We start from the raw sequence: 143870 nt of genomic DNA, 5'->3' as shown, positions 1-143870 counted from the left end.
AGAACCGCTCATCATTCCTCATTATTCATCACGTTAAATCGGCATTTCTATATATGCATATTGCTTTTATAAATGTGCTTTCCGTTTAACAACCACTTGATACCCGATAGAAAATAGCATTAGGCCTCACGGCAAGTGCATCCGCACCCTAACCTACGCAAGAAAATACACAGTGATATTGCTGAAATAAGCAACGCTCTGACGACAAAATTATTTTTATTACCTGTGGCGCATTTCACATATATTTGTAATTTTACATATGATGTGTGTGCTTGTGGATGTAGGCTATGTGTATTACTGGAAGAGAACATTTTATGGATAATGAATTCAATAAAAAAATGTTTTTTGAAAAGAATAATTAGGTAAAGTGTATTACTGTTTCATATTAAATATGGAACAGCACTCAAACAATTTGAGTATTGTTATTTGTCGTGAGTGACCTCATGTTTTTGTTATAAACTGAAGGCCAGTTCAATCCAGTAGGCCAATGTCCATCCTCAACCAGGCATGCATTAGTTATAGCCTACCTGTCTTTCGTGAATAGTTTAATTTATTTTTATTTAACCTTTATCTACCCAGGGTAGGTTCGCTGAGCATGGATGCTCTTTTGCAGAAACGCCCTGCTTCACACTCATACACATTCACACCTGGGAGCTGCCCAGTACAACCACAATCCTCTATTGTTGGCCACTGAGCAGCTCCACTAGAGGCAGATAACATTTTTTTAGCCAATTAAATCAGGGGATAATTGGGTGGCAAGTTTTTTTTTTTTGCGAGAGCCAGATCTGGGATTTCAGCCAGGACACCGGGGAACCCCCTACTCTTTGCGAATAGTGTCATGGGATCTTTAATGACCACAGTGAGTCAGGACATCGGTTTAACGTCTCATCCGAAAAATGGCATCTCCTACAGCACAGTGTCCCCATCACTGCACTGGGGCATTGGGGTTTATTTGACCAGAGGGAAGATTGCCCCCTGCTGGCCCACCAACACCACTTCCAGCAGCAACTCAGTATTCCCTGGTGGTCTCCCATCCAAGTACTAACCAAGTCCACACTTGCTTAGCTTCAGCCAGTTGGCAGGAGCAGAGTGCGTGGTGGTATGGCTGCTGGCCTTTAATTCTGATTGAACTCAACTGAACTACTGTCACAAAACACGTAGCTAATATGTTTACATTTATTTTAGTCCTAGTTTAAATTCACATCCTTGTCTTTACTCCTGTAAATTTATATAGTACAGTGTGTTACATTTCTGTACAACAGCCTCTTTTTCATAAGCATCAGTGTATGTTTAGTTATTTATAGGGGAGAGAGATGATGGATTTCTAATTTTGAATTTGAAAATGAAAGTTTCTGGGCATTTTAGATTCAATGTCATATTATGTCACATAACTTTTCGTACTGTCTGTTTAAAAGTCTGACTTTGAGCATGCTTACCTAAGTTCCAGTTGCTAATAATCAAAACTGCAAAACAGCTGTTATTAAAATTATAGATTATTTTTAAACTTTGTATTCCATTTTTTACAGGGGTGGAACTGTCATTTTTAGCTTCTTATTTTTCACTCTACAGTCCAGTGGGAATGTCATGCACACACAAAAGGAGTAAAATAGCGCCATCAGGTGTTTACTTCTGTACAATCAAGGTATCAGAGAGGGGTCAAGGACAGGAGGTGGGATGAGCAATTTCATTCCTGGAGAGCCAGTATATATACAGAGTTTTGTTTTCTCCAATTACTCTATCCCAATTAGCTAATTAGCTGTATACACCAACAGTGGCTAATGCACCAATTAGACCACAGTAGCCTAAAAGTTTCATACAGAGACAGAAGAACTGTCTTTAGTTATTCTTCATGTTGTTATCAGGAAATTTGGATGAGATTTGGAATTTGGACTTTGGGTGAGATCTGCGGCATCCCAATCCAGGAGCATGCGCTTCTGCCCTACCATGCCCATTGCTGTTGATGTCATTCCCACAGAGTTCCTTGGTGGCATCACCCTAGACACGGTTGCTCGTGGTAAAATCAGCAAGTTGAGATTCCTTGGTCACTGATGCTCCTGCCAAAGGCATCCGATGTGTCACTGAGGCCTCCTCTTTCAGCAAAGCTGTCCACCATGACTGACACTAAGGCCTGTGCAGCATTTTTACACATGACCATGTGCATGATGGGATGCTTGTTTATTAAACTGAAGCTTTGCCTGTTGTCTCTAATTAAGCAAAAGAAAAAGTAATATAGTAGATAATTTTATTACTGTATTTTAATAATTGCATGTTGCATATTCCTCATGGGTCTGGGCATGTTGTTAGTTGCTACCCAGGTCTGGTACTACAACTCAGGTTGAAGTCACTTTGGATAAGAGTGTCTGCCAATTGTAATGTAATGCAATGTAATAATTGCATCTCTCCTTTTGTTTGGAAAGAAAGAGAAATTATAAGCACTTTTTCATCTCCTGTCATATTGATTCACCTGAACAATATGGATCTTTCCATTCTAATCATACATTTGTGATCTTACACCGTAAAGGGTTAATGGATTATTTTACCATAACCATAATAACAAGCCTATCGGCAATGGCTGTGCTTCACACCTGCCTGTATTAATTTAGCAGATGCTCTAATCCACAGAAACATACACATGAATGCACATTATAATACTTGGTTAATCCATGCAGAAAACATTCATGCTCATGTTTTTGCCAATTGTAATAAGCTTAGTTTTCCATTCAAGCAAAGGCTTTAAAGCTGTCTAATATACACGTATTACAACCATATGTATCAATATGAACATTGTGGTAATCATGCATGCAGCAACATGTATATTTATTTTGGAATTATTATAGTTATCCTTGTTCTGTGCTCATTTTACATGTTGTCAACTGCTGTGTTTCTCATTTATTTTGTTTCATTTATTTTTCAAAACCGAGAGTACAAGCTAGAAGAATTCCAACTAAAAGAATGCAAAGACAGAAGCATCCATTTCAGTGTTTCAGTGATAAATGTCCATCATAGCATTTAGTCTTTTTTATCTAAAATAATATTTCCACAACATCATTTTGGGTCTCATTACAATATAATACACAGACAGACTAATACTGTAGGTTTGTGTATATTTTATAAATCTATTTCTGTTCTTTGTCCAACCCAGCATGAGAAGATATAACGTTCTCCGACTTATATATTTATTTCAAAGCCGCATTATTGATTATTTCACACAGAAAATGACAAATGGCACCTCTGAACGACACGGTCAGCAAGTTCTATTAAAGAAATGATAGTATTGCTCATGGTTTGTTAAAAGGTTCAGTTTAGATACTTTATAGGTTTACATCCATCACAGGCTAATGACCGGCGTGATGAGAAACTGGACCTAGCCGACAGCTCCACGGGTTTTACCTCAGTTTGTAATTTCTGCAGACTTTTTGTTTTGATATCTGGTATGAATTTCTCTCTGTGGTTAGAATTGTGATAAAAGGCATAGACATATTAATGGACACAACAGAGAGAAGAACAGTGAGCACGGCCTTGGAAAACAAGAGCAAATAAAGATGATGGTTCTGTGCAAAAAAACAAAAAACTAAACAGAACTAACACACGTACTGCTCCGAAGGTAGTAAGTGTGTAACGCTGGTCTCTCCAGATATAGCCTCAGTAGCTACTGACCAGTAACTGGGATTTTTAAAAATTGATCTTTATCTTGTTAAATATGATGATGATGATGACAATAATTGTTGTGGGAGACCTTCAGCATAACTATTACAGATGTCACAATCACAATGCAGGTAATGGTTGATCCAGGTTCCCAAACTGAATGCTGGTGCATGTTCCTTGGAGGCACCAGACTGTCCCACAGTAAGTTTTTATGGAGGACAACATGGCCTCCTCTTCCCCTCTGTTTTCCCCTCTGAAATAAAACACATATTTGTATATTGACCCCTCTTTTAAAACGTATTGCCATTGTTATAATAGCCTGCTGCAATAAAGAGAACCATTTAATTTTTCGGGGGGGGGGGGGGGGGGGGGGGGGGGTTAGTGGCAGTGAAGCCATCTCTTTACATTCACAAGATTGCATTTAACTAGTGAAGGATGGAATTTGGGTGGCCTCTCACTGACCCAAAGTGTCCTAATTGTGACTGTCTGGGTAATTGCCTTTCAGGGGGGCTATAGCCTGAATAGAGTGGAGCAGCATGCATCCAGCATCACGCTGAGCAGGAGCGCTGGTCCCCCTGGCCCCGTTGGGACATTGCCCACCAGCATTTTTAGGAAATGAACGGGGTTACCACCCAACCAACCATGCAGGTTATGATTCATGCCACTGTTACCCGGCTTTGCATCTGGGGACCACAAGCTATTTCCAATCAGTGTTACCTGAGGTGAGGACTTGCATCACAAGTATTTAGCAGAGGCTCTTATTCAGTTAGGTTTACAACACTGAGAGAACTCACGTGTGTGCAAACGATACCAACAGCATCCCAACACCAGCGCAATGTCACTAAAGTCAACTATGCTATGAATACGTGCAGATTACATTCATAAAAAAACATCAAATCATAAAAATATAATAACCAGAATGCAAACGATAGGAGTACTACAGTACGAGGGGAGCCCAGATGCAGCCTTAGAAGGTGGGTAGAAACCGGATGGTCATTCGGTTCAATCTCACAAAGCTACTCCATGTTTTTAAAAACCTGACAAAGAATAAACATATTCACCAGGGAAATTGTGAATGATCCAAATACAGAGCCGACCCGTCCATTAGGCTGGGTAAGCGCCTTCCTAGAGCCCAGGCCCGGGTAAGGGGCCCCCGTGTGGTCTTTTTTTATTTATCATTTATTATTTATTATTTTGGGGCCCATTTTCGAGATCTCGCCTAGGGCCACACAGGACTCTCTGTCCAAGTACATGCACGTTTCCTGCACAGGTCTCCTTCAAACCAGAACACATAGGACAGAGGAAGTTTGTGGCTAACATATCGAATTCTGTAGTTAAATTCAGCACACATGCGACTTCCTCATATGAGATTTTCAGATATTTACAGGATGTACAGTGTATTTTACAATGTATCTACATACCGTCGCAAAACTCTTATGCGAGGTGACGATACAAATTCAGACGTAAAATATATCTATCTATCTATCTATCTATCTATCTATCTATATACTGTATATATGTATATATATATATATATATATATATATATATATATATATATATATATATATATACACATATACACACAAGTGCATAGAAACATACATATGCGCACGCATGCACACACACACACACACACAATATAAAGGTGGCAATCAAATATATTTGTAAAAAAATTGGTGATCTTCGTTAAAAAAAATAATAATAAAAACATAAACTCTCAGCGCTGAGTTCGAATAGCCAAAGCACTGCAATATTACAAATGAACATTTTCTCCAATGCCTGGGATTCCGGACTGGAGCAGATTTGTAACTGTAATGTATTATCCAGCAGTAAACGTGACTGAGTAAGATTAATGCTCATGATTCTGCTCTGGCCGCAGACTGAAGGCAACCAAACAAATAGCTCTACCTGTAGTCATTTGGACGCCGGCTCTCGTCGGTGAGCAAAGAAGTATTCGTTCCGGGGGAAAAAAGCGTACTTTACCGTGCGCCCCCGCCACCCGAAACAGGGGGCCCGTGCGCTCCCAGTAAACACACAGCGAGGGTGCAGCGGCCTTAATTCACATACTAATCAGGCAGGGCAGCGTGTCGGCGTGCGAGCTCTCTCTCCCAGCCGGCGGCCCGTATTGATACCAAGCGCAGATTCGTATGAATCCTACCTGCCTCGGCGTGTCATTACAAAGTGTAATCTGGTCCGGGGGACAGAAGGGTTCTTATCAGTGTCAGGCTGAGATATAGATATGGGCCGGGTTACAAATGACCGAATGAGCAGAGAGAAGAGCAGGCCATCAATAAAGCAATTTCTAGTGTCATAACACCGGCGCTTTCTGTAAAGCCACCTTTCAAAAACTTTTCCCTCTGCAAATCGCTGCAGCCTGACCATTAGAGTCTGCCTTGTGAATTTAATGGATTCCGTACAAATAATATTCCACCATAATGGAAAAGGTTGAAGTCACTGAAGACAGATGAAGTCATAAACACGTATAATTGAGAATCAAAGACCGATAAATTTTAAACTGCTATCCATTTTCTCTTTTTAGATGATGATCTATGTCGCCCAGGCAGGCTGGAAAATGGAAGAGATTACAGGAGAAAATTATAACGATAAATTTTCTAAACATACACCTTGATTATGCTTCGATTTTTTGGGAAGGCCGGGGATCGCTGAAAGCTTGCAGGCTAAATGGCACCATAAAATAGGTTCCCTGCTCTTTGCCTCTGGAGCTCGGGATGCCTGGGGGTGTGATTTTCTCTCTCTAAATGGAGGAAATGAATTGTGTAATTTATTGCAAACTCGAGCACAGTGAGATTAGATCAGCATATCCTATCAAAGGAACAACAATCAATCAGCTTCTAGTTAACAGCTTGAAACGCATAAACCAGGCCGTCTAATGGCTTTCCAATTTAACAGATTGATAGACTTATCTGCTCCTAGGGGATGAATTAAGAAAATCGCCTACTTTCACACATGCACTGCCACTTTTGACAGGGATTTTTCTCCCCCCCTTCTCCTTTTTAATACAGAGATCCGGGGAAAGTTCTGACGATCCCTTCAAGGCCCTGAGCTCAGATTTGTTATTCAGATGAGCGAGGGAGTGTGTCAGACGAGGGGAATGGCTTCATTTAAATGACCTGATTATTGAGGGTCATTTAGAAGCATGAAATCGGCTCTATTCCATGCCACTTAAGAGACTACAAATGTGCCCAGATGGCCCCCTCAATAGACTGCAGGAAAAGTATGCTGTTCAACCATTCGCAAAAAAAGTTAAAAAGTTAATTTAAAGATTTTTCAATCTCACAAGTACATAAACTGCCAAAATCTTGACCCTTTAAAGTATAACATCACAAACATTCGTAATTGAACATTCTAATGCTGATGTAACAATCACTACCGGTAACTGAAAGCAATGGAGTTCATCAACACTGACCATTTGAATGGCTGTGTCTGCTGTGTTCTCAGTACTGGCCTAGATTATGTGGGACTGCCCAAACCTGCTTTGTGAAACTGAACCAGGCTAGATCCCTCCCCAATCCAATTCATGCATAATTAAGTAGGCTGAGTGCCTGACTGCCTGAGAAAGTGTTATTTTAGACCGGCCAATCAGCTGTGAAATAAGGCAGAGGGTGGCCATGAAAACGGGTGTACCACTGTCCCCACAGGAGGGAGAGGACCAGGTGACCTCAATAAAGGTGTTCAAGCTTGTTTAGCCCACTAGAGCATAACACACCTCTCTCACTGGTGTGAAACAGACTGTTTATCCAGTCCCCGCGCCGGTACCTCTACGCTGTAAAAACAAAAAATCCGCTTTGCAGAGTGCGTCACTCAACAGGGAGGCGAGTTCTCACAGGACAGGACCGCGAGGCTTCTCTGCAGCAAATGAGGAGGAGGCGCGCTTGTGTCTGAGCAACTCTCGCGATGAGCGGGCCTACGCGGTCACCACGGTCACCACGGCACAGCCGCATGGCGTTCCCGCTGACTCCCTAATTAGTCCACGGGTAATGGGGAGGAGAAGAGGCTTCTCGAGTGCAGCTACTCGAGCACTGATCTCGCCGTTTGTTTACTCCGCCTCTGGTCCTCCTTGCCCACGTTGTTGCTGTTACTGGCCCCTTTGGTTAGCGCGTACAACGCCGCCGTCGCTAACTAGAGAAAACTGAGCAGAGGCACTAAAGACCACACACTGCTTGATACCCACGCCGGGGCTAACTCCCTGAAACCTCTTATCCCACGACCAATGCAATACTATGTGCTCCTACTTACCATCAAACCACCAAACAATCGCGGCCTAAGGTGAGAATTAAACACATTTCTTTTTATTTAAAGACCAGCGAACATTGGGGGGGAAGGGGGGGGGGGGTGTCTAAGCATATGGGTCATTTATATTCTTTAAACCCTGTTTTAAATTTATTCATCATCCACCCACAACAGGACAGCTCCATTCAGCTCCACATCTGATTTGAAAAGGAAGTCCTAAGGGCAGCGAGCAAATGAACCATCAGCCATTTTATGGTCATAAATTACAGCTTCGCCTGGGAGCCCCACAAATCAAACTGGGTAGAAATGCAGGGCCTGCACCCTGGATCGCCAGTGGAGGGCACAATTAAAAATATCATGGAACGGATGACAAGTCATACATGCTTTTCACTCAAACATGTCGGAGGAACATGGTACCAAAGGACCCGTAAATACAAACGGCTCCTATTGAAATGATATCTTCAGATGCACAGCTAGCCACATTATTAAACACGCATTCCATTCCAGGGATATGATATGACTGCATTAGTAGCGTAGCTGCTTGACTGTCATCAACATATAAATAAGGACACTGGTATAATTTGAAAATAAGGAAATACAACATTTGTGGACATTATTCTTAATCACAGAGTGAGACACAAACTTAAAATATTAATGTGGAAAAACGCACATGCTTGCTCGCGCAGGGAAATATCCAACATGCTATATCCTTCAACAGCTGTCACTGGGTTGCCTGTAACTGCCCTTTCTCTGAGTAGGCGTAATTCAATCTGTCCTATTAAGCGTTCAAAATGAAGCATTGATTATTTGTAAAAACATAAGCGTAAAGCAAAAACAACGCTGCGGAAGAATAGATGTCTGGCGCTAACGTACACGCACGTGAAAATGCAGACGATTATTAACCCATTGATTTTGCAGGGGCACTCTTTCTCTGGAAAAGACCTTAAATGCACTGCCAGCTCCCGAACGGCACCCTCAATCTCATACCGCCGAAGAAGAAATTTATCCTCCACCCTGGAATGAAACTTTTCCTTCAGCCTGTTATATATTTTGCTTTCTATTTCACTTTAATAGCAAAAAAATTGGTTACATATATTTTTTACAGCCCCAGATCCCATTATTGCACTGTTGTCATTTGATTATTTATGGAAAACTATTTCATGCTTACTTACTTTCCTCACTTATTTCCCCCTTGTGACCTACAGCAGATTCAGTCTATTTCAAAAGCCTTAAAGCCAATTCTTTATAAGTCTGCAGGTCGCCCCTTGCAATTGAGCTGAGATTGAAAGTGAGGCCTGGGATGCAATGGGGAGAAAGAGAGGGATGAAGGAGAGGAGTGCAAAGAGGGGAAAGGGGGGGAGAGAAGGGTGCCTGGAGAGGCAAAATGAGAGGAGGGGGCGAATGGTGTATTGGGAGAGACGGAAGGCGAGAGACAGACAAAAGGGTGTGGTGGGAGCAGGAGAGAGAGACATAGTGAGTGTGTGTGAGAGAGATATGGAGAGAGGGGGGTATAGTGAGAGAGTGAAAGTAATGCAGTGAAAGGGATAGATACAGTGGCAGTCTTTAAGTATTTGGACAGTGACACAATCTTTGTTATTTTGGCTCAGTACTCCAGCACACTGGATTTGAAACAAAACAATGAATATGAGGTTAAAGTACAGACTGTCAGCTTTCATTTTAGGGTATGTACAGCCATATCGAGTGATCCCTGTAGGAATTACAGCACTTTTTTAATATATAGTCCCCCAGTCTAGGGGAGCAAAATAATTGGAGCAAAGCAGTGGCCTGCTTCACTGGCATTGACACTTGTTTGGTCCTCATGCTGAGAGACAACAGCATCCAAATGCAAATTCCACACCCGGAATCAAATATACCTTTTGTTAGCTTCCTTTTGCATGAAGGATGTAAAGACACAAACTGGCCAAGAAACAGCTAAGGAGCCAAGTGTCCAAATACTATGTACAAAAATTTCAGTAATTCCTAGAAGGATCATACAATATGGATGTAATTATTCTCAAATTAGAGCAGGAAGTCTGCCCTTTAACCTAATATTCATTGTCATTTCAAATTTAACATGCTGGAGTACAGATCCAAAAATAATAATAATAATAATTACAGTGAGCTCCATAATGTTTGGCACATATTTTTCCTTGATTTGGCTTTGTACTACTTTGTGATCTAAAATTGGATCTTGGATCTTTGGATCTTGGGCAGTTCTTTTGGCCTCCACGCTGTGCTCTTGCCATCACTCTGATACAAGTGGATCTTAGTCTCATCTGTCCACAAGACCTTTATCCAGAAGTCTGTAGGCTCTTTAAGGTACTTCTTAGCAAACTGTACCATCCTGTTTTTGCAGCTAACGAGTGGTTTATATCTTGCAGTGTGTTGCTCTGTAGTTCTGTTTATTAAGTCTGCTGCAGACAGTAGTCACTAATATATCCACTCCTGCCTCCTGAACAGTGTTTCTGATCTGCCAGACAGGTGTTTGAGGTTTTTTCTTCATTATGGTGAGAATTCCTGTCATCATCTGTAGAGGTCTTCTTGGCCTACCAGGCCCTTTGAGATTACTGAGCTCATCAGTGCTGTCTTCTCAATGATGTTCCAAGCTGCTGATTTTGCTAAGCCTGATGTTTGGCCTATGTCTCTGACAGTTTTTTTCAGCCTCATAATGGCTTCCTTGACTTTTATTGGCATAACTCTGGTCCTCGTGTTGACAAACACCAATAACAGTCTCCAAAGGCAACCAAAAGCCTGGATTTAAGACTAGATTCTGAAAGCTCTCTTGTGGTTCTAAGGAAGCGATTGGACAAACTTGACAAATCAGAAGCATGTGCACCTCAAACCATTTGTCCCATATATTATGATGCCCTGAAAAGGGGGACTGTGTATTAAAAATGCTGTAATTTCTACACAATGAAACCAAATTTTATTAAGAAATACCCTGTAATAAAAGCTGAGAATCTGCACTTTAACCGCATGTGAATAGTTTGATTACAAATCTAAAATTGTGGAGTAGAGTTAACTCTCAGAGTTAATATACAGATGTGTTTCACGTCAGTATAACTTAAATACAAATAATGTATAATAATCAAATAAATATTGAAATGATAAAATTCCAGTTTTACTTCTTTTTAAAATAAGTGTTCCACATTTTGTGAGGAATAGGAAACAAAGATTATGATAGTAGTAGAGAACATTACGATAGTAGCAGTAGTAGTAGTAGCAATAATAATAATAATAATAATAATAATAATAATCATCATCATCACCATCAATTCTTCATCATCATCATCATCATCATCATAACTATACTGATATATAAGTAATCTAATCAGGACCAAGACTTTGAAGGTCTACAGCTAAATACACATACTCTCTCTCATTCCTGTGTGACAGACAGCCTCGCAGCACACGCAGGCTCAAGGCGTATGTTTTTGGCCAAATCTGTCTACGTTTCATAAAGTGACCCTAATATACTGCGGTGCGGCTTGGTGTGTTTGTCACTGTCACAGGTTAAAACATAATGAATGAGGCCTGGAGCCGGACAGCCGAGCGCATTCGCCTTTAAATACTTCCCCAGCTGACTGGGTTTGCGGGAGCGCAGCTGGGCAGGGCCGGGGATCGATAAGGTCACAGTTCAGTCATCCTTCCCATTATCAACCGGCCTGTTACCATCATCTCCCGACTAACGACTCGCTCGCTCGCGCGTGGCTGCACGGGCCTCACCCGGCGAGCGGCCGCCCCTTATCCCCCGCCCGGCTACATCAGCCCCTCTTCACGCAGAGCACACCCCACATTTACACACGACTTCCACACACCAGCTACTGCACTTACTATGATAAAAACTCACTTATTTCCAGTTCTAGAAACAGAATTTACTTTTGTGGTAATACTTTATAGAAATGGTCCTGCATAAGAACTGTATAACTCCTTCTTAAGCACTACATACAATAATACTTTCGTAGCTACCATTCATTAATGTTTATATCTATAACACTCAGCACGTGTCACGCAGTATGTCATGGTAGCATCACTTGCTGCACCGGTGGTGACATAACACACCATATGTGTAATAACATACTTATTTGCTGTTGTTGAAATATGCTTTTATGAATGGTTATGTAGTGCTTATAAAGGAGTTAGGTAGTGTTTGTGAAGGAGTTGCGTAGCTATTGTTAAGCACCCTTCATAGACAGTGTTATCATGTTTCTTATTTTAGTATATTGTTAATAAATTAGTACGAAGATCCACATATTTTCAAAGTTCATTATACGTAGTAGATTATTTCAACATAGGGCATCGAAAGCAACGGGGCAGCCAGCTGTTCTCAGTATGGACAAATCGTATGGACAAATGACCCAACACAATCAAACAAGAGATAAGACAGACAAACAAACAAAACCCATCCACCAGAGACACGATGCTTCTGCATTGCCAGTCGGGATAACCAATCTCCAGCCTGACGAACAGAGAAAAGGCGACATGAAACGCGACAGTACACAGTAGACTGCTGCAGTAGGGATGGGTGTCCTGTGCACCGAGTGAAATTTCCAGGCAGCAGGGACCAGCAGGGTAGGCATGTTTAAGAATGTGGCAAGGCGAGCACTAAATTACCCCCTTACGGACAGGCCGACCCATTAAACCTCTCTGCACTAAGACTGAAATGCTCGCAATAGGGCAACTGTGCATTCAAAGATATCATTCAAGAGAATGAACTATTGCCGTCCGGTGACAAGCTGGAAAAATGCCCCCACTTTTCAAACTGTACAAATGACGTTTGGCCGCCATAACTCACAGCTGGACACCTCATTTCAAGTTGAGTGCGACTGGTCCAGTCAAAAGGTATTACCCCATCCTCCTTATTTGTGGCCTGTGGTTTTGGTATTCAGAACCTCAAATAAATTTTGGTAAAATGCCACCTCAATCAAGAATATTGCCCAATCCTTCTCCTGTTTGACTGAGTCCGGATGGTAGCCTGTTTCGCATGACATAAACCTTTTAAAAGTCACACAACCAGGCTACGGAGCATTACTTACTCCGTCCATAGCGGATCCATTGCGACAGACAAGGAGAGAAGTGACCGGTGTTTCTGCACTGATGTCCACTAATTAATGATTACAATGTAAGCATTTGGTAGCCACTTTTAGCTTAAGTGATTTATAAAAGGTGCAATTAATATAATAAGTAAACACCACTTGGGTAAGAGATAGGCACATTTAGAATGAAATCAGTGCCACCATCCAGGTACATGCCACAAAAAGAAGCCTAGGGCTTTGTAGCCCAATCCCCCAACACACTGCGAGTTTCTATGAACATAAATGCTTAACCAAATAATCACTTACTAAATATTACGTGGCCTTAAACATTGGTCAATCCTGCCGTTTAATGCACCTCATACTGATATAATTATATGCATGATGTGGTGTACACGATTTTAAATGCTATAATGAATTCAACAGAACAAAAGTGCCCCATCAAGGCGACGTTAGGATTCAAACTCCACAGCTGACAGCAGCTTTATTGTCCGTTACCTCGTAAAGTCATAGCGGCATCTCAGGATTCATTCACCAATTTTATTTAACACCAGTTCAATTCGCGGAGGGGAAAGGGTCGCTCATGAATAGCAAAAACTGTCCGTTTGGAGACAATTGTGCCGTAGAATGTGAAGCAATAAAAGGAACACGATTAGAGGGAGTTTTCAGTCTTCAACAAAAAGTATGACATTTTTAGTTTTTTTTTCCTTCCCTCAAAGACGTTTTCCAGAACTTCTATTACTGGTTTGTCAATAAATGTCTGGCAGTCTACTGAGTTTGGGCATCTGTCAAAAGATGAAAGTTTGTCTTTTAAAGCGAGATAGATGGAGTTTTTTTTTTTTTTTTAAATCGCTCTGGCACACGCAGGAAATTAATCAAGGAAATGGGTTTTGTGCAGTGTATGGCTAATCTAATCTGTCCTTTGTGCTAATGTAGCTTGCTCCAGTTCTTAGCAATTGAGGATAACACGCTCCATTGTGAAAAGCCACTTGTTCCTTGCATAATTAGAGATCTCATAGCCGCGTTAAAAGGGGGAGGATGGAGAAAGGGAGGGCGGGCTTGTTTGTCCATTTAAAGTGTGATCCAGATAATAGCATTTTCATCAAAGGCAGCAATTACATTCATTAGACAGGGTCCGGCGTGGTAGCGAGGAAATTAAGTGGCACGGGAGAATGAAAAGCTCAATATGTACATTCTTTATTCCAGTCCCCTGCCTTTTTCTCTTTTTCAAACACCCCATGTTGAGCTGGGGGATCTCGAGGAATAAATAGCCTCGCAACAAGAATAAAAGCCGCACCAAAATCCCCCTTCACCTTTCTGCTGTAATGATCTGGCGGCGGTGGCTCCTGCTAGCTTTCCTACATCTGCGCTCCTTCGGAGTTAAAAGCCTTTCTTCCGCGGCTAATATGCAGCGTTGCTTTTAAATGAGCACCACGTATGACTGCTGCTCTGAAAAAAAGCTCCAGGGCTTCTTAGAATTAATTCCAAATTCCTTTCAGAGCGAAATTAATTGTTTCGTGTTCTATAAAACCGCAAACAGCATAAATCAACCGGTTTAGGGGCGACAGAGGCCTTTTCATTTCGGCCCTTTAAATGTGAATTAGGGTAAGTGGATAACTCTATGACTTTATCCAAAGCAGTTGTAATGTGGGGGCTGCTTGTACAAGGATCGACAAGGCAGATCGACAAATATGGAACTAAGTTATTATAGTCCATAGGTTAAACGGGATATGAAAACGTGTAGGCCTACTGTAAAATTATTAGCGAAACATTAAGTAAACATGTTTAGGGAACAATACAACATGAACATTAATTACGGCTTTTTAATTAAGAATACGAAAAAGAGTCACAATGATAAAACAATAAATAAACAAATCAATTTCACTTAAGAAAAAATGGTAATTTGAGAATGACACCTATCCATAAAACTGCTATGTAAAATGAAAAGAAAAAAAAAAAAACCCAATGAAACGCCACAATGGTCCAAGTAAGAAATCATTAAATTATCACTAAAAAGCGTGACCAGAAGGCTCAGATTATTATGATAATTCATCACATCCACCCTCAGCATTATGTTGCAATGTGCCAGGCTCCAAAGCAAGTCCATTACAAAACAATATTTAAAATCTGACCACATAAAGTCATTACCTTTTAATTTTCTGATCTTTCCAAGTGCTGGGACTCATCTATTAATGGCTGTTAATGTCAAACCAGGCTCCACGTGGCCTGCTTCACTGCCCATTAATATATGTTGCCCTTTAATGCCAGTATATCATGAAGGTACCTGTCATTAATTAGGTTAACGTATGAGATTTTGGTTAATTACACTGCATGGGAGTCATCTGAGTATATTAAACAGGTCAAAAGGCAAAAATCCCTGTGCATTCTTTGCAGGGAGGATCAGTGGTGTCAATCATCACCATTTCACCTCAATAAAATACATTTTCTAAAATAGTTGTTTTCATCTTTTTAAGGTGCGTCACTGTGTCGTAATATCCAGGTAACCCAGTGAAACTCTATCTGAACCAGAACAATACTATTCTACCAACAGACAAGGCAAGGAGCTCTAATTTATCTTTTCCAACTGACAAATTATTGTCACCGTGGATAAATTATTTAGAGTGAAGTCCCTCCTTTTGAAACCTGAGCATAATTAAATTGCAATAAAATAACATTAGCGGCGACAGGTCATTAGAAGGTGCTGTAATTGACTGCTCTCCTGGTCATAGCTCAACTCTGTGTAGGTTGGGTGTTACACCAACCCCAGGCCCTCATTAAAGAACACAGGGAAGGCCATTGTGGACTTGCATATGCTCAATTAATTAAGTCAGATAAGCTTTTGGGTGATATTAAGCTACTGCTTCTCTCACCACTATCAATTAACATTTTAAAAGATTTAAAAAAAGAAAATTCTTTTCAAAATCACATTAAAAAAAAAAAGTTTTTACTTCGGAGAGATGTGTAAGCATATAGGCTAGGACACCTCAGAAATAAAATACATTTTAAAATATGCTATTCCTGTTACTGGTTTATAATGTAATAAGAACCAAATAAATCCCCCTTTGTCACATTAAAAATCTCAACGACAAAACTGTGCAACTAGCCACTGCTCAGTATCTGCTGTAGAGCACTGTATGAGAGTTTTGGCTATAGTTTGGTGTAACATGCCACCTAGTGTCTGGAGAACAAACTGCAACTAGGTAGGGAAATAAGTTACTGAGCATCTGTGTCGCATTAAAAAAAGTGACACAGATTCGTGATAAATATATAGAATGATTTCTAAAATAATATTTAAAATAACATAAATCTTCAAACAAATTACCCTACGGGGTTCAATAAAAATATATCTTATAAATAAACAGTCCATATTTTAAATAAAAACATTCAGGTGTAGCAATATAGTAAATGGAAAGACAAGAGCTGATACTGTAAGATTGAAGGTCATCCAATTAGCTTCAGAGCAATGTTGGAAGACCTGTGTTCAGTGATACCAGCTGACTACAGCCTCCATATACCAGTGCCTCAAAATGTTTTAGTCACAAGCCCAAGAGACACTTCAGGAAGGCTGAACGTGGGGAAGGTGAAAAGGGGTTTTACTCAGTTATTTAATCATGTAACGGAATTAGCCTTGTGCTGACATTGCTAACAGAATAAATTGCACGTTGTTAAAATGGATGGAAAAAGTTACACAGCCATATATGCTGACTGCTATCGTAACTGAGGCAGGGCAGCTGACCTTTAGTAATTTCAAAACGTTTGGCAATTTTCAAGAATGCCGTGCAATTAATGAAATGCAATGCACTAACATACCCGGGAGCCGCTTGAAGGGGGTATCTATGTTCAATCCGTAGCTACAAATAGGCTACAAGTTAATAGTAGCCTACGGGGTTTGACAAGGCCTAATTTCGCTACAAGAGGACGCTGTTTACCTAATCTCACACAAACACGAAACACTTTGTTGATGTAAACACAAAACCTGGGTGAAAATCAGCTCCTTTTAAAAAAAAAAATCGTTGTTGTTGTTTTTTTGGTGTAAAACCAGAAAACTTACTAACAATGCACTAAGAGCAATCTTTGCCCATACATCTCAAACCTTATTTCACCCTTACCTTTCAGTGAACATGCTCACACTCCAAGAATAGAATCACAGTGGTATGTATCTGTAGTGCCTTTATCATCATAGCCTGAAAGTGAACATATGAGCATAAATGAATACATTTGTGGCTGAAACATTAAAAGAATTCAGTACTGTCTTCAGAAGGAAAATGGCATCACAGTGAAAGCAGGCATGTCTCTTTCTCCATATACTTGGTTGTGGGAAACAAGAGGTTTAAATTATATAGGCATTATGTGTAATGTCCGGTAGCCTACATACAGCACCAAGGAAGGAAAAGTGAAATCTCCCGCCCATGGATGTTTACGCAAAAGTCAAACATCCACTTAACAAACTGAACATTCTGCCTACATTTATAGTCCCAGACTCCACAATATACATTAACGGCTAAGGCTAACTTGTTGACAGATTCCAGGCGGAGGAAAGGTTGTTTCATGTAAGGTGAGGATTAATAAAAAGACTGAGGTGACTGGTCAAAGTGTGGGGGATGTAACCTTCGTAACAATCATGAAGTGCACACAATGTAGTTACACGTCTTAACCCATCATTACAATTGTACTGCTGGAAATTTTGGCTCTTTCAGTTCTTCCATGAACTCGTTCCATATATTATTTCCATTAAATTCAATTTATGACATGCATGCCATATCATTTTCCCACTGGATGTAAGTTTTATACTTTATTGTGCAATGGTTAATATTTTTTAATGTACCTGTCATCATGGCTGTCTATGTTTGTAAACTATGGACAGAAATGTGGCAGGGCTGTACTCGAGTCCGTCTGCTAAATGTAAAAATGTAAATTATCAGGCAAACGAATAAAAAAAACTCCATATAAAGCGAAACCCAAGGCTCTTATTCCCCTTCCAGAGGTGGCACTGTTGGCATGGTTACCTCAGCACGTATGAAGTCCATCGTGATGAAGTCACTCACAAGCCTGCTGTGTTCCCTTTCCTACCATTATGTGTGAAATCCCTCCTAAAAATAAATGAGACCCCGTAAGAAAAAGCCCGTGGTTCAAGTTGTATCTCGACTTAGTAAGAGTGAAACAAAATTAAAATCGTGGCAAAAGCTCCTTCTTGGTGGGTATCATCGCTGCCAAGAGAGGCAGTCAGGTCAATATCCTAGGAACGTTTATTACCGTTCTCATCTTTCCTAAAGCGGGACTCTTTTTCTCGTTGCACTGAACTTTTACGGTATTCTGATAGCATGGGCACAGTAGATGTTTTGGATAACAAAACATAATTTTAACGCCTGATATCTTGGACATTCTGCAGTACTACACATTAGGACGCTTACTAGTGAAAGTACTTGGCATTATACAGGAAGCTAAACTCGCGGACTGGTTGCTTAAGTTAGCTGCCTCGCACAAAGTGCTAACGTTAGCTTGCTTGCTATTTGTTTTGTCATGGAACGAGCTAACGTTAGCTAGCTAACTTGTTTGGTCAGACTGTTGTGTTGCTAGCTATTTCCATTTAGTGTCCCTTTAATATCGCTAGATAGCTAGCTAGCAGTAGAGTTCTCTGGGTTAGCTATAAATAGCTAACGGCTACCTAGCGGTGATCTCACCTATCTAGGTATGATAACATTAGCCAGCTGACTACATTCGGGTATTTCTTCTCAAATCTGTGCAGTTTTGCCTATATATATATTCTGCGTATTAAGGAGCAAGACATTGCCAGTGTGCACTACGTTTGCAGGATGGGCGAGAAGAAGCCGGAGACGCTGGACTTTGTGAAGGATTTTCAAGAGTACCTCACGCAGCAAACCCAACATGTAAATATGATCTCTGGTTCCGTCGGCGTCGATAAGGAAGCGGAGGTGCTCCAGGGGGGTACGGATCTCTCGCAGCTTGCTAACATTTATTGTTCTTTTCAGTCATTTTAACGATTTGTTATATTTATCTGTTGGTATCGTATGTGCTGTATTTCGTACAGCTTCGTGTTGATAGCTTTAGGTAACGTTACCAAATCATTTGATCCAATATTACGAGTTGGCTTGTTTCGACTAACTGAGTTTAGACAATCCGTCTATTTATTTATGTGTGATGCTAAATTATCTCGTTTCGTGACACTAGCAACGGATCCAATTTCCAAACCTGAGGGACAGCAATCCGAGGACTGGTCCTCTCAGCGTTGTCTTTCAACCTTTCACACTACAATCCTGCTACCTTGTAACTTTTTTCATTTATGTCACTGACATTGAAATTTAGCATAGTAATCATTCTGTAAAAATGTGTTTTTTGTGGGAAGCAATGTTGGTTACCGAAAGGTGGAGTCGGTGTGTTTCTATTGGCAGCGCGTTACACGTCAAACAATGAAGGCCACGCCCACGACGGGGGAAAACAGTCTGTTGCGCTGCATAGAGTTATTGATGTTAACAGTGGATTCACATACAAGATTGTGGAAAGTTGCTGTGTGGTAGGCTGTACAAATAACAAGGGCAAAACTTAAAATCGGGGCTGTTGGTTTTGTTATTTGTACAGCCCACAAGACAACAACTTTTCAGCATATTAATAATCCTGGCAACCCACTGACTGCTTATGCTAACTTTATGGAGCACAACAGATTGTTCTACCACACCGTGAGGGTGTGGCCTATTTGCACAACGTATATCTAGATACATATCAACACAGTACACGAAAAGTAGGGCTACTGTATATTTTAATCTGGTGATATTTTGCATGGGTCATGTAGAAGCAAAATGGCTAAGTTTCAACATTCTCGCATGGCAGTAGCACCTTCTCTGCTAGTCATATTTGTTTTGTATTGGCATTGAAACTGCAAAAATTCTCTGCCTTTGCATCACTTAATGGTTTAAATTCATTAGGGTGTAAGTAAACAAAAAACATTTGGATGACATTGCATCTAATGTGTAAGCGGGATTTTCCAATTCATTCAAGATGTTATGGTTTAGGGACTAAAAAAAAAAAAAAAAAATAGTCGCGTCGTTACACCAAGCCACTGTCCTTACAGCAAGAGAAGAGGGGGCACCAAAACTTTAGGTTGTGACCAAACATGCTGTTCAGCATCACATGTGAGTGACATTATGTTCCAGGTCTGCAGTCGGATCCGGCTGGGATGCAGACCGAGCCAGGAGATGGATGTGGTGGGGACGGTGGCAGTGTAGAGCACAGACCTATGTTCTGTTTGCCGGCAGCTGGTACCGAGACCGACCAGAACAGACTGGACCACCCTTCGGTGGAGGTTTCCCTGGACGACGGCTCAGGGCTGCTGGTGGACAGCTTTGAGAGGACGTACGATGGGAAGCTTAAGTGCCGTTACTGTAACTATGCCAGCAAGGGGACAGCCCGACTCATCGAGCACATCCGCATACACACAGGTACCACAGAACGGCCTACATCCACGTACACAGCGGTTTAACAGAACAGACCATTCAGCACATCCACATTCATTAAACAAATCATGACTACTGCTTTACCAGAAGAAAAGAATAAAAATAAGCCATGTAAGACACACAATATGTCTATTACTACTACTACTAGTAATAATAATAATACATTTTATTTATTAAGTGCTTTTCCCAGGCTCAATTGACCTGTTACTAAACACATATGATATGGTAAATAATAACCTTCCTTCGTCTCTGCTGAAAAGGAGAGAAGCCCCACAGGTGCCACCTTTGTCCGTTCGCCTCGGCCTATGAGCGCCACCTGGAGGCCCACATGCGCTCGCACACGGGCGAGAAGCCGTACAAGTGCGAGCTGTGCTCCTTCCGCTGCAGCGACCGCAGCAACCTGTCGCACCACCGGCGGCGCCGCCACAAGCTGCTGCCCATGAAGGGGGCGCGCTCCACCCTGGCCAGCCGGAAGATGCTGAGCGTCCTGCAGAGGAAGTCCAGCTCGCTGGGCTACGGCCGGCGGCTCCTCCTCAGCTACAGCCCGCCCTCCATGGTGAGCCAGAAGGCCGACTACCTGAGCGACTTCCCTCAGGACCTGCCCCACCTGCACCCGGAGGCCTACGAGGGCGCGGCCAAGCCGCAGGACGGGGGAGGGGCCCCGCGGGGCGACGCCCCCCACCACGATGCCACCACGGACAACCCGCTCAACCAGCTGTCCACCCTGGCGGGCCAGCTGGCCAGTCTGCCGGCCGACGCCCACGCGCCCATTTCCCCGGAGACGGGGTCCTGCCGCGACGAGAAGCCCTTCCTCCTCTGCCAGCCGGCCGCCGCGCCCGCCGCCGTTTCAGCCAGCTCCGCCCGGGCCGGCTCGCCTGGCAGCCCCGAGCCCCGCCCCCCGCCCGTCAGTAACTACAGCCCCGGGGCCGCGCCCTGCAGCGAGCACAGCCCCCACACCAGCACCCCCAGCGTGAGCAACAGCCAGCCCAGCACCCCCGCCCCTGCCCTGACCAATCAGGACCTTCAGCTGCTGCACCACTGCCAGCACTGCGACACCTACTTCGCCGACAACATCCTCTACACCATCCACATGGGTTGCCATGGCTACGAGAACCCCTTCCAGTGCAACATTTGTGGCAGCAAGTGCAGGAACAAGTATGATTTCGCCTGTCACTTTGCCAGGGGCCAGCACAAATAATGAGTGGCGTTATTTACTTATTTATTTCTTTATTTATTCTTTTTTTTTCATCCCTCATGAATTTTAGGTTGGCGTGGAAAGGCAGAACTGGTTTGAAGTAGGAGGGGGAGGGGATTGTAATGGGCATGGTTATTTGTGGCTTACTGAAAAGTTTTAAGATTCAAACGGCAATGTTATGGCAGCCTACTCTGCAATGGTCAGCCCTGCATCCGCACCCGTGGGCTGGGAATAAGTCAGCTCTGTGTCTGAACCTGTGCTGTGGGGATAGGTCAGCCCTGCATCCACACCTGTGCACTGGGGATAAGTCAATTCTGTGTCCACACCTGTGTGCTGGGTATAAGTCAGCCCTGTGCCCGCACCTGTGCGCTGGGGATAGCTGCTTGCTTTGTGACACCACATTTATTTCCGATGTTTTCTGCCTTAGTAACCACCTAATAAGCCACCATGGACCTGAATACAGATTCTGCTAACATACACTGGACTACACTCCATTAAATAAACTTAATTGCTTTTAGATGGAGAAATTTACTAGCTAGCAGATCATATATTTAATCAGTTGTTTATTTATTATGATTATCCATATGAAAACAATATGGGAAAACCAGGCAGAGCTAAGTTTGCCAACTATGAGGGTATTGCCCTTGCTAGCCAGGTTTGGCTGCTTTACTGTTTTTAAATTAAAAGAATGGCACTGCAAGTAGGTCACCCACCGACTGCTATTTAAAGAAAATGTCTTAAAACAATACACTTCTGTGAAATTGGTGACCCCCAGACTCCCAAGTGGAACCCATTTGTTTTTCAGACCCACAGTGCTGTTCGTGGGATGATAAGCTTGGGTGCTGGTATTTTGGGGTGTGGCCAACCTTTAAGCACATATTTGAACTTGGAAAGACCAGGGCACACGTAAGTGTGGGAGTGGGACATTGTAAACATGTAGAAACGGGAGCAGAAAGAGTTCATCCAGAGGCCATGTGCTGGCCTGATCTCAGTACCATGTGGGCTGGTGGCGCTGGAATTTTGTTAAGGGAAATTTTCAGTGGATCTGACTGGTCGTTGTCCCACAGGCTACGCATCTTTATGTACTGTATTTGTATTTATTGCATATGTTATCTTTTCCGTTAGTTTATTTATTAGGGGTGCTTTGTCAGCAGTTGAATCTTTTAAAGAAGCAAAATGTTGTCATTATTATTATTATTAGGAAAGCTGCTTATGACTTTCATATGCCGTTGGGACTCTACTGTTGGCCCTGACTCTTGACTCTGACTGTGCTGTCATTCCCAGTGTATGTGTGAGAATGATGCCCTTTAAAGGGATCAGCACACCGTCTGCACTGCAAACAGGACTGGAACACATCCATAGAGAGGGCCATGTTCTACACATAATCATGGGTCCAGTTTCCGTCCTTGAAAAAAGTTTATATATTCATCTGTCCAGTTTGAGAAACTACCTGAAGTGTAGGTCAGAGTCAGACCCCGGAATGATGAATATGGCCCTTCATATCAGAATATAGTCTGGAACCAGTTTATTGGGTGGGTCGGTGGTTTCCTGCCATTGGGTGATCACAGAAGTATGGCTTACCTCGGGTTTCCCGCATATTCTTAACCTTAACCTTAATGCCATACCATTGGTATTTAGAGACATTGGTATTTACTTCTGGTAAATGAGGGTTTGCTCCCTTACCTGCAGTCTGTGTGCTTAAAAAATGGCATTGGAGCCCTACTGTCTGCAAAAACATTTCGGAGACTTTATTGCCATAGTTGTGGCCTTTCTGATGTCACTGTATAGCACTTTAATGTCTTATGTGTTACTTTGGGTGTGACAGAAGTAGCACAAAATCATTTCTTGGACTATTGAGCAGAAAATGTCTCATTGAAAGTGATTAACAAATGTGTGTCCACCAGTTTAACCCAGCAATGGAAAACAGCCCAGTCTGAAGCACTTATAAGGCATAATCTCTTCAAGGCCAAAGAGTTCTTAATCAATATTTAATTTTAATTCATTTTAATACTGTAAATTACATTCCATCAGAATTGACAAGAGCTCGCTGGAACTGTAGTTATTGCATTCAGCATGTTGGCAATGCTGTTGTAGTGTAAGAGTTTGAGTACTTTGCACATATATTAAATGTATTCATCAAATGTTGTTCATACTAAAAGTAGCTTTGTGTAAATACAACTATTATGGTATTTTATTGTCAATTCCGCCAGTCAGAAAGCATTACTCACCCGCAGGGTGAAGACCTGACGAAGGGAAACCTGTGTGTTGTGTGTACAGTTGCAGGTTGAGTTTTGTGGATGCCCTCTGGGCGTGCTGTTGAGATTGGCACATGCCCTGGAGTGTTTACGGCAGTCCGGAGCTCGTGGACCATGAAAAGGTCTTTGTGGGATTTCAGCTGGGTGACTGTAGAGTATAGGAATCTGCTCCTCGTCCAGCCATGATGACGCACAGGGGACACAGTGCCTAATGCACATAGCTTTGCTCCAGAGCATTTCTGCCTGTTCACTTCTGTACGGGCTTGATTTTTTGTCTTTTTTTATTGTTGTTGAACCACAAAAAATGAACCACATGTCCTTAATTATACCATAATTCCTTAAGTGAAAATCAAGGCGTTGACGGGCTTGGACCACACATTAGCTCTATACAGTTTAATTAATTTGTTCTGGACCAACATACACACACACACACACACATATATATATATATATATATATATATATGTATGAGTGGCCACTTTATTAAATACACCTATTTAGTACCGTTAGGACTCCCTTTTGCATTCAGAATAGCCTGAATTCTTTACAGCATGTATTCAACAAGGTGCTGCAAACATTCCTTAGGGATATTTGTCCTTGCTGACATGACAGCATCACACGGTTCCTGCAGATTCATGCTGCGAGCCTCTCTCGTTCCACCTCTAGCCAAAGCGCCCTATTGGACTGAGATCTGGTGGCTGCAGGCCATTGGAGTAAACTGATGTCACTGTCATGCTTGTGGAAGCAGCATGAGAGCATACGTGCTTTGCGACATGGTGCGTTATCCTGCTGGAAGCCTCCATTCCAAAAAGGGTAGACTGCGGCCATAAAGGGATTCACGTAGTCAACAACAAAGCTTGTTGTAGCATTCAATTGATTCTTAATTGGTATTAAGGGTGCAAATGTGTTCCAAGAAAACATTCCAAACACCATTAAACCACCACCACCTGCCTGCAGCATTGTCAAGCCAGGATAAATCAATGGATTCATGCCAAATTCTGACCCTACCGTCTGCAATCACTGTAGACATTGAGATTTGTGAGGCAGTGTTTTTCCCCATTCACCCAGTTTTGGTGATCACCTGCCCGCTATAGCCTCACCTTCCTGCTCTTTGCTGACAGGAGTGGAACCCAGTGTGGTCTTCGGCTGCAGTAGCCTGTCTGCTTCAAATTCTGATGTGTTGTGCGTTCAGAAATGCCCTTCTTCTCACCACTGTTATAAACGACTGTTTTTGGAGTATTTGTGGCGTTTCTGTTAGCTTGAACAAGTCTGCCCTTTCACCTCTGACCTCAATTACCAGGCGTTTTCATCCACTGAACTGCTGCTTACTGGATGTTTATATTTTATCGCATTCTCTCTAAGCTCTAGAGATTGTAGTGCATAATTATCCCTGGAGGGCAGCTGTTTCTGAGATTCTGGAACCACCACGTCTGGCACCAACAATCATACAATGGTCAGATTTTTTAAAATCATGTGTCTTGCGTCATTCGAGTGTTTGGTTGAACAAGAACTAAACCGATTCACTGTAAGTGCATGCTTTATATATTGAGTTGCAGCCACATGGTTTGCTGTATGGAGGAGCAGGCTATTTGTGTTAATGAACAGATGCACCTAATAAAGTGGACACTCAGAGAGGTGGAGAGGGAGAGTATATATATATATATATATACGTATATATATATATATATATATATATATATATACGTATATACACTCACTTCATTAGGTGACAGGAGTGGCACCCGGTGTGGTCTTCTGCTGCTGTAGCCCATCTGCTTCAAGGTTCGACGTGTTGTGCGTTCAGAGATGCTCTTCTGCATACCTCGGTTGTATCGAGTGGTTATTTGAGTTACTGTTGCCTTTCTATCAGCTCAAACCAATCTGGCCATTCTCCTCTGACCTCTGCCGCTCACTGGATATTTAATTTTTTTCGGACCATTCTCTGTAAACCCTAGAGATGGTTGTGCGTGAAAATCCCAGTAGATCAGCAGTTTCTGAAATACTCCAACCAGCCCGTCTGGCACCAAAAACCATGCCACGTTCAAAGTCACTTAAATCACCTTTCTTCCCCATTCTGGTGCTTGGTTTGAACTTCAGCAGATCGTCTTGAAACTGAGGCTGCAATGGGCATGGGCTCACCAGAACTGTACCATAGAAGACTGGAAAAACGTTGCCTGGTCTGATGAGTCTCGGTTCATGATGCGACATTCAGGTGGTAGGGTGAGAATCTGGCAAAAACAACATGAAAGCATGGATCCATCCTGCACTGTACCAACGATTCAGGCTGGTGATGGTGTAATGGTGTGGGGGATATTTTCCTGGCACACTTTGGGCCCCTTAGTACCAGTAGAGTGTTGTTTGAATGCCGTGGCCGACCTGAGTATTCATGCTGACCATGCTGCTGACTTAATGACCACAGTGTACCCTTCTTGTAATGGCTGCTTCCAGCAGGATAGCGCACCATGCCACAAGACTCAAATTGTCACAAACTGGTTTCTTGAACATGACAGTGAGTTCACTGTGCTCAAAGCACCTCGTAGAATCTATGCTATGAAGAATTTGAGCAGTTCTGAAGGCAAAAGGGGGTCCAACCCGGTACTCGCAGAGTGTACCTAATAAAGTGGCCGGTGAGTCTATATATATATATATATATATATATATATATACACACACACACACACGTGTATATAAATATACTTATTGAGTAATTATACATAAATACCTACATACAAACTTTCTAAAATGAATTTTCTCTCTGTAATGTTCATGAGAGCTTTCATACCTCGTTGAAGTCCGCAGTCTTAGGATACATTTGAAATGTGTGTTTTGTGATTATATGTTGAGAGAGACTGTTAGCTCTGACGTGTTAGTACTGACCACCTTAAAACAGCCTTCATACAGAATATTACGACGGCTATACCTTTTACATAAATCTGCATTTTACTTTGACTTTACCAACTTTTGCTGTGCTTTCTATTTTTGTTACATTTACCTGAAGTTGGATACATTCTAGAAGATGGGATTTAAGCTCAGTGTTGTTTGTGAAAAATGCAGTTTGTGTGACAGTAACTGTAATGAATTTCTTTATGATTCCAAAGTTGTAATGTGTAATTAAACTTTTTTTCTAAACTATGTCTTCACTGTCACGTGTGTGTGTGTCCTGGCATGGTCCTGAGTGATTGCCTTTGGAGATAACTACGGACATGAAATACCCAGTCAGACACTTTACATGGGTATTTACACACACTGGTGCGTCCAGTGAATTTGAATTGAACCAAAGTCTGCATTGTACAGTGTTCTGCATGTGCTTCTCATAATGTGCAGTAGTTGGTGCATTACTAGTTAGGAATGAATAAATGTAATTGTGGGTATTCTGCTTCTGTTGATCAGTAATGTTAAAGATTGAAGAATAGAGAGTGCTAGAATAGTATTTGTGAATGCTTTTAATTTTATATTCAGCAAGATTCAACAGACGTTCTTTTATTTTTCCATGAGTGAAAGCTTATGATAAACAAGTCAAAGCAAAAGTCAGTGACCCTTTTTAGAATTTTCCTAACATAACTTTGATTGGGATGGGAAGGCTAAATCTGGAAAGAGAGAGAGAGAGAGCGATGCAACTTTTGGTGAGCATCCAGGTGACTCACACCTCCATCTGGACCACGCTTTCTTCAGGAAAGCCCTCCTCTGGCTTTTTAGGATCTGAGGATGGAAAGGAAGTTTCCCAGAGAGTTGTCATTTATTCCCACGCGCTATTATTGATTATACAAATGAATGAGCTGTGACAGACTAACACAATATACATTATGTTGCAGGTAGCTAATGAAAAGCCTGCTTCTGCAGTTGTTTGTGGGACTACAGTATGAACGCAGAGCAGGTTATTTTATTTTTTGACTTTGCTCGTCCTTGTTGAAATAAGCTGGTGTGACACAGACGGAGAGGCTCATGGGAAATGGGCGGGTTACCTCTGAGCTGGATGGGACCCAGGAGGATGGTGGCGGCCTCGTCGTTGGCGGCAGACCTGAGGCTCCTGGCCTTGCGCGTGCGGCAGCCCTGGGAGCAGCGGGAGCTGTAGTCGTTGGCCCTGCATATAGCGACCTTGCACTGCAGGTAGACCTCGGCGTGGCTGCGCAGGAACGCGAAGGCCTGGAAGCGGAACTGCGCCACCTCCCGGCTGCCGCTGGAATACTCGTAATAGCTGCTGTCCCTCTTGCAGCTGTTGGGGAAACAGAGCCACGTTCAGTTCAGAAGAAACACCTGACTTCTCTGGGGAAAAAGGAAAAACTGACGTGGTGCTCTCACTCCGGTGATCTTCAAATCCAACGGCACAAATCATTTTTAACCTGAAGCGTTAAGGGTGAGGGTTTGTGGAATGTGCCGGAAGGTCGCCGCTGCCGTACCCGTTGCGGACCAGGTCGTAGGTCCTGGTGTGGAAGTCGTGAGGGGAAGGCGAGGCCACGCAGGTGTCCAGGAACAGGACCAGGCTGCTGTCCGTCCTCCTGGGCCTGACCTGCACGTACAGGTACTGGCCGGGGCTGACGACGTAGGGAGAGTCGTACACGGGGTAGTTGAAGCTCCCGGAGGTGTAGAAGGCCATGGTGACGTTGAACCTGCCGCTGCCCGTGATGTTGCCCTCTACGCGCTCGCGCGCCACGTACATGATCTGCGCGGTGGCGTCCTGCTCCATTCTGCACAGCACCTGTAGCTTGAATTGAGACTGGCGGGTGATCTCGCCCGACCGAGACTTGTACGCCCGCACGCCGTTGGTGTACACGATCCTCCCGTTGTTGAACTGTTGAGGGGGGGGGGGGGGGACATGATAAATTTTTTTGTGATCCTTTTTTCCAATCGAAAAAATACGAAACTAACAAATTCATATACCCATTAATCATAAAAATCGAACTGTTTAAAGTGAAATGTTTGCTTTTGCTGAAAGCTGCAAAAGACAGGGAATTACTTTGTTCAGCCCGAACGCTAACATCAGCCTACTCTCCATCATGGTGTATCAGCACAGATCATTGACAGATTGCTTTAGATTCAAACCTTCTGTCAAAAAGCCTAATTAATACTCTTAGGGCCATATTTACTAAGCATGCCGAAAATTAGGCTACCGCAAAATATGTGTGGCTGCATGTTTGAAATTTTGCGAGGTATTTACTGAGAGTGATTATGTGAATGCACACAGCCGCAGTGAGCTCATCTAATTGAATTGCCGGTATTTAAGTCTTGTGCATGGCAAGAAAGCAAGATTATTTGTCGGGTTTTGGACCAGTGGCCATGGATGCAATGGAAAGACACTCACTTTGAAATTTTAAAACACATCATATTAATAAACTCTTCAGGACATATTTTTCGTATTTCAGGTTGTTTAATTCCGTGCCCAATTGCTACCAGCTACGTGGTCACTGGCATTATTAATAGGCCCACACCAGAATGGTCTGTTTAGTTGGCTATTTGCTTGGTTAAAGCTTAGCTATTACATAGTAATGGCGTAATGCTGCTATACCAAAATCAGTATTTGTTGAAACCATGCCGATTGTTGTACAGCTGCAAAATTGCATTGAGAATTTTGAGGTTCAAAAACTACATTGGAGAGCTGACCAACGATGCAAACACACACTAAAGTATGAGCTATACATAATTGTGTGCATGGCTCTCTACTGTAGCCCAAAATAAAAGCAAAAAAGAGAAGCTGGAATTAAAGATTTTCACGAATGTCTTTGTGTGAGATGAAGACAAAAAGATGCACCTCTCGCCTGGTCCCACAGGTGTTTGGCGCAAAGCTGAAAACCACCTGGTAGGATGACACACTTGGACGGCAGTACTGGTCGTTCAGGTACAGATCATAACCACTGTATCCCACGGAGTTGAGATAGGATGTCTGGATGACTATGGTCATGTTGTCTGAGGAGCAGTCCACCCGACCTAAAAGTAGAGATGTGATTTAGATTCTGGATTCCTGCACAACTGGGTAGATGACTTCCTTGGTTTTAAAAAACGCCAAGAGTAAAAAATTATTTCATCGCCAGCGGCACTTGAGCTACACTCTGTGCTGTTCTCTGCCCTGTCCTCTGTGCTGTGCTCTGGTGCAATGACTATGCCATTACATTACATTACATTCATTTAGCAGACGCTTTTATCCAAAGCGACGTACAAAAAGTGCATTTTCATGATCGTAGACAACTGCTGAGCACGGGTTCAGTAAGGTACAATTACTTATTTTGTAAAGCTATTTCTAGCCGAGAACAAAGACACAACTATGTTCTCTAACTAGCAACAGCAGAAACAAATTAAGTTATGATACGCTTATCTGAATCGCGGGGGACGGCAGAAGCGACGACACAATCAGATGCACACGTGCCAGTGAGCTGCTGGACTGCTCAGTAAAATGAGAATGCACTTGTTAGCATGAGCTTTCCAAAATTAATAGAGAATATTAATATATGAATATATTAGAATTATGTTCATTTATAAATGTATTTTCAATTATCTCTATTGATTAAAAAAAAAGAGTACATGTGCTGATCTGGTGTCAGTTTTTCATTTTAGCCCACGACGGATAAGATTAGGATACAGGGCAGGCAGGAGGAAACTGAAGCTAGATCAGTGCTCCAACTCTGAGGCACAGTGAATACAAACCCAGGTCATGAATGGGCACAGTAGCAAATTAAATCTGTGGGCAGAACATTTTAAACTGTGATGACCTGAGAGATCCCCAAAGCAACAAACATTTTCTTCAGCACGGGAGCAGTGAGTGGGACGGAGAGACCTGCGCTGTCGGGGAGAGAGCTGGTGTAGTGTGCTCTGAAGCCCCTGCTGACCACCGAACTGTCACTCCGGAAGAGAACCGTCAGGTATCTGGAGGAGGAGTGGAAGTCCTCCGTGGTGCTGTTGAGGCAGACCTTCCCAAGGGGCCGGGAGCTGAGGGAGGACCCGTCATACACCTCGATGTAGTCACAGGAGCAGCAGTTCTCCAGCCTGAGGTATGTGGAACAGATTAGATGTTAAATAAACTTCACACACTCCACTTACTTCAAGAATGCCTTCGAGGCCACAGATTCAGTTTTACAATAACGCAATAAAACACGATGAAACTACTTAAATTTACAGTTAAACCACTGATTTTTAAACGCTTTACAGTACACGCAGTAGGCCTCGGAATTCCATTCATGTCTGAATATGTCCACAGATACACTACACTGAACTCAATTAAACAAATCACAACCATGAACTCAATAAAACTTATAATATAAAACTGTAGTTAATCACAACAGCTAAATTTCTGAGGTTCTGAAATCTCACTCACTGTACGTCAGTGATTGCCAAAACCACTCGTTGCCCGGACAGAGCTGAAATGCGCCACACGCAGTAGGCGTTGTCGTGGTAATAGCTGGGGTAGTTAGGGCTGGAGAATGACCCGGATCCATTGAGATTTCCTCCGCACTGGGGATGAATTGCTGTGAAACGATAGTCATTTTGCAGATGATTCAATTCACAGTTTGATCTGAAAAGTCATGCTGGGAAACAGAACGTGTCTGCAAGTGAACATGGGAGAGGATGAAAAAAAGCCAATTTGGTTATTTAAACTATATTGTCATTCATGTCAATAATGAATACATTAAGAAGCCATGCGCTTAAGGTTTTCTTCTTCGTTGCCATAAGGCATGAAGAGGAATTCAAAATTTTAAATACAAATATATTAAGTGATGCGTATTATTGAGTTTGTATCAGGATCGTCCAATAATATCTTAAAATGGACTTCAGTATCAGTATTGGCCTGATGCTAGGCTTATGACCAATTTGACCGGCCAATAGGATGATATGCAATACATGCACCAGAGAGGTCCTGCAATTCATGTAAATTAAGTTGAAATATGTTCTTATACAAATTAAATATGTTCAAATTTTCCTTGACAGATTCATGTTTGTGCTCATAAACTTCATGAATATGTAAACTATGTTTTTTGAATTACTTACTGAAAATGTAATCTACAAATATGTTAGAAAATGTTAAATACCTGTTGAATCATGTGGACTTTCTGTTGTTGTTCCACAGTACGCTGTAGAAAATAGAATGGGGCGGGGGGGGGGGGGGTGTAATGTAAGTACAGTATACACAAGTGCTTGCACCCTGTCAGAGCTCTCATGGATATCTCTCTCTCACTGTTAGCAGTGCTGTCCCTCTGTTTGGAAACGTACTGTAGTAGTCGTGGCAGCAGTTGCCATAGTAACGGCAGGAGCTGCTGCAGGAGCAGGACCCCATATGGTAACCACAGTTGTACCTACAGGACCCATAGCTTGTTGGTGTTACTGTCAAGAAAACAGAAGATTTACAAATTAGACAACACTGGGATAGGCTCCCGCACCCTCCGCAACCCTGACCAGGAATAAATAGGGTGGATTCAGCAAATGTGGGACACTTTTTGGTAGATTCAGTAGGAGACTATCAAAAACTTTTTTACTGACCACGCCCACTGTAAAGACGTCAGTCCAATAAAAACAATTGTTGAATGGCAGTAACTATTGTAGCAACAATTCAAGAATGTTTTTTTTGGATTGGCTGCTGATTGGTACATAGCGGTGTAATGCAAAGTTTAAGTGTCTCACATTTACTGAATCCACCCTACATTAAGAAGCCATGCACTTAAGCTTTTGTTCTTCATTGCCATAGGGCATCAAGAGCAATTCAAAATTTTAATAAATTAATATATCTAATGATGGATATTCCTACGCTTGTATCAGTATTGGCCAATATTAAAATGAACCTCAACATCAGTATTAGCCGGATGCTAAGCTTATGGCAGATATAATGGGCCAATACGATGGCCCAATGCGATGGGAAAATACGACGGACCAATAGAATGACACAACATACATGCACCACAGAGGCCCTGCAATACCTGGACTTTCTGTTGTTGATCCACAGTACTCTGTAACAAAAAAAAAAAGGGGGGGGGTAATGTCAGTACAGAACTCATGGATATCTCTCTGAATCCAGATTCATTGAATCTACTTTATTCTTTCTCCCATTTCTATGTATGAGGCAGTCATTTTAATGGTTAGCAGTGCTGTTGCTCTGTTTGAAACGTACTGTTGTAGTCATGGCAGCAGTTGCCATAGTAACGGCAGGAGCTGCTGCAGGAGCAGGACCCCGCGTGGTAACCACAGTTGTACCTACAGGTTCCATAGCCAGTTGGTGTTACTGTCGAGAAAACAGAACATTAACAAATTAAACAACACTCATCCATACCAAAGCTGTTTGTACAGAGCTGAATTAAATTCTAAATCGGTGGTAGCAGACCCTGGTCCTGGAGAACTGCAAGATCTGCTGACATTAGTGTTTTTCTTTAAGACCAGTAAACGGGTAAGGCCCAAGAATTCATGGGATGTGAGTTTACTGTGGGCAGCACAGTGGTGCAGTGAGTAGCTCTTGTAGATCTTGGGTTCAAATTATGACCTGTGCCTCTCTGGGTCGAGTTTGCATGATGTCGCTATGTCTGTGTGGGTTTCCTTCAGGAACTCTGGTTTCCTCCCACAGTCCAAAGACATGCAGGTAGGCTCCTTTATTTCTGCCCAAGAGGTCTGCCCAGTGTAAATGTCAGAAAAAGGAGAGTACCTGGACTGTTTGTTGTTGTTCCACAGTACACTGTAACAAAAAAAGGGGGGGGGGGGGGTAATGTCAGTACAGAACACACAACTGCTCGCACCCTGTCAGAGCTCTCATGGATATCTCTCTGAATCCAGATTCATTTAATCGACTTTATTCTTTCTCCCATTTCTATGTATGAGGCAGTCCTTTAAGTGGTTAGCAGTGCTGTTGCTCTGTTTGAAAACGTACTGTTGTAGTCATGGCAGCAGTTGCCATAGTAACGGCAGGAGCTGCTGCAGGAACAGGACCCTGCGTGGTAGCCACAGTTGTACCTACAGGTTCCATAGCCAGTTGGTGTTACTGTCGAGAAAACAGAACATTAACAAATTAAACAACACTCATCCATACCAAAGCTGTTTGTACAGAGCTGAATTAAATTCTAAATCAGTGGTAGCAGACCCTGGTCCTGGAGAGCTGCAAGATCTGCTGACATTAGTGTTTTTCTTTAAGATCAGTAAACGGGTAAGGCCCAAGAATTCATGGGATGTGAGTTTACTGTGGGCAGCACGGTGGTGCAGTGGGTAGCTCTTGAAGATCTTGGGTTCAAATTATGGCCTGTGCCTCTCTGGGTCGAGTTTGCATGTTGTCGCTATGTCTGTGTGGGTTTCCTTCAGGAACTCTGGTTTCCTCCCACAGTCCAAAGACATGCAGGTAGGCTCCTTTATTTCTGCCCAAGAGGTCTGCCCAGTGTAAATGTCAGAAAAAGGAGAGTACCTGGACTGTTTGTTGTTGTTCCACAGTACACTGTAACAAAAAAAGGGGGGGGGGGGGGGGGGTAATGTCAGTACAGAACACACAACTGCTCGCACCCTGTCAGAGCTCTCATGGATATCTCTCTGAATCCAGATTCATTTAATCGACTTTATTCTTTCTCCCATTTCTATGTATGAAGCAGTCCTTTAAGTGGTTAGCAGTGCTGTTGCTCTGTTTGAAAACGTACTGTTGTAGTCATGGCAGCAGTTGCCATAGTAACGGCAGGAGCTGCTGCAGGAGCAGGACCCCACTTGGTAACCACAGTTGTACCTACAGGACCCATAGCTTGTTGGTGGTACTGTAGAGAAAACAGAAAACAGAAACTAATTAAAGTACATTCATTGATGAAAGAGCTGTTTGAACATAGCTGGATCAAGTTGTAAATCAGTGTTAGCTAATCCTGTTCCAGGAGAGCCAAAAGATCTGCAGACATTAATGTTAGTCCTTAAGATCAGTAACCAATTAAGGCTTGAGAATTCTTGTGACGTTCATTTTCTGTTTAATAAATAATTTTAATTGATCAAATTGATAAAGTTCTGAGTAACCAAAAAAATTAAAAAAGTAAAGAGAAATCTGTGCCTTTCCAGTAACAGGGTTAGCCACCCAGCTCTAAGTAAACATTGTAATGTTATCTAAATGAATATGCCAATATAAATTTGTCATGAATCATTATGGTTATTCAGGAATGATCAACTAAATCTAAAATGTCACACATTGTATTGTAGGTGATGCTGGGAAACAGAATGTCTCTGTATGTAAACATGAGAGAGGATGAAAAAAAAACCCAATTCAGTTACTTAAAGTGTAACGTCAATCAAGTCAATAATAAATACATTAAGAAGCCATGTGCTCAAGCTTGTGCTTAAGCTTTTGATCATCATTGCCATAGGTCATCAAGAGAAATTCAAAATGAGACAAATTGTCATATTTCTAGACACATACTATTGGGCTTGTATCTGTAACAGTTCATAATACTGTAAAATGAATTTCAGTATCAGTATCCCCAGTAGTGAACCCACAGGATGCCACTGGTCATTAGATTAACTAGGTCTCATCCGTTTCTAAATTTTTATTTTTTATTCCGGCCTTTTCCAATATACTGAATTGTGGTGTGGTTGCGTAAAATCCTGAATAGTTTTATATGATTGATGTGACATGATCAATCTGCCAAGTTGATACAGATAATCTTATTCAGTATGACATGCATTTTTTCTGATAAAGCCACTTTTTTGAAAGAAGACTTAATTTGAAAAAAATAATCTGTCTTTCCCAATATCACAATATCCTAAATAATAAGCAAGTACTTTTGCAGTAATAAACTGTAAGATTATCCACTCCAGTCTTCACTGACAGATCAATCTTGCCTGCCACACAGATAGTTTCAGTCAACTGATCATTATGATTCAGATCATAAGCACAAGCGACAACTTATTGCCAATTGCACAGTACTGTAGAACAGAGATTGGGAGGTGGGGGATGAGGAACTATTCCAAACAAGGAGACTTGAGTAACAATACAATAGACTGTTTCCTGGCTATTGAAGTGGAATGTCAGACCCCCGAATGATGGGCAGACTGGTTGATTCAAGGAGGCCAGACACTGGCTTCCTTGAATCAAATCACATTATTTTGAATATGCATTTCCCTGCCTCAGAAGACAATGTCTGAAAAAGGGTATTTAAAGACATTCAGTCCTGATAACGGGTTTCAAATCTAACTCTGCTTCCTGTATTTCTGATAACTGCTGTTCCTCTAAACAAACATAAATTTCATCAAGTTTAAGGGACCTGTCTTTTTCTTCATACAGAACACAGTAGGCTATATGACGTTTGGAAAATCTCCACAGGTAGAGAGGAACACTATCTTACATTGCCATTTAGAAACTGAAATAGGACTTCCATCACTTACCTCCACCTTCATATCGTGCATGAAATCCCCTGTCGTTGACACTGCCATCGCTTCGGAAGACCACGGTCAGGGAAGGGCCGGTGGAGCTGAAGGAACGAGTCTGCTGCCCGCACATTTTTGCCAGCAGGCGGTATGAGGTGGATGGGCCATCATACACAGACACGCTGTCATAGCTGCACGAGCCTGAATTTTCCAACCTTGGGGCAAAGAGAATGAAAAATTAATGGTTATACACACACACACACACACACACACACATGCCCATGCACACACACACACACATGCACCCTCACACACACACAGATGCACACACACGCATGCATACACACAAATTCTTACAGACACAAACACATGCACAAATACACACACACACACACATATGCGTACATAAGCACGCACACACGCCCACACACATGCACACACATGCATACACACAAGTTCTTACAGACACAAACACATGCACAAATACACACACACACACACACACACACACATGCCCATGCACACACACACACACATGCACCCTCACACACACACAGATGCACACACACGCATGCATACACACAAATTCTTACAGACACAAACACATGCACAAATACACACACACACACACATGCGTACATAAGCACGCACACACGCCCACACACATGCACACACATGCATACACACAAGTTCTTACAGACACAAACACATGCACAAATACACACACACACACACACACATGCATACATAAGCACGCACACACGCCCACACACATGCACACACACACACACACATGCACACATGCACAGATACGCGTGCACACACGCATGCACACACATACCCTCGCGACGCAGACATATGAACACACAAGCACACGCAGCATACATGTAATAGGTGTACAACAACATATTAGGACAATAACATTACATTCATTTTGAAGAAACTCTTATTTAGAGAAACTTGAATCTTGCAAAACAAAATAGAAAAACAAAAGAAGAACCAGAATCAAAAAGAATTATTACAGAAGAAACAGAATGGAAGTACTCAAAAGACCGCTTTTCCTATGTCCAACACATGCACGTAACATTGTATAATGAGAGAGAACAGCTGTTTTTCTTACCTTAGATAAGTGAAGTCCAGGTACACGCTGTTGCTTCCATTGGACACAATCAGCCACTGACAAAATGCGTAATTTGGATAATTTCCTGGGTAGTTGGGGCTGGTGAACTCACCTTTCAGATCTGTCAGATTTCCACCACATTGCAGTGCAGCTATGGTGAGGTAGAAGAAGCTTTACTGCCATGTTCATGTTTGTACTTATTGCACATGCGAGAAAGAAGTAACAGCTACCATTCTGAAATCTGAAGAAGCTCTAAACAAAAGAACTTGGGCACGTAAGAGAGTGGAACAAAACAAATACACAATGATTATTTTCATTTTGCTACTGATGCTCATTTTATTTCTGCTTTTCCAGTATTCTACCGCAGCAAGAAAAACTAACACATGCACCAAGATATGTGCAAAATCACAATTCCAAACCCATCCAGCATATCTTTGGGATTAATAATGATGTAATTTTGCATAGTTTTCCATATTATTCGGGGAAGACCTTCATACTCACGTGATGAAACAGAGTCATATTCAATTGTTGTATACCATCCTGAAAAATATTGAGACAATATCAGTACAGTGGAGAATGGACAGAGAAAATACTACTGTTTAAAATAATTAAAATAATAATAAATATCAGCTGTCTGTCAGTATACTTGATAAACACTGTTTATCGTGCACATATGCCCCCTCATAGTTCTTAGAAGGAGTAGGTTCAGTCATTAAATAATAAAAGTTGAAAAAGCAATATTTGTGATATAAGTGAGATACAAAAAACAGACAAGGCACCTTGTCCCCTCCTGATGGATAGCAGAGAGAAGAGAAGAAATGTGATGGTTCTGATTTCCATATTTCACTCTCAGACTCAATGATCTGTTAATCTGCAATCAACCCGCTGGCTTATATACCAAATTCAGCCAACCCTTAAATGGGTGTGTGTAGAGACAGCTCAGCTGGACATGTAATTGTTAAAAGGTCAGTTTTTGCAATTGACTCATCATAAATTTGCTGTACAGGACACTCAGGAGTTTTATACAACCGCTTTGGTTCAAAGACAATGGGAACTGCTGGAATAGTTCAATAAACTGGTGACTCATATCAAAATGTGATCTATGACATCAAGCGGCTTCTGTCAAACACAGAAAGACAGGGCTATCATAATTCACATGGATACAGCATGTGCAACATTTAGCCACCTCAATACATGCGCATGCACACACACGCACACACAGAGGACATCCTTCCAGGAAAGGTAGCACATTCTCACCCTCAGTGTACAGAGGTCAGTGTGAACAGCGAAGGTTATCATATCCGCATTTCTCAGCAGTTACCTCCTTGTTCTGAAAATGGAAAGCACCACATTACTAGCCAGCTATCAAAACTTAAACTTCATCCTTCGGTTTGTCAAAGGAAACTATGGAATGCCTCAATTATTATATATTATTATTTGGATCAATAGGGACATTTAGAAGTATAAGTATCATTTCTGGCATTTAGCTGGGTGGCATGGTGGTGCAGTGTGTGTCACCTCACAGCAAGAATGATCCTGGGTTCCAAACCTGGATGGGGCCTTTCAGTGTGGAGTTTGACTGCGTGGGTTTCCTTCCTGTAAACTGAGGTTCATTGACAGTCTGTTGCCTGACTGGGTAATGGGGATATTTTGAGGTCCAATTTAAAAAATCACTTTAGTTTTTTACATCTTATTTAAAATTCTCAGAGGGAAACTATCCAGGGCCTAAACATACCTGAGAGAGGAAAGATAATACAAGTTTGAGGCACAAGAAAGCAGCATTTAAGAACATGTAAATCCTGCTGATTTTGTCTAAGATGCAATCTGCAGTGCATATTCAGGTGTGTAAATTCCGGTATCCTTTGACCTTGCCACAGTGCATATTTGGGTGTGCAGATTCAACTTGCCTGTCTGTACTCAAATGTACAATATTGTTCAAGACTGCACATGCCCATTAATGAGTTTTATAACTGACGTTATGTGGTCAGTGGTTGGCAACATTTAAAATCAATAGTTTATGTCTTAATAATAATTTACAAATGAAAAATAGGCTTTGTCTTTGTTTAGCTATAAAATTACCAATGGTCCCATCACTGATAAGTAAAAGAAAGCCAAATTACTGTCAGAAATGCGGAACAAAATCTTATCAGTTCATTGATATACAATGCTATAAAAAAGTATTTGTCCTCTTCCTGATTTCCTGTGTGCACATTTTCAAACTGATAATAGTTTATCTTTAATCAAAATGTAATATAATACAAAGAGAACCTGAGTACACACAAAACACATTTTAAATTATTTTTTCATTTATTTCATGAAAAAAGTTATAAAACACCCATATCACTCATGTGAAAAGTAATTGCTCAATCAACCAATTAACCAAATTAAATGGATAATTAGATTTAGAAGATTGAACACAGCATGGCTTGATTGCAACCAGCCCTGTTGAATGTAAACCTCACTCATATTGAAACTTACCACCAGAGTAAAGTAGTCACCACAAAATTTCTACCAGCACACTATGCCATGATCAAAGGAAGTCCCAGAAGAAATTAGAAAAAAGTTGTTGAAATGTATCAATCTGGAAAGGGTTACAAAACCATTTCTACGGCTCTTGGACTCCACCAAATCTCAGTGAGAACCATTATCTCCAAATGGAGAATACTGGGAACAATGGAACAATCTTCCCATGACTGCCCGAGCTACCAAAATTTCTCCAAGGGTGCAGCAACAACTCATCGAGGAAGTCACATAGGATCTCAAAAGTATATCCAAAGAACCGCAGGTGTCTCTTGCTTCAGGTAAGGTCAGTATTCATGTTTCCACAATGAGAAAGAGACTGAGGAAAAAAGGGATTCATGGAAGAGTAGCATGGTGGAAACCACTGCTAACCAAGAGACACATCAATGCTCGTCTCGCATCTGCAAAAAAGTACCTGGGTGATCCACAAGCCTTTTGGGGTAATGTTCCATGGACAGACGAGTCAAAAGTGGAACTTTTTGGATGACACTAGTCCCATTTTGCCTGGGGTAAAGCAAAATGGGACAATTACTTTTCCGCAAGGGTAATACGGGTGTTTGAAAACCTTTTACATTAAATAGATGAAATAATAATTTTAAAAACGTGTCTTGTGTTTACACAGGTTCTCTTTGTCTAAAATTCCCTTTTGTCTAAAGATCTATATATGTTGTTTCATATACATGCAGAATACTGTGTGAACTAGATGTGATCTTTATGGCTTTGGATAAAGTACAATTCTCATAAAAAATAGTAGTTATCTGACCTATGTTTTTGTATTTATTCCACTGACTTTCGATATGCATTTATTGTATGTTGCATTGGACAAAAGCGCAAGTCAAATAAAATGTAATGTAATTTGTCCCCGGAGGCCATTCCTCAGTTTGTAGTTTGGGGTGCTGCTCTAGGACTAAATCTGAAGGTATGAAGGAGTGGGTCGTTATTCAAAATAACTTTTTTGAGATTAATATGTACATTGAGAGGTGATCTGGGAGCAGGAAAGTAGCGGCCGTGCTGTAGTTACTGCTCTCTGCAACGGTCCTTGTGTAATAGAGTAACAGAAACAGGGATGTAATCAATCAGCTGCTAATGTGTAACCCTCACTGATATTGGTATGGTGGCTAATCATGCAGAGCAAATAAAGGTGCACCATTTGCTTTCAGGCACACCTTAGCGGTTACTTCTGCACACGCTTCTAATGATTAACTCTTGTTTGCACAGGATTGTTATGCAGGCATGAGAATAGGATTTTATTGATTGGGCTGGAGTGGAGATGTTCTCTTCTCTCTAACCCTGATAAGATACTCTTGCTTATGTTGCAGCAGAACACATGCATTATTATTATTTTTTTTCTTTTCTTTTTTTAAAATGTGATTGTTCTGAATCTAGCATCATATAAAGTGGTCACAAGGGCAAAATTCACTGCATACTACTTAAATCCTTAAATCTCAAATCTAATTTGATCCTGATATAATTCTGCAATTGGACAACTGACTGAACTCAATTAACTCAATTTTTGCCATCCACATATCTATTTACATGTGTCCAATATGAATTCCATGCGAGTGAAATGAGTTGTAAAATGTGCGTGTTAATACTAATAAAAACTTTAGTTTCATTTTTATTTATGACTCATCACAGCCCAAATTGCCTTCAAAGGAAAGGGGGTGTTGGATTAGGGGCTTTTTCAGGATATTAGATTTAGTTTTTAATTATTCCCTGAAATATGTATCTGGATGGAATACTTTGAAAAGTGGGGGTGTGCTGAGGTTGTAGGTTTGATTTGCTGGTGCGGCACTGCTGTTGCACCTTTAAGCAAAGTACTTAACCTGAATCACTTCGTTTAAATACCCATCTGTGTAACTGAGCTGCATATAAAGAATGTAAACTCTGCACATTGTTCATGGTAAGACTGTCTTCTAAATGGCAAACAAGTAATGTAAATGGAACATTCACTAACAGCTTATATCACAATAGAAACAATTGCCTGGTTATATAACACTGACTGTAAATATTAAAGATTCATGTCTGTCAACTGAAATTCAGTAAATCACTCGGGTCATAATTACAGCTACACACATTTTACTTCCTTTAACTTGAAATATGTCTGAATATAATTTACTGTGGTCCCTGCTTTGCGATCAAATATAAATTCTTATATCCAAATATGACATTTCACAAAGTGGACTGAATATGTACCATAACAGAAAGTTAATATAAAAATGCACATGATAACAGTGGAATAGCGGTTCTGCCTTAGTGCCAGGCAAATATCTGCTTTTATTAGTAATATTTAATAACACTTGAGTGTTCTCTTCTCCAGTCTCTGATTGGGACCGAATTTAAACACAGTTAAATAAGGTGACAAAGTCCCAGCTGTGTCAACAAAACATAACTCTGGTGGCAAAACACAGGTTTTGTATAAATCATGTGCAAAGCACAACTGTGTTATATTTAATTTTACAGCATACGGACAATGGTAATGTCAATGTGAACTCCGTGTCATAGGCAAGCTTGCTTCTAGTGCAATAGTGTGTTCCTGAAAATAGCACAACTGGGTAAATAATATGGCAGAAATAAAAATAAGTAAACATACTAAGTTAAAGCTTTGTGCAACATTCTACCAGAGTAAAATTAAATTGCATCAATGTGGCCAGTTCAGTCAGTTTCATTGTCCAGGTGAACATGCTTTCAGAAATTAGGAGCAAAGTGGTTTCACCTTTCAGCATATAATTCAATTGTGTTGCAGCGATTGCATTTGATGTTGCAATATCAGTAAACTGCCATTAGAGGGAAGCACCTTCAAGCACATATTTTCCATCATACATTCAGAAGAAAATGTGAAGAGACAGCAGATCACTTGTTTATGTTGAAGCATAATTAACAGGCACAGGGCTTGATGTAAGAAGTTAAAGATATCTGGATATGTTTTGTGCAAGTGTGCTTTATAAAAATACCTCCCAATGCAGACAGGCTATCAAGTCTCCTTGAAGCACCATTAACACTACAGGTACATTTGATAGGGCCCTGAACTTTTCTGGGAGGACGTGTGGCCATGAAGTCTTGTCTCATTCCAGGGGTGTCAGCTATTTAAGAGAAGGGCTAAATTAGTCTTCCCCCTCCTTTCTAGGGCTAAATTAGTGTGCAATCATGTATCTTGGATATTAGGGTGATACAGGGAAATCATCTGAATTTGGTGTATGACAATATTGTATTCTCGGTTGACACTGTCTCTTAGGTAAGGTGGCAGCACATCTTTTTTTTTAAGTTAGAGCATGCAACTTGAGTCTACCTGTGTGTGTGTGTGCATGTGTGGATGCGTGCATGCGTGTTTGTATGTGCATGTGTGTGAGTGTGCGTGTATGTATGGGCGTGTGTGTGTGTATGTGTGCACGTGTGTGGGTGTGAGTGTGTATGTGTGTGTATATGTGTTTGTGTGTGTGTTCATGTGTGAGTGTGTATGGGTGTGTGTATTTGTGTGTGTGTGTGTATGTGTGCGTGTGTTTGTGTGTGTATGTGTGTGTGTATGTATGGGCGTGTGTGTGTGTGAGTGTGTGTGTGTGTTTGTGTGTGTATGTGTGCACGTGTGGGTGTGAGTATGTGTGTGTGTATATGTGTGTTTGTGTGCATTTGTGTGTGTGTATATGGTTGAGTGTATGGGTGTGTGTATTTATGTGTGTGTGTGTGTGTATGTGTGCGTGTGTGTGTGTGTTTGTTTGTGTGTGTGAGTGTGTATGTGTGTGTGTATGTATGGGCGTGTGTGTGTGTGAGTGTGTGTGTGTGTTTGTGTGTGTATGTGTGCACGTGTGGGTGTGAGTGTGTATGTGTGTGTGTATATGTGTGTTTGTGTGCATTTGTGTGTGTGTATATGGTTCAGTGTATGGGTGTGTGTATTTGTGTGTTTGTGTGTGTATGTGTGAGTGTGTGTGTTTGTGTATGTGTGTATGTGTGAGTGTGTATGTGTGTTTGTGCGTGTGTGTATTTGTGTGTTTGTGTGTGTGTGTTTGTGTATGTGTGAGTGTGTGTGTTTGTGTACGTGTGTATGTGTGTTTGTGTGTATGTGTGCATGTGTGAGTGTGTTTCTGTATGTGTGTTTGTGTGCATGTGTGTGTGTGTGTGTGTGTGTGAGCGTGTGTGTGTTTGTGTGTATGTGTGAGTGTGTTTCTGTATGTGTGTGTGTGTGTGTGTGTGTGTGTGTGTGTGTGTGTGTGTGTGTGTGAGCATGTGTGGATTAGAGGGCAGGGAGATCAAATAGCAGCTGAGAGTGGAGTTACACTCATGTAAATGAGTCTGCATGTGTTGATATGTATTAAGCTGTGGGTATTTATGTGCATGTGCCTGTGCCTGTTTGTATTCATCTGACCATGCATGCATGTGTGTGTGTGTGTGTGTGTGTGTATGTGTGTGCACCTCAGTGACTGGTTTAGAGAACTGGAGTTGAGATGGCAGTACAAATCTCTGTGCTGTGAGCGGAGTTAGAGTTACAACTTATAAGCCTTTACACCCAAAGCCTACACTGTGCTGCAAACTGCACTATTCTCATGTAATCTTAAGTGTCTGTGTGTGTGTGCGTGTGTGTGTTTGTGTGTGTGCTCGTGTGCAATTCTACAGCTACGTGCATAAACATGAGGTTTTCTATGAGTTATCAAGATGTGCTAACTTTTCCATCTAGGGCAAATGATAGATATCTAAAAACGACTTAAAACAAAAATCCTTTATTTGGCATCATGTAGATCCTCAAAGAAATCATAACAACAATGACAACAAAAAAGAAAATTTAAAAAAGGCATTCTGAAAGGCTCTGCTTCAAAACATTTTTGGGAAGTACAATATAAAAACAAAGAAAACAGAATGACAAATTAACACTGGTCATTGGCTTGAATTTAACAGTAGTAGCATCTTTTCCAAGCACACCTTAAAAAAGACTGAAAAATACGTGTAGCTCAGGGGCTAGAGATGTGTCCGCGGACGATCTGCATACTGTAAACCGGCAGCTTGGAGAGATGCCATTGGTCACAGATTCTGAAAGTGGGCGGGGCTCCAGCAACCCAGCTACGGTCCATACAGAGACTCTGAAAACCAGGTCTGGGAAAGTGACGGTGGAGGTCAAGGGTCAATCTCCTCTGGAATGATGGTGAGGATGGCGTCCTCGTTTCCCCGCCTTACCACCAGACGCAGGGTGGAGTCCCTCTTGATGGCGTTGCTGACGTCCCCGGCAGACGAGATGCGCTGGCCGTTGATGGTGATGATGACATCATGCTCCCTCAGGCCTCCGCTGTGGGCGGGGCAGAATGGGCTGGGTTAACAGAATGCAGGGCGGAGCCATGTGACAACAGTGTGCTCAGCTTCTGAACCACGCTGCACACAAGCACAGCAGTACGGGGTAAAGGCTCAGGACCTGGGCTTACTGTACAATGCAGAGCTTAAAGGCTCCATACCCACACAAGGGTAAGACAGTACATAAGGTTTCAAGTCTTTAACATATCTTATTTTATGTTGTTAGTTATATTCTGCTAGACAGCAAAGATTTTATATTCTCAAAGCAGTTGAAGGCCCTGAGCTACATCTAAGCTAAACAGAAAAACTGGTTAGTAATTCAGTGTACTGTCAGAGTTGTATCAGTGGTTCCACTGTTAGTCACTCTGCTAATAAACCGAAATACCCATCTCTCCTTGGGGCAGGCGTGGCTCATGTTACCGTGGTTACCCACACAAGCCTGGCCATCATTATGATGCAACGCAAGCTTGAGAAGGTTGCCACAGAAAATGCAGACAGCCACGTTGAACAGACAAGCCTGGATTCAATAAACATTTTCCCTTTCATGTTCAGTTGGCGGGGAAATAGAGGAGAGGAGAAAGAGAGAATGGGTGACATTGGGGGGGGGGGGGGGTTTGAACTCAGCGTGGGGAATTTGTATATGGCTTAAGAGCCAGTCACCCTACTAAGACTGCACCACATGTATGGCCATTGAGTCATCTAAGCTTTGTTCTGACTTAAATGCGAATGCAAATATTAGTTTTTTCATTACAGTGGAGAGTAGAATAACCACCAAAATGAACCAACTAAACTGTAATTTGGCATGAAAAACTTCACATTTGCGCATATCAGATTCATATCATTATGGTGGTTTCTTTTCTAGAACAGTGCAACAAGTTGAGCAATACTAAATTAACTGTCCAAAACTGCATATGGGAATAAATATCATATATTCCCAAAACAACATATGGGTACATTTATAAGTCAATGCAAGTATAAGGGCAAATACTGGATTAAAGCCAGACCAATGCCTGCCCAAGACATTGCAGTCACTGTGGAGAGCTCCTCAGAAAGCCCTCCAGAGCCACTCACGGGTGTTTGAAGGTACGCTTGGACAGACAGGGCCCTGGGCCGTGTACTTACGTAGCCGCTGGTGTTTTGGGGATGACCTCGATGACGTAGGCACCAGAGGTAACGTCGGGAAAATCCTTCTGCTTCCCCTTCAGCTCCTTGGCAAGCCTGCGGGCGATAGGTGAGGTGGGACTCACACACAGGGCGTGGCTCAAGTCCATTTCAATTCAGAAAATTCAGGACAGGGCCTGAAATTCAGTTACCTAAAGAAAACTCATGGAACATTACGCCAGTTTTTAAATTCACAAATAGAATTTCAGTTAATTTCCTTGGGAGTTCCTTTTTGAGGTTGTCACAACATTCTCAGAGTTTTCTGCACGGCAAAGGATGTTGAGATTGATGACTTACGCAGGAGTGAGCGTCATCATCCTCACACCAATGTACTTCTTCTTGATCACCATTGTCCCTGTAAATAACAGACAGGTTCCAGTGAAATGTGTGTTTCAGGGCAGTTTAAAAGGCAAGAAAGCAGCTGTAACTCACTCTTCATTATCAGCCAATGGCATCACCCCAGATAAAATTTGGAGAATAGAGAGGGACTTATGGAGGTATGGAAAGGGTAGAGTAAGGATGGAGGTATGGAAAGGGTAGATTACGGATGGAGGTATGTAAAGGGTAGAGTAAGGATGGAGGTATGTAAAGGGTAGAGTAAGGATGGAGGTATGGAAAGGGTAGATTAAGGATGGAGGTATGTAAAGGGTAGAGTAAGGATGGAGGTATGTAAAGGGTAGAGTAAGGATGGAGGTATGGAAAGGGTAGATTAAGGATGGAGGTATGTAAAGGGTAGAGTAAGGATGGAGGTATGTAAAGGGTAGAGTAAGGATGGAGGTATGTAAAAGGTAGAGTAAGGATGGAGGTATGGCTCTTTAGGCTGACCTTTACTCTGCCTGTCGTGTGATTCGGCCAGGAACTGGCGGATCTTGTCAGAGGGGATGGCGAAGGAGATGCCCGCCGTCACTTTCAAAGTGTTGATGCCGATCACCTCCCCGTCCTACGACAGACAGCAACGCATCAGTGCCCGTATACGCAACCATGCGCACAGACGCTCACACACACACACACACACACACACACACACAGGTGCGCATAGTCGCTCACGTGCTTGCTCACACATACGAGCAGGTATCATCTCAAACCTTGCGCTTGTAAATGACTTGAAAAAGTGCAGTTCTTACCAGGTTAACCAGGGGCCCTCCTGAGTTCCCATACTGCAGGGGGGGGGGGGAAAGAAATCAGATGAGCTCAGAGACCAGAGCTACTATTTACAGCTCAGCCCAGAGACTGAAGTGGCTGTAAATTCCTTAAGGTTCTGGTGCCAGCCTGTACAGGCATGAAAACAGCAGCCAAAACATCATGCACTGATAGGGAGGCAGAGAGAGCGAGAAAGAGAAATAGAGAGAGACAGAGAGAGAGAGAGAGAGAGAGGGAGAAAAAGAGAGAGAATGAGAGACAGAGGGAAAGAGAGAGAGGGAGAGAGAGAGAAAGCGAGAGAGAGAAAGAGAGACAGAGGGGGAGGGAGAGAGAGAGGAAGAGAGAGAGAGATAGAGGGAGATAGAGAGAGAGCGAGACTTCAATCTCTGTAATGAGAGAGAGAGCGAGAGAGAGAGAGAGACGTGATTCTCTGTAATTAAATAAACTAAATTCCACAGTCAGAGAGCACAGAGGCGCTCACGTTGATGATGGCGTCGGTCTGGATGTAGTCCATGTCGGAGTTGCGCAGGCCCAGCTCCCTGCCGCCGCGCTGGGTGGTGCTGACGATGCCGGTGGTGACGGTGTTCTGCAGGGAGAAGGGGCTGCCGATGGCCACCACGAACTCGCCGGGGCGCAGGTCCGCCGAGCGGCCCAGCAGCAGCACCGGCACCTTGGCCTGCGGGGACGGGGCGGCACGTGACTGGCTGTCGTTCGGCAAGTCATCCGCTCACATCGCCTTCACATATTTTCCTCCACATGTTTAAAACCTAAATAAATCATTCCTGCCCAGCCAGCCTCTATTTCTGTTCACTTATACCCACAATACCAGAGTTCCACTCCACATGATCTGCCACAAACACCTTTTGATTCCAAAAACGTTGAATAAAATGGTGAAACCACGCTGTGGCATGTGAAGTTAAAAACAGGAGGCGCAAAATGTTTTTCGGCACCTTGGTGGCTGACGGAAGCATAGGAGAGCAAGTCAAAACCCCATACACTACAAACTACTACTTCCAAGTCATTTTCAAACTGAACCCATTCTAATTTTGTTTTACCCATAAAATACTTCTGTAAGAATGGTATCAGTGTCAGCTTACAGAAATAGACCTCTTTAAGCACAGGCCTGGCACGTATCTGCACAAGGCTAGCATGATATATTTTAAAGTAGAGTGGATGTTTTAAAATGGAATATTTTAACCCTCATTGCGATGGTTAAACACAGAAAGAGCGTGGAACACAAAAAGACAGTTTTCCATATTCTTTTGGCCGTTCGTTTCTCTCAAAGACATGGCTAGCAGCAGAGCCTCCAGTGGCATTACATGACTCTTCTTATATATGACACGGTATAAACAGAGTCACAGCGGATATGTAGCACAATGAGACCGGCTAATGAGACCCGGATACATGCAGAACGACAAACACGCTGCACTAGCACAGCATATGCACGTACACACAAACACACACACATGCAGCAAACACATACACATCTGCATGTACACACACATGCACCTGTGCGTGAGCAAATGCACTTGTACAGACACATGCATGTATGAAAGCACACATGCACATGCACGCACACACAAACACATGCACACACATGTTGGCCAGATTTATGGTTTCTCCACCAGTCATGGAGCAAATTAATAGGATGACACTCCATGACAGCAATATCTGTTCCCTAAAAGTTCTACTATACATTTGATAATGATACTCTGAGGGCGTGTGAGAAGCACAATACAAATGGACATGCATCAATAGAGGCGACATCATTTCCTGTGCAGTGGCTCCTGTGGGCTGGGCTGGTCTTGTCCAGGGGCAGCTGTGACAGGAACCGCCCCACCATGTCCGCATAAGCACAGAGCAAAAAGGCTGCACAGCCCCCTCCTGAGGACCACTGGCAGACCGAGTTGTGATCAGTATTGTTCTTTTACCCATGTGAGCCAAGTTCAGTACATAAGATAAGTCTTCACTATAAGGCATTGAGGTCACACAAAGGAACTATCCCACAGGAAATGACATCACGAGAAACCAATGAATACCACAAGGGAGCAACAGTGTGCAGTCATTATCAGTTCTGCGAATGGGCAGAGGTGAACCCCACACTGAGCCCTGCCGTCCCTTTAAGACGTAATAAACCTGAGAAATGGAGAGCTCATCACAGGTACATTATCTCTTTATACTTTTACAAAGTAGCAGTGGGTCAGTAAGCCAGGTCAACGCCAACAACAAACACAGTTCAGATTCAGCATTCCCTGAGTGTGAGAATGAACAATGTAAAAAAGCCTGTCTGACCAGGGGTACTGGGTTTAGCTGTATCCATGAGGTGTGGTTATTAATAGCAGAAAACAGAGAGGGAGAGGCTGTGGTTGGGGCAAGTTTGCGGGCAGGGTGGGGGGAGAAGGGGGGAGAAGGGGGGGGGGGGACCAATGGCCTCCTTTTCTTCAGAGGAAGAATTTAGACCTCAAACAGGAATAGCCATTCGCTGTCCATCAGCAGTGAGCAGATAAACAGATGGGGAGAATTCTGCCCTTACGGATATGCAACATATTATATTATATTGAAATACAAAATATTAGCAAGATATTGCAACACCAGGCAATATATGGCTGAATGTAAACGTTATTGCCACTTTCATACATTGTCATATATATATATTTGATCATATATATTTGATCATACAAATCATACTGCAAAGACATTTTTCACCACGTTTTCTTAAAAGTGTACATATTTAAAATACATTGCAATATATTCAATTTCTGTAAGCATGGGCATGTTGGCAGATTAGTCATGAAAATGTTTTTGAATCTGATTAAATGTTTAAAGACATTAAATTGCAATTTCTTGTTTAATTAGAATGTGGTTCATGGCACCATATTCACTCACTGGTGGGTAATAATATTCTCTGTGAATAAACGTCATCTATAAAATAAATTCCAGTCTGGGGGTGAGATCTCCCCTTCACTGTATGATCCAGTGGGAACATGCACTAATTAAATAAACATGTACATGAGCACAGGGCTTTTATGAAATTATGGAAATGATAACTTTTCCAAAAAGCTTCTAATCCTCAGTAAGGCTGTCACTGCTCACAAGTGAATCATACACAATCAAAAGGAGCTCAGTGTAATTATATATTAAAAACCCTACCATTTTCTCCCTATATTTTACAGGCTTTGTGGATAGTATCTCTATGATGGCACTGATTTGTCTCTAGATTTACTTATCTCTAACCACATGAAATTTGCTTTCGGTAAGGTACTTTAAGGCTAAAAGCATCGGCTAAATGTCTAAACTGAAAAACATGTGAAGAAGTGCTTGACACAGCCTTCCCAACAATACGCAGACAGAGAGGGATGTTGATGGATAGAGAGCGTGGAGGTCTAAACGAATGCCAAGAGGAAGCACAGTCACGGCGTGAGCCGGAGAGGGAGGAGGCGGGAGTGAGCTGTGAACCACACAACTGCCAGACCAGGCCAGGGATCCAGCGCCCAACTGCCAGACCAGGCCAGAGATCCAGCGCCCAACTGCCAGACCAGGCCAGAGATCCAGCGCCCGACTGCCAGACCAGGCCACAGATCCAGTGCCCAACAGCCAGACCAGGCCACTGATCCAGTGGGTATCTGCTAGGCCAGGCCAGGGATCTAGCGCCCGACTGCCAGACCAGGCCACAGATCCAGTGCCCGACAGCCAGACCAGGCCAGGGATCCAGCGCCCAACTGCCAGACCAGGCCACAGATCCAGCACACGACTGCCAGACCAGGCCACAGATCCAGCACACGACTGCCAGACCAGGCCACAGATCCAGTGGGTAACTGCCAGACCAGGCCAGGGATCCAGCACATGAAAGGCCCCATTCCTGTCTGGTGCTTCTGCCCGGTAACCACGGCCAGCCGCCGGACGGCAGCGTGGAACACCTCACCACACCGCAGATGTGAGTCAGCGCTTATTCTAAGCACTGCACCTTTAAAAATACCAGTCTGTATCGCAAGCATTCACAGAAGAGTGGCCTGGGAGTCATTCTACAGGCATCCTGAGATGGACCTAAGATGGACAGAGAAGAGCATATACCTGCTCGTATATGTGTGGAAACCAAAGCAGGAGCAGCCAGATGGATCACTGCTGAAGAAGCTAAACAGACGACGTGCGCACCAGACATCCTTCCACGGGACCGCTGTGCGCCCGCTAACGTCCTGGGACACTTTCAGCCACGCCACAAAACGTTTTGAGAAGCCCCGTAGACTGCATGGCCCAGAACTTCATGACCCAGAAAGCCAGTTGGCTAGAACTCAGCACTGACTGTTCCCACAATTCCCCTGTGCGCTCGGCCGTCCCCTCGCACACACATCATTCCTGAGCACAGATCTGGGACATGGGAAAGGCAGCCATGCTTCTCAGCGATTCGACTGCCACAAACAGTTGCCAACAGCAACGTAATGGCCTTGTGAATGAGGTTTATTGTATATTTTATTACTATCCAAGGAGTAGAATAAACTGAATGGCCTGTAAAATGAAAATGTCTTTAGTTTATTGAGTAGCGAGAGGGTTGGAAATAAACTGGCACTGTGTTTGTCCACTGCACTGTACAGCTGACTCTGACTGCTGCACTGTACGGCTGACTTGCCGCTGCATTGTAAGGGCAGCTCAAAACTGTTGATCGGTTTGACTCAAACATGCCATTTTTCCAATAATGAAATCAGCATTTTTTTTCAAGGAACGCGAACATAAGCATCAGATTTAACACCCTCGCTATTTTTGACGTGCTGACCTATGACAGTGACAGTTTTGCAGTTGTGCACAGCTGCATGCCAGTACGCAGACGAACTTGATCTTCAGGGCTTTTGCACGATCTCATGCAGATAAGCCAGGTCAGGATGAGACACGCTCAGGCCTGCACAGGCGATGGCTCTCCTGCTCCATTTCCCGTGCCTGCAGGAAAGGTTTTCCTGGTAACGGAGAGAGGGGAGGGCGGGCGAGGAGGCGTGCTTTTGGATCGTAACATTCGACCCGCAGTATGCGTAAAACCAAAAATATTCCCTTTCTTTCTGTATGGCTTTCCATGACCGCATATGACTAAACTGCACCCTATATTGGCTAGAAGAGGCATGCCTATGGAATCAAGGCCATATACCCTACATTTCACTTTAAGTGGTTTGTATTTTTTTTCCTTCTTCTGCAAAATCACTAACAGGCGCCTGGTAAATAGGCCAAGTTCGAAAGAGGAAAAAGTAGGGACACTAAAAACTCCGGTCAGGGGGAAAAAATATGTTATGTTTTCCTCAACATATGTGAAAGATCTGCTGGAATATTAAATGTCCGATGTAACTGAGGATGGAACGTGTCTGTTGAAATCACGGATTAGACATGTCTGTCGAAATTCAGAATGAGATGTGGAACCCATATATTCATATTTCTATGTTCCTGAGGGACGGCTCCCCGGCCGAGCACGTAGACCAGCTTTACACCCTCTCAAAGAGGGCGTCTGCCAATGACAGCATAAATCCGGCCTTTAAATCGCACCATTAAGAATCGATATGGAGGACGGAGAACAGGAAGGGAGTGTCGGATTCACGGTCCACATGTGCGACGCGGGGTTGTGTTTATGACGGTGCCACATGTCTTGGCTCCCTCTATCACCACACTGACATCCTTAGACTGGGAGAAACCCGAAACCCCACGCCCGTCTCTTAGAACCCCAGCTGAGTCCTGGCGGGGCGTTATAAAGATCCAAACTCTGTCCGTCATTATGGTTGGTCCTGGAAACGCTACTCCGTTAGCTGGAAATAAGCGTGAGTCAGGCTCAACCGGGTCCAACAGGCCTTTAACAAACGTGGGTCTCTGTGTGTTGTGGGTGACTCCATTCTGCATGAAGATGTGAGTGAGGTTGCCCTTACTTTCCAATCACATGTGGGCAAAACTGTCCAACAGCAAACCTGCCCACTCTTTCGGTGCACCACCTCTAAACCCCCCAACCCCCACCAAATTGGCTCCAAAGACTGTTGACGTCCACAAACGAAGCAGCCTGTGAACCTCTGTACTCCCAGAGCAGGTGAAAACGGACTATGCAAACAATGACCGAAGCAAGCTGTCATGAATGCACTTCTCAGCCCTTACGGTAACCCAGTTTGCTCCTTAACAGCATAAATGGCACCCTGTGTCTCAGGGCACTGTTCTGAGAGCACAGACTCTGAAGGTCTTGGCCTGGTTCTGATGAGTCCTGGCATGCCGTGGAGCGAGATGGCAAGCTTTCCTCGGGACATGACTGCAGCCCCTGGAGCTGATGGTGAAAGACAGTTTGACAGGAGACTGTTCTACTGCCAACACATCAGCTCATGATGTTTGAATCTCTCACTCTCTCTTTTTCATGCTCCCTCTCTACTTTTTTCTGCTCTCTCTCTCTTAGGTCTGCTGTACTTGGTAGAATTGGGTACTGAGGGGGGAGGCACTCACTGGTGGTGGGGCAGTAAGCATTGGGGTTTTTGGGGTACAGTCAAATTGGAAAGGCGCCTTCTGAATACAGATGGTGTACACACAGAAACCTATCTGACTGTAATCTTTAATTATTTACCGAAAATCAAGTCTCCCTCTCACCCTCTCTCCTCCCCCCCCCCTCTCTTTCCCTTTCTCCCTCCCTGTTTCTGATTGGTGATTGTGGGCCGGCTCTGCTGGTAGTCTTGGAACGGGGAAACGGAAAACATCTCTTAGGCGGGCACAGACGGGAAGTGGCACACGCAGTTCAGCAGCTGCCGAGCCGTGTGTGTCAGCCTGTCTGCTCTGTTTGCGGCCAGCGTTTGGAGCCACAGTGGAAGGTTTACTTTCCGGCAACGCTACACGCTGTTTTTTTCCACACGGCCCCTCTGACAGCTTAACACGTGGAACATTTTGTCCCTCAGTGTCCGTAGAGAGAGGCTGCCACATCCTCAGGCTGAGGGGTTCTCTTCAACCAACGTCATGCTGGACCCTAACACCGTCACGGTTCTGACGCTAATACGCCACCATTCAGAAACTAAATAAATCATGACTTCACTTTGCTGAACTCAACTCGCTCGTTAACCTTTCTCTTATCGAGTGACTCAAAATGGTGGAATAACTCCAATTTGCGATTGCTACTCGATTGCAAAAACAGTGGGGAATGCCATTAGTATACACTGTTACCTGCCAAGTCTGTCTTGAAAGAGATTTTAATCTTATCGTGACTGCTTAAATAAAGATTACATAAAACATCAATATCCCCAAGAAGAGAAGCTTGCAGTACTTGATCTATCCCTATCCTTCTCAGCTGTTATGTTAATCTTCCTGTACTTTTTAAAAATAACATCCCTGTTTTGGCACTTGGGAAATTAATGTCCTGCTTATTAGAGATCTAACGACTAATGATGTCAGTTGTGTTTGTGAGCTGTCCAACACCGAACCACAGTGTGGCCCGCATCAAATGCACTAACCACAACCGCGGAACGAAGAACACAGACCCAGACCAGCTGGTGTGGGACGGGAGTCTCCATCTTTGCATTTGCACATTCAGCAGGCCTCTTTGAGAAACATCACGGCATATATTCGCCACAAAATGTTACATCTGCAGGGCCAAGAAAAAGCCTGGAGATGTCCATGAGTACAAGCAAGCAGCTTCATTAGCAATGTTTCCAGCTGGAGGCTTTCATAAGCAGTCACTGTATTGCTTCAGTTGCCTGCAGTGAAAGAGCATTTTATATAATTCAAGACCGTGAGCAATGAATAGCTTTTCAACGGACAGCTTTGATTTTCCATGGGATTAATGGCAGTGTTGATCACCATCAAAATGCTGAGATAGATGCAGAGTTTAAAAGGCGCAGTGTGTCAGAATTAATGCGGAAAGCAGTCATTATTTAAGTTGGTTTTGCAGATTACCGCGTCTCAAACGATTTACGCAGATCGGTCTGTCTGGCAGTGGTCTTCGCTGTAATGAATGGCCAAGAGTGGTGAAACACTGAATGCAGGTCTCCTGCTCAGCTCAGGCAAGCTGTAGAAAGCGTGTCTATTTATAGACGTGATAATAAAAAAAAGACCCTAAGTACTAATCTACTGGTGAAATATCAGAGTCAATGTAAAAACATGTGAACAGAATGCCATTGATGTGGGAAAACATAAGAGCCTGTTCAAAAACATGTGAATGGGATCTCACGCATGTGGGAAAATCATAAACTCTCTGTAATGAGCTTGAGTAATAATGATGTGATCCATCACAATCTATAAATAGTCGGCCAGAATTGTTTGAGCATCGATGTGCTGGACCTGCAAACTGCCTGTACCTTTCAGTCCACACGCCAGAGGCCTTAGCAGGACTGCGCGCTGCAGAAGAATGGGCTGCTTTCTCCTGCTGCGTTCTGTGCTCATTTCCTCTGCATCACCGACTGCCCTCTAACCATGAAATATGCTTAATACATACATATATATACACAAACACACACACACATATATATAATCTATAAATATACATACATATATACAGATATATATGTAATATGTGTGTATATTAGATTATTATATTAGATATTAGATATATATTAGATTTTGATCAAAAAGATTTTACATATAAGATTTAAGTCAGAGAAACACTTATACAGCTTCAATGCATTTTTACATAAAATCCATCTACACTGCGGGATATGTACTGAAGCCTTTCAGGTGAAGTATGTATAATGGCAGTGCTCCACCTGGGAATTAAAACTGCAGCCTTTGATACAGGCTAAATTCCTCAATGATTATACTACACTGCCACCCCTTAAAGATGAATCAGGTCAACAATCGACCGTAACTAATCATAAATTTATACATGTCACACAAGCCCCAACAAAATCCAGAAAATATAATTAAATTTAATAGCAAGCTAGCAATGACTGTAGTATAGACAAACCTTATGACTACTCAGGTCGACTATCTACAGTAATCACTGATAAATGTATACCTGTCACCCTGTTCAAATTCATAAAGTATGACAACCTCAGCCACACCCTCTTATCACTCACCGCCAAGAAGAGAAAGCAGGCAGCGATGCACTGACTCGCTCGAACTGACTCACTCGTGACTCACCAGACACGCGAGCTCATCTGCGCCGTGCGTCTACTCCAACAGAAACATCGGCCTCCAGCGCTGCGCCAGAAACAACGGCAAGGCTGCCTCAGCACACGGAACGCAGAGAGGACCCGCTGTGGCGCGTTCGTGCCGAATTGCGTGCGACTCGAAACCCGACGGGGAGTTTTACGGCGCAGGTGCAGCGATGCCTTCACGGGGTGAGCAGACGGGCACTCTCTTCACCTCGTCAGTAACGAGGTCGCCAGGTTTCTGCCTTTTGGCCTGACGCACGTGCACCTGCCCCTGCTGTCTCTGGGTTGACCTACCACAGACATTGTATTGGCGGACCAACCGCATTTTTTGGCCCTCTGGAAAGAAATCTGCTTGCCGCTTGTATTGAAACAATTTTAACAGAGTTTGTAATGAGCTGATAAGAGTGACTGAGCACCAGAAGACTGTGAAGGTCCTGATATTGACCCGGTTTCACCATGATAAGACACAGCACTGTACAGCAGTCAGGGTCTCATTACACAAAACCCCTGGAGCTGCCCATATTCTCTGAAGTCTTTAGTGGAATGGCACATTTCCTTTAAACTATAGTTTTAAATAAGTGGAAATGCTTTGGGCTATGCCTGAGTTTTTTACACTCTTTACTCCGGTGGAAAGCCAGCATTGACTGAAGTAGTAAATGCAGACCCAGTCCCCCGTCCCCCCATCCCCCCGTCCCCCACCTCACCACATCCACTCTGGCCCCGGGCGAGAGCTCTGAGCGCTGTTCCCAGAGAACAGGGCCGAGGGGCCGGCTCACACAGATGTTGGGGATATTTCTTTCGCTGTAACACGCCATCACAGCTCCGGCTGTCAGCTTGCTGATGACTAGCCTGGTAACGGTCCTGGGGGAGCCTCAGCTAAAGTAAAGCCAGAGCCAACCCTCCAGTTTATAAGACTTGGCTCCAAAATGGAAAACAAAATCCCCAGTGACCCGCACAGTCTCTTCCACTCCGATGGCCTTGGTTTAATGTGCCCGTCATCTATTACTGTAAATGGCACAACCTGTTTTTTTACATTAACAAGCCTGTCCTACTGGCCAGACACAGCATTCCCACCCAATCAGAATCAGATTTCCCCTCAATAGCAGGGACATCTGATTCTAGAAGTGCTACACTACAGACTGCATAAAGAATAAATGAATACATGTACACTGCACAGACTGACATACTGAATATCTCATATAACCTCTTTGTATAACCATTTTTGTCGAGTTTGTCATTCCCTGTGTGTACCCCAGTCTCATCTCCAAAACAAAGATGCCCTGTTCAGATGGCCAACTATGGCCAGGATACAACTGATGATGGTGTGATCAACAAAATGAGCAATATAAATAGTGTTTGCATTGAAAAAGAAACACATGTATTTATTTGTCAGTGAAAGCTCATTGGCTCAGGTGAAGACGTGGCCTACTGAAAGTAGGCGGGCCTTACCGGCGTGTCAATCTTGATGAGGGCGATGTCGGCCTTCTCGTCCACATCTTTGATCTTGGCGTCGAAGGTGGCGCCGCTCTTCAGCTCCACCTTGACCCGATGCTTGTTGGCCACGACGTGGGCATTGGTCACGATCAGGCCATCCTCAGACACCATGAAGCCTGACCCGCTGGCCACCGCCACCTCCCGCTTGGAGAACGCCATCCTGAGAGCAGAGGCAGATTCGGGACAGAACGAGACGCAAGAAAGGGAGAGAGCAAAACAATAAGAAGGGAGTGAGGGAGTGAGAGAGAGACAGAGACAGAGAGACACAGAGAAACTTTTCATTTTCTGTTATTAAGCAAACTTCCACAGTTAGGCAACACAGTCTCTATGGTCACATGCACCATCCTCATTCAGAAGACTCCTTTCCAATGCAACGTCCCCTCCTTCACCAGGGAGTGCCCCCTCAATTCCCAAGTACAGGGGACCCGCCATCATTGCATGAAAGCACAAATCAATCAAAAAATTCAAGAATCCACGGCTTTGTAAAAACCACTCAAATGAGGTTGCTATTTGTGTTTTTCCATAACTAGTGTGAGGCAGGGCTGGGGGTGGACAGACAGGACAAAACAACAGAAAGTTTGGCTTACTGCCTTTTATTCATCCCCGAACACCAAAACAATATAAATTTTCAAAAAACATAAACATGGCCAATCTGGCAACCAAAACTTCAATGAAAAAATATACCAAAACCACAAAAACAAAACTAGGCACGCATCCACCATTCCCCTGCTCCCAAACACCTCTCCTCTAGGCCTGGGAGCCATAATTAGGTAATGGGCCACAACCAATGAACTACATAAGTTCTGTGGCCACAACTGATGTGATTACAACGAATCACAGCTGTGACTGTACCCGTCTGTAGGGCTGGTGCTGCCCACTGGTGGACCGACAGCACCACAATTCCCTTCTATGCCACACAAGCCAATGGACAAATGAATCTCAATGAACTGCAGAACATTTCTATTAATTTTTTAGCATAAGGAATCAGACATGGGGATAAAAACATATCAAAGAATTTCTGCAGAGATATTCCCTGAAGTGCACTTAAACCATCTTTCATTGCTTTCTATGGTCTGGAAACATTTCCACATGCAAGACCAAGGAAACCCAGCCCAAGGCACTGAGGAAAAACCCACAACAGAATAAGCAAGAATGCACTTTGGTTGGTACCCATTTGGTTAAAGCACCCACAAATATTTATAATAAAGTCACGTTTGAAAGTTTTCGACTCCCACACAATGAGTTTCCACTTCAGTAATAACACTACCCACTTCTATTAAGCCATCTGCATACTAGTGGCAAGGAGACAGCAGTAAACTAACCAACAAAATAGTTTTAGCATGCATTGAACGGATGCTGTTCCAGGGAGAGGAGCTGAACTTTAAGTTAGCTTTCAGCATAGCCACAGAAACTAAAACTATCCAACTGTGTGCATCATGCTTCTCTAAATTCTACTGTACACACATCCAACACACAACATGAAGTGGAAAAATGGATAAAAACAACAGGCACGGGAATCGTGTGCGCTTAACAGAGGTGACTGCCAAAATACAGGAAGTGCAAGTAAATGAGGGATACATTCCACACAGGTGTGTTTCCTGAGTTAATTAAGCATTTAATGTCCCAGCATGCTCACAGTTGTGTACAAAAGTGCTGGGCAGGCTCATCTGCCAATTGTTTTGGCTACCATGGCTGGAAGAAGGGGTTTGGTTGGTGGGGCATGTTTGGCAGGGCTTTAAGTGGCCCTAGACTGCTGGCCTCACTGATGTTTCACAAGGAACAGTTGCTAAAGTGATGGTTATGTTAGAGAGAGAGGGGAATTGTGGTTGGTGTTTCCTTTATTTTGGCAGTTCCCTGCATTTGCATTGTTAATTTTTTTACTGCACGTCATGCCACATTGTAATCTCTCAAACTTTTCTTAGCCCTGGCTCTGTCTGGTGATAAGTACTTTAATTGTGTGTAGCATTACCTCTTTCCATTTCTATAACAAGGAAGTGTGTGCTCTCATAAGAACTGGGTCACCAATCAGTGACTAGAGCCATAATGGCAGCAGATGGGAAACTGTTTCAGTTTAACCCAGGTAATATCCCAAATGTGCAATAACTCTAACAGTACATGTGCTCAGCGGACCAGCGGCCTTGACCCATGGTGACCTGCTTAAATAGGAATGATTTCTATATGACCTCATACCCTCTCAGGACGGCCCAGGACAGTATGTGCCTCATAGCGGTTTAAAATTAGCAAAGGGGGGGGGGGGGGCTCTATAGGGAGAAAAATGAGAAAAAAGCAGCGACAGCTCACTTCTTTCTATGAGATTTACTACATAAGCTGCACATAAAACTAGTTTATCAGCCTGTTGAATCCTGAAGAAAAATATGAAAGCAAAACACATTTTATGATGAGAGAGCATGTTCAATATTTTATAAAGCATGAATACTTTTTATAAATCGTATAAATCATTTGCTAATGCCTTCGTATATAAAGTGGAGCAGAGGAAGAATTTGGTAGTATTTTTCAGTGCTGCACTATAGCATGCAGAGGTACAATAACTCAAGAGTACAGATGAATTACTGCAGATATACCCCCCTCTCCCACACTGGATTCATGCCGTGCTCATTGGGGTCATATGGTGTAAAAAATGATGTTTTCCCTCATTAAGAGAGATGTGACTGTAAATACTGTGGCATTCTTTCCAGGTTGTTTGCTATGAGAACACTTTTGCTACAGATTTCCGAAACTGCATATCTGAAATAAAACGGTTACATTAACTAATAATTACAAGACTTGCAGAAAAGAGAAGAAAACCCCAGGGCTATGCAGCAGTCTGAGGGACTTCCCTATTCCCTGACCCCATTCTGTGATATTAACGACTAGCGTGACCATATATGTCCTGTGGGTGTATGTGTGTTCCCAGGCAATCCTGCCAAACCGTCCCGCCAGTTACATCATGGGGCACCGTGGGGGCTTTGGTCCTAGGCACCACTGGGAGGGATGACTGAGGTCCAAGGAGCGGATGTGGTGGTGGTGCGGGGGGGGGGGTGGGGGTGTAAAACTCACATCACCTGCAAGTCTAACTGCTGTCAGAGGAACAGATGCTGACAGGCCTAACCAAAAGCCCACTCTGTCTCTCAGTCCACTTGACTTCTGTTATTGCTGTTTACCTGGGCCAAGCAAAGCCAATTTCCCAGTGCTATGATGGGGACACCGTGCGCAAGGAAAAATTTTTACCAACAGTCCAGTGCCTACAGCTTTTATAAGCCCATTACAGACCTTCTGTACTCTAGTAGAGTTAGAAACAGATTTTACACAGAACATTTTGCCGTGTATCTTTCAGGTAAGAAGTTAAGCCAGAAGTTCATGATTCAGAGTGTGAAAAGATCTTTTAGTATGGCCACCTAATTATGTCCCCTAAAAATGATTAGCTCTTTGTGTTTCCCACCTTCTCTGCTTCCTCAGGTTGTGAGGTGAAAAGTTAATACACCTCTCAAGTGACCTTCTTGGTCAAATAAGCACTGAACATATAGCCCAAAGAAAAACAACACACATTCTGATTTCAGCGTTGTTTCAGCTCATAGTCTATGAGTCCAAACGGGATCATATATACTCAATCAAAATCAGATTTAATTAGGATTGATTTAACACTAAGCTTTATGCTTTGCGCATTTGCCGAAACAAAGGAAACTTGAGTAAATAAGGGGATACCAAGGATATTGAAAGCTGGTGCTTCCACAGAATCCACACAGGTGCGGTTCCAGAGTAAATTAAGCAATTAACACCCCAGCATATGCAGGTTGTGTATAAAAGTGCTAAGCAAGCCCCTTTGCTGATTTTGGCTGTCATGGCAGGATTTGGCTGGCGCTTAAGCCATTTATGCTGCATTCACATGGATCACGGATGGCAAATTAAGACCAGCCATTTTATGCCATTTTACAGGTTTTGAATATTCACTGGTGTTTGGTAGAATATTTGAATATTCATTCTAGGGCTGTGCTGGTAACAGACTTTGCATCCCCTTGTTTTCTTGCATGGTACTTCAGTCATCTGCCAGCTAGCGGTTGCAATGACCTCTTATCAAACAGTTCTGTTTGCACCACCTCTGTAATTGAAGTTATTGAATTGGTAGCAAATCAATTATTTGCTACCAATTGCAAATCAATTATTTGCTACCATGGCCATCCTTCAGTATTTTAAAATGCTGTACAGGGGCATGTTAGGTTTTGTTAGAAGCAATGGGAAATGAGAGCAATTTTATAGCATTTAACTTTCACTAAAAAATAAATTCATGATTCAGCTAATTGACTAATCAGTCTGCAATTAAGACCTTAAGTAGAATCACATGTCTTAGTGCCGGGCTAAAAGAAAAACCTGCTTTATATGGATGCATTTTTCTTTTTACTGCAGTGATACTCAATCCTGGCCCCAGAGAGCCACAAAGTCTGCTGGTTTGTTTTTCCCTTAAGATCAGCAACCAATTCACACCCAAGAAACCAGGTGACCTGAATTAACTGTGTAATCAGCTGCTGATGATCAACTGCTGTGCTACTCAAGTTCTGAGTAACAACAAGGCAGCAGACTCTGTGGCTTTCCAGGGCCAGGAGTGGGACCACTGGCTCAAAGACATGCTTTTTGCAGAATTTAATCACCCATCCATATTCACTTTCCTTCATGACTCTCCCCATAATATCTACTTTTTATAAATGTTTCAATTAGAAACTGAATTAGATTAGTCTCTTCACTGTGCCACTGGAGTGCCTATGAGGATTCCTGGAGGATAACCACTGAAACAAGTTTAAATTCCTGCAGGTCACATGGTGGAAACAAACCAGTGGCCATAGTTATATGTGCTTAGGTAATCGATTGCACATACTCCTTGATCATGATGTCCATGTGTTGGTTAGAGAGGCAAGGCAAAATGGATGAAAAACCCTGAATCAGATGACTAAAAATATCAATCTAGGGCATGGGCAGGATGTTCCATCAATTTCACAGAAAGGGTTACAATGGTTGGTGTATGCTTTAGTTTGACAGTTAACTGTAGCATTTACAATGGTGACAGATTGAAATGATGCAGAATTTGAGAGGAAGCAACTGTTGAATTTTCTGTGGCAGACAGACAGACACACACACACACACACACACACACACAATCAGAGGCACTTACTTGCGGTAAAGTTCAATATGAACCACGGCAGGGCCGATCTTCTCCACCACGTCGGCGATGAAGTTGTATTTGTGTCGCAGGCTGTCTGGATTATCCCGGCCTGGTGAGAAAAAAAAAGATGACCTGCGCTTCAAATCCAGAACAACACCGTTAAACACAGCGATGTATCGATACATTTATAGGATAAATGTACCTATCAATTAGAACATCTTTTTTAATGGTTTGGGAGAAAAAGTTGAGTCAGGATCTTGGATTGTGCTGTAGCAGTGGAAAAGGCTGATATGATGCAGGGACATACATCTAAGTAAAAATCTAAGCAGTTATATCAATGTTATACAAGGCCTTTATCTGACTACACTACAAGTTTTATGTGTGGATCTGGACACCACATGTTAAGTGGTTATTATGCATTTGAATGTGCCGTAAAACAATGTGACCCATTGAGCCATGTTTTTTAGGAACACTTTTCAATGTATTTTCACTTCTGAACGCTCCACAGGAGAGAAAAATACATACGCTAAAAATGAATAGCATGACAATATAAAGCAGATGTTCTTAAAAAGACATACAGCTCCACTGACCTCAGCCTATATGTGTGGATATATGTTTATATTTATTCCAAAAAAATAATATTCTTTTGAAAAATCTTTGAAAAAGTAATATTCTTAGCTACAGAACAGTGGAATTCTGCAATGAGGCTTTTACCCCTGACTTTGAACTCACTTCACGTGAGCACAAAATATTTGGGTAATATAGTGCATATCCCGTAAAATGGATGGCTAGGAAACTCATCCTGTTCACCTCACTGCCTTACAGTTTAACCACCGTTCCTCCACTTCTCTGCCCGCTATGTTTCAGAGAGAGGAAACCTGAACTAAACTTAGTTCACTTAAAAAAATCTACAGGAATGTGTATTTTCAAAAGGCGGGCGCTGGACCGCAGCCAAACCCAAAACCCTAGTTCAGTTTCCCTCGGGGAACGTTTATTGTTACGGCTGGAGAAATGTACCAGTATCAACTCACGGGTCATAAAACTTTGGGAAGTGACTTAACGCCGCCATTGGTAGGTAATGTTTTGCTCCACCCTAAACCCGGTTTCATAACTCTTACTGACAAAATATTTTCATCTTTTGAAAGATGTTGAGAAGAAAACATTTTCATCTCTACATTTACCTCCATTTCTAGGAGTCCCAGGCACCTACTAAAATACAGTATATAAATATAATCCTTGAAATAAAGCATTTTAAAGGTGTTAAATTAAGAGGCCGTTGAGACCCCGCTGTTGGAGATTTTGCGGCTGTCCTTTCGTCTCCGAGCAGAGCTGTAATGACTCACAGATGTGTCAACCGCCAGTGATATGCTGATTCAGGACGAGGGTAGACCACATGCAGCACAGCACGAGAGCGCTTCAAACCTAACACGGAGCCCTTAACAAAGTTCAGCTCCGGCTGGCTCACCTTTAGGGCTGTGTTTCTTACACTGAGCGTCAACACCAGAATCCCGTAAGGTAAACAATATTTCTTTAGGTTTGCGGTTCAGTTCAGGAGAGACTACTGAAATGTTTTCAGTCTAGGAGGCCAGACGGATATAAAACCAGGCCAAAAAATCACATAGCAAAGAGACATCATATGGCGAGTGGGGTTATATGCTAACAGTAGTGGCCAGGTTTCACCTTACATTACCCCCTTCTCTACTGTCAGAACTCTGGCTAACTCAGGCTAACTGCATCTATAGGTAACCCACCTCTTCAGTACCTGACTGAGCTGCAGGACAGGTTAATTTGAGGCCTCTCTGAAGTTTTGTTTGTGGCCCTACTCTACTCCTATACAGATTTGAGTCTGTATAACTGATCATCTGTTGAAGAAATATTCTTGGCATGGCAGACTGTAATCTGATTGGATGAGCCCAATTAGAAATATCCAACAAATAGGAATTGCGAAAACAAAGTCTGGTCACAGGCGTAAAACAGATGCTGATTACAGTAAGAAGCTGATTATGTTTAGATTATTTTATGTGGAAATGCTAGTTAGTGGCCTAGTTAGTTCACTAAATATTCAGTGAGGTAGTTGGTTCACTCACTGGGCTATAGAGCTATTGAATTAGTTAGCTCACCAGGCTATATAACCTTTGGGCTAGTGAGCTAGCTCACCAGGCTCTACAGTATAGCTAGTGAGCTAGTTAGTTAGGTAGTTGGATGATTTCAGAAAGCTCATTCAGAGGCACAGCAAGCAGGGATTTGAACCCTTGGCACAATTCCATTTTCATAACAACTACAAGAATTACACCAGAGAAATCCTCCCCATCACAATGACTCCCTCCCAGATTAAGGTTTGGAAACAAAAGGAATGGAAACAACTGCTCTTATTTTCGTATGGAGTTGGATAACTCCCTGGTCCTCTCCAAACCTAGAGTCTGAAGCAATGAGCTCACACAGACTAGCTCTCTCTCCTGCCTGCCATCAGGGTAGTTAAGTCAGTTTTTACTGTTTGTCTCCTTTGCTTTACATCAAGGAATTTGGGTGTTGATAGCAACATTTGTGCAATTTGACAAGGGCGATTTCCCCTTTAAAGACACTGTACGTAATGACCTTCAGCATTCCCTGAATAAAATGGTGGACAAAATGATGGCGCGTAACTCTCGTTCCCAAAACCCCAAATATTGCAAATAATAATTAAAGAGCACTCACCCAACTGAGTGATTTCATTTAAGGACATGTACAGCCTACACTGACATAGGTAAGTAGGGCACACTATCTCTCATTGAGTTTGAGGAGATATATGACTCACTGCGTCTATGTATTTATACGCACTTCAATGCTATTATACGGCCTATGTCAACCCAAATATGTTATATAGCTCTGTAGTTTTTTCCTGAAACGGTGCCAAGTGTATATTATCAGACCGAAAGATATCCAAGAATAACATATTTTTGAAAGGTCTGGCTCCAGGAGACATGTTTAGACACTGAGTTGTATCAGAACTGAAGCTCAGAGTGGGGGTGATTGTACAGAATGATGTTTTGGAAACTCAGAGTGGGAATGACCTGGCGTGGGGGGGTGACTTTAGTGAATGGCGTTTTGAAAGCTTGGAGTGAGGTGACTTTACACAGTTCCATTTTGGATGTGGGTGTGACTCGTACTGGGGATAACTTCAGAGAGATTTGCAGTCAAGTCAAATGAAGAATCCGCAGCCCTAACTAAAACAGGCCTGTATCTTCAAAGCACCCTGGTTTTATCACATTAAGTTCTCCGCTACGAAACCTGTTCATTTCTATAATCCACATATATTTATCTATTTTTCCTACCTTTATTTTACCAGTAAGTTCCTATGAAATCAGCATATCTCACAAAGGAATTCTGGCTAAGTGGCAGCAATACTAGCACACATGCACAAAAGGCCAACACTAAGCATCCACTACACCCACTACAGGCAGACAGCAGTGCACGAATCACTCTGTACTGAAGGAAGCGAACACCTCAATTATGGCACCCATTGTTCAAAACCACAATAAAGGCCCAGCACTCAAGCACTTCTATCTAAATATTGACTCATCGCTAACTGAACACAGTGGCAGAGCTTATGACAGGTTGCACTGCCCTGTGAACTTTATTTCCTGAATGGTGGCATTGTGGGAAAACGGGGCAGTCAGTGGGCTGAGAAATAAACAGTATTATTTCATCAGCAAGCGCTTTCATTTTTATCCCTTTATATGGCTTGTGACCACCACCACCACGCGGCTTAGAGTTAGCACACTATCATTGCTGGTGGGAAGTTAAAGTTGGAGGAGTTGGCTGATAAATTTATGGACAGAGCTTGAGGCCAGTTCCACTCTTGCAGTCATTTGATGTAAGAATGTGTGGCTACTGAAGGACATGACCTGGTCGTACCTGAATGCTAGAGCACTATGTTATTAGGTTTTCCTGCAGGAGAATGCGCCTATTCAATTAAGGCTGTTTAACATTCATTTCCCCTAATATGAGTGCTTCAGGAAGACACTTTTTAGTATAAAATGACTCCTTGGGAAAGCGCATCTCTTTGTGTCTTTCACATTAAGTGCTAGAACTCAGGAGATGAAAAGAAAGAGAGGGTAATCGATCCACAGAAGGCAGAGTCTGGCCTACTTTCATTGTACGAGGAGTTTGAGGTCAGTGTGGGTACAGACTTTCAGAACAAAATCTATGATATGGACTACGACTGCCTTATTTCTTAAATATATGTAAAATATAGACTGCTTTTATGTGACCGTGAGCATCTGAAATTACTTTCTGAAATAAATGAATGTATTCAATTCAATTTAGGAGAAACATAGCGCTCTTTGATCTAAACACATCAACCAGCCATGTACCAGGCTTGACGTGCACCCACAGGCAAAATGGTGAATACGCTCAAATGAATTTACTGAGTATGTGTGAAGCCAGAAGAGTCACCAGCCAAGCACGGGACAAGCAGTTAAAAACAGCACACCTCACTGCAGTCACAGGCAAGCCTCGCGTATTTATCCCAGTCAGGCGCGCAGTAGTCTGCAGAGTTCGGTAAGGTTAGCCGAGGGAGGAAGACCACGGCTCACTGCTGTGAAGAGTGCCCAGCTTACGAGCAGCAGCATGACGATGGAAAGTGGCGAAAAACCCGACGGCTCTGAAACACGAGTCCCCTTGTCCGCGTGACCCGCCGAGAAAATTAAGACGCGACACCCCTTCTTACAGGGCTGCAACTCCTGTCCTGTCTCGCAGACCCACCCCCCACCCTCCCTGACCCTGTCCCCGGACTCCCCGCCCCACGTGACCTGCCTCCGCCCTGCCACTTTGCTCTTATTCCCAGGGCCATGTTGACATGGAAGTTTTATGAGTTTTTCCGAGCGGAAGCTGTGTCTCTCATTCCTGGCCCCGGACTAACGCGTATGGGGGGCAGTGGGGAGGGGGGTGGGGTGGGGTGGGGGGGGGGCTGTTAGTGGGGATTGGGTTGCAGGTTGCAGTCTCAGTCTGCACACACACACACACTTGCTGTCTACTTTAGCAGTCTGGTTATGTAGTATGAGTCAGACGATAACATATTCCACTTTAAACTAACATCTATGGAGATTCAGGCTTCTTCTGACTGGGAGACGTAGGAGAATCCTTCACCCTGCAGGACTTCCAGAGCTCAGAGGTCTGAGGGAACACAGCTACTCACATACCTCTATATCATGTACAGGGGAAAGCCTGTTCATTACCAGCTAGCCCTCCGTTAAAACGGGCTCAGTTATCTTTCAGTTTTTGTTGAACCTTTAATCACTGATTATCACTGCTTGGCTCAATGGTAAATCTTCAGATACATTATAACAAAGAATAGGTTTAAAGGTTATCCATATTGCTTGGTTGAAGTGATTCACTGGAAAGACCAAGCCTCCAAATTACTGAGAGTGGGGACTCCTGTCATCAAAAGAAGGAAACATTACATTTATTTTACAGCTGCCAAAAACCTAAATATGCATTTTTCAGCTGTAACTTGCGGTGCGGTCTGTGCATACTGTTGTGTCTGTCAGCACCTAAAGTACACGTACGTATATGTGTAGACTCCAGAGCACAATAAAAAATGGGTTAAAACATAAACTGTGCTTTAATGAGAGGGGAAATTGGCCTATATCATGACCCAAATGAATTATATTATGTTATATAATTGACTGGTTTAGAAGCCAGATGCAAGTGACATCATGTGCCGTGTGGTCTCGTGTGTTGGCTTTTGTTTGAGATCTTCCAGAGTCCTTGCTTGGCTTAGAGCGCTGGAACCCCAGGGAGCAGCCGTGACAATGCTGTGGCTCCACCTTCAGTGGCCCTGCGTGAGCAAATCTCCGTTGGAGAGCTCCGTCTGAGGGGCGTGGCCTGACTCACTGACCCAGTCCTTTGAGTGACAGGTTCTGGGAACTCTCTCCTCTCTTCTCCCCATACAGCCCTGTGATGTGCTCAGGACTGGGCCTCCGTGGCTGCTGGCTCAACCTCAGAGGGGTTTCTGACTCTGATACTGGGGGGGGTAAATATGACCACTGAATGCATGTTGGCTAAAAAGCAGCACCACTCAGCACACTGAAATTTCCAGGGTGCAATGCATTTAATGCCAAGGCTAATGCAATCTAAAAGCCTAGCAAGGTTGAGTCATCACGGCTTAGAATCCCAGGAGAGAAGACGCGATTTTGGCTGTTTTAATTGACATGCAGAATAAAACAGGAATAACAGGCACCTAAAGGAATGAAACCAATGACCCCTGTTTTTGCAAACTTTAAATGCTAGGAGAGATGGCAACATTCACTGTGCTGGACATGATCCAGCCTGTGAGCATCACTGTTCAGCTGATGAGAGACAGATAAGTGTCTGGGGGATGGAGATTTCATCCTTTGTAATCTGGGGTCTATGCGCGATAAATAACGATGTGGAATGCCAACAAAACAGCAAGGAAATTTACCACAACTTTCACTATCACAGCAGCCAGGTGACTGTAATTGTAATTACAATGTAAAATGATTTCAATATTGTGTGCTTATGCAATTTCTTTAAGTGGTTAACGGGGTGAGATGCTGTATTTAGATTCATTTTCACTTGACAGAATCAGTACTTCACTTGTATCCAAGTCTCCAGCTGATAATCAGGTTCGTTGGCGATGGCTGTGTTGGAAAAGCACAGCAGTGACACGTGCCAACTGTACTAAAACAGCACACTTTGTAACTGGGCGCGTAATACAATGGCTTAATAAGAGTAATATTCTTATTTTTTTATTCGAACTTTGGGTATAAGAAATGGTGACGTATGTCCCTCTGTATAGTCCCAATATACAAAACATGTGTCTCCCCTAAAAACATTAACATCTGTTTGCGCGCTAACCACTCCAAGTGAAAAAAGATACTCTGAGTGAAAGAACAAAAAAACTGCAGACGCGTACATACACATTTAAAACATTTCAAGCAATAACGCTCATTAATTCGTTGATAAATTTAGTAAAATAGACTCAAGTTGTGGATGTTATTTTGAAGAACGGTTTGTAGCGCTACATATGGATGTTCTAAAGCTGCGAAACGAAAGGTAATTTTCCAAAGCAAAGAGCAAGAAGTTCTGCAGAATTGAATCTTTGCATGAGTAAAGGTTATTGACAAAACAGTGTGAATCTGACCACTTACCTTGACCACATGCTCCTCTCTGTATGAAGATGACAGGCGGCTTTTGGAGTTTTTGGGCACGGTTACTGACTCTCTTCAGTTCACAGATGTTCCTGTAGGATACGCCGTCGCTGCCGCACACGGACTCGGAGCTCTTGCACGCGCACACGCCGCTCTTGCTTCTCCGCCTGACTGTGACGGAGTAGCCCACTCCGTCCGACACCGAGCACTCCATCCCATCTCCGCACACCGGGTCGCCCAGTCTCCCGAAGCCGCCGCACGCCTCGCCCTCTCCAGCCGCGCAAACTTTGCAGCAGCCGCATTGGTCCAGGATTTCGCCTGCTAAGCAGTTTGCAGAAACTGGGGGACATGATGACTTGTCACACCGGGCAGGGCAGCCGATTACATACCGCCTGGAGACACTAGATTCGACTACTAATGGCATAATAATGAAACCAGCGCAGAGCAGTTGCCAGATCATTTTAAAATAGGATAGGTAACAATTGGATGCAAATTAATGAACAATGCAATACATAAAATAGTGTAAAAAAATATTTTTTTAAATTCGCAGAAACTGCTCTCCTAAATTTTGCGATTCAGATTCAGATTAACTTTCTAATTAGCTTCAGTTTTGTCTGCCTATTAAGCAAAAATAAAATAAATCCTCATAAATCCTCATTTACATAAATGGAAAATCAATATGCCTATGTTCAGCTTTGTTCGACAACCAACCAGCGTCCATAAAACTCTGCAGCAATGAACTGTTTTCTTTGGTAAGGGGTTTATAAAAGCCAAGTCAATTCCACATGACTCGACACACTGAGACAGTATAAACAAGCTCGGCGATTGGTGGACTTGTCTGAGCTCGCGTGACGTTCGTTGAAGAGGAGTGGGGTTACGTGAACTTCCCAATGTTCTAGGAGAGGTTTTTACCGGGTGCATTCTTGCCGTACGATTTTGGCTGCACAGGCGTGCATTTGCAGAGCTGTGAGACCTCATGTTCTAAGCCACTCTTGATAGAGCAGTTCTTCTTAATTCAACCTGTCAAATATCTGCATTTTTAATGTATTGACTAAATGCTCCTTGCCTTTCTTGCACGCAAACGTGATTGCAAAAGTATGTACACATATCGGCAATTGTGCATCCTTTCCCCAGAGCACCTGTTTGTGTTCACATCAGCGCTGCAGAATGTCCATGGCTCCTTACTGACAAGGAGAAAGCAGCGAGTTTAGGGTGATTTATTCCCCCACAGGTGCACATGTACAAGTTCCCCATCACCAAGGAATGCTTTGTGAATTTGAGTTTGAATTTGAAAAAAAAAAAAAAAAACCCGAGCATATCGCATAATGAAAATGTGATGCACGTAAGTGAACGTGCATTTATATGAAAGAATGTATTTGTGTATCTCTATTCAGTGTGTCCAGGTAGTGATTTTCAGTGCTTTAAGCTCGCTAATTGCAAGCTATTGAGAAAGTAGTCTAAATTGTAGGTGCACATGTGGTAGATGCTTTTTTTCCTGATGTTTTTTGTTTTTCAGAACTGAAGTTTTTCTTCCATATTTTTGAAGACATTTCTTTGCAGTGTGCCTCTCATCTTGAATCTGGCCAATGTGATTCATTAGTAGAATCTTGGGGGTACAGTGCACAAGCCTTTCTTCTGCCAACGGATGACCCAGTGCTGGCTTCATACAGTCCGATTGCACAGCGAGTCGCAGCACCCTCAGGTCCTGCAGCTTTAGGATCGCAGGCTGTGTCACCGTGACTCATGTTGGAGAATAAATTGAATCTGTGGCTGCAGGGGAGCCCACAGAACCTCTGGCACACTAAAGAACATGGACTTTGTTCACTTCACTGCTAAATACTCATTCTTTTAGCATGACTACCATTCTTTTAGCTTGCAGAAATTAATGAAATGCATAAAAGATTGTAATAAATCTTTCTGTCTGGCACATTCTGACAACCTTCAGTGCGATGTTATTTTGGAAGCAAGGTGGGCCAGTTCATCAAATTGACAACTACATACCTGGAAATTGTCTTGGATTGAAAAGGACGTAGTTAATTAAACTGAGTTGTCATGCTTTTGCTCATAAATGACTCCACTAATTTGGGGCTTGTGTAATGAGGCACAACCTCTGGAGGATTTATCTTCCCGCAAAATCCCTACCCAGTCATTGAGCAATCCTTACACAGTTCTTACATATTCTTTACACAATCCCTACACTATCTCTGCCCAGTCCTATACTGTCTTTATGCTACCGTTACACAACCTCTTCATGGGCCCTACATAATCTATTGCACAGTCCATATACAACTGCTGCACAGTCCCTACACAATCACTATACACTCCCAACACAATATCTACACAATCTTTACACAATCCCAGCATAGCCTCTGTGTACAGCACAGCAGCGTGGAATATTCCACTTGTAGTCAAACAAAGAAGCTTGATTATGCCTTTCTGTATATGTAGAGTTTGTGCTGCAGTTATCACCAGACACACACTGTCAAGTACTAGCTTATCCAAGTCCAGGGGAAGTATTTTAGTCAATTACAGGGTGTGGTGCTGGCATATGATACAATGGGATCCTGCAGCGATACAAATCATAAGATTCTGTTAAAGTCACCCAAACAAACAGGCATTATTTAGCTGATAAAACAGACGGCTGGCATTTAAAAAAAATATTGCATGCATCAGTGTCTAGGCAGCAGTGAAATGAGGAGTTTCTGTAGTGTGCAGTTGTGCACCATGAGCCAGTCTGTACCCAAAGTAAGCGCCAACACAAAGGCGTTGTTTAAGGACGCAGCTCACTCTTAATCACACTGTTCCCCACGTCTCCAGAGCTGGCCTCCCTTTTTGAGGTCCCCGTCATTGTTTTGGCCAGAAGGCAGTGCAGGCTGCAGTGATATCAGGCAGAATGGAATTTCTGAAAAACAGCGCCCTGGCACCATGAGTCACTCCTCCTGAACGCCTGTGTCAGTCATCCTCAAACAGCCTTTCGCCGGGAGCTGCAGTTCAGTGCCGACCGCAACACACGGGACGAATTATAGCACCCTAAACGAAACGGTTAGACTGTGTCCTGTGTGCTTTAAGTTTTGTTTATTCTGGAAAAATGAGTGAGTGTCATTATAGAGAGAAGGGAAGTGAATAAAGGAAAAGTAAATAATAGACGTTGAGTTAACGTTTTAGAATTGACATCTGCAAAGGCAGGAAGGTCAAAGTGGGATGTTTTAAATAAAAAAAGACAAAATCTTTACTCATCAGAGGTTCTTACCTCCCCATGCGTTTGGTTCTTGTTTGGAAACAGTGAACCTAATGTAATTAAATATTGTTTTATCCGATGGAAAAACACAAACACTTATGGCATGAATCCCTCTAATTCCCAAAACATTAATTATGATGCTATACACCTCATTTTAGTATATTGCCAGATGGCACAATATTACAAAGTGCTGTTTTTTGTCATGTTTTAGTGAGGGTCATTATGCTAACTAATAATTAGAGAGGCTTGAGCCTGATCAGATATTTTGTGTTCTGCATTTACTGGCCAAACTCCCACTGAATGACGCCAGAAAAGCAAGCCAACATGTCAAATGGTTTCAGTTTATTTTATTGCAAGCCTTGGGAAATAACATGATGGTGGACAACCTCTTTGCTCCAAATTGTGCGAGTCTGTTCTTCTTCTAAAACAATAATAAACCAGCTGCGGTCCATAAAAGCTGTTTTCGAATACATGTTGGTAGACATGTTGTGCTAACAGCACTTAGCCACACAGGCTTCAATCACTCTGTCACGTCACGTGAAGATATGTAATTGGCTAACATATTCATAACAGCTGCATGTAGGCTTTTAGCTACTGGTATGGCTTATCTAGTTGTATACATACACAGCTGGATATTTGCTGAAGCATTTTAGTTAAGTATCCAGCTGAAGGGTACAATAGCGGTGCTCCACTTGCGAACTGAACCTGCAACCTCTGAGGTTAAAGCCTTGTCCCACAGCCATTGTACTGCACTGCCTGAACTTGCATGCAGGCTCCTCCTCCTTTGTCCCCTTAGCTTCACATGCAGCTAAGTTCGCCTGTCAGGCCCGTTGCAATCGGCCAACCGTACATCAGTTACATCTGGTGAAAACAGGGGTCTTCGCTGAGATAAATGTGCAACAGGCTGCTTGTGTTTTCACTTGAAGCTTGTGCAATACTAAATGCCTACCCTGTGCTGACTGAGTGGGTGAAACTCCCCGTGGGTTTGATCTTGCAGTCTCTGACCGTGCATTACCTCAGTTGGGAGCACAGTTGTACCCACACATTGGCATGGAAGCAACGCTATTATCCCCTCAGCCCAAAGGCAGCCATTACTCGTATTGGCAGTTAATGAGAGCCTGTTCAATTATCCTGAAATACCTCACAGCCTTTCCAATCCAATACAGGACATAATACAACCATTACTCCTTTTATACCAAACCGAGAGGCAAGGCTTTCAACAGTGATGTGCTTTGTAATTGTGGAGAATCCACAGTCAGAATGACAAAATAATTTAGATTTTTCCCGAAAATTAAATATGACAACTTTTCTGGGCTTCAACACTTATAAATACTTATAAAACAGAGCACAGTTCTCTAAATTGAGTGACATCCTCATTTAGAAGCCACTGATTATTTTTTCTTTGTGTGTGTGTGTGTGTGTGTGTGTGTGGAAATGTATAGTCTGTATACAACAATTAAATAAATAAATAAATAAATAATTTCCTAAACCTATATTTATGTTGTAAATGGTCTGGTAATCCAATTACAACTGGTTTTTAACAATAAATGAATCACCTTAATAAAGTGGTTTTCTTCACTAAGACTGGCTGTAGCCCCAGTTTAGAGACTTTTCAAAAAGAGCCAGTGTAATCAAAATACATACAACCCAAATAAATGAAAAATGACTTTGAAGTGAATATCTAGACCAGACAGAAACACAGTGTCCTGATCTCCAGTGCTTGTGTTTTCAATAACATTTTATTATAATTTTATCCTGTTTATAAATCTCAAAAGAGATGCATGTTCTGCTTGCGGCTTAAAAAACACTTCAAATGCAAGAAAAGCGTGATTGCACAGGGTTTTTAACAAGCTGACTGGATGGAAGAGATAGGTGCAGATTCAAACTGAGTAGGCATTCACAGCCTCACAGTGCTGATGCGGGATTGCTCTGTGTTCAGGAGAGCATGGAATTTATTCATCAGCATGAATAAAGAGAGTCCGTAATCCATTAATAAATGTGACTCGCTGGATCTCCCTATGACTACACATGCACTAGCCTTATTAAAATTCACATTTTCAGTCCACACACAAAAATGCTGCTTGCAAACAGTACTCTGGTTCTGGTAAATTATTTGTGTATGCAACAACAGCAACATAAAAGGGTGTACATAATATATGTTATGAAATGTTATCCAAAATATGTTCAAATATTAGAAAATTTAAAGAATACATTTCAAATTTAAATTCAGATATACAATGTTCTGCTTGTATCATGACATTCATTTCATATTTTTCCACAAAAATATAAAATTATTGAAGCACATAACTAAATTAAAATGCAAAGAAAAGACTGTAGATTATATGTGTGGTATATTAAAAATACATATTCCTTACTGCCTTATGTATTCCTTATTGCCTTTTTGTAAGGGTTGGGTTTGTAGTAAAATAAGTTTGCATGGGGCCCATGTCCACAGCCAAGCCAGAGACCTGCATTACATAACTGGGGAAGGCAGTATAGGTCACACATGGACTTTATGAAGTGAGCATTACAATATCATGTAATTAAAGCAAGATTTTCAAAGTCAACATACAAGTGAATAGCCAAACACACAGCACCCCATCACCCAGCAAATTCAAGGGTGTTACTGGTACAATTCCAAGTGCATATCGTAGGCAACAGGGAATTATGACTTAATCGAATGTGTCATCCAATTATGTGTGACTTGATCTGTTCAGCATTGTGTAACTCCATGTCCTAATTGGTTATTTTATTGGTCCTTGCTGGCACTGAGTAAAGCTGGACCTGCCCAGGAAAATAAAGAAAGAGAAATTATGCAACAGGTTGACAGGCTGTGAGATATTGCATCTCCCAATGTTTCCGTGAATATAGTGTACGTATGGTGCAGCTGGGTTAAATTATTAGCCCATGTAACCAATGCCTCACGTAATCACTGTTTATTTACCTCCTATTCCCCCTACCCCGCCCCAAAGATAAGGTCAGAAAGACAGGGCAGTACTAGGCCAGTTTCTTCTCAAGTTCGATGGTTTATCAATTCTAATAAAATTCCATGTTATTTTTCAAGCACCTTATACAGATAAGAAAACTGGGGAACACCAGGCCTGACCCCCCAAGAGACACATACACCCCTTCCCCAGCACACGCTAAAAAATGCAATCACGCAACCCCTGACGCACACACACACAGACACACACACACAAAGCCTCATTCTGAAGCTGTTAACAAGAAACGATACAAGTATTAAAAGGGATTTTATTTTTGCTGGGCTCTCACCTGGATAATGCTGATATGCTTACGACAGCTCTTAGTTTCAAGCGTGGGTGAGGAGATGTGCCGTCAAATGCAGCACATTATTAAGCTGTAGCCACTCATTTAATGTGCAGAACATGAAGTCACACTGCTCTGCAACACATACACCAGCAGAGGGCAGTATAGCCATTCTTAAAAGGATACAGTTTTCCGGTAAACACAAAGTAGAATTATGATGAAGAACACTGCTTACATGAGCACTGACAAATAGGTACATTTTGATTACAATATACATAATGGGCTCTACCAAAAAGGGTGTACAAACTTGTTCCAATTTAATGAAACTGAAATAATAGATCATCAGGAGGACCAGCGTTTGACATTTTTGAAGACTCCACGAAGGACGCAAGCAGCACAGCCGACTTCAAGCAGCACGGACTGATAAAATCAAATTCGAAACCTCAAAATAGCCATTTGTTTTGTAACAGTCCCTGCTATTACCTGCACAGTACATCAGAGTGCTGTTAAAAGCCTTGCCGAGATGAGAGTATCACCGGATACCGCCTGAGGAGGAAGGCAACATCATCATCTCTGATATAATGACTGTGGACGAAATCCCATGGAAATTCCAATGAATTTGACTCTGCATGCTGTATTTAAGGAGTCAAATCAAATATACAAAGGAGGTAATAATGTTTCTTCAGCTTCCAAAGTAAGATGAACCGATCAGGCTGCACAAACCCATTAGCTTCTGAAGCAAGTTTGATTGATCCGGCCCACATGGATGAACTTCACTCACAGGCAACAGGTGTGAGTTTGAACCAAGGATTCCAGATACATTCCTGTGGCGTGAATTAAGAATGAAACCACATTACTTTTTTTCACTCAGTTATCTGAGACAGTGGATAAACAGTTAGTTCTTTATTTGTTTATTTCCTTTTTCCAAACTTCACATAATAAATAAGGAACATGGTACACAGTAAAAATACAGGACCAAAAGAGGTTGTTTTTGTGTAAAAATAGTGCGGGCACTTCACAGCTATACTGCTAAAATGTTTTCGGCACAGATTTCAGGGCGTCCTAAGTTTCCTGACACCAGTGAAGAAAACCCGAAGACTGCCTGAACTATTTGGCAATGCAGGACAGGAATATCTCTAGTAGACTAGCAAAACAGTACAGATATACAAAAGAATATGTGCTCACAAGGTAATCCGATACAAAAGGTCAGGGTGGACATATAAAAAAACGTTTTCCTCCTACCTGCAGGTACACACACATGCAACACAATTTGAAAACAGGTTTCCAACCCCACAGGATGAACCAGCCTCCCAGAAGCGTGCCTTCACGTCAATCAAACCTGTTTTGACAACCACAGAATCTGACACTCACAGTGAGGAGGAGATTGTGGCAAACACAAGCAGAACAAAACTTTGAGGTTTGGTAAACGGCGTCAGGTCTGGAGAAGCTGGGATCTCACAGTAGGACAGAAAGGCCTGCTCAAACAGCCCAAATCCTCTGAGCAGGACAGCGGCAAGAACGACTCCACCTGCTGCGGCGGCGGCTGCTCTGAACATCAAATAAGAAAATCCTCAGAGAATAATTATAAAAACGGTTAAAATTACAGTTCCCCAGAGTTTGGGGACGTGTCACGTGAAAATACTACATCAGCACACTGTTATACATACTCGGTATGAAGGGAAAGCATTAAAAATAATGAGAAAAGTAACGTAAGTAATCAGAGAAAAGATTAATTACTGCAGTACCTGTTTGAGTACCTGTGTCTGACACACCTGTTTGAATACATGTAACTGACACACCTGTTTCAGTACCTGTAACTGACACACCTGTTTCAGTACCTGCGTCTGGGATTGATCTGATCTGGGAAAATTAGCTTGCCCTTCATAACACGTCATTTCCATTTTCCCAAATTACACAATATAATTTTAAAATATAAAATAACCATGACTTTTCTGTGCATATTACGATGTGCAGGGACAATGTATCCACAGAGAGCCCGTTAATTAATAAACACATTTATCTGCACGATTTTCTGTAAAAATGAAGCCGAGCTGACAGCCACATTAAAAACCAAATGAATGTAGAGGAGGTACGCTAAAGGAAATCTGGGTGTAAAGAGACATGGAGCTGCAGTCCACTGACAAGAAATAAATACAAAAGAAGGACAAAAATGAAATTCACAAAGGACACTGGCAGTGTCTCCCCTTTCACAATGTCTGTGGGAACCCTGTTAGCCTCCTGGTGCCCCCTGCTGGTCTCTGAGTGTCAGTGAAGGACTGGCAGCGTACCGTACGCTCATAGTGAGACTGCAGATGGGCTTTGAAAGAGATGCGAAACTTTCTCTGGCATTAACTGTAAACTTTCTTCACCCTGTTTAATAGACACCGAACACAGCATCCAGCTCAGTTCTCCACCTGTCATTCAGGGGTGGGGGTGGAGTTTGTGGGAGGGGCAGGGGGTTCCCCAGACAGAGACGTGGGGGGCCAGACGGGGGCCTCACACTTCGCTGATGAGCAGGTCTGTGTCGTCCAGGTCGAGGGGGGGCGGCACAGAGGGACCTTCCACGTAGTTGCTGCGCCGTCTCCAAGGTGACTCTTCACTCACTTGGAAAGCCTGGTCTCCTGAAGCCACAGGTGGGCGCGGGCGTGGCTGGAGCGGGGCAGGAGGCTGAGGAACAACTTGCTGTCCCAGCTCAGGCTGCGGGCGGGCACTGTAAGGTGGCGGGTTGATAGGGGGCTGAAGAACAGGGAATTGTGGGTAGGGTGGTACTGTAGATGCTGACGGGTCTCTGCGGTAGAACATGGAAGAGGAGGAACGGTCGCTCTGCTCCTAAAAAGGGGGGGGGGGGGGGGCACAGACACACAGTCAGTCAGGCTCACACTTTTCAACAATCAGTAGTTCACTGTCAGTCTCCTGCAAAGCAGCCGATGCTGAATAAACCCTCTACTACAAGAGAAACGGGTGTCAACGCATTCCTTCAGAGCTGGAGAGAGATCCCTGCTCTGAGCTTCCTTCCAAACACACTACACCAAACAGCTGGGCTTAGAGAAACCCTTTCTTCTTTCTTCTCCCTTTCTTCTTTTACATGCTTACATACCGCCTGTGGGTCCATGTTAGGAGTCTTAGGGCCTCACCTAAGGCCACAGCCAAACTGGTGTAAATAGAGGATGGTCACTGCCATTAAAAATCTGAACAAAGCGTTTTTGTAATACATTGCGCAAGTGTTGTGCGTTTCCCACTATTTCAGCTGCAACTCATTTCGACATGATCATAGCTCTACCTAAAGATTAGGGAACTAAATGGTAATTTGACGGATAGAACTGTGGCCTCTTTTACAGCACATGGAGAGGAACTGAAAAGTGCTAAAAGTTCAACGAAACAGGAGAGGGGAAAGGACGGCAGACAGACACGCACAGGGGTCAGATCGATGGGACAGCCTCCAGGGGACCGGGGTGGGTTGCTTTGGGGGCGGGCACTGAAACTGGGGAAGGCTGGCGTTTCAGGCTGTGGGCGGGGCAGTGACAAGAGAAAGGAGGGTTTTACAGATTAAGAGAAAAGGGAAGCTGTAATTGTGGGCCTGTATTAGGAAGTAGGAGGCTCTTGGACTCCATGCTATCGCTGCGAATGTGAATGTGTATCTGCTTTGACCTGGAAGCCTCAAGTATGTGCTACATTCACCACTACTGTACGAATGCTTCTACATACACAGGCCCAACAGCTTCTGGGACTACAAATCTGCAACAACAGCACCGGGTGACATGATCAAATTCATAAGAGATCTTTGAGCACTTTCTTTAGCTTTAATAGTTTTTAAAAAATATTTGATGTAGAATATCGCTAATAAAAACACGGCACTAACCTGAATCAGTGCGGATCACGGGATTTAAAAGTTTTAAAAGTAAAAAAAATAAGCAACGCTATATATTTTTCCGGAATATTTTCAGTGGCTTTTCTTTCCACGTCTTGCAGTGCTCTGACAAACAAAACTCAAAACCGGATGCGCTCTCTGTGTGTGTGCTCCTGGTCTCGGCCCCAAACTGTGTTGAGAAACACACCTTTAAGCACCGGGGCTGATTTGTTAGTACAACCCAGGTGCGTGTGCTCTCTCCCCGCGTTTCCGAGACCAATCCGCTTCCCCGTCGGAGCCAATTACGGCAGAATGCCACTGCCTGAACCAGCACGCCAGGTTCTCAGGGTTCTGACGGCCTCTGGCGTGACGCAGCGAGAACGTGTCCTGGACTGAGAGCTCAAAGAGAACACGTGCAGGAGACATAAGGGGGGTGGGGTGACCCGACCCATGCCTGAGTGTGCGCCCTGTGCCACAGGGCACCGTGATAACCTACGGAGGCTGCAGCTCGGCCTGGTCCACGCTGTGCCACGATGGCGCCTGAGACGGCCTTTATCCAGCTGTGCATCTCCTCTGGACTGTCCGCCTGGAGGGAGGGAGGGGGAGAGAGGGGGAAGGGGGAGAGGGGAGAGGGGAGAGGGACAGGGAGGGAGGGAGGGAGGGAGTGAGAGAGGGGGAAGTGGGAGAGGGGAGAGGGACAGGGAGGGAGGGAGGTGTGAGAGAGGGGGAAGGGGGAGAGGGGAAAACGACAGGGAGGGAGGGAGGTGTGAGAGAGGGGGAAGGGGGAGAGGGGAGAGGGGAGAGGGACAGGGAGGGAGGGAGGGAGGGAGTGAGAGAGGGGGAAGTGGGAGAGGGGAGAGGGACAGGGAGGGAGGGAGGTGTGAGAGAGGGGGAAGGGGGAGAGGGGAAAACGACAGGGAGGGAGGGAGGTGTGACAGAGGGGGAAGGGGGAGAGGGGAGAGGGGAGAGGGACAGGGAGGGAGGGAGGGAGGGAGTGAGAGAGGGGGAAGTGGGAGAGGGGAGATGGACAGGGAGGGAGGGAGGTGTGAGAGAGGGGGAAGGGGGAGAGGGGAGAGGGACAGAGAGGGAGGGAGGGAGTGAGAGAGGGACAGGGAGGGAGAATTTAACACATTTTTAATTGTAGGTGCTGCCCTAGAAAGTTCACTGCCATGATCCTCACATTATATGAAAAAGGCAATAGAGAGCAGGGATTCACAATGCCTGTGTTAGACAGGGCAGAATTTCACAGTGCCTGTGTTAGATAGAGCAGAGATTCACAGTGCCTGTGTTAGATAGAGCAGAGATTCACAGTGCCTGTGTTAGATAGAGCAGGGATTCACAGTGCCTGTGTTAGATAGAGCAGAGATTCACAGTGCCTGTGTTAGATAGAGCAGGGATTCACAGTGCCTGTGTTAGAGAGCAGGGATTCACAATGCCTGTGTTAGATAGAGCAGAGATTCACAGTCTCAGTTCTCACCTGAATATAAAAGGTCCTGTTTGCAGTGACAACTTCAAAAAGATTATCTCTCATCATGAGGTCACTGTGGGGACAGAGAACACGTGTGTTTAAACAGAGCTTGGGGGTCATACAGAGCCCCCCCGAGACTCACAGGATTAAATCAGCACACTTTTCATTCGAGTCCAACAGCAACGACTGCACTCAGTCTGTGTGTGAGTGTGTGTGTGTGTGTGTGCATGTGTGTGAGTGCGTGTGTCTGTGTGTTAATGTGTGTGAGTGTGCGTGTGCATGTGTGTAAGAGTGTGTGAGTGTGTTTGTGCCTGTGTATGTGCGTGTGTGTGCCTGTGTGCGTGTGTGCGTGTGCCTGTGCGTGTGTGATGATGATGCCTGCCTCTCAGGCTTACCTTTGTTTGCACTCCTGAACTTTATGAACTTCTTTCAGTGGGATTATTCGCAATGGGTCCTTATCCTAAGAGAGAGAGGGGGGTGAGGGAGGGAGGGAGAGAGAGAGAGCGAGAGAGAGAATTCATTCTCTGTAATTAAATAAACCTGAACGCACCTTAATTGCAGGTGCTGCTCTAAAAAGGTCATTCCCATGCCCCTCACATTATATGTCCCTGTTCAGCACACGAACAAATTAAACTGAACACCTCAACATGTATTTGTTTAGCAGACACTCGTATAAAGGCACATTCACATATCTGACATTCCCGCTGCTCATTCATACAGCTGGGTATTTACTGAGCCAGCTCACACTGAGGGCCAAACTGAAGGACACAACGATATGGGCTCAGATCAGCTTCAGTCTGAAATGTCATATCGAGCAGCTAAATGGAAAAAAAAACAGACCAATTCATCTCCAAATGATATGAGAACTCATTACAACCCATTCTCCCCAGGGAACAGATACCTCATCAAAGCACCAAATCCCTTCAGAACTTATCAGTTGTTCCATTCATCATTAGTAATTGTATTCAGTCATAATAATTCTTGCTTTGGCCAGCAGTCTGAAAGTGTCTCTTGTCCTTGGTTACACTCCATCCTCTGACTTAGAAATCTCAATCTTTTGTTCAGCCAACCAGGTAAAGTATCAGTCAATATTTCAACTTTTTTTTCTCTCCACATAAGCAGATCCAAAATTAAAAACGGACTTTTCAAAAATCACACCCGACTTTTCGAAGATGTCCATCGTTAAATCCATAATGTTGTTTCAGCCCTTTAGGGGCCCATAAAACAATGAAAAATGTTAATTAAGTGAGGGATTTTCTCGGTTTAAGTAGCTATGTCTGGTGCTGGTTCTGTATTGGCTTACCATGTCTGATCTGAAATAGCTCAAAGAGTTTTCCTCCAACAGGAAATATCTTCGCTTCCAGTTCTTCCTCTGATAAAACAGAAAAATGTAGGAGGCCAAAAATCACAAAATATTTTCAGAATCACACAATAAGCACAACACACACACCCGTGATGTATCGAACACTAGAAGTCTCTCAGGTCTCAGAGAGAACAGCTTTAAAGGTGCCTGTTCAGCATCTACATAAGCAAATCTGCCATCTGCCAAAACAGCTCCCATTGCCTTTAATATTTAAAAAAATTTTCTCCCATCAACAGAAATGAATTTTTCTCTGGAAATCGCCCTTCGAAAAGTGTTTGTAGACAGTGCTGCTGAGAACTCATGCAGATTGGCTGCAGACACTCACCACGGCGCCCTGCTTGACGCAGAAGCCGGACTTGATGGCCGTCTGGTCCTGCGAGGTTCTCCTCAGGAAGTAGGGCAGCTGGCTGTAGGCCCTCTTCGCCTCCTCTCGGCTGCCCTCGTTCTGCCCGTCGGACCCTTCCTGCTGCAGACACCAGGGCACAGAGGGAGGGGCCTCAACTAGGGAACGCAATCTCCTCGTGTGTCAAACCCAATCTGGTCCTCCAGGCTGCATTTACCATAGAAGGGACAGCCCACCAGAACCCATTTACCACAGACGGGGCGGCCCACCAGAACCCATTTACTATAGAAGGGACAGCCCACCAAAACCCATTTACCACAGATGGGATGGCCTACCAGAACCCATTTACCATAGAAGGGACAGCCCACCAGAACTCATTTACCACAGATGGGATGGCCTACCAGAACCCATTTACCATAGAACGGACAGACCACCAGAACCAATTATTACCATAGATGGGACGGTCATGCTGTCAAATTCAACCTGGCCCTCCACAACCCATTTACTATAGACATAATGGCCCACTAGAACCCATTTATCATGAACAGGACGGTCACATTGTCTCGTGTCATACACATTCTGGCCCACCAAAACCCATTTACCATAGACGTGACATCCCACAGGAACCCATTTAGACTCCTCCAGTCATAGATGTGATGGTCACATTGTGTCTCCTAACCACAATTCTTCTGCCCACACAAATTTTCAGCTCTCCCAATTTCTTAGCACCGGCACCAATGTATCACCACAACATGCCTGCATTATGCAATGTTGAGACATTGCTCATGATAAAAATACAAAATAAAATATACAGTGGAAGAAACTGATCCTTTTCTTTGATTACTTTTAGAAAGCCAAAACATTACTAAACCTGGGTGTGCATTCATTACTACCCAGCACATGCAATTAGCTCAATTAAAGAAAACCAAACAAGGAATCTGCCTGAAACATAAAATAACCGTGATGTGTGTGATTGGGTAGAATCCTAACCTGCGTCATGGTGATAAGGGGTACTCCAGCAACAATCTCCGTCTTGTAGGAGGCCTGCTTCTTTGTACCTGCGATGTTCTCGGCAGCTCGTGGGACATCGCAAGATTTTGGCACCTGCCGCCAAAAAAGAATAACTGCAGAACTGCCAGCGTTGGAGCTGAATGTATCAGTCATCAGAGATAAATCATCACTGATATTATTATTATGAGTATTATTATGATATTATTACTGAGATCATCACTGATACTTTCATAGAGATTGTCACAGAAATCATCACTGAGATCGTCACGCAGACCGGGGACTCACTGTGATCTTTGTGGCGTTATTGAGAACGTCTACCCACTCCACCAGGTCCTGCTGGTCATTGGCCTGCAGGAAAAACTTCCTCATCCCAACATTAATGACTGCAGTGCAAGAATGAGAGAGAGATGGAGGGAGACAGGGAGGGAAGGAGACAGAGAGAGAGGAAGGGAGGGAAATGGCCATACAGGGGCAGTGTTAGACAGGAATTAGTCATACAAGGGCTGTGTTGGACAGGAAGTAGCCATACAGGGGCGGTGTTAAACAGGAAGTGGTCACACAGGACCTATGAGGACAGAAATGGCCTGCAGTGACTCAAGCAGTAGTGTATTCTGTGCTTGTACTGATATCTGATAACCATGAAGGCCTCAAGGCCATATTTTGTTTTGTGAATGCTAAACTGGCAGTGATGTACCAGCTACGCCATGAGAGCAGCTTTTGGGTGGGCTGGGTGCAGGTTGTGCCACTGTGTAGCCTGCGGGTTCTCTGTACATCACATCAGTGTTCACACATATACACACACACACACACACACACAGACAGACACGGGCACACACATACACATACACGGACAGACACGGGCACACACATACACACACACGGACAGACACGGGCACACACATACACACACACGGACAGACATGGGCACACACATACACACACACGGACAGACACGGGCACACACATACACACACACGGACAGACATGGGCACACACATACACACACACGGACAGACACAGACAGACACACACACACACACACATACATACAGAGTCACAAAAGACACACACCAAGACACACATATTTTTTTTTTGTTTTCCCTGCCAGAAGTTTCGTAATAAATGCGTTGGAGCAGAACAAGACTGGCAGGAAGTGAGAAGGCGGGGTTCCCCCAGACTCTTACCAAAGCAGAACTCCGCCTTGGGCCGCAGTTTGGTGGCGTCGCTGACCTGCAGGGGCGGAGAGACAGCGTGAGTACCCGCGATTGCACACGTGCGCTCTCCCCTGGCCCAGCGTTGGGGTGTGCGGTGCGTGGCCCACTGACCTTAGAGACGTAGGCCAGCTTGAGCGAGCCGACCGGCTCCATGCCCAGCGGCAGGTTCTGTGGGCACAGACAGAGCAGATGGGAAGCATTGAAACAGCTCATCTCCCCTGCATTTCCACACCAGGGACTTCCCCTGGCTTTTCTCAGGCAAAACACATTCTTTAAAATGGGATGAAGCACAAAGGCAATAGCTTTTCTGTTTATAAGACTACAGTCTACCGTGAGCAAAAGGACCAAAAGTCTCTTAAACTCAATTTATTTTATTTAAGTATGGAGGAAGTAACGCTAATGGTTTTCAGCGCCCAATAGAAAACGGCCCAAATGCAAGTTATCCAGAGATTAAACCTCCTCACATTTTCACGCTTCTGTTGTTTGTAGGCACAATATGTCAGCGGCAGTTTTTCTTGCGTATTTAGATGTTCATACCAGACTCCATAAAAGTTTCAACGTGTCTCTCGATACATGGAAAGAAGTTTTGTGAGTAATTCAAAGCCCTAAATGCCACTGGAATGCCCCGTCTCCGCGCGTTCCCTTCACACCAAGCCACGACGAAATACCATTCGCTGCTTGCTCCTGTGGGAGGAGCTACACACATACAAGTGCCTGAAGGGGGAGAAAGAAGACCATTCTCTGAGCTCAACAGAAGAGGAAAAACGAGTATTCCTCATAAATAACCACTCTTTAAACCTGGTTATAGGGACCACGTCAAGTCCCTCCACACAAGCACAGGCACAAGTCAATGAGGAGTTGGTGCCAGTAATACGGAACTGAAAAATAAAAGAAATGGTAGCATAAAGCAGCAAAAGCATAAAAAACTCAAAATGCTCTTTTCTTGAATGACACTGCTGGAAGGGGTTCAGTGATATAACTCAGAACCGTTTCTGTACATGTTCCCCCAGGGGCAGTGTTTCAGGCAGATGTGGGTGGGTGGGTGTGGATTCTACAGCAATAAAAACTACACCATGCTCCTTGCACCATGGCAACAGAAACTTTCAGCTCCAAAACCCATTTTTAATCAGTGAAAGGTGTTTCAAAGAGACAGGATGATACACTAAAGTACACAAACACACAAACTGTTGCAGTTTTTAATCACCAACACTTCAAATACGAGTCTGAATCCCTGCAATTAAAGCCTCTGTTCCCAAGACATGCAAAGCAGCTTTGCTGCTACACCTCTCAGCCGTGTGCTAACAATATTACGGATTACAGATGCCTGCAGCCAGTCAAAGCAGCGATGCAAACTGAATTCACAAAGCAGCTGAATTAAGCAGAGTGATGAAACTGCATGCAACAGCAGGGAAAGCCACTGAGGAATCTGCGGTCTGAAAGACAGACTTATTCAGAACCTGAAAGGTGGAAAATGTGGAGACAGACAGTTCCACAGAGAAAAGTGAACTGTAGTCATGCTGTATTATCTGACCATGTCTCAGGTGCGTTGGGAGTTACTTGCTTGTACAGTGAAAACCTTGAAAAAGCCCCAAGTCAGGCATCTGTGTGCCCGTATCTAAGGGGTGTGACTGTGCACGTACCTGAGGGGGTGTGACTGTGCTCGTACCTGAGGGGTGTCCCTGTGCCCATACCTGAGAGGGAGTCTGTGTGCCCGTACCTGAGGGGTGTGGCTGTGCCTGTACCTGAAGGGTGTCTGTGTGCCCGTATCTGAGGGGTGTCCCTGTGACCATACCTGAAGGGTATGGCTGTGCCTGTACCTGAGGGGTGTCTCTGTGCCCGTACCTGAGTGGTGTCTGTGTGCCCGTATCTGAGGGGGTGTCTGTGCCCGTACCTGAGGGTTGTCCATGTACCAGACCAGACTGCCCTCCTGGGTGTCCAGGATGAAGTATCGGCGCTGGAACCTTCCGCTGTTCTCATTCTCCTCGATGTCCAGGAAGCCACAGATACGGTTCTGCCGATCCACGTAAGGCATGTCTGAGCCTGCTCATCGCATCACTCCACTGCTGCAGGAGTGAGAGGGAGAGAGTGAGAGAGAGCCAGAGGGTAAGAGAGAAAGAAGGCAGGGGTGAGGGAGGTAAGAGAGAGGGGGCGAGGGAGGGAAATAGAATTGAAGATAAAATAAATTCAAATTCAGAGAGAGAGGAAACTCAGAATCTATGTGCGCAGCCCTGCAGCCAGACGTCCTCCTATCTGGCAACCATCGATTCCATTGCCGTAGACCCACCACACCATAATCATTCAAACCACACAAGTCAACTCTGCCTGACCGAGCTTTATCATATGAACATAGAGAGAACATTATGAATAGGCTACATCTGAGATAAACAGGCTCTTAAACACTGTTGCAACACTACTCCAACGGTACTGCGACACTGAGCTACTTCAGTAACGGCACAGTCGCTCGACACTGAGCTCCTGCAACGCTCATATTTATTAACTGATGATCCATCAGTTAACTCTTATCTTAGCAACAATCTAATCCAGAGCCATATCAAAAAAATAATGTTTTTTTTTTTTTACTTTATTAACTTTATTACCAATTCTTATGACAGAATATTATTTAAAGAAACATTTTTTAAACTTTTATTTAAAGCAGGATGAATACAAGAATAAACCCAATGAGTTTCAGGTCACGAATGTGGGACATGGACACTGTACCGGACTGAACTCAACCTATCTGTACATTTTTACCTTTAAGAGGAAGCTCTGTGCTCACTGTAGAGAGCAGGGGAATATGTGTCAATCGCAGGCAGGGGGCGGAGCCAGCCTCTCAACAGTCAGAGGGCCTGTGTTCATTGTTCAAGTCTGAGGCGACTTTCACTGGTGCTGGCTGTCCAGTGGCCAGCCAGTGAAACCCTGAGCAAAGCAGACCAATAGGACACTGCCCATGTTCACACCCCCGAGCTCGTACCCCCAGACTGGTGCACTTGGGTTCACAACCCTCATACCCCCATCTTGTACTCGCCCCCGTTGATACAGGTGGCAGACAATGGCCACAATACACTCACTAGGAACGAAAGAGCGCTCTGCTATCAGTGAAAACAAAGGAACAAAGAGAGGGAGGAGAGAAGAAGGACGCTCTCTGAATCTGTCCTCCTCCTCAGGGCTCTCTGCACACGCTCTCCTCCCCAGTCTCTGCTGGCGACGATCTGAAAAAAGGGCGCTTTGTCTCCCAGCGCTGCGCCACTTCCTTTCAGGGGCCGTTATCAGAGGGAAGGCCTGCGTTCGGCTGCTGCGTTCGGCTGCTGCGTTCGGCTGCTGCGTTCGGCTGCTGCGTTCGGCTGCTGCGTTCGGCTTTAGCGCCGTGACCGGAGATGTGCGTCAGGCGCCCGGGTCTTCCAGACCTACAGACAGTATCCACTTCCTCATGAGAAATCACAGGCTTCTCGTTTTCCTCATCAGGTCATGCAGGTACTCCAGCACCTGCAGAATTTTCCGAGGTTTGCACAAAACCTCTTTTTTTTGTCTTTAAAAGTAGTAGTGTGGCATTTCTGACAGGGCCATTCAGGACAAAGCTGCAATGCCCAGCAGCAGTTTACCTGCCAAACCCCACTGTGCTAATTAGCAATCGCTCGATCCCTACAGGGCTACGGAACCCATCCTCTCTCTTGTTCATGTGCATCTCTCTCTCTCTCTCTTTCTCTCTCTCTCTCCCTCTCTCTCCTTCCATCGCTCTACCCTCAGTGTGCCTGGTTCTGTAGTTCACATCGGCAGTACACTGTCTCAATCACCCTCTCTGCTTCTGTAATTTAAATCTGGTTAACCATCTTTCACAAACTTTACCGTTTGATGATGAAACATGATACAGGCTGTGCCAGATGAGGACGGCTTTTCGCACCTACACAGAACAGTGCAGAATGCAGAAACGTTTCACTAATATTTTTATTGGTTAGTTTTGGTTTCTTTAGTTTTTTCATAACCCTATCTGACTGATCAATGGTAAATTATCTCAAAAAATAATGTTTAATTGCAACAATAGCCATACATGTTATAACGTCAAAACAAACACGTCAAAAACGTCTCTTTGATGTACACACACACACACAGGATAATATTCTTCAGCAGTTTTTTCTGCACTGGATTGTATCTATCATTAACAAACAGCTCAGCTGCTGACAGTCATAAACTCTCCACAGCACAGCAATGCAATGGAGACTGTCAATCAAATCAAGGCTGGAAAAAGCCTTTGGTAGGCTACAGTACATGGTTCATGAATTATACAGAGTCATATAGACTCTCTGTCAATAAATAAACATAGGCCAATCTTTGGATAATAATAAACACCCTTGGCAAAAAAAGGAGCTTAATCAATATTTCCATCATAACCCCACTGTCATGGTGTACAGTATAAAAGGTGATTAACAAAAGTGTTTTTATTTTTACTTCGTTTTAAATGATCCCTGAATAAACGGTAGGAACTCTAGTGGGTTAAAAATAGTCTTAAAGGCATTGTCTCCTTAGTTGTGCATTTCCTAATTACACTTTAAAGGGTAAAAACAATTTGACAGTGGCATATGCCACACGATATCACATTTTTGTAGATAAATGTCCAGCAAAATATGTTTCCAACCACAAAATGGCACAAGCAGCATTTCAAGCCAAAAAAAAATCGTTTGGGGAAACTCCAGTACAATCCACACTTCTGGGAAAATCAATACTAGTCTAATAACATGTCATAGGCTATATAGGCCAATGCTAAATGGGCAGAATATGGCATCAGTCCATGCACAAAAAGACAATGTCTTCTCTCAAACTGCAGTTCAACAATTCCCAGCATCCTTCTACAGAACTCAGGCCTACATTTAAAAAAATACTGGCAGCAGAAGATTAGAGAGAACTGAAAATAAATAACACAAATATTTGAATGCCTGCATTTTGTCATATAAATTATTAAATTATGAATTTACGATTCAAATAATCTACTTTTGCTTAAAGTGTCACTATTTTTTTTTTTACTTTTTAAAGATGTGTGTTTATCAGCACCTTGGCGTAGTAGAAGGCTTTTGAAATATGACAGACATCAATGTCATATGAATGTCACTAAAAATAAAATAAAGTAAAATAACATAAAATAAATAATGCAAACTATGCACAGAGCTTCCAAGACATGCTGAAACAGAATTACACTGCGATCAAACTTAAGTTCGCACCCAACTTAAACACAAACAAAGGCAACATTTCAACCAGCTGTTAATTCTACTCCAGAGAACAGCTGCCTTCCATACATCATACACACACTCAAGATTAACCAGTAAATCTGGGTTCTAATCTGGGATCTACTGCGGGGCTTTTTAAAAATACAGTACTTATTTTTCCCCATGTCAGCCATACTAAGACTACTACTACTACTAATATTAATAAAAATCCAGATTCAAAATGGCAGACTGTCCAACATACTGGGAGTGACTGTCTCTGTAGTACTGTGGTTCCTCCATTACAGCATAGCTAGATAATGCTACGTACATATGTAACATTTTGAGTGACGAAAGGGCATGATTCCCTGACTACCTGCTTTCATGTTACTAGAAACTGACGGGCGAATAAGGTCTCACTTGTGAATTAAGGTCAATAGGAAAAACACAGTAGTACCTTACCTGCATATACTGAACGCAATTGCCAAGGTCCGAAAAGCAAAATGCAACTTAGCTGCGGAGTTAATCTATATTATAGCTAGTCTAGACAGCTTGTTAAATAACGTTAGTACCAGTGTGATTTCAGTTAACTAACTTAATTCTTAAGGAATGTCAGCTGGCAATTTTACGAAGTTAGCTAGCAGGCTAACACAACTTAAGCCTAGCAATGTCAACAGACTAATCAAGTTAATATGTATCTAGCTGTTTAGTTTACTGGATAGTTATGTTGACACCAAAACATCCTCCAAACACTGCCATAGATAAGCCAGCAACACCCTGTGTCAAACAAACATTCGGCATCAACAAGTTGACACAATCACGCACAGGAACAGTAGCGAAACACCACACAAATGACACAAAACCCAACATCGGCGATTGTGATGACAGTTACTCTTACTCATTGCGATCTGGCCCTCTGGAAATGAAAGAACAGTCAATGCAACCTGCATGAAAGTATTATGCAGCCCATCGCCCAATGTCCGATAACTTCTGAGAAGGTTGGTGCCGTGAAGGAACGATCCCAACGGTGCAGCGTTGTGGAGCTAGGCTCACGGGCGAAGTCGCTGCGGGCAGGGCAAATTCGCAATGCCCTCTGGGGTTTGTAGTACTGTATTGATGCAGAATTCCTAGTGTACTCGCTCACATACTATTTATTTAGCCTACGTGTTTCATAGCTCAGCAGGTAGAGTGAAAATAACAAAATATAATAAATTAAATCATTTAATTATTCATCATATAATGAATAATTTATAATTTAATGAAAATTTTCATTAAATGAAGGATTGATTGACAGCTAATTTGGTGAATTCAGCACTGAATTGAATAAGACAGGGTTGATTTGAATAAATAAAACAAATAAATAAATTAATAAATAATAACAGAAAACTATTTTTATTTTTTACAATGAAAGGTACTAAATTGAATCACCATCATTCTTTTGTGACTTTGGACCACCATATTTATAGCATTCTGAAAAAAAAAACAAACCCATAATCTTCGATACAGATGTTATATCACTATTTGGGGAGCAATTTTAATTGATTGAAAACATACTGGGACAGTACATTGCGATTAAGTGTATGACTCGTCCTGCCATCTGGTGTCCAAAGTTAACAGTACAATTTGCCTCTGACACTAAAGCGAAATACTGTTGACAACCGCCCTCCAGTTCCCTCTTACATAGCATACAGTCACATGAAACCATTGCCCATTCGGCTCATGCAAAGGAACCCTCTATACTAAATGTTCTCAACAAAGAGTCATCTATCACATGTTACACATCTGTTGAGCCAAATTGGTTTGATTAGAAAATGAGATTACAGAATATTCACTGAAAAATTAACTGAATATGTGAATCCGATTGTTTAAACACAGGTAACAGGCACACCACATACACCTTCTTATGCAAATGAGAATTGCTTTTGTTTTACAGCAGAAAACTTAATGAAAAAACATCTACTCCTCTTAAGCCACCCCCTCTCTCCCACACTGTGTATGTGTGTGTGTGCGTGCATGCGTGCGTGCGTGTGTGCGTGCATGCGTGTGTGTGTGTGTGTGAATGTGTGTGCTTTACAGCTATTTTCTTTGTTACATGTTGGCCCTAAAAATGTAATTTTCAGATTATTGACCTCCAGTGTTTGTACCTGTTCCAGGCAACTACCAAGAACACAAGCAATTTGCATGCTGAATGTTGCATGTCAAAGTAACGAGCCGTTCGTAATGATTGTGAAGGAGAAAAAGAGCCTTTGGCTAATTACAGGACATTGCAAAAACCTGAATGAAGTCTTCACGAGAGAGCACAACTATACCAAGAGTTACTAAGATTTAAAAAAAAAAACATAAACTGATGAAAACAGTTTTAAGCACAAACTAAAAATGCATTTTATACTTGAGACAGATCCAAGGCTTATTAGAATAATAATAATAATAATAAACATATGATAAAACCAACTGATAGAAGTGTATCACTCTGCCTTGGAGCTTTGGCTGGCTAGTGGTGTTGCTGACAACACAACATGGACTCTCCTCTACGTGAAAATATGTTCTGGATTGCAATGCATGATGTTTGCAAAGTTGTAATGAAGTGTAGGCTACTCCTAGAACTCTGTCCTGGGTAATGGGGTGGACATAGCTCAGGAGGTAAGACCGATTGTCTGGCAGTCGGAGAGTTGCCGGTTCAAACCCCGCCCCCCCCCCCGCCCCGTCAAATTGTCCTTGAGCAAGACACCTAACCCCTAACCCCTAACTGCTCTGGCGAATGAGAGGCATCAATTGTAAAGCGCTTTGGATAAAAGCGCTATATAAATGCAGTCCATTTACCATTAATGCACTCCAGGTGACTGAGTATTGTCAACAATTGTACAAAAATCCTTGCAAAAGTATCTATTAAAACTGGGTGCTTTAATAGTCGGCATGAATAGCCTAATCTCGTTTTTACTACAATTCCCATCACGGCTAGTTTCACTCTGGCGAATGAGAGGCATCAATTGTAAAGCGCTTTGGATAAAAGCGCTATATAAATGCAGTCCATTTACCATTTAATGCACTCCAGGTGACTGAGTATTGTCAACAATTGTACAAAAATCCTTGCAAAAGTATCTATTAAAACTGGGTGCTTTAATAGTCGGCATGAATAGCCTAATCTCGTTTTTACTACAATTCCCATCACGGCTAGTTTCATATTACGCTACGACTACGCCCCTCCCTTGAAATGCTCATAACAAACCGTTTTCTTTACCCTCTACCCAATCGTATCCAGGTTTAGTCACAGTGTGTGGGTCACCTGACAGCATTTCTCTTGCTGATTGGCTGAGTTATCATTGCAGCGAGTTGCCTGTTGTAGCGAAGGAAAGAGGGAGGAGAAATCCAATGGCAGTCTGCGGTGTAGCCAATATGAGTCGGACGAGATTGAAGTAAATAAACGAAAATATCAACAATAGAACATTCTAAATAAACTTTATTATTAAACTTGCTGTCAAATACATTGTTATATTATTTGTGAAGGCCACATCTGACCTTGTTGAACGGAATCGGCAGGTTGTTTTTGTGCGAGTACGCCGAGGAGGCCCTGTCGGGTCTGAGTGGATAGAAGCGGCCGCCTCGGAGTTGAGAGTTGGTAAGTTAAGTGTTTTGAGCTGGTACAGCTCTTGTCCAGAGGATAGGTTATTTATTCTGGGAGTCTGAGCAACATAAGTAACCGTAGGTGGTTGGTTCAGGACAGCCTCCGCTTCCGAAGTTATTTGGCTTGCTAGGATAGCTGCAAGGGTTTCTGCACCAACAGCTAGTAGCCTATATCGGGCCCAACGTTAGAGTCTTGGCATCACGCAGTTATGCACAGAAATAAGAAATTATTTATTGTTTAGCTATATAGTTAACGTTAATATAGTGTAATGCAAGATAACTAATTAGCCGTCGTCATATTTCAATTGAATTGTCACTTTTTACTGAACGTTAGTAAAGCTGGACATTTTCCATGACCAGTAGTATCCAAATGGTACCTTATTTTGTAATTAACGTTGTCGATTGCGTTTTTTAACTTAAGGCAATAATTAAATATGTAAGAAAAAACTGCATATCTGCAAATTTCCAACTTTTCACTGCATATCTGTTTATTGGCTTTTATCTTTTCCATACATTAGCTATAATCATACCAATAACAACAATAATAATAATAAATAAACACTTTCATTTAAAAGTAATATTTTAATTGAGCAACAACAGCAGAGTTAACTTTTTACCGCAGTGAGACTGGCGAAGCTAATGCAGGCTAAGACCTGTTTTTCTAACGGTACATATAGTTACTTGGCGTTTGTATGCTAGCGAGCAACTGTACACTGTTAAAAATGCCTGGCGCTTTATAGACAATTTTACACTTCATCGCACAGGTGATCATCCATCCCTGAAGGTGTAACCTTGCCTGCGTCATTATGACTGTGAACTGGGAACGTTTTCTTTTTGACTTTAATTGCGTGTGAAGTGCGAAGCTCGTTTCTTACATTAATTACAAGACTGATCAAATGTCTCGTAAGGTTGGACGTATTTCCCCATTAACATGAGCTACTTTTTGGTTGCACATTTCGGGTTGTTCTAGTCGTTTGTTGTGCTTTTACAAACGATATTTTTGCGTGTGTCATAACAATCAAATATATATTTTGATCATCATCTCTGTTAAATTAATAAAGTAATAAAACGTAAGAGATTATGTTTGTGCAAGAAAAAAGAAAGGAATGTGTGGTTGTGTTGTGAATTTTTGTGGTTGTGTAATCTTGGTTACAGGACTATGTAATGCTTTTGGTAAAATAGCACTGTGTTTGTGTTGCTCCTGCTAGGGAATATGTAACAGGGGTCACCATGACATCAAGATTCGGTAAAACCTACAGTCGGAAGGGAGGGGACGGGAGCTCCAAGTTCGATGAGGTCCTGTCCAACAAGAGGGCCACCCTCAGTACCAAATGGGGCGAGACCACCTTTAAGGCCCAGCTGGGGTCCAAACGGCCCGGCCTGGTCCCGGTCCCCGAGCCTGGGGAGACCCCCAAAAAGCCCCGGCGCTCGGAGGAGGAGGAGGACGGCTCCGAGGACCCCTTTGGCTTCGACAGCGACGAAGACTCCAGACCGGTGTCCTCCCGCGGGGCCCCCCAGCCCAGGCCCGCCCCGACCAAAGTGGCGGCCCCTGAAATGCGCCTGGCCGAGTGGCCGAGCGAAACCCGGCAGCTCAACAGCCGCGTCGCCGCGGAGACGGCGCCGGCGTCCCCTGACTGGATGATGGAGGACGCTGGCGTCGATGCTGTCAGCAGCAGAACACCCGCAGGTAAGAGCTGGGACAGGTGCCCAGGACACAGGTGCTTTGTGACCCCCTCCCTCAGGCCCCTCATTACTGCCATGTGCAGCTGTTTGAACCACCTTCATTCACACTGATCCTAATGCAGCGCAGTATGGCTGCTGGCCTTGGGTTTAAATTTAGGCCCCTTTTGTCCAAACACATTGCTGTGTATGAGACTGAGTGCAGGGCTGTGTTCTGTCAGTCTTTCCTGCACATGCTTTGTCCATGCAGTAATGCTTTATCTGGACTATGTAAGCAGGTTAAGACACTGCTTATTTTAGAGAAGGTTACGTGATACTTGCTTGTTTTCGTTAGTAAAAATGTCAGCGTGAATGTCATTTTGATTGCACATGGTCTTTGCTGTGCTATGTAAGGTCAGGGTGCCATTTTGGCTCTAGTAATGGTCCGTTCACACTGTTGCTGAAAGTCTCTTGCCGTTTTATAGGCTTAGTGGCACGGCTGCATTTCAGCAGGGAAAATCGGAGCAGGGTCCTTTTTTTCCCCCACTTTGTACAATGCAGCAGCTGGTGGCTGGTCACAGACAAGCAAAGTGCAGTGGGCCGCAGAATTTTTTCTGGTTTTCCCCCCAGTGCAGCTCTGTGGTAATCTGGCTGCAGATGTTCAGAAAGTGAGATTGTGCCCTGGGTTTGTGATGGTATGATGACCCTCCAGTAAGATTCAGAAGTTACCCCAGTTTCATGATATCAGTGGGTAAATTGTATGAATAATGGCTATTCATCACATTATCATGTAGCATGTACTGCGTGCTTTGTTTTCCCAAAAATAATTGTTTGAAGCTCGCAATTCCTGCTGTTTGGTGAAGTGGGCGGCTCACAGTGAGAGGAGTGAGGCTCAGAGAGAGGTGGGCGGCTCTGACAAACTTTCAGGAGAGTGTGGGAGAAACTAGCTTTCAGAATAGAGTGGGAGAGACTAGCTTTCAGGAGAGTGTGGGAGAAACTAGCTTTCAGAATAGAGCAGGAGAGACTAGCTTTCAGAATAGAGTGGGAGAGACTATCTTTCAGGAGAGTGCGGGAGAGACTAACATTTGGAATTGTGTGGGAGACTCTTGATTTCGGGAGAGTGTGGGAGAGACTAGCTCTGGGGAGAGTGTGGGAGTACAGAATAGCTTTCACTTTCTCCGGAGTGCACATATCAGAGTTGGGGTCCATCTCAGTCCACTCTATTGGGAACCGGTGCCATAGTGCCACTGGATTTCAGTACCCAACGATAGCAATATCATCATCTGTGGGTGCCCCGCTAGTGAACGCTGGCAGTAACTACATGAGGGCTGCTGAGAAATCCCTGCTTGACCCCTCGAAAACTCAATGTCATCGATGACTTCTGTCAAGGTGCCTGGCTGTTTCATTTCACTAATCATGCCTTATAAGATTATTTTTTTGCTGACTGATGTAATAAACCCTGGTTCTCCTGGTTCAGTCCTTTCCGTATCTTTAGCTTCTGTCCAATGGTTTTCTTCAGCAGGGCCCAGGCTCCTGATGCATGGTGGCTTCCCCCTGCGTTTGGAGTGTGTTTACAAAATACACACAAGCTCAAGGAAAAGAGCCCTTCTTTACCGAGCAGTTATTGTTCACCAGGCTGTTGGCACACACTGCCTCTGTAACCCTGGAAAGTGTGGAAATGTTGAGTTGTGGTCACTCACAGAGCTTTAGGCATTGCGTGATCTACAGCGTTAAATCATGGTGTGGTGTGAGGTAGTACAGCGTTAAATCATGGTGTGGTGTGAGGTAGTACTCACTGTATTATTGGAAAACCACGAGAAGCTCACAGCAGTGGTTTAAGAGTCTGAGGTCGACTGGAGCCAAAAGCAGCCGTGCGCTAGGCAGACATGTCACGGCCAGGGATGAAGGCTTCCTCTTCATTGCATTTTGGCGTGAAGCTCAGAATACATGCATTTTTCAGTCATTTAAAAGCAAGTGAGAACCTGTGGTATTTTAAAATTTTTCCTGGCTGCATGACACCAATATCTCTCAGTGTGATAAATATTACAGTACCTCTTTGTGTGTATGTCCTAGTAAAATGGCATATTCAGTATCCAGAAGATCAGCAAACTAGCTGCTACTAAAAAGGGTGAGAAAATGATTTTGTTTGTCATCATTTCTTGCCTGACTTAACTGCTGCTGATGGTTAAATATTGCCGCTATAACTATTTACTGGGAGATGAGTTTAGGAGGAATTTACAAACTCTGCAATGGAGGCAGTTAGCTATAGCATGACCATGAATCAGTCACTAAGGCAAGCGCGATGAAGTTTGAGAAAGCTTTCGAAATGTAGGAATAACAAGCTAATCTTGTTTGGAAAAATAAGCCAAATTACTGTGACTAGATTGAAATGGTTCTTTTTTTGTAGAAAATGTTGCAGATGAGAGATGAATATAACCCTGCTGCCTTGACAGTAATAAGAGATCTTCACATCTCGGGCTCTGTGAAAAAGCAATGCTCTGATTAGAATGTACACATTAGCACACACTTTCTCATTGCCATGGTAATGTGTCTACATGCAGAGTGTTGGTTTTTTGGGCTTATCGTCCAGGTATTTGTGAGTGAGAATACGCTAGGTTATCGTAGCCTTTTTGTTTGGGCCCCCTAGTGGCGTAGACGCTGGCGTCTACATCAAACGTCCTACTGTAACACGTCAGAAGGCGTGCTATCATGGAAAACTGCATTTCAGATTTATCAGTGCTTGTCGGGCTATTTTCAGGCTAAATTTGATGTTTCTACTGTTGTTTTGTATTTCATAAAAGTGTCTTTGACCACTCTTGTGTGATCTACGTGACAGCGAACTGGATTGAAGACACTGGACATTTATATATAGTTATGAGTTGGTTACAGTTCTTTCACCACCAAAAAATTGTGTAGTATATCACAGCAACAAGAAAAAACACCTGAGGTCCTGAATGTAGGTCAATAAAACTGCTATTTCACCTGCTCACTCATTTGAGGTAATTTGTGACATCATCATATAATTTCCTTCTGCTGTCAAAATCTCTTTTAAAGTATAGAATAAAGTCATAACCTTACCCACATTATTAAAGCCAGACACGTGCTTTCTATGATTCTGTAGTTATTTTCTGTCTTCTGTTTATTTTTGTTGTACAGCCTAAATGTCAGCACTGGTGAAATCTCAAAAATAGGTCAGTGTAACAGTACGCAGTTCAAATGGGCAGTAGTAATATCATGGAACTAATTGTAGTTGATTGATGGGCTTATTATCCAAAAGGAGCTGAGTCTAAGCTTTCCAAAGAGGTGTAAGATGGGTGACTGGACAGTTGGGAGCCAGAGGCAGAGCTCTGAGTATGGTGAGTGTATATCTCAGTAGGGCTAGCAACAAGCGTCTGTATTTTGTGCACAAACGCGCATTACGTACAGCCCATGGCCCACGGTCGTTTTGAGCATCGGTGAGAAAATGCATCTGCAAGGAAGATGTGCTCCTTGCCACCTTGCGAGTACTAGTCCAAGTAATGTTCCTGTCGTGTATCTTACCTCTTTTTGGGTCATTTGTTTTATTACTGTCATAACTTTGCATCAACAGTGTAGCGCTGGCTAGCAGAGATAGCTAACCACCAAGGGACTAGCTAAGTGCTGCCATGTGTACAAAGTATTTGTGTGTTTTATGGTGTTGTCTTGGGAGTAGTATAGCTAGCCAGCTTATTTAATATTGTTTATGTTGTCACAGAGTTTTACAGTCCTGGAACAGTTCAAAATAAAAGGTTTCAATTACTTGCTACAATATTATATTAGAATTGGGCCTTATTCTGGTTAAGCGTGGCTTATAGCTAGTTTACACGCTTGATGTTATGCATTAGATAAGCTAAACCTGAATACAGCTTGATTATAATGCATGAGAAGTCTGCAGAAATAAGTCCCTGCCTAAGGCAACTTGGATTTTATACCGTCAGTACTCACAGTGTTTTTGAGCTTTCAATATTTTAAAGCTGAACCTGTCTAAGGGTCATTCCCATCTAATTGTCTCCTCACTGGACATGGTAATGTGTTTCAAATGGACCGTAAAGCTGTGTTCATTTTGGGATGGCTTTGGAGGGGTTTGTGTGGAGGGGTGGCATGGTTACGGCTCCGGGTGTGTGCGGAGAGAGGGAGCGGTTCGGCCGGCCTGCAGCCAGCAGCTGTGGGTAGAGAGATGATTATTGCTGACCCTTATCTGTTCTGCCTGCAGAGAGATCAGGGGCCGGGATGCGAGACACACGCTGTGGCCTCAGCCCACCCTTCCTCCTCCTGCGTGTGTGTGTGCGTGTGTGTGTGTGTGAACCTACAGTAATACCTGTGTGTGTCTGAACATGTGGACTCAGTGGACTGTGGGAAGATCACTAGATCCTTTGACAGTTTGGATTGGTTTGCATAGGTTAGGATAGGTTTGTATAGGTTTCCCTATGTTTGCATGGGTTTGGACTGGTTTTTGGACACCTATGTCCATTCTTCTAATCCTTTGCAAAAGTTGAAGATTCTCTAATGATATGGATGCAAATATATTTCCAATGAGTTTAAAGAGTTTATCTGTTGAAAAAATGTTGAGTGTCTTCTGAATTAGTATGATGCAGTTATCCATTTTGGGTAGGTTTTGGACACCGTTGTGGGACTTGCACAGTCATACATATCAGTTTCATGTTTTGTACACATGCTGACAGGAGGTTTGTGATCCAGAAAATGAAAAGCTTTAGCTAATTCACATTGACTTTGACTCAGAGGGGTTCACTGTAAACTAGAGTGGTGGAACTTCATTTTTCACCAGGAGTAGCCTATTCACTGGCCAAAATTTGTATATGAAATTTATTTAAGGCCGGATAATAAATGGTACACGGGTCTCATTGATTTAAGCCTGTATTGGTGTTTGTAATGTTGTCATCTGAAGTCATAAAGCTGTGAACCCAGCAGTACAAAACATGCAAAAATGGGCTAAATTAAGCCTCTGCACGAAGAGGTGGAACAAGCGCATCATCTCTCCCTGTTTTTTCTGTACTCCCAACAATGTGTCATGGAGTTTAAACTGCAGAACAGCCTTTCCTATATAATGTAATGTAATATCCCGTTGTGTTGCAGATGTGGAAACAGTTTACACGTGCAGTACCGTTATTAGCTGGACTATGTTCTGTGGATGTAGTATAGGGATGTTTACACAAGCTTATTTATGACTCACGCATGCTGTATATTTAGCACTCTTGAAATGGGCCCTCAGGCACCTTTCATATGTTAGATTCCTGCAGGTCCTTAGTTGTTGATTTTGAAGGGGAAAATTCAAGGTTGAGAGAGCAGCTAGAATTTAGCACAGATTTTTGTTGTTGGTTTATATAGGCCTACCGTAGAAGGGAATGCAAGAAGCTGTGATTTCACACACATTTTCACTCATAAATAGAAACATCTTACGAAACTTTTAGTCCTTGTTGAGTGTTCCTTAAAGGTTGGAAGGTTTTGCGTTCAGTACAATGGATACCATGCGTAGTCTCGTGTGCTTGGCCTAATCAATATGGAGACTGAAATGAATCTCTTCGGTGCGGAATGAAAGTGGACAGAATTACATTTCGGTTCCTGATTTGAACTGTAAGGGTAAGCAGTGCGTTTATCGGCCTGCCTTGCGGCTAGGCTACATTTCCACTTCACACGCACGTTTCTGTAGATGAATGGATGCGATGTGTGACGGGCCCTTACAAACAGACAGAGTGCGCCGCCCCCTCTCCATTAAGCCCGCTCTGTGCATCTGCTGGGCGGTTTGAAGCTGTCTTTGAAGCGCAGGGAAACGCGGCAGAGCGGTCGACTGGGATTACCCCGCTTTGGAGAGACGGAGCAGAGGCCCCGGCGGGGTGTGGGCATTAAGGGCCGCCCGAGCCCTTTGAGCTGAGCGCCGCCGGCTCTCCAGGGCCCCGGTGGAACTCCCAGTCTGCCCACCTAGTCATTCCCAAGCCTTTGATTTGCTGGTTTCCCACCTCAGCCGGCGTGTACTGGGCAGTCTGACACAAAATGGCCACCACGCTCTCCTAGGTGGGCTCCGAATGTTTTTAGATGTGACAGCGTGAGTCACAGGCCCTGATTTATGCAGTCGTGTCTGCTATCACAGATGGGTGATGGACAGAAGCGTAATTTAGTGCAGAATATTTAGTCGTGAATTCATAGTGACCATCTGCATTGCTGAAATAGTCATGTGCCTGTGGGAACACAGGACCCACAAACCCTGGGAAAAGGAACCAAAGGATGCTGCCACCCCTCGTTTTGATAAAGATCTGATATGTTCAGGAATATCATGACTTATTTCTCTACATCTGTGTGAAGGTATGTGACTCAGATCTTGTATATTTGTGCCAACACAGAACTTTCTTCTGCACAGAAAATGGAATGGTGTACTGTAATAAATAGATTTTGATTGATACTGTACGCTTCTTGGGAGCATAGCTACCTCGCTGATGAATGTTGCTAACCATCTGGCTGCTGTAGCTAAATTGAACCCGTGTGACCTGGGTAATGCGTTAGAATCTTCCCAAAATATTACTAATGACATCCACAAAGTTGAAGCGTTGTGCTAATCAAAGCAGTTATTGGACGTCTTGTGAAAGTTTGGATTGACATGGGTAGTAGTGCAAGACATGACACAATATAGGTGTGTGTGCGCGCACGTGTACATGTGAGTGCATGCGTGCAAGTGTTTGTGTGTGCATGTGCACCCATGCGTGTATGTGCGTGTGTTTGCTTGTGCCACCATTATATTGAATGACTTGGCCTGACCTACAGCATGCGTGTTCACGTTCAAGTCATTTTTGTCGTCTTCCTGTTTATACTCCTTTTCTATAATAACTCCAAATGACTTGATTGATTTTATGCCAGTTGTGGTCTATGTTGTTGTGGCTTCTGATTTCTTCCTTTCTATTTGTTTTGAATGGTTTTGAAATTTCATTAAACATACATGGGCAAATATTGCATCCTGTCATCCAAGTTGATCATATTTTGAATGAACAATCAGTTTGATGGTTAGGCTATTTAGTGTGGCACCATTTACGTGCATTCCGGAGTATGTACGCGCAAGTGTAGTGTACACACACACAAACACACACTCTCTCTCTCTGTCTCCAAATTAAAATTAAATCTCGCCTTCCAATTTACATTCATGTTCTCGCACTCATTTGTGGGTGCTCTGTTTGCACCATCCTTTTTGTCCCTGGTGTTAGGCTGCTCGTACCCTATACAACATTAAAGGCTTGAAAGCAATCAAAACTTTACAAACTTGAAATGCAGTAGCATTCACAATGAAATTGTACCACTAAATTCACGGATCATTTCTAATCGTTTTACAGGTTTTTTTGTGCGTAATTTCTATAGGCAGCTTGAAAAACACTTGGACAACCCGCCTAAGACATTTCAGTGCAGGAAAAAGCCTGTTTTAATATCGTAGTGTGCAAATCCCAGTTCATAAACTGGCCATGTCAATAGGCCTTCAACTTTCTAGTTCATAAGAAACCATTCAAATAGGCTATTTATTTGGAGCAGTAGAAACATATTGCATTCCCTCATATCCAGCAGAAAAGTTAGCTTGCTTAGCCTTCAGCAGTAGGCATGACAGCACCTCCGAGCTGGAGATTAATATGGGCCAGCATGCTGTAGAAACAGGATTCTGGGATTGGGTTTTGTGGCTTTGAAAAATAATTTTTTATCCGTCTCTTCACTCTCATGAAACATTAACAGTGTTTATCTAGTTTTACTACAATCGGGTCCTGGTAGCTATTGATTTCTCACGCTTTGAGATGGCAGGCCATTTTCATGCAGTTCGTGTCTGTTCGTCCCAACGGATGAATCGGGGCTAAGGCTCTTTGGCATTCCTGCGCTTAAAAGGCAAATCCAGGATTCCTGAAGCAAGGCTGTATCTCAATTGCTAAATCATACGCATTTTCTTTCTGTCATGAACGTATTCCGTTTGCTAGCTGTACTTTACGGTGTTATGTGACCTGCTTGTTAATGAGTAAGATTCTGAATTGACAGAGAGCAGTGGCTAAGCCATTAAAGTAAGAAGCTGAAATAGAAAATGAAAAGGAATTTGTGAAATGGCTCTCATGTGAAGTGGAAGGGGTTTGCTGTGGTCACTGAAATGTAGTCTTGGTCGTTGGGTGGAGGCCGTGTTGGGGAGTATGCTGTGTGTAGGTCTTTATTCCTCGTGTCTGTGTTGGCGGTGCTCGTGTGCGTGAGGCGGTAGTGTGTGAGGTCTCCGCTCTGTCTGTGCTCAGGGAAGGCCGAAGGCTGCGAGACGCACAGCTACAGCTGGTACAGCAAGGCCTGCGAGAGCGACAGGAGGCCCACCCCTCACACCACCAGCCTGAAGACGGACAGCTGGAGCTCCCCCTCGCCCGGCTCCGACACGCCCAAGGGGGGCGGCTCCCCGTGGCCGGGGGTGTTGGCGCTGGACGAGGAGGGGAAGACGCTGTGCAGCGAGGACCAGCCCCTCTCCGAGCCCGACCGCGACTCGCCGCGCTCCTCCACCGCTGCCGCCGAGCCGGGCCGGGGGGACCTGGACCTGCCCTCGGAGCCCTCCGAATCGGACGCCCCTTCCCAGCTCCCCCTCAGGCCCTCCAACTGCCGCACCTACCGCCGGCCCGACCGCTGCAAGCAGGCCCCGGGGGCGGGGAACGGGGAGGGCGCCGGCCAGGCCTCGCTCAAGCCCGGCAGCGCCCCCGGTGGCCGGGGCAGGGACTACACCGTGCTGCACCCCTCCTGCTTGTCCGTGTGCAACGTCACCATCCAGGACTCCATGGAGAGGAGCGTAGAGGACTTCCCCAGCGCCCCCTCCACGGACCCGGGGGAGGCCGGCCGGCTCAAGAAAAAGACCGAGACCACGCCCACCAAGCCCACCAGGTGTGCCCTTCAGTCTCTAATTAGCCCCTAATGCACCAAATGTCACTTCCTGTCTTTCCTCCGGCTCTCGAAAATGTGAGCTAAATTGTCCTTCTCCGTCACCTGACGCGGGGATTACCAATGAATGGGAGAGAGGAGAGGAGAAGTTAAAAGCATTTGGCATTTTAATGCACTATTAGCATATCATGCATATTGAATGGAGGCAAATAATTGGGAGCTTAACCCAATAAACATGGAGAATAAACTGATGAGAACTGATGTCTGTTGGAAATAACCAGTTGTTTGAAAATAAGTTATTTGTAAATCTCCAAGTACAGAACTGTAAGTTTGATGAGTGGGAGGTTTGAAAGCTCTACATACCACACAAATTCACTAAAGCGCGCCCGTTCATTATTCAGAGACTGTAAGTGATTTTTAATTAAAACTCAGTCACTGACTATGCAAGCATTCAAACTCAGGTATTAAAACTCAGCATTACCTTCTGATGGCCTCGTCTGAGAAGTGGAGACGCATCCAGAGCTGGTTAATTATTCAGTAGTGAAGCTAATCATTAATGATACATATAGAAATGGGCCAGCTTTTGGGATGGGCAAAGTCTCTGAGTGCTGCCTGTGCACATTCATGCCTAGTTAAGGCCCTGCGGTTTTATAAAACAGATTATTAGTAGCTTGCATTTTTAAACTGGGCCGCTGGATAGTGGGAGAAGCAACAAAGTTTGTGAGATATGATTGGTCGTAAGTAAGTGAATAATCAGTGTTAAAATCAGCTATGCAGGGTCAGGGTCTGAAACTTTCCCCTGACCACCTGCCAAATGCGGGTAGATCATTTCAGTATTGGGTGAACGGGACAAATTTAGTAGATGCGTTGTCATGTAGAAATCAAGCTGCTGACAAAATACCCAAAACATACATAGAAGTTCATGCTTTTACTGTAGCCGCAAGCAAAGCTTCAGAATACGAGACTTCAACTCCCACAAGTCCTTGCGTTTGTTGGGCTACCGTGATTGGACATGTATGCGGTCTGCTTTTGTCGCCAGTCGCAACCATAGAGCGAATAAATAGTCTGTTGGTGAGTAGCCTTTTGTGGTCTGTAAAAACGAGTCTGTTCCCTGTCAGGTTTAGACCCGTGCAGAGTAAGTCTAAGAAGGAAAGCAAGCTGGACTTCTTCGGTTTTGAAGAGAAGGACGGCCAGGACGAGGAAGACCCCTCCGCCTCGGGCAGCACAAACTACAAGATCAAGTACTTTGGCTTTGATGACCTGAGCGAGAGCGACAGTGAGGGAGAGGAGGATACCTCCCGGGCAGCAGAGAAGAGGAAGGCCAAGAAGGCTGCAGCAGCAGCAGCAGCAGCAGCCATGGCCGCAAGGTTTGACTACCCAGAGCTGACTGACTCCCAGGAAAGCCAATCCAGCACTAACACAGGTAAGCACTGCGCCATAGCAACCACCAACACAGGGCAGCACTGCGTCATAACAACCACCAACACAGGGCAGCACTGCCCCTTAGTGACCACTAACACAGGTCAGCACTGCGCCTTAGCAACCACCAACACAGGTCAGCACTGCGCCTTAGCAACCACCAACACAGGGCTGCACTATGCCTTAGCAACCACCAACACAGGGCAGCACTGCCCCTTAGTGACCACTAACACAGGTCAGCACTGCGCCTTAGCAACCACCAACACAGGGCTGCACTATGCCTTAGCAACCACCAACACAGGGCAGCACTGCGCCTTAGCAACCACCAACACCGGGCAGCACTGCGCCTTAGCAACCACCAACACAGGTCAGCACCCCGCCTTAGCAACCACTAACACAGTTCAGCACTGTGCCTTAGCAACCACTAACATGGCTCAGCACTGTGCTTTAGTGACCACTAACACAGGTCAGCACTGTGCCTTAGCAACCACTAACACAGGTGCACTGTGCCTTTTCACTCTTGTAAGAATTAGAGAGAGGGGGGTGTTCCCCATAATTTAAGATGTGCTTGAAAAATAATTGCTTTCAGTTCTGCTGCACTGAATACCTGCCATCCATCAAAAATATACTGAAGGGAACGACAGCACTGCCCACTTCACATTTAATATGCGGATTCCCATACGAGTTATGAGCTCGTGCATTTGAGACATATTTTGTAAAATGGCCCCCAACCATATGACCCTGGCTCTCCAGCATGCCCTGTGCCTGTGGGGTGATGAGGGAACTGAGCGTGTAGCTTTAGGGCCATGTGTTCTGTTCCCAGCCGGGGCAATGCTGTTGTGACTTTGACCCAAGATATGCAACCTGAATTTCTTCACTAAGTCTCTGGCTGCTCCAGTGGATTTTATCTAGAGCTGTCTAAGTCGCTCTGGGTGGGAGCATCTGTTAAACGCTAAAATGTAAATACACTGATGCCTCATTTACATTTTTAGGCTGAGAAACCGAAGAATGAAAGCCGCTGTCTGTTCTTGCGTGTCTGTAGTTGCTTGTTATGAGAAATTGTCAGGTATTTTAATCGTCTGATTAACTGTCAGACGATTAGAAAATTCCTTTTAGATCACTTCTTGTGCTGGGTAATGTAGGGAGTAAAGGGTGTGATGAAATATGACATCGCCTCTGCCGTACTCTCTGCCTCCATAATGTCTGTCTGCTTCCAGATATTCTGGAGTTCCCAGATGATTCCTATCCGGCTGCCACTGAGGTGCCGAAGAGGCCGCGGGGAAAACAGTCGGACAAATCCGGAGAGGCCAGCAGAAAGATTTTCAGCGGCCCCAAAAAGGTAGGACCCGTTGCTTAGCGCAGAGAGAGAGAGAGAGAGAGAGAGAGAGAGAGAGAGAGAGAGGCTTTGCAAGTCCCTCAATGGGCGGAGTTTCAGACTCGTGCAGACCAATCATAAGAATTTTCTCTTTACTGCACAATGCAACGGTAGTTCCACACATTTAGTGTTTCACAAAGCTCTGCTCTCCCAATGCTGCTGTTGCAAGGAAATGGACGTTACAGGGTTCATGAAGATCTGACTTGTCTGTCCTAATGAGAGTAGAGTGCTTAAAACTGGGCCGCCCCTCCCTGTTTCTGGAGATCTACCGTCCTGTAGGTTTTCACTCCAACCCTAACACCTCAGTCAACAGCTGGAGATCTCAGTGAGCTATTAATTGTTAGCATCATGTGCGCCAAATTAGGGTTGAAATGGAAGCCTACAGGACAGTAGATCTCCAGGAACAGGGTTGGACAGCCCTGACTTAAAACCTGAGAAAAAGGAATTGATTGTGGATAATTGCACAAGTGGTACACTAGCCAGGGACCGTAATTAAATATTCACCGGTTCTATTTTTAGATTGTTTTCTGCAATGCAGAGTTATCTCCATTCTGTAATGCTATGGTCGTGATTTATATAAAACATAATTGCTGCTTCGAATTTAGATTAGAATGAAAGACATTTATGCTGCATGCATATCATCATCTTGAGAGAACACAGTTTAAAAATGGTTAGCATTTTTCCATATTCCTCATCTAGCTCTAAGAGCCGTGCTGTGTGATTTGTCAACAGAAGACTCGAGTCTCATTTGATATATAACCAATTTGTTTGCTCCTAGCATGTTGTGTCGCTTCACAGATGGACATTTTCTGAATGCGTTTCTGCTGCATTGAGCGAAAATATTGAGCTCCGAATGATACAGTGGGAAAAATACCAGTATCAAGAAAGTCCATGTAATCATTTTGAATTTTAGAAAGTAAATCAATTTAGAATGTGGCAGCTGCACAGTGACATTGAGAAGCCTAAACGTGGTTGATTGTAGCCTGCCTGTCGTGGGGGTGCTCTGTTGTGTGCCTGCCCTCTTTTGGCTCTAATGTTCAGAAAGCTGAACAGACGTATTTCTCTGCTCATAACAGACAGGACGTAAAGCTCCAGAGAATACTGAGGTGCATTGTGTCAGGCGGTCATTATTGGGTCTGAAGTAATAATGCACAGAGCCCCAGACCAGGACTAGCCGTTTAAAGGGATGATAAATATGCTGTCTAACCAGTGATAAGTATTCTGCTGCACCAGTAGAATATTTTATTATTATTGTATACACCTCTTTTTTTTCCTTCATCTGAAAAATACATTGTGCTGGTTATGATCGATTAATGGAATGGTTGCAGGTGAATGGGAAAAAATAATCATCTTAGTGTGGAAACAGAAGTGGGAACAGAAAGCCAGGTCACTGTAACAACACATTTGGGCATAAAGGGAAATCAAGATGAACGCTTGGGTGGTCCGTGTGGGTATGGGACAGTCTGCAGCACTGAAACCACCGGGTGATGAATTTCCATACCCGGTAACCTGTAGAAATCATACCTGTATTCTCTGCAGTTTTCAGTCTTCACTGAAAAACACCTTCAAAAACACACAATTTCATCTACAGTGAATGTAACGATTACTGGTAATTTGAAAAGCAGTCCATTAAGCGTGTTTACTATGGGATTAGGTGACCTTGGGGCTATAGAACCTGTTTGTGGATGGACTCGAGAGCCCTATCTCGACCATTTTCACCAGTTATTTTCTGCTGAAATAGTCTTTTGTTTGTTAGACTTGTCAAAAGTAGATTTTCAGAGATATTTGATGGTAATGGATAAAGAGTATTTACCAGAATCACAGCACAATTTTTGGGTTGTTTGGCTAGAATAAGAAAACAGGAATAAAATTACTTCTTAGAATATGTGCTTAGTCTACAATGCGCTTCAGGGAAGAGGAACTTGCTTTTAATGGAAAAACACAAAGAACAAGAAATCAATGGCATATCTGTCTTCCTGCATGTGCTCATAGGATAATCATTCTTTAGTTTTCGTCTGCTTGTGACGGGCTTTTAATAAAACGGAGTGAAAATGACAAGGAGGGCCGCTTCTTGTGTTTCAGTGTTTGCATCCCATTTTTTAAAAGCCAATGTCCATTTAATTTTTCTGAGAGAGAACGCAGTGTTCGCAAAGTGGAAAACGTTTCTCACTCTGTGAATGAAAAAGAACTCCTGTTTAGCAGCAGGTGTGGCGGTTAGCCCTCGAAGCTCAAGCTTATTTTAGCATTTGGATGAGTACTGAGGACGTTTCATACGAGTTGGTTAATCCATACATAAGTAGCGCCTTCTTTAGCGTGACACTGCATGCGCACGGCGTTATGTTCTTCTTCAGTGTAAATCGCGTTATTCCTCCTTTATAACGGATAACGTCATTTGATGACCCCGATAGAAACAAATGGGAGGAAGCAGAACTTTTAGCTAACGATAGCTGTTTCTAACAACTTGTACCAAAAGCAAGAAACGACCTGACCTCGTGATGACTTCTTGGCACAGAGGATTCTGAACGTACTAAAAACAATAACCAGGGTTACTGCAGTGCCATTATCTCACCCTCTTGTGCCATTATTTTGGACGAGCCATCTGTATTGGAATTAAATTTAGGATTTGAGAGAAAGAAATTTGTATCTAACCAGCTACATTCTGAAACTCGCTCTGATGCAATTAGTTAAAAAGTTTATTCGGCGCTGGATAGGGAAACGGCCGTAAAATGTGCCCAGTTGATTTCTCTCTGGAGCCACAAAACACAACAGTGCACTCCAAATGCAATCATCGGATCGTTTTTAACTGGATGAACGTGTTAAGTGTACATCTGTTTTTGGGAATGCATAAATAAGTAAGTTGAAACATTTTGTTATCCAAATAGAATTAGTACAATTTTTGCTTCCGAAGTTGACATCTGTGCTCTTCTGCTTCCTCAATGAATGTGGAAACTTTGTTGCAGTTTGCATTTGTGCTGTGGCGTGAAACAGGGACGCGTCGGCTAACATGGCCAAATACGGGCTGTTGATATCAGCCCGGAATTTTCACAACGCACAGCCCTAATTTGAAACAGATCTTCCGTGTATGTGTGGGTAATGTAAAGGGTGTAAGATGAGCGCGCGGCCGAAACGCACTACGGCATGTCTGGGCCGCGGCCTCCCTGGGAGGGAAGCGGTATTTACGGCATATCGACGCTCTGAATCGCGAGCGTGTGGAGGAAATGACGCAAGCTCGAGTGCGGACTGACGGATTGCCTTCTTCCATGTGTTCTTTCGCCCGCTAGTCCCCGGCCAAGGCTGTGTACAACGCCAGGCACTGGAACCACCCAGAAGCCGAGGAGCTTCCCCCGCCGCCCCTGTCCCGGGCCCAGACCGCTCCGGTGAGTACCCCGCCCCCCGCGGAGCCGTCTCCCTGTGTGGGAGGGCCAGCGGGGCAGTGATGGAGCTAAAGACCAGCAGCAGTGGCTACGTGTGAATAAGGCCAGCCTTAGCTTGTGAAGGTGTGCTTGTGTCATTCGCTCTTAAAGCAGAACAGTAAGCAGGTGTTTACCTCATTTATATTTAGTATTTACATCCCTCAAGGGCTTCTGTTGCTCTTAACACTGAATTATGCCCTTGTGTTCTCATTGTAAGTCGCTGTGGATATGAGCATCTGCCAAAGGCCAGTAATGTAATGTAAGGTACGAGCAATGAGGTGTATGTTTGAACCCCGTGGAATCCCCAGGGACGACGGGCCCATTTGAGCCGAAAATAATATTGTATCACTTCCTGTGTTCATTGTTTTATTTTTTATTTATTAATAAATGCGCTTGTGCACATTTACATTCTCCATAAAACCTCCCGCATGCGTGGGCTTTAAAATCGATGATCAGAGTTCGAATGGCATTGTGCTTGCCGCCAAGGTAATAAGAAGTAAGTGGGTCAGTTAGATAGAAAACTCATGTTAGAAATTCTTGTACGTCATGTAGTTTCCAAAGTTGCCTATTGGTTTCCCTTACAAGCTGCTGCATAGGACATAGGGATGTATCCGAATCCGAATACTGTATTTGGGAAAGCACGAATAATCCGATGGAAACAGACATTTCTTCTACCCAAAGTTTCTTGTTATTATTCGGATTCGGGGGAGAAAAGTCAGCTCCTTGTCGAGTTCTCAATAGCCTCTATCTAACATTACATGGGGAGAGAGAGCGAGTATCTGGAACTCCGGCACATAGCAGCTGCTATAACACTTACATAACACCCTTAATAAATCACTGCAAGCGATGACATTCCGTTTTTATCAACATTAGACATTACAAAAGGGTGCATGCCACTACACCGTCCAAAATATAGAGCCAGGGCAAGATGAATGACCAGAGTTGCACGGAAAGGTAACCTGCGCGTAACTGTTGTGAATGTCAAATGCTGCGAGGTAATGCAAAGCATTACCAGTCCAGTTTTTTTATTATTCCAGTCCAGGTTTTTTTTTCTTCCAGTCCAGTTTTATTATCATTCCAGTCCAGGTTTTTTTTTTCTTCCAGTCCAGTTTTTTTATTATTCCAGTCCAGGTTTTTTTTTTCTTCCAGTCCAGTTTTTTTATTATTCCAGTCCAGGTTTTTTTTTTCTTCCAGTCCAGTTTTTTTATTATTCCAGTCCAGGTTTTTTTTTTCTTCCAGTCCAGTTTTTTTATTATTCCAGTCCAGGTTTTTTTTTCTTCCAGTCCAGTTTTTTTATTATTCCAGTCCAGGTTTTTTTAAATCTTCCAGTCCAGTTTGTTTATTAATTTTTTTTTTTTTACCTCGCAACAATTTATTTCTCAGTAAAGGGACACCTCGGCCTTTTAACAGTTCTAAAATCAATGTGCTACAAAATCCAGCATTCTAAAGCAGTTTAAGGGGAGGCACCACCGTCAAAAGTCAGTTCATAAAACTTAGTTTACTTAAAAATAAAAATAAAAAGAGAGATGAAAAGTACAGTATGAGGATGTGGAAATATATTTCATAATTAATTATATGCCAATATTAAATCAATTTGATGCTTTGAAGGCACAACAATTGCATTACCAATGAATATTAGGTTAGAAGATACAACATTTGCCTGATTCAACGTGACTTCCAGTATGAACCACGCCCACGTCCGGTCTTCTATCCGAATACAGACACAGACAGATAATTTTGTTGGTTGAACAGATACAGATACAGATAATAACGTCTCTGCACACCCCTAATAGGACATCTGTGCATTTCTGTGTGAAGTATAAACGATCACAGGGAAGTGTGTGCATCTCATCACTCAGAAAACTAGCGTGAAACTCAGATGGGTCTGTGCCACGCTCGGGCTGGTATTTGTTTGCTCGGTGTGCCGCTGTCGGGACCTCATCTTCGCCGCTGCGTGTTGTGTTTTCGGGGGGGACCCGCAGTCCTGCCGCGGCCGACCCCGAGGCCCCCGAGCGGCGGATAAACCGCTCCGAGCTCTCTGAGCCGCCTCTCCGCCCGCGCGGCGGGAGCCGGCTGCCATTAGCTTAGCGCCGCGGGCTATGTCTGCTGCTGCTGCTGATGGAATATTACACTCTACAGCCCCTCCGGCGCTACGGCATAATTAGCGGTCAGAGACAGAGCGTTAGCGGTAGCCCTTCAGTTATACTGCCCGCCGCTGCGTCCCTTAGCGGGGCAACCTCGCTTCACTTAGCTCCCATCGAAAAACGTTAACTCCCCCTTTGTTCGATGAGGCTTTCGCAGTTTGCCGGCGAAAGTTTTGGAAGTCATGTTTAAATGATTAATGGCAGCTTAAGTTCTGGCTCCTTCTCGCTGCTGAACGTCTCTGTGGGTTTTGGTTGTCTGAACTGAATTTATACACTTGTTTTTTGTGTTGTGTAGAGTTCTGTAATGTAAGGGTTTAAAACTTTGAGAGAGGCCGAGACGGCATTCAGATGTGGAAGCCATGCTGTACCTGTAGACGATCACACTAGACACTCTAAATGCTGCATTGGTCGTTATGCATTTAATTTCAGTACCTGCGTACATTCACATACATATTTCCGTATACAGTATATGAGGAATGGGGACTATTTCATTTCAGTACAGAAGATTCAAGAAATGTGGTGCATTTCAGTTCAATAAGTTCTCCAAGAACTTTGAACATTTTTCATCAATTTCATTGATTGAATTTCAGCTTATTACCCTGAATTGACTGACTTGCAATGGAGTTCACTCTTTGAATGTGTTTTTCCAAAGGCCAGTCTATCGGGAGGAAGCAGGGAACCCAACTCCCACAAAGACGATGGCGTGTTCAAGACTCCGCCCCCTCCACCCAAAGTCATCAAATCGGTGACCATCCCTACCGAGCCCTACCAGGACATCGTTACGGCACTGAAATGCAGGAAGGAACACAAGGAGGTGAGCAGCCATCGCCTTGGTTACACCTGCCGTCTTCAGAGCACTGTGATGTTGCCAGGTCAACTGTGTTACCAAATTGCCTGGCTTCCTCCATTTTTTAAAGAAACGGCTACCTGAATAAAAGGCCTCAATGGCCAAACAGAAGGCCCTGTTCCATTCTGTGTATTCACCAGCCGTGCCTTGGTTGCACAGCAGTGCATGACCTAGCAGCGCATTACCTAGACACCCCTTAATTGGTAGAAAGATGAATGGGAACACATTAATGCTAATCGATGACCTTTAACACCACCAGATACAGAGAATGGTAAAGGCCCCTTCAGAAGGGAGAACTTGCCAAAGTGCTTTAGCTTTTTATGTGTGAATAACAATGAAAACTGAGCGATTTTTCTCCTGGGAACCAAATTGGAGTTGTTCTTAAATTACTGTCCTCCTGTGAATTCACCTTTAAGAGTAATCATCTACTTTAATTGGACAGTATGTCCTGAATGGAAGCCAGCAGACCCTGTGGCTCTCCAGGACCTGGGTTGGGGACCCCAGCAGACCTTGTGGCTCTCTAGGTCCCAGGCTGGGGACCCCAACTGACCCTGTGGCTCTCCAGGACCAGGGGCCCTAAGCAGACCCTGTAGCTCTCCAGGACCAGGGCTGGGGACTCCAGCAGACCCTGTGGCTCTCCAGAATTAGGGTTGGGGACCACTGATTTGATATGAAGGTCATCACACATAATTGAGTTTAATTTCCACTGTTGGAGGAGAGATTATGTGAGCCCCCTTTCTTTCTCTGACTGTCAGTTTGCCAGTCTCTGAATAAGATAACTAAATAAAGTTTGAGAGGTAGTGGTGGCTACCAGCAGTATTTATGGCACTCTTCCTGTTTTGTCTCCAGCTGTACACTGTTGTTCATAACGTGAAGCACTTCAACGATGTCGTGGAGTTCGGAGAGAACCAGGAGTTCACGGACGACTTTGAGTATTTGGAAACGGGCCTGAAGAGTGGTCAGCCCCTAAACACACGCTGCCTTAGGTGAGTTTATATCACTGCACCTGTTCATATGTATTAGTTTGTACCTGCATGATTGAGCAGTTTAATGTACCTCACTGTTGAAAATTTTATGATTAACTTCTATTTCTTTGTCCAGTATTTTTCTGTGTAAAGTGATAACATTCATGCAAAGAAAACCGTTTTTGTTTTGGCTTATATGCTTTTTCAAATTACCTATGGTCACATAATGTCATTACCATTCATGGTCAAGAAGATAACATTTTTTTTGAAAACATTTTCACAGATGAAAATGGCTCTGAGAAAGGACAGAAGAAAGGACACAGATTTAGGAGTTTTCTTTAGTTTCTATAATTTGTGCCAGGCCTATAAATCCCAGAAGTCAGTTCAGTTAACCTTCTTTGTAGTTTCTCTCATATCTTCCCAGAATGGCCCAGAACTGGGCACAATTCCACGATTATGAGAAACATAACCTCCTTTGATTTATACTCACTTTATTGTTTATTTTTTTGCAGAATATCCCAGCATTTCACCGCCCTTTACTGCTACACTGCAGGATCTTGATCCTGAATCCTCATTGGTTGTTTTTTTTTTTCCCCCTGCAGTGTCATTGGCCTGGCAACCAGGTGTGCCATGCCCAGCTTCCGCATGCACCTAAGAGCCAGAGGAAAGGTGGCCCAGGTCTTCAAAACGCTGAACGACGCACCGCAGCACCCGGTACGCCCGCCGTGTCCCGTGCGCGGCCCTGTCCCCCGCACCCTGAGGACCGCTTTAGCGCTCTGTCTGCCCCCTGCTGGGGAGCTCGGGTACAGGCCGTGGGTGGGGCTGGGGTTGCGTCTGCTACCGCTAAGTAGCTTCTGTATTAACAGCTACTCTCTGTGTTGACCTCATGACCTGGCAGCAGTTCTTTGTTGTCTGTGCGCTTAAGTAAGTGGCTCTGGGTCAGAGGCATTAGCGTAGCCTAATGCAGCTACACAGGCCTGGAAGTGAGACGGCTGGATGGCGGAATGCTTTATTGGCATGAACTGCATTCGTAAATATTGCCAAAGCATACATACAGAAATACATAGAGACCTTATAACTCTCTCTCTCTCTCTCAGAACCTGGCCCTGTGTACTGCCTCTCTGATGTACATTCTGAGTCGGGACAGGCTGAACATGGACCTGGACCGGGCCTGCCTGGAGCTCATGATCCGCCTGCTGGAGCTGGAGCAGGACCCCAAGACGGGCGAGGCCGAGCTGAGCTCCAGGGAGATGAGCAAGGTGAAGGAGAAGATCCGGAAACTGTGCGACACGGTGCACAACAAGCACCTGGACCTGGAGAACATCACGGTCAGAGCAGCAGCCGTTAGCCCTCAGCCATCTCATCCACTTACAGCCATGCATTATGCATCCGCTTTAACTCATACATTATTGCAATTCATTTATTTTTCTTTGATGCTCACGCTAGCCTATTTTCTATGCTTTTCCCCATTCACTTTTAACTGCTTGAAGTGTTTTTCATTTGATGTTTTTCTAGCTGTGCTGTTAATGTCCTCCACTGACATGCTTGCTGGTTCTTTCTCCCCCCCCCCCCCCTCCAGACTGGCCATTTAGCCATGGAGACCTTGCTCTCGTTGACCTCCAAGAGGGCAGGTGATTGGTTCAAAGAGGAGCTGCGGTTGCTAGGAGGCCTGGACCACATTGTAGATAAAGGTAGTCAGCAGCAGCCCTGTGGTTTGCTCTTCCCCTCCATGCTTCTCTCTCTGTCCCAGGGCCTTCCTTCATCACTGCCTTTGTTCCTTTATGTGTGGGGTATATCTGCCTGTATGCCTGTTTGTCTCTGGTGGTGGGTGTATGTCAGCCTCTCTGAGTCTAATGAGTGCTGTCTTTGTCTCTTTCCCTTCAGTAAAAGAATGTGTGGAGAACCTGAGCGAGGAGGAGGATGAGGAGAACCTGGTAGCGTCGCTGTGGGGGGCGGAGCGGTGTTTACGGGTGCTGGAGAGCGTAAGTGTGCCAGACTGTGAAAATGCCGAGCGTCTGGCTGTATCTGGCTTTGGTTTGTGCACATATAGTCAGAGCTTTGTGTTGTGTAAACTGAACTTCATCGGCACTGTGATAGCCTGAATTTTACCCTCACAGTTTCACATTTTGTTGTTTGTTGTTTGCTGTACTCCCAGGACCACACACACTACATTACCCATGTCACCAGATCTCTTATGTGATATAGGCCTGGGTCAGGACTACATTACCATTGTGCCCAGGTCACATGTGATTTTGGCCTGGCTCAGGACTACATTCTCCATGTCACCAGGTCACAAGTAATTTAAGCCTGGGTCAGGACTACATTACCCTTGTGACCAGGTCACATGTGATTTAGGCATGGCTCAGGACTACATTACCCATGTGACCAGGTCACAAGTGATTTAGGCCTGGGTCAGTGCTACATTACCCTTGTGACCAGGTCACATGTCATTTAGGCCTGGCTCAGGGAAACTCTGGGACTGTGAAACATGTTCACATAGCAACACAGCGAGGGATGCAGCTCAGTGTTCAGATATAATAATCTGAGAGCAGAGCGGTGTGGCCTTATCGGTCGCTTCTTTCCGTAAACCCAGCATTTCTCATATCCCTGGTGGTTCAGAGAGTCTTTCGGTTCCAGATATTTTCACCGCCGTTTGACGTCCTTGCCCCCGCTACAGGTTACCGTGCACAACCCGGAGAACCAGAGCTACCTGATCGCTTACAAAGACTCGCAGCTCATCGTCTCCTCCGCCAGGTGAGTGACCCGCCGTCTGCGCACAGACCAGGGCGGGATGGCTCTGCAGTGTGGGCTCGGTAAATACCAGGCCAGCGCGGCGGTGTGTGTGCTCATCGCTCTGCGCCGCTCTGTGAGTGGGAGGGAGAAATCGAGCGCTCTGCCTGCGCGAGAGCGTCTGAGCGCTGCTCTAGGTCACGCAGCAGCAGGGAGGCCGGATGGGAGCTCGCTCACAGGAAGTAGAGCGGCGAGTCACAGCCGGCAGAAGACCGTCGCCGGGCCGACGGGCGCTCGGATCGATAGTGTGGAGCGAACTGCCTACCCCCCCCCCCCCCCAGAAAAACCCCTTCCCCCAGTTGGGCTTAACAGACCCCCCCCCCCCCCCAGCTCCAGAGCAGCCAATCAGCTGGCTCTGTGAGGGGCAGAATGGAGACGGGCTCATTTGTTTGTTGACTAATGGCTGGCCTTGCCCTCTCCGCGGTCGTAAGCGCTGGGGAATACCCCGGCTCTCGGGGACGTGTAAATGCCGGCCTGTTTTTCTTCGCCCTGTGATTGTTCGGACGCGGCCTCGTCTGGCTCTCTGCCGTTGGATTTAAATGGAAGATTGAATTGAAAACGGCGATGTCTGCGGGCGCCTGCTTCTGCGTCGAAGGAGAGCCGCCGCTGGACTCGGCTGTTTGTTGCCATCGATTTCCAATTGTGGATTCCTGGAACAACTCTTAAATGGTACACTGGGCAACATTTTTGTGTGCAACCGTTTTTGGTTACTCTCAGTTTATTTTAAGAATGGTTATGGTGTGAATATTTTATAGTCTATTTAACGGTACATGTATGTTGCGTTTCGAATTCCCTTTTTAACATGCAGGGCGTATTGTAAAGACATGTGGACGTATCCCCTAACCGTAGGCGACTGAATCAATCGCGTTCATTTCTGGACTTTGATCTCTGCGGGCTCCCAGTCCCTCTGTGAACTGGCCCCTTTCGTTTGATGAAAGTCCGCTTCAAAGCCCTTCAGAGAAGTCTGTGGTTTGACCCATTAGAGCCGGGGTCCTTTCAGAACCTTTCTGGCTGCAGTGTTCTGCGTTCAGCGTGTTGCCGCACCGCCATTCCGGCTCTGAAACAGAGCCACATCGCCATGCCGGCCCACTGAAAACGCGCCCTCAACCTCCGCTGTCTTCCTCGCCCCCGAGGCCCCCCTGGCTGTCCGGTCAGGAGCCCCGTAACCTTTTTCTGTCTGAGGAGCGTGGCGTGTGGGCCAGCCTCGTCTGCAGCGAAGAGGAGGAAGAGGATGAGGAGGAGGATGAGACGCGTGTACGCGTTCTGGCCGATGTTAGCACCGGGCCTTTAGCTACGCGGCTAAGCGCTAATAAGCGTTCCACGTGCACGTCTAATGAGCTCTCCCCTGCGGCTTGTCCATTTTATTTATTTATTTTTTTTAACTTCTGTTTTTTTATTTTGGCCCCATCACCACGGCATTAACGTGAAGAGACGGGAGGCCTGTTGCAGGGCTGTGGGGTGCGAGGGTAATTGAGGAGGCAGATGGTGTGGGAGAGTCGGAGTGAATTTTGAAATAAAATGCGTGCGTACAGCGGCCATCTGGGCGCCTGTTCTGTAGCATCACAAGAATCACCACAGCAGATTTATAAGAGAGGTGATGGCTCCTGCGATACTCAGAATGCTAATGCACGTCATTCGATAACACAATGCCAAAACAAAAGCATGGGCTGGGTTGAACATGTAATTTAGCAGTTTTTGAAAAATGATATTAATCCTAATGTATATCCTCGGTTGTGTTGGATATGATTGTTTCCATATTGCCTTTAGATCCCAAGGATTTAAAGCCTCATGGCATTATCTGTACCAAGTCTGTCTGTGTGTGTGCGCGCGCGTGCGTGCGTGTGTGTGTGTCCTGTGCTTCATAGTTGTTCTAGTTGCCTTCGGTATGCACTTAATGTGCGTCGCTTTGGATAAAAGCGTCTCCCAAATAAATGTAATGTAATGTGCACATGCATGTGTGTGTGTGTGTGTGTGTGTGCGTGCGTGCGTGCGTGTGTGTGCGTGTGTGTGCGCGTGTGTGTGTGTGTGTGTGTGCGTGTGTGCGTGTGTGTGTGTGTGTGTGTGCGCGTGTGTGTGTGTGTGTGTGTGCGTGTGCGCATGCATGTGTGCGCGTGTGTGTGCGTGTGTGTGCATGTTTAGCGGTTCTCTCTAACAGGCCTCTCTGATACTCCAGGGCCCTGAGGCACTGTGAGGAGAAGATCCAGCGCTATAGCCGGGAAGCGCCTGCCCTCCGCGCCTGCGGGGGCGCTGTTCTGCCGCACTGCAGCTTCAGCAGCGTGGGCAAGGCCGTGGAGGACTGCATGCGCGCCGTCATTGGGGTGCTGCTGAACCTCACCCACGACAACGGTGAGGTGCTTCAACGCAGCTGGCTGGCTTCCGTTCGGAAATATTACGAATTCCGCACATTCTCACCAGCAAAAGGTTACAGTCTGCCGAGCAGTAAATGTGTCTCCAGTTTTAAAGCTGCAGCATTACGGTCAAATGGTGTGTGGAATAGCTGTGTACTTGCGGAAATGACAACAGAACGTCCTCAACTTAGAAACATGTGACAGTTGAGGTGAATATTTAGCAGGGTTTTTTTTTTCTTTTTTAAATGAAGGGCACATCAGCCTCATGCTCTGCCCCTGCACCCGCACACTGCTTGCAGTCAAAATGACTGCCTGTCAGATTTACACATTTTAAACAAACATATCGCACATCTTTTCAGTACTCCTGTTGCAGACGTAGACATGACAGATAAAGATGAACTGTGTATAAATTGTAATAAGCTGTCAGAAGTGCAGATTTTGCTCAAACCCGTGTTCTGCTTTAAGACGTAAGTCTGTGTGCACCCGCCTGTGCAAGCTCTGTGGAAATCCCTTGTGTCTGGTGGAAAGCCTAACGCTCCCTCAGATGGGTGTTTGCTGAATGGCGGTAAAGCGGTCTGGTGAGAAGGGGGGTGTATGTGTGAAGCACTGCATGGTGCCGCTGCATCGCTGTGGGAATGATGGGAATGTGCGTGCCTCTCTCACTCTCCCCCTCTCTCCCTCTCTCTCTTCAGAGTGGGGGAGCACGAAGACGGGCGAGCAGGACCAGTTCATCACCACTGCGCTTAACTGTGTGCTGCGTGTTCCCCAGTTTCTACCCCAGGAGCAGAGATTCGACATCCGAGTGCTGGTGAGCCCTGCCCCGCCCCGCCCCGCCCTTTTCCTACCCACCCTGTTCTGGTGACGGTACAAGGCTCTGCTTCGGGAGTAGCTTTGGAGCTTTATGCAGATAAATTTGTAACCCTTTCATGTGTATTGTGCTAGGTGATGTATTTAGTGTCTTCTTGTTCATGCAGAAATTTCTTTCTTTATCCTTTATCTGACAAATGACAGGGAATCAAAGGTCTTTCTTTCTGCAAGTCCAATTCATGCCAAATTTCATACACACGTTTGGGCTTTCCAGATCTACAATTTTCCATTGGAACTATGCACATCCACCATCTTGATTTCCTGCCATATTGTTTTGTATGCAAAACAATTTTTTATTATTGGTCCTATTTGCATCAAGTTGGTATACAGTTTCCGGAGGCTGAGCTACACGAATGTACTATAAACCAACCCAATTGCCTTCCAAACTCAAAACTTAAAAAAAGGGATGGAATGGGTTTAAAGTCTTTTGGCCAAGAGAGCTGCAAATTCAGTCTGGTCTCTCAAGGTGATGTCTGTAAAGTCATTTTTAAGTTGGCCCTAAAGGCCCTAATAAAGTTGTAAGATTCTGTCTGAAGCTGACGACATAGCTGGGACTGTCATTTCACCTCTTACAACCCCATTCAGTGGTTGATTAATGGGGAGATTAGTCACGCTTTATTGATCCCACGCATGGAATTTTAATTATCACACTTGATCCCATGGCATTGTCCTCCTACACTGCGGAAAAATTATGATTTCTGATGGCCGACAGTCTTCAATATGTCAAAAGTTGTGATGCATCAAAAATTGAGCGTACAGAACAGTGCATTGTCCAGATATAATTGCTGCAATTAATTGACAATGTGAAGATTTCAGTATAGTTTGATCAATATTAATCAAACTAAAGACTTATGATGTCAAGATGATGCCTGTAAAGCCATGTTGAAATTGATTCATGGAGGGGACTCATAAAGATATAATATTCTTTCTGAAGCTGGGAACAAGCTTGGGCTATCATGACACTTCACCCCTTAAACCCCATTCCCCTCCCAGCATGTTGAACTGGGGAGTGGCTTAGTGGGTAAGGATTAGGCCTTTGAAACCTAAGGTTGTCAGTTGAAATGAAATTAGCCTTAATTTGCCAACTGCCTGTCTAATCTTCACAAAACCTTCTCTTATTTGACTATTTGTCTGTTTTCCATAATGTTTTCTCTATTTTGGTGATGTGTGCTTGGAACCCTCTGATGTTTTTCTTAGTGTGTCAATTTTTAACTATGTTTTTCTGATTGTGTGTGTGTTTGTGCGTGTGTAATTTGTGTCTTGTGTGTTGTGTTTTATATGTGTGTTATGCTTGTGTGTGTGTCTGTGCAGGGCCTTGGCCTCCTGATTAACCTGGTGGAGTACAGTGCCCGGAACCGGCACTGCCTGATGGACATGCAGCTGGACACGCCCCCCTGTGTAGGGGAGGAGCTAAAGACAGAGGGTTCCCTCAGTGCCATCGCAGCTCTTGTGCAGGTTTGTGTGTGTGTGTGTGTGTGTGTGTGTAAAGTCTCTCCATTCAGATGCATCTCCAGGCCCCAGTTGGATGGTGATGGATCTGTATAGCGCCTGAGCTGAGGCCTGCTCTGTGAGACGGGTCCCTGGAGTGCAGGGCCAGGCAGATCCGTCTGGCTTTGTCTGTGTGTGACAGGAGCCGCTGCTCTGAACAGTGTTCCCGCCGGCTGCTCCTTCTGCTCTCACGTCAGGGTGTCCGTGTGTCTGTCCGTGTGTCTGTCCGCGTGTCTGTCCGTGTGTCTGTCCGTCCGTCCCCCCGCAGCTCTTCCTGGAGCGCGAGCGCGCGGCGGTGCTCGCTGAGGCGGAGACGGATGACTTCATCAATGACGCCCCCAAGCCCCAGCCGGACCAGAGCGGCGAGTGGAAGGAAACTTCCGGAGAGATCCAGTGGGTGTCCGCGGAAAACTGCGCGGAGAACGAGAACAACTCGGAGAAGGAGAAGAAAGACGAGGAGGACGAGGAACTGGACCTGAACAAAGGTGAGGGTCTCTCTCTCTCTCTAAGGTGGAGGAACGCCTGGAGCTGACCACCGGCCTCTTTTTTTTAGCACCTTTTCTCTCCGCGGGTGTTTGTTTGCTTTTCATCCTCTCGCTCAGTGGTTTCTCTGTGTGTTCTCTCTCAGCCCTGCAGCATGCTGGGAAGCATATGGAGGACAGCATCGTGGCCTCGTACACTGCACTGCTGTTGGGCTGTCTGTGTCAGGGGAGTTCCGTAAGTCTCACGCTGATCTCCAGTTGGGCCCTTTGTGCCAGGGGAGTCCCTTAAGTCTCACACTGATCTCCTATTGGGCAGTTTGAGCCGGGGGAGTCCCATAAGTCCCACTCTGATCTCCGCTTGGGCCATTTGTGCCAGGGGAGTCCCATAAGTTGCACACTGATCTCCTATTGGACCGTCTGTGTCAGAAGAGTCCTGTAATTCTTACACTGCGCTCCTGTTGGGCCGTCTGTGTTTTTGTGATGTCCAGCACGTATATATTACATCCCAAACAGAGTTGCCCTTTATAGATTAATCAGGGCAACTCCTTTCCAATGACACTTACTGTTTTAACTTTATTTAATGGGTTTCCTGAAGGACCTTGAGGACCTTTCCCACTAAATACTGTAGCCTCAAGGATGACTTTTCAAAAAAACTGTTCTTTGGGTTTAATGATGGTTCTTTATCGAGGTTATTAGCTGCCCAGTACTGCCCCGAGCTGGGGTTCATCACACGTAATGGACTTTCCAGGGGGACGTTAGGTTATGATTGATATCAGCAGTCATTACCTTTTTACTGATAAGCCAGTGTAAATCCGTATGGTTGTCGGGAGGTTTTTATGTGAAGGTCGTTCTTTGCCGATTCTTCATGGTTAAATAAGACATTTCACAGCGGGAAAATACGGCTTTCCTCTCCTCCTTTTCCGTTCCAAACCCGTAGTGCGTTATTTTATAGAGCTGTGCTGAATGCTGATAGGTTAAGTGTGATTCTCACTTACTTTTTGACATTGGGCTGCTGAAACAGATATTGCTTAAACTTTAGCTGTCACTAAACACATCTTTTGCTTTTCAGGTGAATGTGACTACAGTGAGGGACAATTTACCTAAAGGGGATTTCTCCATAATGGCGGAAATGCTCAAGAAGTTCTTAAATTTCATGAATCTTACAGTAAGTATTTGCTCAAGGTGAGGATTTGTGGTGTGAGGATCTTTCTCTGTCTGGAAGCACTGTCTCTCTGCAGTAACCAGACCTTGGACCTGCATGAAATTAATTTTAAAGTACTTTTTCAAAATCTGTTTGAACTATCTGCGAACTCATTGCATTTCTGTACTTTAAATATTTGGTTATTTGGCCAGTGGTGTTTTCAACTGCATAACATAGTGTAAAAAATGTATTTGAAAATGCATGCAGGAGCTTCAGACCTTTTTTTCTGGAATAACAAATACAACTTCAACATCTGTGTTCATGTAAAATGTATGAATTTTCTTCTACTTCTTCAGTCTGCGAGATAAACTGTATTAGCAAAGCTGTATTAGCCACGCTATATTGAAGAAACATCCGGAGTTTAAGATTATCTAAGATTAAGCATCAGTTGCAATGAGAATTGTCTTTAAGCTACTTATGATAAATGATGCTTGCTAACTTTTTTTGCAGGCATATTGGGAAAGTACTTGCACATTTGGAATGTGTTTGAAAAGGGTTTTTTTTTTTCAAACGGAAATGCATCTAAAATGTAATTTCAGAAACAAATATAGTAATACTTATTTATTTGCCCCAGGTCTGATTGTAATCCAGTCTTTTTTTTCTAGTAACCTATATCTTTCCTGTTTCTGTGGTAACCTAGTCTGTGTTACTGTGGTTGCCCAGGGTCCGTTACTGTGGTAACCCAGTCTCTTGATCTGTGGTACCCCTGTCTCTGATCGTGATAACTCTGTCTGAATCTCTCCCTGCCTTCCCCTTCAGTGTGCTGTGGGCACCACTGGGCAGAAGTCCATCTCTCGGGTCATTGACTACCTGGAGCACTGTTAGTGCTGTGGCTGGGCTGGGTCCCGCTGCGGATTCCGGGCCACAGAGAGGGACATCGTCGTGATCGCCATCACAGCCGTCCTGTCAACGGGCTTCATCACCTTCCGCTTTCATTCCAATGGCGGTTGCCTCTCTCAGAATTTCACTCTGTACTTAAGCAGTGTTCAGATGTTCTCCGGCAACTGACTGAGGTACAACGGCTTTATTTCGCAGACAAAATATGAACCTCGCAGAAACAACGCGGGCTGCATAAACCAGCCACAAATGGACGGGCTGTTCTTACTGGAAAGCTCTCTTGGGGTTCTCCTGGCCTACGAGCAGACGAGTGACGACGGTGGTTGAAGTGTGTCGCGTGTCAATGAATGTTATGTCTGAGGCAGCTGAGTTTTGAGTGATGATCTCGCAGGATTCTGGCCAGTAAAGGCGGGGCTGTTTTGGGCGTGGTCACAGCCTTTTTCTTTTTGCGAGAACTCACGTTTGCACTGACTCCACACACCCCCACCTCCCCCCCCCCTTTGACCAAGGAAACACATCAAGCACTTGCCTGCTCAGTAAGGTTAGCTGAGTCGTTGAAGCTTTTTTTTCTTGTTGTTTTGTTTATTTTTATTTAACGTGTTGGTAAGCTAACTTTAAGTATTCAGTAAAGTAATAAGCAGGTCATTAAGAGGGAAAGTGTGGAGTAATGTGTACATTCAAGTACATCTAGAGGAGTTTGGAGCTGGAATTTGGGGCTTGAGAAAGACAGTTCCTCACAGTGGAGGGAAAATAAAGCATGAAAGATGGTCCATGGCAAAGTCATCCTCACAGCTGCACGATGTGCATTTTCTGCTCCTGCGGTTTTGGGTTTATTTTAAGAAATGCAGTTAGATGATGGCTCGGCTCACTTATCCCCTCTTAGCGGGTCAGGTGTTCGCTGTGAATTGTACAGTTTTGGAAAGCGACTGTAAGAAAAAGCTTTTTCTTCTCAATGAAAGCTGTGAGTTGAAGACTGATTGCGTACATGACTCATGTACAGAGCAGGGCCTTTCTGCTGATGTAGAGCATTGTTTTGTCTGTATATGAAGACTAATAAGACTTGTTTTCAAAAACAAAATGTGCTTTTCTAACTGTTGAACTTTTGACTTTGTAATCTTAATTTAAGTACAAAATAAATCAGCAGGACTGGAAAAAATTTAAGTTTAATTATTTAAAATAGGCACTTGAAAGAATTTATTGAAAGTATCATTCACAACCTTTGTCTATCACAGGTACCTCTTAATACCCTTTTAATAGAGTCAGAATTATATAAAGAGAAGGAGCAAAGATGGAGCTAAATTGTAATGATTAATGTACTGAGCTTTAAGGGCATCTTGCAAGTTAAGCACCACTAAACAATGTTGTTTTGCACGTGCAGTATCCTCCAAATTAATCATACCCTAGATGAAGATGATAAGGTACATTATTGTCTTAAACTATTGGTAATGCATTAAATATATTAATTGCAGCCATTGAAAATGATAGTTTACCAAGATACACTTGACAAATCACACATGGCTTTACAGAGTAAATAAAGCTTTGTTTTCGTATATTTGCTGCATCCTGAGTTGGCTGGCTAGCTAACATTACTGTAGCTGCTAGGACCATGCTAGCAAACCAACTTAAACAACATTTTGCTGTATAGCCTGGTGTAGCAGCTTACAATGAGTTAAGACCATGTTAAATATGATTACATACTCTTGAAGTATTAAGTTCACCAACAGTATTTGTGCCTGGGTGCGGTCGTACTTTGAAGATGTTCAGATGTCTCCATGACAGGTCTAGGGTCAGACACTTGCAGTATATTCTGCTGAAGCTGAACGGAACGCAGATGCTAGATCAGTTCTCAGTTCCCGTAGTCTTCTTGAGGCGCGAATCCGTGTGTAACCAGCAGATGTCACTTTGGTTTTCTTTTCAGCGTTAGATCCACTGAATTAATGGTAAATGCCTATATTAAATCAAGATTTTGGTTAAAGGCCTAGAGGTGATAACTTAGCCTGGGCAGTCTGCCTGGACTAATCAGGCCTGTGGGAAACCTTGGCTCTTTACCTGTGTGGTTTATCTTATACAGCCTTCTTTGCTCATCTTTATCAAGGACGTGAATCATTTTCGAGTGTATCGTAGCTGTGCTAATCTATTACGCCTTAATTCAATCTGTCAAATAGAACGAAAGATTCAAGACCTCTTATACCGTTCTCTGCTGCGCCCACGCAGAATTCACGACCAGAAGGGACCGGGGTAGTCTGAGCTTTAGGTGAGCATGACGCATCGTGGCTCAGGCCTATGAGTGGGGTTTTCATCTCAAACAAGGTCCCAGAGCTCTGCGTTAGAGATGATTATGTCAGAGTGTGAACCATGAACAACCGCGTGGTACGATGTCTAATTAGATGACCGCTTCACTTGGTTGTCTAGCTAGCCGAGCCGTCGGCTTGTTAAGGTAATAGTTTTCAGTAGATGTAACGGCAGTAATTCACTAATGCACCGCGTAGTAGTGCAGTAATGGCGTAGAAGAACTGCAGATTGAGGCGAAATGTCTGTGTGATGGTTGTGCAAGCGGACTGAGTTTAAGTGCTGTAGGATGGCTGAGAAAGACCTGGTGGAAATGGCTCATAAGTGGCTCTCGGCCGCGGACGGAACACAGAATTGCGTTCGCTAAGATGGGGTAGCGCAGCGCATTTTCTTGAAGAGTAACGGTGATTGAGTTTTTTTTTTTTTTTTTTGCTTGAGCGAGCTGCATTACTCTGCTCAAAAGGAACTTGTTTTACGGCATGAAAAGATTTGCAGAATGCTCTCAATAATTAGGCTCTTGCTCGAGAAACAACAAAAATGTACATTTTCCATTTTTGATTGCCACTTAATGTTAATTACTTTTTACTTAATAGATGCACTTTAAATGTCAAATTCTCCTAAAATTGTGTATGTATTCGCAAAAAAAAAAAAAAAAAGATAAAGTACCGTTTCCTTTGGAGGCTTGATGTTTCATCCATAATTCAACCTCTTCAGTCTGTTACTCCCACTCCATGTGATGCTAAATGCATTGTTCATGTGATGGTCCTAATGCCCCCTAGTGCACAGAGTGTGCATTACTCACAGTTTGCACTAGTATTTAATTCTGGAGTCCCGTTTACCTGACACAAGGTGATGTTCTGCAGGCATAATAAACCAAGCTCGGGTGAAGATGCAAGACTCCAATGTGCAGGACTAGAGATGCGAGAACAGCGAGGCTTTTAATAGCTTTTGTATTGGGCAGTGTTATTTGAGGCTTGAGTAACTTGCCGCACCACTGATGCTGAAATTGATCGGGCCTACGCGGGGGTTTGCGTTTTGTGACCTACCGGTGGTCAGGTGGGGCTCCCTCTGGTCACATGACTTCAGCTGGCCCCAGGTGTGCGGTTCGGTGTGGTTCCTGAGTGAAGACTCCTCTATTCCAAGAGGACAAGAGCCATACCAACAAGTTTTCTTTCTTTTTTTTTTCTTTGTAAAATTGCACTTGGTTTGCAAAAAAAAAAAAAAAAAAAAGGTTTATTTACAAATATGAATGGAATTACATGTACATATTTATGTAAATATTAGCTGTTGGACATTGGAATGGTAGAACACTTTTCTGAATCCAACCCTATTTTTGTTTTATACCACGTTTCTCAGTTGTATTATTTACAGTAATAAGTATAAAAAAAAGACAACTGCAGGAAGTAAAAAAAAGTTTGTACCAGTTTTGAGAATAATGTCTTTGGTTACATGTAAATAATTGTATCTGGAATAAAAATTGATACTTTCAGTACATTGTGTATTTTCATTTGCATCTCATTTTTGCCTGTTGTTCCTTCCGATTTACATGCATTTTTATTCGTGCGATGTGGCTGTGCAGCTCCCCAAGCTTCATCGTGCATGCTAAGATGGTGCGTGATTATGCATGATCTGGCAGTTGCATTGTTTAGTGTGCATCGCCTATACGACTGCGATGGTTGTAAACGTTAAATATTAATCGACGACCAAAGTACGTTTAATGAATCTGACCGATCTCGGAGAGGAATTCGATCTGCTGAAGGAGTTTATTATGGCGTACGTGCATTAACCCTGAAGGTCAGGAGATAGATGCACGCTCGGCGGGGTTAAAGCCTTGTTTGTTTCCAGATGGGGTCTCGCAGTGTTTCATGTTCACATTAAAGCTGAAATAAATTACTGGAAAAGCAGGGGGATTGACATGTTAATGGGGAATTTCTGCAAGCCTTTGAAATGAAATGAGCGAAGTCTGAAGCTTGTGAAAAGCGAGCTGATCTTTGTCGAAGATTCTCCGCTCCCGATGCACTTGTGTTCCAGGGATTGCCGAAGATTTCAGCCAACTGCCCACTGCCCCTTTTGCCCTGGAAATCTTGAGGTTGCCCTACATGGTTACAATGGGCTGCTGGGTGGCTCATCCTGATAAAGTACTGTTCCAGTGGGTGGATGTTCCCAACAGTCTGGTATCTGTTAAAGTGCTGTTCAGTTGGGTGGATGGGTCCCATGGAACTGGGATAGATATGCAGTGAGCATCATAATGTTTGTGATAAAGACATGAACACATATGACATATGAGACACATTTGAATTGTTTGATTATAAATCTAAATTTGTGGAGTACAGAACCAAATCAAATATTATATATATAATCTTTGCCCCAAACATTATGGATCTGACTGTATATGGAAATGCATCTCAAATCCCTCACACATGCTGCAGGCTGGCTGGCATGAGCCTTCACGCTGGTCGGTCTCTGTCTCTGTCGCTGGGTGACAGCTGTTCAAAGCTTTACGGTGGAAATTGGAATAGGGGTGAAAATGTTGCTGACCACAAGCCCCTGCTAGGATTTTTTTCCCAACAGCTTCATTGATGCTCTACTTTCTCATTACATTTTTTTTTACCCCCCACTGTTGTCATGTCAGTCCCATTGTTGCTGATTCCCCCCAGGGATTTTCCAGGGAGAAATGTTGGCTGGCACTCATTTATGGTTATCCCTTCATCCCAGATGTTTCAGAAACCAATATCCCCTGCAGTACATGTTTGTGGCTTGGAGCTGTCTCCTCACAGGCAACATAAAACCTGACACAATACCATGTATCCGAGCTCTGGAGAGGCTGGGAATTCTATGGTAACGGTTCCATGATGTTGTCATAGATACTGTCCCCTGAGCCTGGTGCGAGTCGTTTCATGTTTGAGGGACTCTCTGCGCTGTCAGACAGAGCAGTCTTCCTCCAGGCTGTGGATTATCGATCGAGCAGCCCGGTCGGCCGTGCCGTTCTGCTTTCTCAGAGGAGAGAACAGCCTCCAGGCTGGGCAGAACCAGCACTCTCAACCCAAAATCTCTTATATGTGCATGGCAGACCCCGCTGTTCTTCCAGACCTGGAGAAAGGAGGATGAGGAGGATCCAGTGCACTCTGACGTCTCCCCTTCCTCGCTCCTCTGCTGAGGAAAATGAAGCTCGGTCCACACTTGACGATAATTCCCCTGATTTTAAGGCCGAGCTGACGGTCGGCTCTGATTATCCTCTAGTGTGAAAGTGCTCAAAACTCCATTTTGCCAGGACTGAGAGTCTTGGGGATTGCATTTACTCTGCAGTGCATTCATTTAGCAGACGCTGTTATCCAGAGTCACTTACAATGGAAAAGGACCTGAGCGGACCCCATGAGCCAGAGTGCTAAACTAACGAGAGCATCACCACTGAAACACTAATGCAAGATAACAATGCTAACCAAGAACCAAAGTATAAATCCCATACACAACTTATATACAAACAGAAATACATACTGTGTGCTTCTTACTGTATGAATCTAACTGTTAAGGAATCTAGTCTGTTCCTTCCTTAAGGAAGTGATTATGAGCGCTGTTGGTTTGGGAGGCAGCCAGGTTATTATAATAAAGTGCGTTGTGAATAATCATCCGTCTTTTTGTGTTTGTTTTGTGTATCACTTTGAATTGTTCAGTCGATTATGTCAATAACAAGCAAAGTCCTTTTAATCCCTCTATCTGAAGTAATGCTCAAATGTAGCAAGAATGGCAGTACACTCATCTGCCAGAGCTGCAGCAGAGTGTGCCGAAATGCTGATCTGGGGTCAGTGTTCTCCAAGCTCATTCTGCCACAGAGTGTGCCTAAATGCTGATCTGGGGTCAGTGGTCTCTAAGCTCATTCTGCCACAGAGTGTGCTGAAATGCTGATCTGGAGTCAGCGTTCTCCAAGCTCATTCTGCCACAGCATGCGCTTAACTGCTGATCTGAGATCAGAGTTTTCCATGCTTATTCCACACATCAACTGTCTCGGGTCCCAGCAGTAAAGATTAAGATCCCCTGGATGAAGCAAATTGACTTGCCTGCCTCTAAAATCTCAGTTGGTCGTGGCACTGTGCTGAAAATAAAGCCTTGAGGATCCCACACCTCCCCTTTAATGCAGACAGTGAAACTCTCCTGGGGGGCATTAAGGTGGCGTGGTCCCCAACTCCCCCCCCCCCCCCCCCCCCCCCCCGAAATGACATTCTTTTACGTACATCCTCTTTATCCAGCTAGATAGTTACTGAAGGGCTTCAGGTTAAGTGCCTTTTAAGGGTACAACAGCAGTCGCCCACTTGGGAATCATACCTGTAACCTTTAAAATACAAGTCCAGCACTAACCATTATTCCACACCATTGCCCATGATGATGTTTACGTGTTTCAACAAAATGCAATATTGATTTCATATAAACCCCCCCCCCCCCAACCAAACACACCAAACCTACTAACTGGGGAAAGGGTGCTATTGGAATCAACATTTATATGGTATCGTTTTTATGTTTAGTGCGTGGAAACATTCTCTGCTGTTACGAGTGAATAGCAGGTAGGGGGTGTGTCTGCTCGGCCTGTTTAAAATGTGAGGTAAATCGAGGATATAAAATCCAATCTGAGAGCTGCTCACAGCTTCGCTTGCTCCACGGGCTGCAAAGAGAATCATAATCTGCTGAATGAATTATCCGCCAACAATGATAATAACGCCAATAACACAGCATCAAGTCCTAGTTATTCCCTCAGGGGAGCGATGTCTGCGAACGCACTCCAGAAGGGTAATAAAATCTCCTCTGCTGATCGTAGACAGAGTTTTTCTTTTCAGAAAGTGAGAATAAAAATGTTCGCTGATGGTGGCAAGCGCGCGCTGCGCGGTACAGAGGGGACTGTGTTCTTGCAGAGTAGCATGTGGCGGATGTTTGGAGAGGGACTTCTTTGAACAGGATAGCTCCCAGACAGGACAGGGCTGTCATGCAGTGGGCAGAGGAAAAGACTTGGGCTGCTACCATGGATACGCACCTGTGCTGTTGGGTGGCGTACTCAGCAAAGGTGCTGTCTCCCTTCTCACAATCCAGCTCGCATTGATCTCATTGTGTATGATTGTTCATTAAATTTTACATGGCTGCACGTGATTATGTGTTAACTTTTATTTTCACATCACACTTCCTGCAGTGTAAATATTTTTTGGACTTGAAAATACCAGTGAGGCCTGTGGATCAAAAGGTGCTTGGTAGGACACACCCCTAAAAGCACTGGCTAGGACACGGCCAAAGGGTGCTGGTTAGGACATGCCCATAAAGGTGCTAGTTAGGACACACCCATAAGGGTGCTAGTTAGGACACGCCCCTAAAGATGCTGAATAGGACACATCCATAAGGGTGCTAGTTAGGACACGCCCCTAAAGATGCTAGTTAGGACACGCCCCTAAAAGTGCTGGATAGGACATGCCCATAAATGCACCACTTCATCAGCTTTTCATATGGCAGTATTTGTGAACTGCTAATGTTTTGTGCACTGAAATGGACAACCCCTCCAACCCCCACCCCAAACAACACACTTAAGTGCATAACTTCCTGTAGTACAATATTGTTTTTTAAGAGTAAAATCTGGGACAAATGCTTTCTAGAAAGCTAAATGCAGTGTACCAAAGAATACATTACATGAATTTGCAAGAATGTAAATTATTGAAGACAGTTTATAAACTGCCATATAAAAGTTTATTTATTATTTACTGACATATGTGCACAATAATGGATGAAACTAAGTGGTCTTGCTGACAATTGGACATGCAGTACTTTATCTCTTGCTCTCTCTCAAACTAATAAAAGAATTAAAAATGTACTCTGAAAATATTTTTTCCAATTAATTAGATGTTGTCATCCTCTGGGATTAAAGGCACGAATGTACATCAGTAGTTACTGTGTCCATTACCATAATAATAACCGTTAACAGTTGTATTGATGAGAAATGCTTTTAACTGAATTGAAAAGCTTTTCTTATAATGGTGGCAATGTGCCAGGAGTAATATGACTCCATCTTCCAGTAAACTGACCGTTTGCCTCGAAATTCAAACAGTTTTAAATCCATCTTTTCAGAGACCCACCCCCGCCCAACAATCATTATTATTTGAGACTAAACTCGACATTACAATACTTTCCCAACAGGTGACACTGTTTCTCACAGTAATGTCCCATTCGCCCCTTTTTTGCTGGTGTGTGGGGGTGAGGTTCGTACTGCACGGATCTTCGAAAATTAGTTAATTAGTTCAGGTGAATATAGTTGAATAGGAGACATTGACAAATTTCTGGTTAACGAAATATATTACATTTAATTGCAAAAATAGTAAACAATTATTGCTTAAAAATGCTTAATTAGTTTGCCAACTTGCAATGTTATTTGATCTGCCAAGTTCACTGTTTTTAGACTACAGGCGCCCGGATTTAAATACAATACAATAAATGTTTTCCTCCTAGAACTATCACACGGACCAAATAGATTAAAAATCGATACTCGTATTTGCTCATAGCCATATTCTCTTATGCTTCTCCATCTTTGGATCACTGCATTAGTATCTAACGGCGGGGATAAAGTAGCCTAAACTGCGTGAAATTTCATTCTGCCGCTGGGGGGATGTGCTGTCTGATCTCCCCTCTTACAACTATTTAAATAAATGTTGTGAAGAGTACACACACTGGGTCACATATTTCAGTTTGTATGAGCAACCGTCTCCATGGGAGACGCAAATTGCGTGAAGATAAGGTTAGCATATAACGTGTTTTTCGCATTGCGACCTTCCTTCCTTCCACAACACAATAGAATTAAAAATTAATGGAGCCACACGACCGCTCTTAAGCGGAGTGGTGGATGAGATGAGCCGTAATCGCTCAAACAAACAGAATAACAAAAATGATTCTCTGCAGAATTGTGTTTTGTCATGTCTGGGGCAGACTCGGGCCACCCACTGCGCTCAGCGGTGAAGTCTGTTCTGAGCTGCAGGGACGCTGTGGGGCAACTGTAATTCCCCAAATGTTGAATTGGCCTTTCTGTTCTTATTATTACTGCCGCCGTTACTTTCATGGCCTTGCATTATACAGAACGTATCCCTCTTCGCCTTCCTTCCTGATGCGTATTGATGGTTGCACGGTGTTCTAGCCAGCCTCGGGGAGACCGCGCATGGTTAGGACTCGGACTACGCCGGTGTATTTGCGATTGCATTTTCCCTCTCATCACTCTGTCACTGTGCCGAAAGGAGGCGAAGCAGGGATGCTATTTGCGACAATCCACAGGAGCGCGACAAAGCTTGAGAACATCATAAATTACATCACCAAGCTTATTCTCAACGTGGCTGTAATTACCTCTGGGATCCTGCTATCCAATGCATAAGAAAATAGGGTTTCGGTACGCACGGCCTACGCAAGTATCTAGAACATAATGCAAGCGTTCTCTCTGAGAGGGAATTTAAACCATAGCTATGGTGTGCAAAGGGGTCGAGAGGCTAAAGTGTAGATAAATGCCACAGACTTGGAAAATGGAAGGTGGGCTGTTTCATTACGTGGAGCCAGAGCTGTGGAAATAATGTCATAGACATATCTGCTAGGAATCATTCGATTATATCGAATCACATTTATCCGAGAGAGTGAGGAGAGATAGAGAAAATAAAATTTGTTTGAAGAGAGAGACTGAAGAGAAACATACTATCATTACTACAACCAACTATCTATCTAACTAATAATAATAATACATTTTATTTATATCGCACCTCTCCCAAGCCGAAAGTCACTTGACAAAGTCAAAAGGATTAACAAAAAATACAAAATAAAACGTATGAAAAAAAGTAAAAGTATGTGCACAATGCTGCAGATAACTCGGACAATAATAAATAAATAGAATAAAATATAAACACAAACAAGGGTAACTTACACTAAAAATGTCAATGCTCTCTGCTTCCTTGATGTTTATCGGTGGAGTGTTCCACAGAGAGGGAGCGGCCACAGAGAAAGCTCTGTCTCTGTTTCAGATGTACAGAGATGGGTTTTGGGGATGGAGAATAGAGTGCCAGTATTAGAGGAGCAGAGGGTGTGAGCATACACATTTAGCAGATGAGTGCGGTAAGGAGGGACCAGGTCATTGAGGACTTTGTAGGTGAGCAAAATAATTTTGAAATTGATATTTACCTTGATGGGAAGCCAGCGCTTTTTTAATGTGGGTATGATGTGCTGCCAGGATCTTGCGTGGGTTAGTATTCCGGCAGCAGAGTTTTGGACGTGTCGAAATTTGGTCAGTAGGGCATTAGGGAGACCGTAGAACAGAGAATCACAGAAGTCAAACCTATAATAATGAAAGCATGAATTAAGCATTCAGCAGCAGAGCTGGATACTAAAGGATGAAAGCAAGCAATATTTCTAAGGTGAAAGAAAAAATGTTTTGAACAGGTTATTAACATGGAGTTGAAAAGACAGCAGGGGATTGAGTATGACGCCTAGGTTATGAACTGCCTTTGAGGCTTAACAATGAAACCATCTATATGTATTGTGAAGTGGTTGAGTTTTGATAGCTGGCCATTATTTGCAATGAGTAGAACTTCTGTTTGGTCACTATTTAACTGATAGAAGTTGGAGGTTAACCAGTGCTTTAAGTCTTGGAGGCAATGGAGCAATGGTGGAGGAGGGAGATTGGAAGGAGAATTGCTGACATAGATCTGTGGAAACCAAGACCATGCCTTTGAATGATCGTGCCAAAAGGTAGGATATATATAAGGAAAAGCAAAGGTTTTAGCACTGAACCCTGAGGCACGCCCTGGGTGACAGGGGCTAGGAGAGATTTGAAGGCGTCAAGTTTAATGAAGTCCTGCCTATCAGTCGAGAAAGGCTTGAGCCAGTCCAGGAGGGTGCCAGAAATGGAAAGGGACTACTGCACGATAGATCTAACAGAACCAATATGGTGACAGCACCTGCTAATAATAATAATAATAATAATAATAATACAATATTGAAAAAGTGCATTTATTACTAAATGTGCTATTTACGCAGTACATTAGTTATCGGTGACAAATCCACTACTTCACAGATCTTAGCAGACTGAAGAAGCTCCTCAGGGCAGAGTTCATAAGTGTGATAAGAGATAGCAGCTCACGCTACTCACAGGTGTTACACTTTGTGTGATATTACTGTGAACAGGCTGTCAGGCCCTTGCATTCTCTGGAGTGATGGGGGAAAATGATGTTTCTGTGAGACAGAAAACAAATGGCCGTTTGAAGGCTGCCTCAGTGTCAAGAGGTTTTCTTTTTCTCTTCTGAAGGTTGCAGCAGCTATTTGGTTTACAATGTTAGCCATGGTTAGCAGCTCACAAAAAATACCTTACCTTTTCTGGACACGAGTTTGTAAAAATTATTTTATTTCAATGTCACAAATGTAGTAAAAAGAAATAAATAAATAAAGACAGGGAGGGAGGAAGCCGCACCTTTCAGCATCTTCAAAAGACCATTTCTGAAAACAGAAAACAGACCGAAAAGACCCGTATTTGCATTATCAAGCATAATTTAATCAGAGAAATGCAAGGGGGGATAAATATTAATCCTTCCCTGCAGCAATGTTCTCTACGGCTCATGTGCTCGGAATAAAAAGCTTGCCCAGGCTGGAAGGACGGAGTGGAGCCCGAACAGGCAGGTCTCTGCTCATCGCTCCAGGGCAAATCTGTGGACCTGCCATTATTCCAGCACAAACATCCAGTTCTTTAGCATCCTTTTCCGTGTCAAAGACAGCTCCTCAGCGCCCTTCACTCTATGTGCTCGCCATCCGCTCCCCTCTAATTCAAAATGGCACCCGCCGCCATCACTCGTGTTGTGTTGCACACACATTCTAACATATATTATTGCAGTGTGTGTGTATGTGTGTGTGCTGGTTAATCTGTTCCAGAAGATAACTATTTATTTATAACTGACCATGAAGGCTGTTTGGATTTTGTATCTTTTGACCTGCATCACTTGTATCTATGGTTATACTGAATTCTCCTGATACAGTTCCCACTGTGGACAACTGTTTCTGCCGATACAAGCTGGATTGTGAATAGGGTTTAGCTCGTTTTGTAGACTAGGGAAGGTTCTGATGAAGCTTCCCAGATTTGTTTGGTGCAATTACCGGAGAGCATCTCATCCAGCAAAAGGATCTCAATTGCTTTTGTTAAATGTTTGATGGATGCACAGTGGCTGTCGGGAGAATTTAGCTGGAGATGCGGCATTCCAACGGCTGCCTGCCCACATTTCTCCAGCCCACCATCTCCACAGTCCGCCAGCTCCTCTCCCTCAAAAAGCCCTTCTGGCCTGTGACTAATTTTTTCATACACTGCAATATTTTCAGCTTCATCTGCAACAATGATTTTGATGTTACTTTTGCAGTGATAGATGTTACATACATGAATAGATGTTAGTGCGGTGGTTCCCAGCCCTGTTCCTGGAGATGTACTGTACTGTCTTGCACTATCATTTCAATCATAATTTCGCAAACCTGATTCTACTAATTAGCAGATCAACAAGATTTTTAGCTGTTGAATGAGGTACGCTTTGTTAGGGTTGGAGTGAAAATCTGCAGGACGGTAGATCTCCACTAACAGGGTCGGCAGCCACTGTGTTAGTGCTACACACAAACTGCTCTCTCTCTCTCTCTCCCTCTCTCTCTATCTTCCTCCTTCTTGCTGCTGCTTTTCCTATGGTGCCCAAAGGACGTTGTTGAAGTCACAGCCCCCGTCTTTTATCGAGGTGTTCAATTATGCCTGTGCGTGGCCAAAAAGATTTGGGGTTCAGGGGTTGACCCCCGAGAGCGTTCCTCGCGTGTTTATCATATGTCAGCGGGAGATGGGGGAAGGAACGCCGGGAATTAAGAATTCCATTTGAGTAAACGCGGAATTTCGCCCCTTCTTTTATTCATCCTCATGTAGTATTAATGGAGAGCTCTTTTGCTCTTTAATCACCCTCTCCATCATTTGGCTGGCCCGGGTTGACTCTCTCGTGCGAGCCCGTGAGCCACGTCTTCGTCCCCCTGTGGGTTCACGCTCTCAGAGTTCACTCTCTGAGCGTCGCTGCGGGAAACACAACAGCCACGGTGCGCTCACCTTATCAGAGTCGCTGTAGAAAATTCCGGCAATTAGCCATCGGATGGTGCTGCGGACCTCGGATACGGGAAGAGAGAAAACAGGAGAGAATCTGTAGCCCAGGTTGGGGAGCTCTGTTATCGCCAGAAGACATAAATTCCTTATTTCCCTCTGCTGATTAAAGGGGAAATATTGACAAACACATTTCGGTGCACGCTTGGCATGGTGAAAATTTAAATTTTATCAGGCCATTCAGAACAGGTGTGTCCATCCAAGCCATGATGTTGAGAGAGCGTCCATGCTGGGTCTGCTGCCATGGAGACCTAGGAAGGAGACCCCATCCAGAACACAGTTGTGTGCAGTTATTTAATGGGATGGCAGTGAAACCACTAATGAACGCTGTGTTATATATTTGTCCAGGTCTAAATAGGGTAAGCTAATTTTGCACACTAAGAAAGGGTCCGATTAAGTTTTCAGGTCTGTCTGGTCCAATCAAACAGAGTCCACATCAGTAAAACATCTCAGGGTGGATGCACCGGGATTCTGGGCACAGTGGATAGTCAGAGGTGCAGCATGGGATTTCTCCAGGCCTTTTTTAGGTGTCCTCTCCTGAAGAACATGAGAGAGGATGTTAAAGAGCAGGAAAGACTGAACAGAGCACAATGACTCAGCTCATACCTGAGAAATGCTTTCACCCCAGTCTTCCTCAGGCATGACTGGACTATCTGAAAGAGAAAGAGAACGCACTGTATCCACCTGAGGTCAGTGGATGAGCAGAATCACCACGATCTCCCTGCTTCCCTCAACCTTGAGTCCTTTTAAAGTAATCCGAGTTTTGGTGACTTAAAAAAACTCACAATTAATAAACTCTAAAATAAACTCTAGTATAAAAATACAGGTGAAAGCAGGTTTTTAATTTACAATGTGAAGTGGAAATGACGGTGACTAATTTTTTATACTGAGGAAAAACTAATTAAAAATATCAAGGGAATAGGGGAAAAGAAAACAAGGCTCAGAAAGGGATGCATTTTAAAAAATTAAATAAATCTCCTTCGCCTCACTCAGCTAAGCCACTCTAAGCTGCTCTTTGCAGCTATTACACTGCAATCACTCTGCACAGGCACGTAGCAAAACTACATCTCCCAAATCCTCCCTCCCCCTCCCAAACGCACACACGCACGCATGCGCATCTCTGGATTGGCTAAACCAGTGGTTCTCAACCTTGGTCCTGGGTGCCCACTGTGTATGCTGGTTTTCGTTCCAACCACAATTGCAGTCCCGGAATTGTAACAAGCTATTCTTTTTGCTTAATTAGGTGCTTCTCATGTCAGAGGGATTATTTGCCTACTTAAGCCACCTTGTGTCAGAAATAGCTATGCATGCCATAAGGAATAAAAGTCCCGTATTCACATTGTGCTATATTGTAGGCGATTATGTAAAGATGTTTAAAAAAAAACCAAAAAAAAAAAAACTTTAACTAATCATAATAAAGACTGAGGCAAATCAACAGGTTCCTACCAGACACCTGGCCAGTAAATCTAATCATTTGATAGATAACGAAGAATTCAAAAACAAAGAAAATGATAACGAGTCAAACCTGTATTGTGCTAATTAGTTTAAGGGAAATATTATGCACTTAAAGCACTTAAACACATGTGTTCAGCAACCTAATTAGGAGCCTATTAATTCACCTCGTTAATTTGAGCTGTTAAAAATGTTACCTTTTTTAAAGTGATTGTTTGCAATTGCAATCACTTAAAAAGCAACACAATAACACAATGGGATTTTATTCTTCATGCCATGCATAGCAATGTCTGACATAATGTGGCTTAAGTAGGCAAATAATCCCTCTGACATGAGAAGCACCTAATTAAGCAAAAAGAATAGCTTGTTACAATTCTGAGATTGCAATTGTGGTCGGAACGAAAACCAGCATACACAGCGGGCCCCCAGGACCGAGGTTGAGAACCACTGGGCTAAACGCCATAGAAATCATGTACTAGCTCGCACACTCCCCCATCAAGCACAGGTCCGAAATACAGTGCGTACGGTAAGTTGCACTTTACTTCACAGTGTACTACTAAGCGATCCCCACCATTAAGCTCTAATATGCGAAGACAAGAAACAAAATAATCATGATAAAAAATAAAATATTAATTTAATGTATGGTTAATTATTTTGGCCAGGTTTCCGTCGCAAAAATGTATGTGCACTTGCAATCCAACCGGGCAAGAGTAAACAACGTGAGACGCAGTACGTTAGTTTGTTTAAAAGTATGAGAAACATTTACTCTTGTTACAGGCGTTGTGACACCGGCAACACTGGTTAAACCGTATTCCATCCAGCGATTGCAGAGGTCAAATCGAACAGGTTTCTTAAAATCAGGGCTGTAAAGAAAACAGAAAATTATGGCCAACAGCACCGAAATTAAGCGCGGAAATTTGCATTGTGATTCGATCTGCTAGACAACGATGCCGGTCGTATGGGAACCTGCACAAGATAATGATTGTCAATTTCACTGCTTGTAACTTTATTTCCTTATGCAATGTTGATATTCAAATTATAACAATGTTCAAAACATTTGTTTAGGAAAAGGCACAAAGGGGAAGCCATAGGCTATGGACTTCTTCACAGTAGGTTTGCTTATTTCCCTAAAGTGAGAAATTGACCACTTTTCTACTGTTGGCTCCTTTTTAACTAGGCTACTGTAGCCACCCGGCAAACGCCATGTTTCTAAATTAATGTTAGCTAGACCTATAGTTCCTCTACCGACATATAGAAACAGTTAGTAGGTCTGTCGTGTACACAATACCCAGTTAAAACACTTCTGTTTAAAAATATGACAAGCACTTCAATTTATTTGTCATTCATGGTAGAGGAAAAAATGACTGCATCCATGCCTATGTGTCTCTTTCAGCTAGAATGTATGTGTTTTTGCAAGTATTTATGTGTAAGCATGTCTCTCTCATAGCCTACATTTATATGCATTACTGTTATCACTCATCACAAACAAGTTTTGCATTCTGTCTTTATTTTAAGTAGTAAATATATAAGAATTTGTACATTTTGAAAAATAAAATAATTTCACGGCCAAGTATAAACATGCCCTTTCTGGAGTGTAAGTTTTCATCAGCTGTTTAAAACGTTCATTTAAATGTCTTCTTCCATCAAGTAATTTTTGTTATTTGACACTTCGATGTGACACACAAAGTTTAAATGACCACATTCTCTTCAGATGGTAAGATGAAAAAACACAGTGCCAAGTTACTTGAAATAATTTGGGAAACATGGGGTAGCCCTGCTTTGGAATACAGCTTGTTTAATTTGTGTGAGCTAAGAGCCAATATTGTTTCTTGTAACCTGGCCCAGGTTTGATATCTGTGCTTTTAATGGCAGGCCTAGATTTTGCAAGTTTTAATTAATGCCTTATAGACAGTAGTTTGAATGTGTGAGTAACATGCCATTTTGTATGTTGAAAACGTGTTTTTCTTAAAATCAGTCATAACAGTAGCTGATTTTGGACAGGTCATTGCTTTGATTGGCTCAACATACTGAATATTCAAACTGTAGTTTCTTTTAATTGGCTTATAGAGGTCATGTATGGCAAATTTTATTTTTGTGCTGTGTACCAGTTATCAAAATAAACAAAGAATAGCGAAGTACAATACTTATTGAAAAAATCAACTCAAGTAAAAGTACTAGGATTTAAGAATGCTCAAAAAATTACCATTACGGATGAAAATGTGTTTGAGTACTGTATTGAGAGTTGTTGTAATTTGTTACTTTGCACCTCTATTTTAAATGGTGCTTAAAAGAAAAGAAAAGGGGGGAAGCACAGCTCAGCTAGTTAACAGTCCCTGAAGGTGTTGGTTTCATGTTACATCATCACAAGCCCCAACTGATAATGATGACCAAAACTCACTTTAATTTGAGCTTTGACATGTGAGAAGTTATAACGATCATTAAAGTCCCTGTACTGTAAAATTTTTATATTCTGGTTTGAGATGAAATACTGTGGTTCCTGTATATTTACCACACACATGCAATATAAATATTAAGCAATATTAAGTGCATGCATAAAAAGACCTGGCATTATGCTAGCGTTGTGTGGGGTAGTGTTGGATCAGTCCTTGAGGATAGGTTCAAAACAGGACTATTCTACTCTGTGGACACGTCCATCATGATGAATAGCTGTTCTAATAACAGCTATGTATGCTTGCCTCTGGAGTCACGGTTGCAGTGCTCATTCATGAGGAGAAAGGAGATAGCACAGAAGCTGTTTTGCATCATCCTAGAGTAGGAGTGTTGATCTAGCATCAGATCTCACTAGTCCCTGTCCAGGCCCTAACTATTATGGTCTGCCAGGCAAAGCTAATCCGAGATAATCACTGTCACTCGGAGATGCTTTATGAGCATTGGCACTGGGGTCTGAAAGTGCTGTAACTCTTCTGCTAGCGTCACTAGGCTAGGCAGCTAAGGGTCAGAATAAGGCCTGGCATTGTGGGTGCACTCGATCTCACATTTGCTGCTGTAATGGTCCAGAAGAGCTGGATTACCACTTATCTCACCAGTCTGAGGGGCAGCCCTAGGGCCGCAGGCCATATTTAACAAGCAAAGTCCACAGTAAACTTGGCACAGCCTGAGAATCTCTGATCTCAGAGACAGAAGTGCATATTTTGTTTATCAAATTAAATAAATGTTGAATGGTAATTCCCAATGTTTGCAACCCCCTCATATGTTAATGCTTCTCCTTCATCTTGTTAGAAACTGTTTAGGGACACAGTAGTGTTCTTTTATTTTCGCATGCTATGTTAGGCAATTGATGTTGCTGTGGGCAGTTTTTTTTTGTTTTGATTGTTTTAAAGTGAATTCCTGAAATTAGTTTCCCTTATATACTTTTTTTTTTTTTTGGACTGGTATATATTTTTACTTACTCTCGGGGAAAGTATTAACTTGAACAAACTTCC

At 43.7% G+C, this 143870-nt stretch overlaps 5 protein-coding genes and 1 long non-coding RNA gene across 14 annotated transcripts; 2 read left to right on the top strand and 4 right to left on the bottom strand.

The window, feature by feature from the left end:
- Nucleotides 1–2746: 2746 nt before the first annotated feature.
- Nucleotides 2747–19282, bottom strand: LOC118218255. The gene is made up of 4 exons (XR_004763389.1): nt 19143–19282; nt 17939–18022; nt 17042–17116; nt 2747–3898 (listed from the first exon to the last, which is right to left on the bottom strand). It is a non-coding gene; the product is annotated as an uncharacterized LOC118218255 (long non-coding RNA).
- LOC118218253 (zinc finger protein Pegasus-like) lies at nt 18032–25520 on the top strand. 4 transcript variants are annotated; one of them, XM_035400802.1, is made up of 3 exons: nt 18032–18878; nt 20204–20386; nt 20662–25520. In XM_035400802.1, the coding sequence occupies exons 1-3, from the start codon at nt 18746–18748 to the stop codon at nt 21597–21599; spliced, it is 1254 nt and encodes a 417-aa protein (XP_035256693.1). In that variant the 5' UTR covers nt 18032–18745; the 3' UTR covers nt 21600–25520. The 4 variants fall into 4 exon arrangements, with proteins under 4 accessions (XP_035256693.1, XP_035256694.1, XP_035256691.1 ...); XM_035400803.1 differs by having other exon boundaries at nt 18033–18820; nt 20102–20386; XM_035400800.1 differs by having other exon boundaries at nt 18034–18878; nt 20102–20386.
- Nucleotides 25521–27274: 1754 nt separating this feature from the next.
- On the bottom strand, nt 27275–38143 carry cuzd1.2 (CUB and zona pellucida-like domains 1, tandem duplicate 2). 4 transcript variants are annotated; one of them, XM_035399697.1, is made up of 18 exons: nt 38039–38143; nt 37761–37799; nt 37260–37410; nt 36158–36354; nt 34438–34548; nt 34212–34241; nt 33687–33797; nt 33465–33494; nt 32940–33050; nt 32749–32778; nt 32048–32158; nt 31867–31908; nt 31155–31305; nt 30618–30826; nt 29598–29773; nt 28249–28640; nt 27814–28064; nt 27275–27550 (listed from the first exon to the last, which is right to left on the bottom strand). In XM_035399697.1, the coding sequence occupies exons 1-18, from the start codon at nt 38097–38099 to the stop codon at nt 27492–27494; spliced, it is 2262 nt and encodes a 753-aa protein (XP_035255588.1). In that variant the 5' UTR covers nt 38100–38143; the 3' UTR covers nt 27275–27491. The 4 variants fall into 4 exon arrangements, with proteins under 4 accessions (XP_035255588.1, XP_035255589.1, XP_035255590.1 ...); XM_035399698.1 differs by lacking the exons at nt 32048–32158; nt 32749–32778; XM_035399699.1 differs by lacking the exons at nt 33465–33494; nt 33687–33797.
- A 6332-nt stretch (nt 38144–44475) lies between these two features.
- LOC118217750 (serine protease HTRA1B-like) lies at nt 44476–70691 on the bottom strand. The gene is made up of 9 exons (XM_035399749.1): nt 70232–70691; nt 63090–63189; nt 57884–58088; nt 47836–48030; nt 47339–47371; nt 47040–47154; nt 46512–46569; nt 46176–46271; nt 44476–45051 (listed from the first exon to the last, which is right to left on the bottom strand). Exons 1-9 carry the CDS (start codon nt 70689–70691, stop codon nt 44883–44885), a joined length of 1431 nt encoding a protein of 476 aa, XP_035255640.1. The 3' UTR covers nt 44476–44882.
- A 6933-nt stretch (nt 70692–77624) lies between these two features.
- On the bottom strand, nt 77625–92252 carry LOC118218107 (pleckstrin homology domain-containing family A member 1-like). 3 transcript variants are annotated; one of them, XM_035400518.1, is made up of 13 exons: nt 92073–92251; nt 88734–89386; nt 87874–88045; nt 86094–86150; nt 85953–85998; nt 85054–85151; nt 84748–84861; nt 83740–83880; nt 83355–83423; nt 82447–82511; nt 82061–82124; nt 81080–81169; nt 77625–79565 (listed from the first exon to the last, which is right to left on the bottom strand). In XM_035400518.1, the coding sequence occupies exons 3-13, from the start codon at nt 88012–88014 to the stop codon at nt 79233–79235; spliced, it is 1218 nt and encodes a 405-aa protein (XP_035256409.1). In that variant the 5' UTR covers nt 88015–88045; nt 88734–89386; nt 92073–92251; the 3' UTR covers nt 77625–79232. The 3 variants fall into 3 exon arrangements, with proteins under 3 accessions (XP_035256409.1, XP_035256411.1, XP_035256408.1); XM_035400520.1 differs by lacking the exon at nt 88734–89386 and having other exon boundaries at nt 83740–83877; nt 92073–92252; XM_035400517.1 differs by lacking the exon at nt 88734–89386 and having other exon boundaries at nt 92073–92250.
- Nucleotides 92253–94506: 2254 nt separating this feature from the next.
- wapla (WAPL cohesin release factor a) lies at nt 94507–129309 on the top strand. The gene is made up of 20 exons (XM_035400351.1): nt 94507–94790; nt 96004–96482; nt 104731–105355; nt 106471–106775; nt 107989–108110; nt 111428–111523; nt 114356–114517; nt 115400–115536; nt 116118–116229; nt 116613–116843; nt 117095–117206; nt 117400–117497; nt 118193–118269; nt 120479–120651; nt 121346–121461; nt 122832–122975; nt 123277–123493; nt 123637–123725; nt 124560–124655; nt 125451–129309. Exons 2-20 carry the CDS (start codon nt 96026–96028, stop codon nt 125514–125516), a joined length of 3435 nt encoding a protein of 1144 aa, XP_035256242.1. The 5' UTR covers nt 94507–94790; nt 96004–96025; the 3' UTR covers nt 125517–129309.
- The last annotated feature ends 14561 nt before the right edge of the window (nt 129310–143870 follow it).

The sequence above is a fragment of the Anguilla anguilla genome, chromosome 18, assembly GCF_013347855.1.
Source record: "Anguilla anguilla isolate fAngAng1 chromosome 18, fAngAng1.pri, whole genome shotgun sequence".
Taxonomy (NCBI): domain Eukaryota; kingdom Metazoa; phylum Chordata; class Actinopteri; order Anguilliformes; family Anguillidae; genus Anguilla; species Anguilla anguilla.
The sequence above is the reverse complement of the archived record's forward strand: the minus strand, read 5'-3'. Positions and strand labels throughout refer to the sequence as shown.

Excerpts from the sequence above, each read along its gene's own strand:
- cuzd1.2 (XM_035399697.1), bottom strand. The coding sequence starts at position 38,099 with ATGGAAATCAGAACCATCACATTTCTTCTCTTCTCTCTGCTATCCATC. Across the intron at positions 34,549-36,157 it reads TGCACGATATGAAGGTGGAG|TACCACCAACAAGCTATGGG; the intron begins GTAAGTGATGGA and ends TTTTCTCTACAG. Across the intron at positions 33,495-33,686 it reads CTGCTGCCATGACTACAACA|TGTACTGTGGAACAACAACA; the intron begins GTACGTTTTCAA and ends TTTTTGTTACAG.
- LOC118218107 (XM_035400518.1), bottom strand. The coding sequence starts at position 88,014 with ATGCCTTACGTGGATCGGCAGAACCGTATCTGTGGCTTCCTGGACATC. Across the intron at positions 84,862-85,053 it reads ATAACGCCACAAAGATCACA|GTGCCAAAATCTTGCGATGT; the intron begins GTGAGTCCCCGG and ends TTTTGGCGGCAG. Across the intron at positions 83,424-83,739 it reads GCGTCAAGCAGGGCGCCGTG|AGGAAGAACTGGAAGCGAAG; the intron begins GTGAGTGTCTGC and ends CTGTTTTATCAG.
- LOC118218253 (XM_035400800.1), top strand. The coding sequence starts at position 18,746 with ATGGGCGAGAAGAAGCCGGAGACGCTGGACTTTGTGAAGGATTTTCAA. Across the intron at positions 18,879-20,101 it reads AGCGGAGGTGCTCCAGGGGG|GTCTGCAGTCGGATCCGGCT; the intron begins GTACGGATCTCT and ends ATTATGTTCCAG. Across the intron at positions 20,387-20,661 it reads GCACATCCGCATACACACAG|GAGAGAAGCCCCACAGGTGC; the intron begins GTACCACAGAAC and ends TCTGCTGAAAAG.
- LOC118217750 (XM_035399749.1), bottom strand. The coding sequence starts at position 70,691 with ATGATCTGGCAACTGCTCTGCGCTGGTTTCATTATTATGCCATTAGTA. Across the intron at positions 58,089-63,089 it reads CATATTGAACTTTACCGCAA|GATGGCGTTCTCCAAGCGGG; the intron begins GTAAGTGCCTCT and ends CTCTGCTCTCAG. Across the intron at positions 46,272-46,511 it reads ATGATGACGCTCACTCCTGC|GCTTGCCAAGGAGCTGAAGG; the intron begins GTAAGTCATCAA and ends TATCGCCCGCAG.
- wapla (XM_035400351.1), top strand. The coding sequence starts at position 96,026 with ATGACATCAAGATTCGGTAAAACCTACAGTCGGAAGGGAGGGGACGGG. Across the intron at positions 96,483-104,730 it reads CAGCAGCAGAACACCCGCAG|GGAAGGCCGAAGGCTGCGAG; the intron begins GTAAGAGCTGGG and ends GTCTGTGCTCAG. Across the intron at positions 117,498-118,192 it reads GTTTACGGGTGCTGGAGAGC|GTTACCGTGCACAACCCGGA; the intron begins GTAAGTGTGCCA and ends CCCCCGCTACAG.